The sequence below is a fragment of the Dermochelys coriacea genome, chromosome 8, assembly GCF_009764565.3.
Source record: "Dermochelys coriacea isolate rDerCor1 chromosome 8, rDerCor1.pri.v4, whole genome shotgun sequence".
In the NCBI taxonomy this organism is placed as follows: domain Eukaryota; kingdom Metazoa; phylum Chordata; order Testudines; family Dermochelyidae; genus Dermochelys; species Dermochelys coriacea.
Window position 1 is genome coordinate 18,313,265 of NC_050075.1, and position 144,179 is coordinate 18,457,443.

The window sequence follows — 144,179 nt, forward strand, 5'->3', positions numbered from 1 at the left end:
TTGAAGTGTTCTCTGACTGGTTTTTGAATGTTATAGTTCTTGACGTCTGATTTCTGTCCATTTATTCTTTTATGAAGAGACTGTCTGGTTTGGCCAATGTACATGGCAGAGGGGCATTGTTGGCACATGATGGCATATATCACATTGGTAGATGTGCAGGTGAATGAGCCTCTGATAGTGTGGCTGATGTGATTAGACCCTATGATGGTGTCCCCTGAATAGATATGTGGACCGAGTTGGCAATGGGCTTTGTTGCAAGGATAGGTTCCTGGGTGAGTGGTTCTGTTGTGTGGTTTGTGGTTGCTGGTGAGTATTTGCTTCAGGTTGGGGGGCTGTCTGTAAGCAAGGACTGGCCTGTCTCCCAAGATATGTGAGAGTGATGGGTCATCCTTCAGGATAGGTTGTAGATCCTTTATGATGCGTTGGAGAGGTTTTAGTTGGCGGCTGAAGGTGATGGCTAGTGGTGTTCTGTTACTTTCCTTTTTGGGCCTCTCCTTTAGTAGGTGACTTCTCTGTACTCTTTTGGCTCTGTCAATCTGTTTCTTCACTTCAGCAGGTGGGTATTGTAGTTGTAAGAATGCTTGATAGAGATCTTGTAGGTGTTTGTCTCTGTTTGAGCGGTTGGAGCAAATGCAGTTGTATCATAGAACTTGCCTATAGATAATAGATCGTGTGGTGTGGTCTGGATGAAAGCTGGAGGCATGTAGGTAGGCGTAGCTGTCAGTAGGTTTCCGATATAGGGTGGTGTTTATGTGACCATTGCTTATTAGCACTGTAGTGTCCAGGAAGTCGATCTCTTGTGTGGACCGGTCGAGGCTGAGGTTGATGATGGGATGGAAATTGTTGAAATCATGGTGGAATTCCTCAAGGGCTTCTTTTCCATGGATCCAGATGATGAAGATGTCATCAGTGGAGCACAAGTAGAGTAGGGGCATTAGGGGACGAGAGCTGAGGAAGCGTTGTTCTAAGTCAGCCATAAAAATGTTGGCATACTGTGGGGCCATGCAGGTACCCATAGCAGTGCCGCTGATTTGAAGGTATACGTTGTCCCCAAATGTGAAATAGTTATAGGTGAGGACAAAGTCACAAAGTTCAGCCACCAGGTTTGCCGTGACATTATTGGGGATAGTGTTCCTGATGGCTTGTAGTCCATCTTTGTGTGGAATGTTGGTGTAGAGGGCTTCTACATCCATAGGGGCTAGGATGGTGTTTTCAGGAAGATCACCGATGGATTGTAGTTTCCTCAGGAAGTCAGTGGTGTCTCAAAGACAGCTAGGAGTGCTAGTAGCATAGGGCCTGAGGAGGGAGTCTACATAACCAGACAATCCTGCTGTCAGGGTGCCAATGCCTGAGATGATGGGGTGTCCAGGATTTCCAGGTTTATGGATCTTGGATAGCATATAGAATACCCCTGCTCTGGGTTCTAGGGGTGTCTCTGTGCGGATTTGCTCTTGTGCTTTTCCAGGGGGTTTCTTGAGCAGATGGTGTAGTTTCTTTTGGTAACCCTCAGTGGGATAGGAGGGTAATGGCCTGTAGAAAGTGGTGTTGGAGAGCTGCCTAGCAGCCTCTTGTTCATATTCCGACCTATTCATGATGACAATAGCACCTCCTTTGTCAGCCTTTTTGATTATGATGTCAGAGTTGTTTCTGAGGCTGTGGATGGCATTGTGTTCTGCATGGCTGAGGTTATGGGGCAAGTGATGCTGCTTTTCCACAATTTCAGCCCGTGCAAAGTAAGCTGTCATGGGGTAAGAGGGAAGGTCCTTTCATGGATTGGTAACTGGTTAAAAGATAAGAAACAAAGGGTTGGAATAAATGGTCAGTTTTCAGAATGGAGAGAGGTAAATATTGGTGTCCCCCAGGGGTCTGTACTGGGACCAGTCCTATTCAACATATTTATAAATGATCAGGAAAAACAGGTAAACAGTGAGGTGGCAAAATTTGCAGATGATACTAAACTACTCAAAATAGTTAAGTCCCAAGCAGACTGTGAAGAGCTACAAAAGGATCACAAAAAACTGGATGACGAGGCAACAAAATGTCTTATCTCCATCTCCTTGATTTTGGGGCTGCTGCGTGCCTAGGCTTTTCTGTCTCTGCACACAGACTCTCTACCTCAGTCTCACCATGAGAAGTAAATGTCAGCCCTGTCTGAGTCCCCTTGCTGGCTTGTTTAACGGAGAGTCCAGGCTGGGTCCCTATGACACCTTGTTGAATTTGGGACTCTGTTTGGGTCTCCACGGTATCCTGTTTAATTTTCCTCATCTGGGCCTGGACCAGTTCTTCCTGCAGGACCAGACATTGTTGCTTTTCCTCCTGGCCCCCATCCAAATGTGGTCTCTTGTTCTAACATCACTAGATGTGACTAGACTAGTTGGTTGATGATTTTCCCATGTGGTGCTTATGTTATCCAACTCTTGTTGGCATTTTCTAGGCTGATCCCTCAGTCCTTGGAGAGGTCGTGATCTCTCCCTCAGTCTCCCTTTGCTGTTCTTGCTCCAGCCTCTAGCCCTCTTACTTCCTTTTCTACTTGACCTCAAACCATTCTGGCGCTGGGTTGTTCTAGCCCCTGCTGTATGAGGGCTGAGAAACTCAACCATTCTCTCCCATGAAGTATCGGCCAAGGCTTGACCACCCCGACCACAGTCAAGATCTCCAACTCGGAACCTCCAGCTCAATTTCTGCAGTAGGGTTACTATAACAGGGTTCAAAAAATAAACAGATAAATTCATGGTAGGTCTTTCAATGGCTATTAGCCAGGATGGACAGGGATGGTGTCCCTAGCCTCGGTTTTGCCAGAGCTGGGAATGGGTGACAGGAAATGGATCACTTGATGATTACCTGTTCTGTTCATTCCCTCCAAAACACCTGCCATTGACCACAGTCGGAAGACAGAATACTGGTCTAGATGGACCTTTAGTCTGACCCAGTATAGCTGTTCTTATGTTAGGGTAAATATGGGTCTCGCCATGGACACAAAAGATGTACTCGAGAAATGTTAGTCCAGGTTATTTATCCTCACACAATCTTCCCAGACCAGAGTGCCCTCACAACCTGTGGGAAAGGGCAAGAAGCATTGTAAATACTTTGCTGCATGAGACTGCATTGGTGATGGCAATGTACATAAATTCACATAAAGTTGCCACTTACTAGACAGACTGAGAGGTTTCTGGGGCATCAGAAGATGGAGATAAAGCATGTCCTATTACGGGTCTCAAAGAAGGCTTCAATTTGCTCCACCTCTTCCCTTACATCCTCCATTGTCTCCAAGATTGACTGAAAGTGCCTCACCCTGGGCAGAGCCTCCAAGAATTGCTCCAAGATGATCTGATCCAAGACTTTCTCCATCATACTGGTCCTAGCGCAGAACCCCTGCATTGCAAGATCTTGTCATTTCTGTGTCACTACCTGCAGTTGTGCCCCTTGTGGAAATAGTTCTACCTGAAACTATTGTCTGTATGTCTGGAAGTCACCTCTAATCTGTCCAGGATTGCTACATTTACCACCAGATAGGAGTTTACCTGATCATCGCTTACCACCCAGTAAGCTTCCTGCCCCTCACCTGTCAGATGTGGTGCTACCCAAGCCACCCATGTGGACTTTTCTGAGCCTACTGCCTTTGTCACCCTCTAAAATGTTCAGAGGAAGGCCTTGGGGTCATGTTCTGGCCTGAGCTTTGCTAGGCCTGAGGCCAACTGTCCCATCACAAACTGTGTTGCGGATGGGGTTTGGCCCAATTGTTTTTGTATCCATTCCTCTTTAGAGTAGTCATCTTGCCACCTTTGTTGTGCTGCAAACGGCCTCCTGGTACATGACATGGAAAAGTTTAGAAAACACTGACTTAGATATTTGACTGCATGTAAGATTCCATTACAGCCTAAGCAACTCTGTCTGGCACAGCTAAACACAGTGCCTGGACCATGGTGGTATGTGGGTTACAGGAGATACCAGCATATATAACAGGTAGAGACAAGAATAAGAAGTCTGATGCAAAGCCCATTGAAGTCAATAGAAAGATCCTCAGTGACTTCAAAGGGGCTTGGACTGGGTCCAAATGTGTTGGGTCTGTTTTTTAGGCCTGGTCTACACTAAACAATTAGGTTGGTTTAACTACATTGGTCAGAGGTATAAAAAATCCACACCCCCTGAGCAATGTTGTTAAACTGACCCAGGTACACAGTGCTAGACTCTCAGGGAGGTGGATGACCTATGCCAACAGAAGAACCTCTCCTGTCAGCATAGGTGGTGTCTACACCAAAGTGCTTCAACAGCACAACTATGCCACTGTAGCATTTTGATGTGGGCATCCCTTATTTACACTAAGACCCCCAACGCCACTCTGGCAGTGGAAGGGGTCTTTAAAGTGAAACAGCTCCCTGAGAATACTGCCTGTGCAGAAGTCCTTCCTGGTCAGTGGAGCTGGAGTAAAGGCTCTAAACTGGTCTTGCTCCAAGCACTGGTGAAGGGGCATGTGAGAAGCAAGGCTGGAGCATGCTGCACTACATATAGTCTCTTTTCCCAAACTGTTCTAATTTCCACTGAGGTCTGGGCAAGTCCTTGCATGGCCATAGAATTCAAGGAACCTATGCCTTCAGATACCATTCCTGCCTGAAGCTCAGGCAAGGAACAAATAAGGGTATGTCTACACTACGAAATTAGGTTGAATTTATAGAAGTCATTTTTTTAGAAATCATTTTTATATAGTTGATTGTGTGTGTCCCCACACAAAATGCTCTAAATGCATTAAGTGCATTAACTCGGCAGAGTGCTTCCACAGTACCAAGGCTAGCGTTGACTTCCGGAGTGTTGCACTGTGGGTAGCTATCCCACAGTTCCTGCAGTCTCCGCTGCCCATTGGAATTCTGGGTTGAGATCCCAATGCCTAATGGGGCAAAAAACATTGTCGCGGATGGTTCTGGGTACATGTCGTCAGGCCCTCCCTCCCTCCCTCTGTGAAAGCAGCGGCAGACAATCCTTTCGCGCCTTTTTTCCTGAGTTACCTGTGCAGACGCCATACCATGGCAAGTATGGAGCCCGCTCAGCTCACTGTCACCATATGTCTCCTGGGTGCTAGCAGACATGGTACTGCATTGCTACACAGCAGCAGCAACCCATTGCCTTGTGGCAGCAGACAGTGCAATGGGCCTGAAAACCATCCTCATCGTGTCCGAGGTGCTCCTGGCCGCCTCAGTAAGGTCGGTCAGGAGCATCTGGGCAGACATGGGTGCAGGGACTAAATTAGGAGTGACTCGACCAGTCATTCTCTTTAGTCCTGCAGGCAGTCCTATTGTACCATCTTATGGTGAGCAGGCAGGAGATGAGGATGGCTAGCAGTCCTACTGCACCATCTGCTGCCAGCCAAAGATATAAAAGATAGATGGAGTGGATCAAAACAAGAAATACCCCAGATTTGTTTCGTATTCATATGCTCCCCCCTCCCTCTCTCCCTCCCTCCGCGAATCAACGGCTGACAATCGTTTTGGTGAGGCCTGTCAGGGGCACCTTGAAAACTTTAATGGAGATTCAGTCCTCCCTGAAATACCAGAGGGAGAGATAGCTTAGTGCGTTGAGCATTGGCCTGCTAAACCCAGGGTTTTGAGTTCAATCCTTGAGGGGGCCATTCTGTGTGACAGTTGTTTTTGTTTCTCCTTGATGTAAAGCCACCCCCTTTGTTGATTTTAATTCCCTGTAAGCCAACCCTGTAAGCCATGTCGTCAGTCACCCCTCCCTCTGTCAGGGCAACAGCAGACAATCATTCCATGCCTTTTTTCTGTGCAGATGCCATACCATGGCAAGCATGGAGCCCGCTCAGATCACTTTGGCAATTAGGAGCACATTAAACACCACACGCATTATCCAGCAGTATATGCAGCACCAGAACCTGGCAAAGCGAAACGGGGCGAGTAGGCAACATCAGCGCGGTGACGAGAGTGATGAGGACATGGACACAGACTTCTCTCAAACCACGGGCCCTGGCAATGTGGGCATCATAGTGCTAATGGGGCAGGTTCATGCGGTGGAACGGCGATTCTGGGCCTGGGAAACAAACACAGACTCGTAGGACCGCATAGTGTTGCAGGTCTGGGACGATTCCCAGTGGCGTAAGGGCACTTTCATGGAACTTTGTGACTTGCTTTCCTCTGCCTTGAAGTGCATGAATACCAAGATGAGAGCAGCCCTCACAGTTGAGAAGCGAGTGGCAATAGCCTGTGGAAGCTTGCAATGCCAGACAGCTACTGGTCAGTCGGGAATCAATTTGGAGTGGACAAATCTACTGTGGGGCCTGCTGTGATGCAAGTAGCCAACGCAATCAAAGATCTCCTGATATCAAGGGTAGTGACCTTGGAAAATGTGCAGGTCATAATGGATGGCTTTGCTGCAATGGGATTCCCTAACTGTGGTGGGGCCATAAACAGAACCCATATTCCTATCTTGGCACCAGAGCACCAAGCCGGCGGGTACATAAACCGCAAAGGGTACTTTTCAATAGTGCTGCAAGTACTGGTGGATCACAAGGGACATTTCACCAACATCAACATGGGATGGCCGGAAAAGGTACATGACGCTCACATCTTCAGGAATACTGGTCTGTTTCAAAAGCTGCAGGAAGGGACTTTATTCCCAGAATAATAACCGTTGGGGATGTTGAAATGCCTATAGTTATCCTTGGGGACCCAGTCTACCCCTTAATGCCATGGCTCATGAAGCCATATACAGGCAGCATGGACAGTAGTCAGGAGCTGTTCAACTACAGGCTGAGCAAGTGCAGATTGGTGTAGAATGTGCATTTGGACGTTTAAAAGCGCGCTGGCGCAGTTTACTGATTCAGTTAGACCTCAGCAAAACCAATATTCCCACTGTTATTACTGCTTGCTGTGCGCTCCGCAATATCTGTGAGAGTAAGGGGGAGACATTTATGGTGGGGTGGGAGGTTGAGGCAAATCGCCTGGCCACTGGTTAGCACAGCCAGATACCATGGCGGTTAGAAGAGCACAGGAGGGCTCGGTGCACATCAGAGAAGCTTTGAAAACCAGTTTCATGACTGGCTAGGCTACGGTGTGAAAGTTCTGTTTGTTTCTCCTTGATGAAACCCCCCGCCCCTTGGTTCACTCTACTTCCCCGTAAGCTAACCACCCTCCCCTCCTCCCTTCGATCACTGCTTGCAGAGGCTATAAAGTCATTGTTGCATTCATGCATTCTTTATTAATTCATCACACAAATAGGGGGATAACTGCCAAGGTAGCCTGGGAGGGATGGCGGAGGAGAGAAGCACTGGGAGGGGTGGTGGAGGAGGGAAGGATAAGGCCAAACAGCACTTTAAAAGTTTAAAACTTATTGAATGCCAGCCTTCTGTTCTTCGGCAATCCTCTGGGGTGGAGTGGCTGGAGGCCCCCTCCCACCGCATTCTTGGGCATCTGGGTGAGGAGGCTATGGAACTTGGGGAGGAGGGCAGTTGGTTATACAGGGGCTGTAGCAACGGTCTGTGCTCCTGCTGCCTTTCTTGCAGCTCAACCATACGCTGCAGCATATTAGTTTGATCCTCCAGCAGCCTCAGCATTGCATCCTGCCTCCTCTCATCATTCTGCCGCCACTTTTCAGCTTCAGCCTTCTCTTCAGCCCGCCACTTACTCTCTTCTGCCTGCCACCTCTCCTCCCGGTCATTTTGTGCCTTCCTGCACTGTGACATTGTCTGCCTCCACGCATTCGTCTGTGCTCTGTCAGTGTGGGAGGACAGCATGAGCTCAGAGAACATTTCATCGCGAGTGCGTTTTTTTCACCTTCTAATCTTCGCTAGCCTCTGGGAAGGAGAAGATCCTGTGATCCTTGAAACACATGCAGCTGGTGGAGGAAAAAAAAGGGGACAGTGGTATTTAAAAAGACACATTTTATAGAATAATGGGTACACTTTTTCACGGTAAACCTTGCTGTTAACATTACATACATAGCACATGTGCTTTCGTTCCAAGGTTGCATTTTGCCTCCCCCCACCGCGTGGCTAGCCCCTCCACCCTTCCCATAGCTAACAGCGGGGAACATTTCTGTTCAGCCACAGGCAAACAGCCCAGCAGGAACGGGCACTTCTGAATGTCCCCTTAAGAAAAGCACCCTATTTCAACCAGGTGACCATGAATGATATCACTCGCCTGAGGATAACACAGAGAGATAAAGAATGGATGTTATTTGAATGCCAGCAAACATACACTGCAATTCTTTGTTCTACAAATGATTCCCGAGTATGTGCCACTGGCCTGGAGTGGTAAAGTGTCCTACCATGGTGGATGGAATAAGGCTGCCCTCCCCAGAAACCTTTCGCAAAGGCTTTGGGAGTACATCCAGGAGAGCCGCGAATGCCAGGGCAAATTAATCATTAAACATACTTGCTTTTAAACCACGTATAGTACTTTAAAAGATACACTCACCAGAGGTCCCTTCTCTGCCTAGCAGTTCCGGGAGGCAGCCTTGGGTGGGTTCAGGGGGGTACTGGCTCCAAGTCCAGGGTGAGAAACAGTTCCTGGCTGTCGGGAAAACTGGTTTCTCTGCTTGCTTGCTGTGAGCTATCTACAACTTCATCATCATCATCATCATCTTCCTCGTCCCCAAAACCTGCTTCTGTGTTGCCTCCATCTCCATTGAAGGAGTCAAACAACTCAGCTGAGGTAGTGGTGGCTGAACTCCCTAAAATGGTATGCAGCTCATCATAGAAGCGGCATGTTTGGGGCTCTGACCCGGAGCGGCCGTTCGCCTCTCTGGTTTTCTGATAGGCTTGCCTCAGCTCCTTAAGTTTCATGCGGCACTGCTTCGGGTCCCTGTTATGGCCTCTGTCCTTCATGCCCTGGGAGATTTTGACAAATGTTTTGGCATTTCAAAACTGGAACGGAGTTCTGATAGCACGGATTCCTCTCCCCATACAGCGATCAGATCCCGTACCTCCCTTTCGGTCCATGCTGGAGCTCTTTTGCGATTCTGGGACTCCATCATGCTCACCTCTGCTGATGAGCTCTGCATGGTCACCTCTGCTGATGAGCTCTGCACTCACCTGCAGCTTGCCACGCTGGCCAAACAGGAAATTGAAATTCAAAAGTTCATGGGCCTTTTCCTGTCTACCTGACCAGTGCATCTGAGTTGAGAGTGCTGTCCAGAGTGGTCACAATGGAGCACTCTGGCATAGCTCCCGGAGGCCAATACCGTCTAATTACGTCCACAGTACCCCAAATTCGACCCGGCAAGGCCGATTTCAGCGCTAATCCCCTTGTCAGGGGTGGAGTAAGGAAATTGATTTTAAGAGCCCTTTAAATCGAAAAAAAAAGGCTTCGTCATGTGGACGGGAGCAGGGTTAAATCGATTTAACGCTGCTAAATTCGACCTCAACTCCTAATGTAGACCAAGGCTAAGAATCAAGTTTGCTAACTCAAAGACATAAATCATAAGACTGTAAGACAGTGGTTCTCAAACTTTTGTACTGGTGACCCCTTTCACAAAGTAAGCCTCTGAATGCGACCCCCCCCTTATAAATTAAAAACACTTTTTTATATATTTAATACCATTATAAATGCTGGAGCAAAGCGGGGTTTGGAGTGGAGGCTGACACCTTGTGACCCCCCATGTAATAAGCTCATGATCCCCTGAGGGATCCTGACCCCCAGTTTGAGAACCCCTGCTGTAAGATAAGGTAAATTCATACACCATTGATTAGTTTTGCTTAGTGAAACTCTCTCAAGTCTGAAAGATCCAAACCTGAAGGGAATTGCATGACGAGATATACAATTGTTGCTGAAGTTAATACACCCAGTATCTGTTTATATGCCTGGTTTCCCAAAGATAATGGGGTAAATGGATATTATATATGTCCATTTGGGGTTTACTGTCCTTTTGAGACTGACAAAGTCACCAGAAAAAATATTGACTGCAAGTTTAGTCACAGACTAGCAGCATAAACTTAAAGTATTAAAGCACTAACATTTAAAAAATTTAAAAAACCAAGAAGTGAGCTTGACCAGAAAAATAAGATACTGTAGTATAACTTTGGAAGAAAAGAACAGCACAAATAAGCCTCACATTCTATAGCCAGCCTCTGAATAAGAAATAATACAACTTAGCACTTATATTACACTTCAAATGTTTGAAGTTTTTCTCAAACAAAATCTAAAAGGACAAAAAAGTTGTTTGTAGACAGACTTGAACATTTAAAATGCAACATAAGGACTAAGTTTTATTTTTTAGTATTTCTGATTCAAAGGCTGCTTCTGCTTTCTCTTTTCTTCCACAGTTATACATATTTTTTCTTTCTTGTTTTTTTAGCTAGAAGTCTTTTACTATAGCCAGTAGTTTGAGGAAGCACAATATCTTTCTGGTACTACTTTATATTTTGTAAGGTGAAGTAGAAAACAGCTTTCATTTTCAATGACTTCTCCAGCACATCCTTTACAAAGTCAGGGCTCATTGGTGGTTGGCTGTTGTTTTGGGGGGGATGCAAAATGTGAGGCTTATTTCACGTGGCTTCTATTTCCAGGTTGCAATTATTAATTCTATGAACCAATTCTCTGTTTGTATAAATGGGTGAAGCTGCATCACCTTCAGCAGCAAAAAAATTGAACTCTGTATTTGATAAGAATCTGCCTGTGTTTTTTGCTTTATTAATATTATTTATTATTTTTATTATCGTAGCATCTAGGAGTCCCAGTCCTGGATCAGGACCCCATTGTGCTAGGCATTGTACAAACACAAAACAGACAGTCCTTGCACAGAAGAATCTAGTATTTCTCTCCTCTTCTGGCTCCTACAAATAGTTAATACTGTAATTCTGTGTGAGCTGAATTGATAGGCTCCAATAATTAATTGTTATTACTTGTATCCATTAACGAGAGTTGGAGTCTCCACTGTCTGGTAGGGTGTCAACATTTAAATCTGTGCAAAAATGATATTTTGATTTAGTAACAGTTTACTTCCCATTTACATAAGTGTAACAGACTACACAAGGTGCAAGGCAGAGAAGACTCTGGACTTTGGTATTTTTAAAGCTACTGTGCCAGTAGCTTTATTATATTAGCTTCACAATTTTCAATTCTTCTAACCGCTATTCTTATTTTAAAAGTGATCTCCAAAGGACTTTAAAACAACTGGGCTTGTTCTTTTTATGTTTCTTTATGATGTATAAAGGCCTTAACTCTTTCATTTTTCCCGATAGTATTTTTTTAATCTTAGAAATATCAGGAATATAACATCTGATCTTCTGTGGTTTTATTGGAGAACGAGTAGGAGGTATAAGGGATGTACACTGAAAGCTCCTAATGTCTTAATTGAAGGTATGAGGGTATTGCATCTCTGACAAATGCTTCTTTTATTCAAACTGTTAATTAGTCACTGAATTTGAAAAAGTGTTTTGTCTGACTAATTCCTTGCCTAACTCCTCAACGTTCTCTTGTTTAGTGCTAGTGAAATCATCATTTTACCAGGTGTCCAGTCATCAAAGAGTCTTCCAGACTAAAGAGGATCTGAATTTCTAATGTAAAAGAACTGTCAGACCGTCTTTATTAATCATAAGTGGGGGGACCACAGACCGAATATTTTCTTCCTCTAAATGTATTTTTTGATAGGGTTTAAGTACTCAGAGGGCAAATAGAACACGGGGTGACATTAAGAATTGGTCATTTGATGAACTGAAATGCATCACACCCTGGATATGTGTCTCCAACAGCTTAGTTGCATCTTAAAATTTTTTAATACCTTTTAAAATATAGTTTTGAAGCTGCATCAAACAACTGACATTTTAGTCTCTCCTTCACCAAACAGAGAGAGAATTTTAAATCTTCCCTGACATTAAATTGTTCATTTAAATAGCTAAATTTATAGAAAAATATGGCAAAAGCAGTTCTGTATTCACTTATTTACTGTTTCAAGAGTATACACTGAAAACCTAGTAAAGCTTAACTGTGACATTTGAAAAATATTTCTATCTTGCTGAGCATGAATACCTAGTGAAAACAAGCCTAATGATCTTTTCGACAAAGATGCAACATGCATATTCATGTAGTCTTACTATTTACCATTTTCCCTGTTTCTCTTTCTCAGAATCTCCCTGAGTCCAGGGTATTTCAGTGACATTAAGGTGTAGTAGTGTCCCTATTCATCTCCTCACATTTATAGTTCAGACATTGTCAGCTAGTATGCCCACAGACAAACAAGTGAATGAAAACACTGTAGACTAATGAAAATGATGGAAGATGTAACTATTCCATTGCCACCCTGGATTTCACAGTCACTATTTGTATTGCAGACTTCATAGTTGTCAGCAAGGATTAAAACTCAGGACCTTTCTTCCTACAATCAAGGTCATTACCACCAGAGTAACTATTTCTATTGCTGTTCGATCCAGGACTTCACTGAGTGATGTTCAGATGCCTATTTGATAACATTGGTTGTGCTCTAACCCATAATAGGACAAACCATGAGAAGATGATCATCACCTGCCCCAGCATTCCATCTAATCAATCGAAAGGGTAGGGTGAAGCTGCTCATGGACTTTTGTGGCCAGCAGGTAAGAAGCAATCCCATCCTGAAATATGTTAGTGTGACATTAGACCTAAACCTCACATATCAATAACAGCCCCTGAAAAATATACATGACAAAATAAAGATGTGGTTAAATCTCATCCAGAAACTGGCAAGAATCACCTGGAGAGCTAATGTGAAAATTCTATGGACCTCTTTACATACCTTGTCCACACTACCACAGAATACTGTTCACCCATCTGGACGGGTGAACAGTCCCACACATCACTTTTCAATTCTCAATTTAACACTATCATGCAGATCATTACGGGTACAGTAAAATCAATTCCAAAATTGTGGCTTCCTGTACTGGTGCAAATCTGTCCACCTTAAGTTCTTCACAAAATGAGAATCCTGTGAGAGTTCCACTGTATTAAAAGGAACAAATATCTTCCAATATACGAAGACCTAAATAATAAACAGATTATGATTTAAATCCAGAAAACCTTTTTGGCTTGCAGTGCAAGTATTCAAAGACGCAGGGTTCTCTCCCAAAGTTCAATGGCGAACAATGTGGAAGGATGTGAATGTCCCAAAGAAATATCTCATCGAGGATCAACCAAAGAACTCAGTAGCTTTTCACTCCCATAAAAATATGGTCTACTCTGAATCACCTCTGCAAATCACATGGCCGTTGCACCTACCTCCTCCATTATCGGGGACTGAGACACAATTGTATTTGTGACTGTGGAAACAGACTTCGGATTACAGCACCCCTCATCAATCAATATCCCAAACAGTCATATCCCAGTAATATTTCTTCCATCCACTCCACGTCACCTGAAGCAATCAACTGGATTGCCAATTTAGACTTAGACATCTAATACTGCTGAAAGAAGGTCAGCACTAGAGCTGCAAGAAAATCTGCAGTATATGTATTTTATTATGGTTTGTAATCCTGTTTTGGGGCATCCACTACAGGGCAATATAATCACAAATATATGAGAGGGCCTCTACGTATTCACACTTGTAAGACAAATGTATTTATTTGGCGTGTGCAATTCAGAAAGACAAATGTGACCCATAAAGATCAGCCAGGTCATACAAAGTCCTCTTGAATATAGCATCAGAGTAGGATTCTTTGTTTTATGCCTTAATTAATTGAAGATAACACAGTCATTCATAAAAGGATGGACTTGTGGGGATTCCTTCCAGAGAAAACTGAAACAAGTGAAGCTGGAAGTATTTTAAACTATAAGTGGCTTCGTGACCTAGTTGCAAGTGTACCTGCTGGTTTTATACATTTAATTTCCCCTGGAGGCCACCAGCTGAGGAATCAATCCCCAGCCCTCTGCAGGCCCTACCCTGAACACCCTGTGTGTGACTGCTGACAGTAGCGGCCTGTTAAAAATAAAATCGTGAAAGCCATTTTGTGCAGAGGATTCGCAGTAGAGCAGTGTGCACAGGATTGCAGTGCACCAGTGTGAAGATGCATTGTAAGGTGCTCAGCCCCTAGGGCTCTGGCAGTGACAATAGGGAGCTCTCACTCCAATGGGGGGCGAGGGAGCTGGGAGGAATGTGGAATGGTTTTCCCATAGGGTGCTCCCCAGTGTGGGACTGGCTGGAAGGTGGGACGCCCACCCTATAGGCCAGGGGATGAGGAATGGGGAGGTTTGTCCCTCAATGGGCCGGGGTGCTCGGCTGGGAAGGGGGGGCTTGCCCTAGGGGGCAGGGCTGGGTGGGGGCACTACGGCTGTTGCTCACCCATTTGGGACGGGGGTGAGTGGGAAATAGAAGTGCCTGGCCCTTTAAGAGCGCCCCCCCCCCTCCTACCGTGTTGCACCAAGAGTTCACGTGCTAGCTCGACCTAAGCTGCTGGCTGCCTGGTGACCCCAGGGCCGAACAGCTTTGCGCCGCTACGATTGGCTGGCTTCGCGCATACCCGGCCATGTAATTGGTGGCCGTGAGCGAGGTCCCGCCCCCGGCGGCAGCAGGTTACGTTGTGTGCGAGTGGTTAGTTCCTGTACTAGGCCCGGGCGGGGGCTGCTGGCGAGTAACTGCCCTGGGGGAGGCGGGGTCCGAACCGGCGCTGGGGGCCTGGGGCCATGGTGTAGCGGAGGCGCCGGGCGGAGCAGAGGGGGGCACCATGATCATTGAGAACGTGGACGCCCTCAAGACCTGGCTGGCCAAGTTACTGGAGCCGATGTGAGTGAGGGGAGGGGGCGGCGGCGGCGGCGGCGGCGGCCCGGGAGGGGTGGGCGGGCGGGCGGGCGCCGGGAGGGCTGGGCGCGTGCGTGGGCCGGAGGCCGCAGGGGGCGAGGCGGGTGGTGTGGAGATGGGAGGGTGGGGGCTGCCTTGTTGCTGGCCCAGGAGACAATGCGGGGGGAGGGGGGTTGAGGGTGATCATGGGGCGGGGCGGGAAACTCGGGGGGGGGGGTGTGAAATGCGTGGCCCGCTGTCTCTAAAACTGATAATCCACCACTGGCCCCCCAGTCGGGCTCGCAAATAAACTTCTGGGCTCGGCCGGCGAGCTCCCTGGCAACCCGGGCTTCTGCGAAGCCATGTCCTTATTCCCGCTGTGCGAAAGGTGCCCTGGGCTGTGCCCCTGGCATGCGGGCTGCGGGGGAGGCCAAGGGGACAGAGGCGTGAATGTCCACGTACTGGGTTAGTGGCAGGGCCTAGTAGCTAACCAGTTCATGCGGTAGCTTCTGTATCGTCACGCTCCTATGCTGGCTCATACTTTTCCGTAAGCAGAGCTTCTCCTAGAGACTGTCCTTTCTTAAGTGGTGCGAGCGCAGGACTGGGATCCAGGGACCTTCTCTGTTCTAATCATAGCTCTGCTACTGATGCCCTCTTTGGCCTTGGGGAAGTTAAATAAATCTCCCTGGCCCTCTTGTAAAATGGGGCTAATGCTTGTTTCCCTACTTCACAGGAGTCTGAAAGATTCATTATTTAACGCTTGCACAGGGCTTTGCAGACAGAATATGTGGTCCTTGCACCATATTTTGAGGGCTGGGGAGTTTTTGGTTTCAGTATTTAATGCATTTAATCTTCAACTGCTCAGCATGAGTTCAATTCTTCCTCCCCTGCCCCACAAACAAACACACACTATAAAATAGTTCATAAAATAAATCTTTAGTCACATTGAAAAGGTGGCAAAAGTTAACACTCAAAATCCACTCTTGAGGATCTGCAGGAAACTACCCAGTCAAACTTCTGAAGGATTTTGATAATGTGCCATTTTTCTGTAATTACAAAGAAATGTAGTTCTAAAACAGTCCTTGATATACTGGGTAAATATTTGTAAAATATGTATAAATGCACACTTCTTTCATAAAACGTTTGCCAGTAACAGGGCTTTCCTGTAATGAAAGCTGTGGGATGGGCTTATTGGGGGTTAGGGGGATGGAATTATCTGAATTTTTAGTTTTCATATAGAGGAAAATAGAGGCCTATGTGAATTCACAGTTGTGGAATTTATAAGCTATTAGTAATCTACTTTTTATCACTGAATATATTCTGTATTTGTGTTTGTCCATTTGAAAATTTAGGTAGGCCCTACGACAACTCTGGCTATGATCTATTAAATAGCACAGTTTTGTAAAATAATTGTCTGTATACAGATACATTATAAAAGCTGTTGCAGACTCGTTTTGTTACATATTTATACAAGGAGTTGTTACAGACTTTACTAACCCCTATGTAATTACTAAAAGAAGTAAACATTGATATTACTAGTTTCAGAGTAGCAGCTGTGTTAGTCTGTATTCGCAATAAGAAAAGGAGAACTTGTGGCACCTTAGAGACTAACAAATTTATTTGAGCATAAGCTTTCGTGAGCTACAGCTGAAGTGAGCTGTAGCTCACGAAAGCTTATGCTCAAATAAATTTGTTAGTCTCTAAGGTGCCACAAGTTCTCCTTTTCTTATTGATATTACTCTCCGCTTTGCCATAATGATATTAGGGGTCTGTCCTAACCTTATAACAGCAAAGAAATAGAGACTATTTCCTATTACCAATGGATGTTTGAAAATTTAAAGTATAATGTTTGTGCTTAAGTGTGGTTCTTTTTCTCTGAATACTTTCATTTTTCACTTGCATTAATTTTGATAAAATAACTTAAATTGAGAATTACAGCATCATGTCTTTATAAACAAAAAAGCCTTCAGATATTCATCTAGCATATTACTGTCTACCATCTCTATTAGATCATCTGTCTTCATTATTGATTCTGATCATCCTTCTAACCTGAGCACTTTCAGACTTCTGGTACCAAAGCTATACTCTGAATGAATTTCAGTTGGAGACCAGGGTTCTTGGCAAACAGTGTTAGAATTTCTTTGGGGTGCTGGTTGTACATTTGAGATCAATGAGGAGTGAACATGAAGCACAGATCCTTTCCGGGGTATAATAAGCACTTTATGCAAGTTTCTGTTATGTAATAAGCAAGTGTTAGAATATCACAGTAGGTCGTCCTGAGAGAAATTGGGATGATAAAGAGGGAGGAATAAAGTTTAATACAAAAAAACATCTTTGGAAAAGATGGGAGCTCTTTTTTTTTTTTTTTTTTTTTTTGCAACCCCTGAAGCTTTTTTTTTTTTCCATTAAATTGTACATGGGGACTGACATACAGCATATCAACCACATTTTTACAAACCTTATAACCTTCCACTTTTTGGGGGGGGGGATTAACCCTTTTCATTACTGTATTTCTAGATGTCCTTTTGAAAACATAAAATGTTTTTTCCTGCAACCATCAAACACTGGAAATAAGTGAGCAAATTAATAGGGTGTAGAGGTGATTGAATATTTAATTGTGAAGTTTTGCATTTTTCAACAAATAATTTGTTACAAGCAAAAGAACTTTTGAGGCCTCTAAACTGTTTGCTATTTCTAGTGTGCTTTATATTGACAATTCCAAAAGCAAGCAAATGTTGACAGTCAAAGGTCATTTAAAAAAAAAAAAAAAAGATTCTAAAATAGTGAACTTAGAATATATACAAATGCATACCCCTGGCATTTTGGGGTGCTCTGCATCTATTCACCTAGCTGCTACATTTGTTGCATTGTATAATGCTTCACTGTTGGCACGTAGGTTCTCATTTTTGAACGTTTTCTGATGGCTGAACAGTGCAAGATAAATCAACCTTCAGTTTAACCAGTGGTACCAGAGCATTATAGTACAAAGGGAGGATGTGTTTCTAGTGGTCTTCACGTAACCAAATAAGGACTGTTGGGCTGTGAATGTAATATAATTAGTTTGTGATAATAAAGGCACTTTTAGATAGTGAAATCTCTACCTTGAGAGTACTGTGGAAGAAAAGAAAGAAGGTTTGTGTGTTGGCTTCATTCTTTTCACTTGTGCTCCTTTGTGATGAAACTGTGTACATAATACACATTTTTCAGATCTCTTCCTGGTGAGATGTGCTTGGTTAGTCTATTCTGGTTGTTAAGACATCATACAACATTTCCACTGTGGAACAATCTTCCAGGTCGTTTTTCTGTAAGTTTCTCTCATTAAAGGTGGGGCATAGTTGTTTTGGGTGTGCTGTGGTAAGGGGGAGTTGGCCGGAAAGGATAGCATCTGCTTGATTGACCTAAGAATTGTATTGTGGTGGTTTTCACAAGCAAAGCCAAAGAATAAGCACAAGACATGGAAGCTTTTTCTGACATTGTTAGTGGAGCACAAGATAAAATCGAAACATCTCACAGGTGTGCAACAATGGCAGAAACTGTTCTGTGGCACTGGAGCTAGGTGCAACTGTGGTGTTACTGGATTGCACGACGTTATCCTAAAGGTCCAACAACCTGGATTGCCAGAAGACTTCTCTTGATGATGCCTTTATAACTACCATGATTGTCCAGAATGTAATTTCTAGTAATTTTCAACATTGTTTAACAAAATCAATTTGTAAGTTGCTAAGAATTTTTTTCCTCTCCTCTTCAGATGTGATGCAGACCCTTCAGCCTTAGCTAACTACGTCGTGGCATTAGTCAAGAAAGACAAACCAGAGAAAGAGCTGAAGGCTTTCTGTGCTGATCAGCTAGACGTCTTTCTGCAGAAAGGTACTTTTTCTGCTTTCTTTGTAATTACGTAGTTTAATATTCAACATAATTTATAAAATTTAAATGCAATTATTAAATTGTGATTAGTGGTTTACAGTTGGAAAGTAGTTGTTCTGCAGCATCATAGTTAAAGCTTAGAAAGGATTGTATAAAGTTTTTGTCATGTTGGGGCCTACTCTTTTCTTCCCATATACAAGTATGTTGCATTCATAATGAGATTTAGCAGGGAAATGAAGGATCAAAGGTTCAAAGATCTGATTTTTAAACAATTTCAATTGAGTTAAAGCCTGTTAAGCAAAAATTAACACTTAATTTCCTTAAACACTAGTGGCCAGGTTTGCAAAACAAAATTGGGCCATACATTTCACAACGGGAGCTACCAAGTGTGGTGTACTTCTGAAAATCTAGCCCTTATTTAGGTGCCAAAATGGAAGCTCAATTGAAAGTCTGGCCCCAAATATGGGTGCTGAGAACTTGGAAATCTGACCCTTAGTGGCCAAATTAGTGGGTATGGTGGGATGCGATTGTTCTTAAACATAAGTAATGAAGATGACTAACTTTCACAACACCATGTTTGGAGGATTTGAGGTATTTCCCGGGTGCCTGTTTCTCACCAGCTCCTCAACAGGATGGAGCCATTTTATTATAATTGATGGAAACTTCAGGACTCAAAGGTGCCACTTCACTCCTGTGCCTAACTAAATCCTCCTCCTTATTGCTGGTAGTGAACCCATGCCATCTTTGTAATGTCAGATCAGAGACTTGATATTCTGGGACAAATTTATCGCAGGTGTAACTCCATTGACTTCAGCAGAGTTATACCAAGACTGATATTGTCCTTCAAAGTACAAATGCTCACTTACAAATGTCTCTAAAATAATTAGGGTTGAGTGTGGTAGGAGGTGAAATTCAAACAGCCTTTGAATTTTGACTAAAAAAGGGCTCTTACAGAAAAGTCATTATGTAAGACCTCCTCTTTATTGAAAACGGAAGAGCTGTTTGATCTCCCTCCTCTATTTCTGATTTTTTGTGAGGAGCCCTTCCTATTCATGAAGCCAGAATTGATATGCCATTAAAACCCTTCTCTTGTCTATGCTTTGAATTTTAAGCAAGTTGAGCACAAGCACAGCTCCTTCTGTGTTAACAATGGTGAAAGCTGCAGCGTAGATGGCACACCATTATTTTTGTCATCATGTAAACTTGCTTTGAGCATCTTTCAATGATGTGATGATAAAAATGTTAGTCTGTCTACACTGTTGCTTCCACTCTGAAAGCTGTACTGTATCTAGACCACAAATTGCCTAAAACTCTCAGTGTAGGCATGGACTCTGTTTACTATAAGTGTTTTTAATTAATTAGGTTAAAGAAAACTGACTCTCAAGCTAAGCCTGGTAGATATCTCAAAGAATTCAGCAGTTGAAGTCAAATGATCCTATAAGGGTTATCACTTGTACACACAATGTGAAAAGTTAATATATCACATACCATGTGTGTGCATGCATGCAGTAGTTACAGTATAGAAGCTCTGGTAAGAGGAATAAATACATAATAAAATAAATAACCAGAGGTTAGGACTCAATTGCTAAGGTCAAGTTGATGGAATTAAAACTTTAGGGATTTTGAAATATTAAACTTTCACTTGCTAACAAATGTAGATTGGTGGATTGTATTTTTTTTTTTTTAAAGCCTAGTTTTAATGCACTGCATTGTCCAGGGCATGGAAATGGAGATATGGAGCCTCTCATTTCTAGGCCACTGGTTCAAGTGCAGACTAATTTAATAGAGACTGTATCTTGGGTAACTTAGTACTTCTCAATGGCCTTTTGGGATCCGGTGTGAAATTTTATCTTGTTTCCTGTGGATGAGTATCTAAGTCACAAAAATTGCTGCAGTCGGCAGTCTTATTACAGAGACGAAAAATTGAATGAGCAATTGAGATAACTGTGTATTCAGTCCTAAAAGTGGTTCCTTCACCACAAATTGAAATGTATTAGCAGGACTATGTGGCGTTGTCCATGCTGCTTCCTATTGTGTACCTATGTCTATAGCTGTATAGAGAACGTCATTTTTAGGGCTGTCATTCCAGTACCTAACACCACTAAAATTCACACAAATTTAAGATAAGGATTTTTTTTAAGTAATAATATTTTGTGGTTGGATTTTGGGGAATTGTCTTATCAACATAGTCCTGACAATAGACTTAAGTCAAGATGTATAATCAAGTTTTGTGTGTATCTTTCTCCTCAGAAACTTCAGGTTTTGTAGATAAACTATTTGAAAGTCTGTACACAAAGAACTACCTTCCTTCCCTTGAACCAGCAAAACTAGAACCGAAGCCTGCAAGTCAGGAAAAAGAAGAAATCAAAGAGGAGGTAATGTTAACTTCCCATCCACCTGCTGCTGTGAGCTTCTCAAACCAGTCCCTCCACCATTCACTTTTGTAGGAAGTTTTTATAAAAACAAAACATGCTCTGAACAGGCTCTTTTGTGGCTAATGGTCTGTGCTACCATCTCTGAGCTTGCAGGAATGCTGTAAAGATGGTCTGCTCTGTCCATTGGGTAAGGGAGCATTTTGTGTCTTTTTGCAAACACCTCCCTTAGATCAATGTGGGAGTAGCATTCCGAACTCTCATTCAGCCCTCCTTAGCAGTGAGGAATGACACTACAATGGACAGATTTAAGGAATGGAGAATGATGTAAGGGCCTTGATAGCTACCTCAAAAGATGCATGTAGGTTTCCAAAAGATCACTACTGTAGATGTAGCTATTGTGTATGCAGTATTAAATACATAACAAATAGGGTTTTTTTTAGAAAAGTTGTTACCAATGAAACATGTTAGCAAGCTTTTTTTTTTTTAAAGGAATTATCCTAGATATAATACAGCTTTCTTTCCACAACAGCTGCTTTTTATACTCCTATTCATTGTTGCTCACAATAATAAAAATAAAATTTTAAAAAATGGAGGCGCCAAGGTGTGTGCCCATCATCAGCCTTGCTCACTTCATTTGTATACTGTACCCCTTTCCACTACCTTTTTTTATTATATTTGTCTTTTTAGGTTGTGTATTCCCCAGGACAGGAAACCTCTTCCTACAAGTTTGTAAAACACCTAGCATAGTGGTGCTCTGATCCTGATTGGATTGTTTGGTAGAGAATGCAATAGAAATAATTCTCTGTTCTCTGGATGTACTGTCACCATGGTTCAGTGAGATTCACAAGCCTGATTTAAGTGATGTCGTTATTACAGAAAAGAGCTGGCTATATTTAGATAAGGTCAAGTGGGATATATGATACTCTGACCCCCTTCTCCTGCTTCATGTGCATGGAAATCATGTACTCTTAGAACAACTAGAAGTTTCCCTTCTAAAGTCTCTCCTTGATAAGTGAATATTTGGGAAACAAAGCTTAAGACAAATTCCTCTAAATGGATTTTTCATGTATCTACTGTTGTCTGAGAGTCTACATATAGATATTGGAAATATCTTACTATACTTTCGTGGTCCCATTGCAATGTCAGCAATTAGCCGAAGGTCATGGAGGCAGTAAATGATCACACGTTGCGAACTGTCAGTCAGGCCTCCAAAGAATAGTCATATAATGTTGGGTTTTGGAAAGGAAGACATTTCTCTGCTAAAAGTGTAACTTAGTGTAGATGTAAATTTACACTGTTCAATTTAGCTATTTCTAGATTGCCCTTCATTGTATCTAAGGACCGTCTCTTCATACCAAAATTCTAATTCTGAAATACCATTTGATCCTGAGTGAAAGTTTCATACTGCATCCTTATAAGTCTATCACTTCCTTTGATGCCATAACACTTGTATTTAGCTATAATAGTTCATGTCAGAACAAATCTTAAAACTGCCATTGTTCTCTTGGTCTAGAATTGAGTATTTGGGTTTCTTATGTGGGGTTGCATGGCATCAGGACATGATATAGCCAGTCCTAGACCAGAATGTCTTTTAAACTCATTGTGAAACGTCATTTGCTGTACATCTAGAGATGTTTTGGGATTTCTGTAAATGGAATGACACAAGCTAAAATAATGCAGACAAAGGAAGAATCTAAAACTAAAATATAGTTATCTTTAAGGTTTTATAAAAGATCATTGCTATCTCTGCTGTTGCCATCAAAATTATTAATAATTTATAAGTGATTCACTGGGACAAAATGGCTGTCAATAAACTTAGAAATACTACAAGGGATCTTTTTCAAACAGACAAAGTTATGGTGGAGCTGAGTAAAAGCACCAGTGAAATTGTTTTTGGCTTTTGTTAATCTTTGTAAGAGGCATGAACTGTACAGTGCTGTCCAAATATATGAATAATTTACCACATCCAGAATTCATATTAATGATGCAACTACATATGAAAGAAGGCCTGCAAAGCTGCATAGTTTTAAGTTCCTGTTGTCTGGGAAATTATATGTAGAAGATCCTATTTGCTTACAGTGAGGAATCCTGCAACCAATTAGGGGATGACACACTGTGTTTCTTTAACTTCAACACCTCCTGTATAATACAAATTTTTGGAAAGCTTTACTGACAAAGGGAAACTAAAAGCTTTTTAAAAGAAAGACGTGAACATTTACAACCCTGCTGCTTTGTTACATACAACATTTAGCATAGGGGTCCTGTTGTCTTAAACAGCTGCTAGCTGTGGTTTGAACTAAATCTAGGTTTATTTTTGTATTTTTTTTTAAAGCTGTTTGTTTAATGATGTGGTGTTTCTTAAATAGATATTTCAAGAGTCGTTTGAGGAAGAACGAGATGGTAGGAAAAAGAAGTATCCTAGCCCACAGAGAAACCGTTTAGATTCTAATGAACAAAGGTTAGTATTGCTGTTTAATCACAAGATGTTCTTTTTTCAGAGTAGCAGCCGTGTTAGTCTGTATTCGCAAAAAGAAAAGGAGTACTTGTGGCACTTTAGAGACTAACAAATTTATTAGAGCATAAGCTTTCGTGAGCTACAGCTCACTTCATCGGATGCATTTGGTGGAAAAAACAGAGGGGAGATTGACTTTCCCTTTCCTTGCTGGCCAGACTCTTTAACTGGATTTTCACCTCTTGAGCCAGTAATTTTACCAGAATGCCTACTCGGTCCTCCCTCCCCTTCTGCCATCAGTCTCCAGTAGCTCTTTGATAGAACATAGTCTCCTCTGAGAACACAGCGAAGTGTCCCACGGGCTGGTGCTTAGGGATATTTAAGAGTTCCATCTATTCACCCACATTTCAGAAAGGAGAGAGAGTAGAAGAACATTGGAGTTTTTTTTATGCACAATATTAACAGCAGCTGATGATGATGGCCATTCCAGGAACCTGTTTTTTCTTGTGAGACAGCATGGCAATAGAAGCGCATGTGGGTGCCACTGTCTGAGTAGAGTGAGGAGTGAAGAATATTTACCATTTGTGACTCTAAACTTGTTCCGTGGCTTTTTCTCTCAATGTATGTGGCTTATACATACATGTCTTACAGAACCAGAGAGAAAAAGAGAGATGATGGCAAATGGAGAGACTATGACAGATACTATGATCGGAATGATTTATATAGAGACAAATACGACTGGCGAAGAGGCAGGAGTAAAAGTCGTAGTAAAAGCAGAGGGTTAAGCCGAAGTCGTAGCCGCAGCGGGGGTAGAAGCAAAGACCGGGATCTGAACAGAAATATTGGTGAGTAGCCAAAATATTGCACTGGAAGAACATCTGACTCATTGTAGTGATTAATGCAAAATGTATTAAACAAACCAAAGTTGGATGCCTGTGAGTTGATTAAGAACTCTAGCTATGGAACTGGCTTGGAGAAGTACATGCTGCTGACACAATTAAGGCGCTGTTCTGTAGTGTAGCATAGTCAAGGGAATTAGGGTTTTTTTAACTCCATTTTAATTTATTCATAAGTGTATTCCAGGGGATGTATGCTTCTGGTATTGTGCTGTCTGTTGATAAAACATACTGTTGTTCCAAAATGCTGATATCTTTTTGTGCTGAAGTTGACTTTATTCCTATAAAATTGTTTCAGTTTTAGGAGATGGGTTTTTTAAATACTTAAATGGAACGATGGCATCATGTTCCATTGGCCTTGTATAGGGAATCCAGGAACCGAAGCAATTGGCAGAATAAAATGTTGTGGATTTCAGGGAATGTTCGTCATTCATTCCACACTAGAGGGAAAAGTTGCTTTCTTTTTCAAGAAAGGAGAATGGTTGGATGGATGAATGAGCTTTGTGAGAGCAATGATCAGTTTCTGAGGTGGAAACTTCTTCGATGCTTTGGGTCTACAGTGCTAGCATTTTAAGAAAAGTAATTTTACACAAACAGTATAAACATTCTATGTTCTGCATGGTGAATAAGTGAGTTTGTATTACTGTGTAATGTCCACTAACTGTCTATGCATTCCATTTCTCCAGGACTTTGATATACCTAACAAAAGCATGAAAACTTACCTGGTTTATTTTGCTATTTTTTTTTTTTAAAGTTGAACACAAGGAGAGAGCAAAATTCAAGAGTGAAAGGAATGACATGGAGAGCTCATATAACACAGTGTCTTTGTCATCCAGTAATTCTACTGAACAGTATTCCTCTGCGCAGTCTATTCCCAGTGCTGTTACTGTGATTGCACCTGCTCACCATCCTGAGAACACAACAGAGAGCTGGTCAAATTATTATAACAATCGTAGTGTTCCCAATTCATTTGGCAGAAACGCTCCACCTAAAAGACGATGTCGAGATTATGATGGTAAGGAAACTATCAGTTTCTCTCCAACTTCTTCCCTAGTGCCTCTTACCTCTTGTATATTCTTTTATTTTTAAATATATCTACTAAATTCTTTACTAAATGCAAGCAGTAAATGAAGATTAAGTGGTAGGTAGATTATTTTTAATGTAAGGATGAATATGAGCCTGCAGTTTGCTTGGATAAGGCTTAATCTTGCTGGAAGTGGTTTACTTGAAATCTGACAATTCTTAGCACTGGCAGGAATGTATTAAGTTCATAATTCTACAGGTGTGCCTTCGCAAATACTGAGGGCTGCTACTGGGTGAAGTTAGATTATTGGGCTTGACATAAAATGTGTGATTTTTTTTTTTTTTTTTCTCTCTGTCTTCCCTACCTACCCATCCCCCATGTTGCTGTTGCAAGTTTGTACACTGTTGTGGAAACAGTTAAGATTCTTTGACGCTAAACTAATATTCCAACTTGAATTCTAGTTTGAAGTTTTATTTAATTGTGTAAAATGTTAGATCAGAAAATGCTGGACTTCTTAAATGATCTATTTGTTCTTTAGTGAGAAATCACAGAAATGGTGATAGTTGATTAAATCTTATAGTCATCACTTTTGAGGTTCTTGACAACTAGTAATGAAATTGTCTGTCTCTCTTTGCAGAGCGAGGATTTTGTGTACTTGGCGACCTTTGCCAATTTGATCATGGAAATGACCCTTTAGTAGTAGATGAAGTTTCATTGCCAAGCATGATTCCTTTTCCACCACCACCCCCAGGACTCCCCCCTCCTCCTCCTCCTCCTCCTCCACCTCCTCCTGGAATGCTAATGCCTCCAATGCCCGGCCCAGCTCACAATATGAGAATGCCAGGCCCACAAATACATCCTCGGCCACCACCTCCTGTTGTGCTTCCTGTATCAAGTAAGTTTAAAATATTGCAGTAGGTTATTTTGTAGTCCTAATATGAATTACTTGGCTCCTGTTAAAAGAAATACTTATATTTACCCAAAGTAACAGATTGTTCTAGCTTCCTAGCTATCTGTGTGCAGTACAAAACATTACTAAAATGAAACTTGGAAGGCAGTTTTAAAAATGTAGTGTTCACAGCACTATAAATGACTAATATAGAAACTAGAGACATGGTGGGGAATCTAACCATTCCCCATCCATCAGTGTAGGATTGAGCATTTAGATTCATGTACTTAGCACTTCAGTCTCCAATAAGTCACACTATAGATTCGGTATAATATATCCCTTTGATTAGTAGATACTTAAAACTCAAAGCATGTTTAATACAAAGGAATAAATGCAGCTGTTCATATACATGGGGCTGATTATTGCTGACAAGTAGTTAAATGACCTTTTTAGGTTAGTCTAGTCAAAAGATTTGAAACGCCTTACCAATCATATAATATTCAAATAACTATTTTAAGGCAAATATATGCGGTCATCAAAACTGAACTAGCTTACAGGCAGAGGTTTCAAGTTCTGTAGTTGTCCTACTAGACTTAATAATATTTTTCAAAATTTCATTTCTTAACTGTAGAACGTCCAAAATAAAGAGGATGCATTCTAGCACATCTAACATTTCTGGTTGATTATGGTTTTTAGGCTTGTCAGTGGTGGCTGAGTTTCCCTAGCCACTTCTCCTCTTTGTCCCAATGTATTTTGCTGGTTCTGAGAAACGTTGGGGCATAGATTGTGCCTTTTGAGAAGAATTTTGCAGAATACTGGAAACATAGACACTGTGTAGCAGCGCTGTTTTACTCATTACATCAACACAGTACATGTGGCATTCTGTGGCCTAATCAGCCAGCTGTTGTGGGAATAGCAATAGTCATACTCCATCAGAACTCTCCAAGCATTCAGCATTTGGGCCTCCTGTAAATTTTTCAGATAAGTGATATTCGGAAAATTGTGTGAATGTGTATGAATGATTAAACCTCAATCTTTTTTTGAGGACTGAGTTTGCTAGCCTTCTCTTCCTCCCCTCCCCCCCCCCCCCCCCCCCCCAAAAAAAAGTGCTATTGACCAACTTGTATGCAAAACTTAGACTTCTGAAATGACTTCAGGATTCAAGAACTGTGTGGGGATACATTAAACTTTTATGTTTGTAATAAAAATATAAGGAAATTAAATTAAAATAGTCTGGATATGAAAAAAGATACTCCCCCCTCTAACCACCTACAACAAGTACATCTGATCAGCAGAAAAACTACTTGGAGCTGCTTACCACCATTTTATTTGCTCAATAGAAAACTGACTATAGTGCGGTCTGATCATGGTTGAAACCTTCTTAACTGGATGCATTGCATGATTCAACCACTTTCTGTGGTCCCTTAAAATACGAATAAAAAAATCAAAGCTGTTCTCAGTTTTGTACTGGACTTAAGTAAGTAGAAAAGAACATAGTAAAATAACTCTGAGCTTGAACACACAGATGCTTTGTCCACAAAAGGGTTAGTTCTTGTCCTTGCAGTTCTTCTTTTGACAATTTTTCCTAAAATAGTTTTTCCTAAAGTTAACTAATACGTATGCACATGTACATGTCCAAATCATAGTAATTTATTTATGCAAGTTTTTTTTTTTTGCAAGCTCAATAATAAAAATACCATACAGTTGTCTATCCTTTATTGGACCTAAACAGAATAGAAACACAAATAAGGTGCTTTGCATGCTCTTGTCTTTCTTTTTTGGTGGTGTTAAGCTAGCTGGGAGGCCATGAAAAGTGATATTAACAAACATACAAATATCACTTTTCACAGCAGATTTACTCAGCCCTGGCAAGTCTTGGATGGGGAGGTGGGTAGGAAGTCAGCAGGGGCTGGAGGTGATGTAGTATATGGGTGGGTGGCCGGAGGCTCCAGTGAGGACTGGGGGTGGTGCACGAGGTGCTGGGGGCCAGAGCCCATTGCTGCATGGCCGGAACCCGCCACCCCAGGGGTGAAGTTGGAAGCCTGAGCCCCACTGCCATGGGGAAGATGGTGAACTCACACCAGCTGTCTGCTCCTCTGGCGTTTGTGACTCCACAGGAGGGTCACTGCTTTGCGGGCCCCCACCCCCAATCACTACCCAGAAGGTTGTGGCTGCATTTGAGAAACGCTGGCTAAGCAGTGCTGTTGTGATCTTGCTCTGTGTGATTTTATTCCCCTGGTGGAAATGAGGGAGGATCTGTTCTAGCAAATGTAAGCCCTAACAATAACAGTTATTGTCTCCAGGGGAAGAGAGAGTGCGTTTTAGTTTAAAGCTTTATTCTTTCTGATAAAATATCATTGAGTAAATGACCCAAATGGCATTTCATATACAGAATGTTTTTATTGCTCTCAGACTAGAAAATATTGCCGTCTCAAGAAACTTGGTTATAGTAAAGGTTGAGTATAAATGTACAAACAGTTCAGTCCAAACTTGTTCAGTGTCTGTAGGACTATGAAGTCAGTGATCTATTTAATGTTGTCATTATAGGACCACCTTTAACACAGTCAAGTTTGATGAATAACCGTGACCAGCCTCGGACAAGTGCAGTGCCCAATCTTGCACCAGTGGGAGCAAGACTACCTCCTCCTTTGCCCCAGAACCTACTGTATACAGTATCAGAACGTAAGCAAATGTCTCTTTTAATCTACCTGGGATAAAGTAGAGTTAAAACTTCTTCTGTTAATGTTGTATAATATAAATGGTGATTACTTTTACTTTCTTGCAGTGCATACAAATCCAAAAACATTCAGTCTGGTGGAGCATTCATTAATCAAGGGAAAGCCATGTGCTGGGGGAGAGGGGGGGCAGGAGGGAGGAGAAGATGGTTTTAGACCAGACTAATAAATCTAGTTCACCCCGGGATCCTCCACATTCCCTGAGATCCCAGAGATCCTATGCCACGGTCACACTGCTTTAAAGAGATGATGCCTGGATGAAATTCCATTTGAATGATGTTCCCTCAGCTAGTAATGTAAAACTATCGGCGTAAACCTCAGTATTTACACTGCAACTTGTAACCTAGTGTCACACTTAAACCTCTAAATAGCTTGTTTTTCTCCCCCTCTCCCCCTCCACTGTCATTTTCTCAGCCTTATTTTTATTTTTGGCCAGTTTTAAGGCTTCTATTCTTGATTATGGTAACATCTTTTAATTTTCTATTAAAATGAATAGATGCAGCTACCAAAATAGACTGCACCTCCAAGTATGTTGGAACCAGAAAAGCAAGCTAGAAAGATAAGACTTCGTTTATGTTGCGACTTCATTGTAATTATCCAAAGATGAATGTGTCCTCTTTACTATGGAAAATGAAAAGTTTTTATATAAAACATAATATATTCAGTTACTGCTTTCATCTGTCTGGTCACTGGATAACCTTAAATGGTTAACTTAAATCCAACAATATCTTTAGTGCTACATTACTTGTTGCCTGTAATGAAGAGTTGATTGGCATTTCTGTTTTTCTTGTTCTGAAGGGCAGTATTGCTTTAGCTTACTCAGTTATCTTGCTGAAATCTTTGTTCATATTTGTCACTCTTGCTTTTTCTGAAAATACATTTTAAAACTTACAGTATGTATTGGGGAAACTTCAATGGCCTCTGACAATGTGGAAGGCTGGTTTGTGGATTTTTGATACTTGGTGTCAGATGAATCTCTATTCAGTCATTCCCTTTCCAGGCCATGCAGTATTTCCTCAGAGGCTTTCCACAAATTTTACCAACTCCTGGTTTTGTGTGGGATTTTTTCCTTACACATTTGACAGAATGAGACATCCATGATGTGGCATTTGAAAGGATCCATACTTGCTGTGTTTCTCCAACCTAGCTTCTCTTTTGTGTTCTTGGATCTTAATTGCTATCAGCCCTAGGATAAATCGCCCTGTTAAACAATAATAGAATACCATTTATTTAAATATTTTTGGATGTTTTCTACATTTTCAAATATATTGATTTCAATAACACGGAATATAAAGTGTACAGTGCTCACTTTATATTTTTGATTACAAGTATTTGCACTCTAAAAAAACCAAGACATAGTATTTTTCAGTTCACCTAATATAAGTACTGTAGTGCAATCTCTTTATCATGAAAGTTGAACTTACAAATGTAGAATTATGTAAAAAAAAAAAAAAAAAAAAACAAACCTGCATTCAAAAATTAAACTGAAATTTTAGAGTCTGCAAGTCCACTCAGTCCTACTACTTGTTCAGACAATCGCTCAGACAAACAGGTTTGTTTATATTTGCAGGAAATAATGCTGCCCACTTCTGGTTTACAATGTCACCTGAAAGTGAAAACAGGTGTTCTCATGGCACAGTTGTAGCCGGTGTTGTAAGATATTTATGTGCCAGATGTGCTAAAGATTGATATGTAACTTCATGAAATATATGGCAGAAGGCAGGTAAAACGGAGCAGGGGACATACAGTTCTCTCCCAAATAGTTCAATCACAAATTTAATTAACGTATCATTTTTTTAACAAACGTCATCAGCACGGAAGCGTGTCCTCTGGAATGGTGGCTGAAGCATGAAGGGGCATATGAATGTTTCGCATGGCTCTGAAGTTTTACATTGTTTTGTTTTTGAGTGCAGTTATGTAACAAAAAATCTACATTTGTAAGTTTCACTTTCACAACAGAGATGGCACTACAGTACTTCTATGAGGTGAGTTGAAAAATACTATTTCTTTTGTTTATCATTTTTACAGTGCAAATATTGGTAATAAAAAATACTTTGATTTCAGTTACAAAACAGAATAAAATATATATGAATGTAGAAAAATATCCAGCATAAATAAAATAAAATTGGAAATTTACTAAATAACAGTGCGATTCAAACTGCGATTAATCGCGATTAATTTTTTTGAGTTAACTGCGATTAATCAACAGCCCTACTTTATCCTTTTTGATTGCTATGATCCTTAATGTCTAATTGGAGAGAAGCTTGATGAGGTAATATCTTGTATTGAATCATAGAATATCAGAGTTGGAAGGGACCTCAGGAGATCTAGTCCAACCCCCTGCTCAAAGTAGGGCCAATCCCCAATTTTTGCCCCAGATCCCTAAATGGCCCCCTCAAGGATTGAACTCACAACCCTGGGTTTAGCAGACCAATGCTCAAACCACTGAGCTATCCCTTCCGCTGGACCAACTTCTGTTTGTGAGAGAAACAAGCTTTCAAGCTTACACAGAGCTCTTCTTTCAGGTCTTGGAGTCAGATAGCTAAATTCTGTTTGTTGGCTCATTTAGTGGGTAAATATTTTTGATCAAATCATTGCCTGATATTTCAGCTGTTTTAGAATTATTTGAATGTAGAACATGTCTTATGTACTACACTGAGCACATAGCCCTTTTCTCAAGGAAAAGAGATTGCACAACAGAGTTCAGCTATATCATCCTGAAGGTCCATCTCTCTTTTGCCCTGCAAAATGGAAATACGTGGGTATGTCCTTTCCTTCCCCTCAGACACTGGAATATAATTAGATTTAGTGCAGAGTGCCATAAGGAAACCCTACTGCCTGGCTTTTTTATTAAAAATAACCCACATGGCTTAAATCTTTCATTTCTGAATTGAGGAGCAGCATGAAAAAGGTTGAAGTATTAACACATCTCAAAGTAGCAACAGTGATAAACTAAGTAGAACACGGGTTTACTACAGAGTTCAGTAATATTACTCAATTGTTTTAGATTGCAGGCTATGTTTATTTTCTATGCCCTATTTTACTCCCATCTTTTCTCCGCATCCAAACCAGGCTCTAATTCTTGGACCTCAGCATGGTTTTGCTGGTCATGGTGGGTAGGGAGATGACCTTCAGGGTGATATAGCTGTATGCTATTTTGCAATCTCTTTTCCTTGAGACAAGGACTATGTGCTCAGTGTAGTACATCAGACATGTTGCATTCAAATCATCTTCCTCAAGGCAACTAACCTGGAATTTTGGAATTATTTAGAAATCCCTTTTTCCCCCCCACCCCCCCTGTCTCTTGATAGATACGTATGAGCCAGATGGTTATAACCCAGAAGCACCTAGTATTACCAGTGCTGGTAGATCTCAATACCGACAGTTCTTTACTAGAACACAGACACAGCGTCCAAATCTGATTGGCCTAACATCTGGGGAGATGGATACAAATCCAAGAGGTAAGAAAGGTATCTTGACTCTGCTCTAACTGTTCTTATGAGCAGAGTTGAGTCTGTCACACTTGGTTTTTCTTTGTTCCAGGCTGAAACTAATAGAGCCTTTGAACTAATGTTCGGGCATAACTTTCACACACTTTTTAAATGTCAAAGTTCTTATTAAAGTAGAAGATAATTTTGAATGCTAACTTGATCTAAAAGTTTTTAAAAAACCCAACTTATTTCTTAAAACTGATTTGCTAGTGCGCAGACTAGTGCATAATACAAATCACTTTCCCTCTAATTTTCAAATGCACTCAACAAGCTCTTAGTGCAGCTGGGAGGTGAGATAGGGCAAAAAGCTTTAAGCTACCTAATCCTAACATAAGCAGCCTGAACACTGCTTTAATATAACAAAGGTTCATTCTGGCAACAAGAACGTCCATCCACACCATCTTCTCTCCATATACTCCCTGTGTCAGCTGAAGTGAGGGTGGTGGCAAAGGAGCTGCTGTGGCAGGGCTTAGCCACATGGAGATCTGGCTTGTTTTAAACAGGTTTCGGAGTAGCAGCCGTGTTAGTCTGTATTCGCAAAAAGAAAAGGAGTACTTGTGGCACCTTAGAGACTAACAAATTTATTAGAGCATAAGCTTTCGTGAGCTACAGCTCACTTCATCGGATGCATTTGGTGGGGAAAAAAAAAAGTTTGTTTTTCCCCCCACCAAATGCATCCGATGAAGTGAGCTGTAGCTCACGAAAGCTTATGCTCTAATAAATTTGTTAGTCTCTAAGGTGCCACAAGTACTCCTTTTCTTTTTAATTTAAACAGACTATCATACATGGAAAGCTTATGTCTTTTTGCGTGTGGAACTGTTGCATTTATTCAGTTGCACTGGAGTAGTCTAAATGAAGGGTTAATTCTCATGTGTAAAAAAAAAAAAAAAAACCTTCAGCTTGCACATAAAACCTGTAAGGCTTTTTAAAAAAAAACCAAACTGTTGGGGCCCAGAACAGCATTAAAGAAGCTCCCGGAGGTCGAGGAGGGTGGGGCAAGGGATCTAGTAGTCAAGTGTTGTTGTGGAATCTGATATGCCATTTCCATAGCATAGGATTATGATGCCATAAACACAGAATTTACTTCACCGCAAGCTCTAAGAGACTGCTCTCTGAGAATGCATTTCAGTAATGGGGAAAATCCAGAACACTACAGGCAAATTTGTTTCAATCCCTTCTGTTAAAGTTTTCCAAGGCTAAGAGAGGTGCACTTACTTTGGAAGGTGTTTTTATATATTTAAAATGAAAAAATCTGCATTCTGTGCCCTTCATTCTCACTAGTGTAACTAGGTGTTACCGAAGTCTCTGGTACTTATACAAACCATATAAAATGATGTACAGTTCCAAAAGCTTCTTTTTGGGGGAATGAATATTTGGCATGTGGGAAGTGAAAGACTAATGGCAATAGCAGCATCTAAGCAGGATGCAAGCAAGCAGTAGGCAAATATTCCTAACCTCCCTAGTTCTTTTAATTGCGTCCAGTTCTGATCTGCAGTTCCCCAGCACTTCTGCAGCCTCTCACCTCTGTCTTGATCTTCAGCCCAAGAAAGTCATGCTAAACAATATGAATTGTGATCTGAACAGATATCTGCAAATATAGGCTGAAGCACCATATTTTAAGTGAGTTAAATAGGCTGATGCTTGCTTTGGAAGTTAAAGTGTGAAGTTTAATTTGAGGGTTTTTCTCTAATTTTAATATGGTGCTTGTCCAAAGTCATTTTTAAGAGAGATTCTTACCCTCCACTACTCATCTTATTGTTAAGCTACTTACTTCCATTCCCTGAAGTAATTCCATAAACAAGATTGAGCAGCTTATCAAAACCTTTGATTTTTAGTATTAACAGCTGAACGTACCCATCTGTAGTATGTGTACTTGTGCTTTTCTTTAAACCAAAGCCTTCTTTTTTAAACTTTAAATGCTAATTTTGGGGATGTCTCGGTTAGAGCACTTTAAATAATACACCGCTTTTTCCTCCAGCGGCCAACATTATCATCCAGACTGAAACTCCCATTTCCATTGCAAATAACAGCAGCAATGTAACCAGAGTGGTGCTTGAGCCAGACAACAGGAAAAGACCTCCAAGTAGCATGGAAGGGCCATCTGTAAAGAAACCCTGGATGGGAAAGTAAGAACTAATAAGTTGGAGTATAAAGCCATAAGGGACGATGAGATTATCTAAATGCAGCTGACTAATCAGTAATGTAAAATGGATTTCTTTCAGTGTTCTGAATATAATTGTCTGAGCTAGAGGCTCTCAAAAGACTCTGGGGCCTAGTGAACAGGCTCCTGCCATTTGAGAATACAGATGTTAAATGCTACATATACTACAGTCTCATTAAATCTTGAGTTTGTCATCTACCCTTATTATAGAAGGATAAACCTAAGTAATGAACAGTAGGCTATTAAGTAGTTAGTATGCAATATGTTTCCCATAAATGTTATCTCTCTCTTGCTTTTTTCTAGGCAAGCCAATAACCAGAATAAACCAGGATTTCTGAAAAAGAATCAGTACACTAACACCAAGCTGGAAGTTCGAAAAATCCCACCCGAGTTGAATAATATTACACAACTCAATGAACACTTCAGCAAATTTGGAACTATTGTTAACATTCAGGTAAAATCAAGGTTTTTTTTTGTTTTTTTGGTCAAAAAAACCATACTGTATCATTTGGGAAATCAGGATAGGTAGTGGGGAGGGCAAAGGACTGAATGAGAAGCCTCTTGTGCCTGGTCCACTCTGCATTACTGTCTCGACTCTGTTAAAAAATATTACAGTAGCTTCTATTTGCACAGGTGCATTTTGGACTCCCAAAGCTGGGGGTGAAGCAAGGGGGTTAAGCATCAGATCTGAAAGCCCAACGTTCACTGACCTCCCTACACTTGATTTTTAGAAAAGATCTGGTAAACAAAAATCCTTCCTGTTTTTTTGTATGGGAATTGAAGATCCCATAGTATTTCTCATAAGGTCAGGGCTTTATCCATGCATCTTTCACCAAAAGTCTCTGCGTATCAATTTACTGCCATTTTCCACCACAGAAGTGACTGCAATTCAGGTGATGGTGCTTGGGATTATCTGGAATGACGAACACTATATAAACAAAATATTTAGAGTTGTATGGCTAACATCTTATTCAACTGTTTTCCACTGTTTGGCTGGGAGAGTAGGCTGGCTTCCTTTAGGCCTTTGATAGGAAAACTGAATAAAAAGTGGGACCTATGAAAATCTACCTATATTTTGAGTTTGATATGAGTAAAGACATTTTTAGTCCAAAAATATCTAGCTATCTCTATTAAGAATGACTTGCTCTATTGGTAGTAATCTACCTTCCTCCGAAAATAGTGTATTTAAAAAATGTAATTACCTTTTTCATACTGAAAAATAAAATTGGTCTTTGATACTGTCATTGAATAAAGCATTTTTTCCCTCAAATATATCACATGGAATTAGGAGGCATTTCTCCTAAAAATGGAGCAAACCTTTGTGGCTTGCATTGTAGTGACTTTGTTTGGCCTTTTGGGCAGAATTCTCCTTGCTTCTGTAACCCAAATGCTTAATACAGTGGATATTTAGTCTTGTATGGATTCAAACCCTGCCCTTCCACAGGAGCTTAAAAGGAAGAACTGGGGATGCAGAGTGCAGCAGTGATAGGAGCAGCAATGGTTGTTCCTGTTTTACTTCATAGTGAATATTTAATAGTGATGATAGCAGATAGCACAATGGTAGGTTTTATGTATGTAGTAAAATACACTATCGTCTGTGCTGTGTAAAGTACGTAAGAGGACATTTGGCTTTGACTTGATCAGTGTCATCTTTGTGTAATCGATACTTGAAAAATACAACTCTCTCCTTTTACAGTGTAAAACTGTATTTGACAAATGTTTGTGACGTTTCAGGTGCTGTTTCCTGTGAAATATGGATCAGTGACAATTGTTTATATATACTTATATATGCTTCTGTTTTAGGTTGCTTTCAAGAATGATCCTGAAGCTGCACTAATTCAATATTTAACTAATGATGAGGCCAGAAAGGCCATTTCCAGCACAGAGGCAGTTTTAAACAATCGATTTATAAGGGTGCTGTGGCATAGGGAAAATGAGCAGCAGCCACCACTGCTGCAGCAACACCTGCACCATCACCAGCAGCAACCACCACAATCTCTGCATCACCAGCTTCATCTTCAACAACAAACGCTGACTGCCCAACCTCCAGCTGCAACGGTACATAGCAATGTGTCAAAGGTATACTGCCTTCATGCAAAATAAGGCTGCTTTGTCAAACTAGTCAGAGCATTGAAGATCATTGATGCTTCAAAGTGGATAGTGCTTTAAAAATGCAACTATATAATCTTTTCTTTTTATACGTACTTGTACGCAGGTGATAACTAAACCACTGGCATCGGGTGCCTATGTCCTTAATAAGGTTTCAGTTAAACGTCGCCTTGGAGCAGCAGGTGGAAACCAGACAGATGCAGCACATTTGTTAAATCAGTCCAGCGCTACTGCGGAGGATTCTCAGGTATGTTTGATAAAGATTATGCCTGTGAATCTCAAGATTTAATACTTTCACTATTGGTTAGATCAGAAGATGACTAAATAGGACTTGAGGGTTCTGTTTGTGGTGGTTCCATTAACATTCTGTGTGACCTCTAGCAAGTCATTTAATCTCTGTAGCTCCAATATCCTATCTGCTAAATTGGAGTAATGTCTGTGGGAAATAATTGTTGAATCTTGGCTTAAAATATAGGTATGATTAGAAAAATAAATTGTCAAAAGGTATTGCTTAGCTAACAAATCTGATCCCTCAGTATAGTCAGTCAGATCTCTGGTGACAAGATTTCACTTTTTATTCCTGTAAATTTCATGTGCACTGACCTGCATGGGTAGGTACTTTTTTATATGGTTCTATAGCAAACTTCAGACAGTTCGGGGTAATGTGGATTGTGTTGCACTGATGCTGTGGTGCAAAACAGCCCTGGTAACCAAACGATATGCTTGTAGTGGGAGAGGAAGAATCATGCAAGGTTTAGGCTGAACTACTATTGCTATTTTAATGGGAATCATGGTTCTAAAATTCTGAGCAGAAGGCATAATATTGTTGGCATGGGAATGCTAACCTGTATATAATGCAGAAGTAATATACTTAGTCTCCATAGTGGTTAGCAGAGAGAAATTTGATCCTGCTGTGGTTTGTGTAACTGGCAGCATCACCTTGTTATGGCTTCACTGGCTCTTATCTTTCCCTGTATTATTCTCCAAATAAGAACTTTGGATGAGGGAAGGGAGAGGTTTGCTTTTGTCAAATGCCTTCGACAAGCATTCAGGTGTTACTCTTCTGGGCAGAATTATGCTGCTGTTGATTCCTGTATGCATGTGTGCATATTAAGTTTGCAGTGTAGTTTGTTGCTCCCAGGATATTTAAAGAGGCAAGATGGGTGAAGTAATATCTTTTATTGGACCAACTTGTGTTGGTAAGAGACAAGTTTTTGAGCTTGTCCAATAAAAGATATTACCTCACCCACCTTGTCTCTGTATATTAAATGGTCATGTGTCACCTAAATACCGAATGTCTAAAAAGAAAGCATGCTATCTTGGTTGTAAATTGGGTGCCTTACTCTTAAAGCTTGTTCATGTGCTTATAACTATGTTCTGGCATAATAAACTCGTTCATTTTAGTGTTCTATTATTTCAGACATTTCCTACTTCTACAAGCCATACAAAAATGGTGTATAATTCCCCAAACTTAAAGACCTCTGTGAAATCTGGCACAGGATCTAAATCCCATGATGTTCAAGAGGCCCTTAAAAAGAAACAGGTACTTGTACATACATTGTTTGATGGATATTCTAAAAGTCAAGATCCTTGTACAGAAATGACCTCTGATGTCAGCGTGCCCCCTGCAGTGTGCCTGCAGTTTTTTCTCAAGTTCTCCACTCACAAGCACTTAGGCACTGTGCCTGTCAAGCAGGTCTCCAGTGACTCAGCTCTCTGGCCAAGTCACACCCAGTCCGTACATGAAAACACACAAGCACCTTCTGGGATGTAGTTTTACAGAGCATATCTCAAAGCCCTCAAGCCTTCTCTGGCTCAGTCCTTAGTCCGTCCATCCATCAGGGCCCATCATGGTACCCTCAATTGGGGTTGGACTACCTTGCAAAGGTTCCTACTCTGGAGTGGAGCAGTGCCACCAGGACTTCCTCCCTGGCGACTTTTGCCTTCCCTTGAGTCCTCAGTGACCCCTGCTCTCCAACTCAGCCACTTTTTTCTTGAACTCAGTTCACTGTCTCCAGCAGAATCAGTCTCAGTTCAGCCACCTTCTGGTGATAACACTGTTCCAGATGCAGCCCTTCCCTGGGCCTCTTTCAGCTTAGGGCTTAGCCACTTCCCCAGTGGCTGTTTGGGGTGGACCCAGGCTTGCCCACTACTCCAGGTCCCAATCCAAGGACCCTCTAAGTAGCAGCCGTGTGCCACGTCACTAACTACTGTGTTTCCCTGTGGCACTTATCTTACTCCTGTCCCAGCAGCCAGCCAAGAGCACTTTTCCTGTGCCCCGAGTCCCTGCCAGTAACTGCTTACTTTGGCCCTTGCACCTCCTGCAGCCAGCCAGGAGCACCTTCCTTGCTCCCCCAGACCCTGCCAGCAGACTGAACTCACTCTGGCTCTGTAGCTCCTTTTATAGGAGTCTGCTGGGCCCTGGTTGGCTGATCCTTGCAGCCTTTCTAGGTAGCTTGGGGGACTCTCCTCTACTATTCTTTTTTTGGATAGGTTGTGGTAGGACTGTGAGTCCTCCAGCAGGGGGCCTCCGAGCCTAATACACCCCATCACTTAGCTTTAACTCCAACTTTTCCTATAGAGCAGTGAGCAGTTCTGGGACAACTTGACTCTTACGGTGATCTCACTTTTTTTTTAGTACAGCCTGTGGGCTGTCTGGATATCTTGCAGAGAGACAGTGTGGCTAAGCAGGATCAGGAGCAGCCCTTTTGGCTACTTTCTTCTTCTAGGTGGGCCAAGTGGCTTTCAGTAGTTGTTCCCCCTTGCAGTAAAGAGAGCATATGGTGTAAAGTGTATTATCTCTTTTGTCTTTACTGGAAATGCTCTTATTGTGAGGTTGATGTGTTCTGTATCAGAGAATGTTTACTCTATCTCTAAAGTTCTCAGGCACTTAAATTATCCTACTTGACCGAGAAAGTTGTTTGTAAAAAGATGAAGGGGAATTGGGAGAGACGCATGTTTTCATTTAAGTGGTCTGTGCTATCCCTTGTTTTTGTGTGCATGTTGCAGCATTAGCTTAGGGCATTTAGGTGTTACTGTGATGCAGTAAATCAGGATCAGAGCCTCTTTGTTTGTGCAGCGCACACACTTTTAATCTTCATTAGAGCTTAAAGAAAAAGTATAACAGCTGAGCAGTTGGCAGGAGGAGTGTTAGAAAAGCTGCTGCTATTGACCTTTCTTCTATATATGGGATAATTGGAAACTTATCGATGAAAGACTTACTGAATCCATCCCCCATCCAGTGTAGCATTATGTCACTGCAGGACAAATCTAGTACTAAATGGATGTTACTTTAGATCTCAGCCAAGAAAACGTGGTTCTACTTCTGGTTTAATCTAGTTCTTCCTAATCATAGAAACTTGTATATGCCCAATAACTGAAAATATGTCCTTCTCACTTAGGAGGCAATAAAGCTTCAACAAGATATGAGAAAAAAGAAGCAGGAGATGTTAGAAAAACAAATAGAATGCCAAAAGGTAAGTCTGGAATGTATTCTAGCTGTTGCATTCTGATTCCAGTGGGCACCAAATTTATTCAATTTGATTGCTTGTCTAAATTGTATCTTCTTGCTCAGTTGTGGTGGGTTTTTTTTTTTTAACATACATAGATGTTGATATCTAAGCTGGAGAAAAATAAGGCCACGAAACCAGAGGAGAGGGCAGAAATAATGAAGACCTTGAAAGAACTAACAGGAAAAATCTCTCAATTAAAGGATGAATTGAAAACTTCATCTGTAGCCTCCACGCCATCCAAACTGAAGTCCAAGACAGAGGTGTGTGCATTCTTACATTCATACAATCTTTTGAAATAAGTCATTACTATGACTTTTAGCAAGTGGGCAATACTGTCTTCAGGTTTACTTTATCACCTCATCTTTCAGAGTGGACAATGAAGCATGGGGAATAGAACAAAGCGGAAAGCTAATACGCTTTAGGACACTGGTACAAAGGGAACTGGTATACCTAGTTGTTATAGTAATCTGAGTGTATCTCAGACCTTAAGTTGATTACAGACATTGCTTGAATGTCAGCTTTCTGAAGTAAAATGCATCACACCAGTTCTGAGAAGAAATCAAACTGACTAATTTAATCATTAGTTTTTCTTGCCAATCCAGTTCTTTGGGTCCTGAATGTGAGCTATGTCATGTTACCCAGTACATGCTGGTTTGTACTGCATGAATGAGACAGTAAGGTATTGATTACTTTTCTAATTCAGTAACTTGTAACACAGTGACAGTAATACAGATATTTAAAAAGCATTAGGGATACTGTTTTTAATTACTTTGAATTGTTTGAACTTTCCATATTGGAAAGGTATAAGCAAAAGCCTTAGGTGCAAGAACAAAGCAAGTTCTACTAGTATTTAAATGCCAAGATAGATTAGTGGGAATATAAATGACTACTAACTGGCACTCCCACAAGGAGTAAAATTGTCCTTCTGCAGCATTTAATATAAAATAAAATCCTTTCATACCTGTGAAAACATCAAAAATTGCTTCACTGTGATCTTTATAACGAAATACCTACTGATAAGTATAAGCATGGGCAAATGCATCAACTCCAATAGAAAATAGCTTTTTGAAAGTTACTTTTGATCCATATAGTTCAATGATCAACTGAGAAGAGATCACTGAAATCATAGTTTGCTTGTCCAAAGGAACTTTACCAGCTTGGCATTGTATGTATTTCAACACAGGAATTCAAATGTCTTCTCTTCAGGGTTGAACATTTTCTTCTACTGGGCATGAACACTGGGCTTAGGGAGGAATATGGATACTGAGGGATTTTTCTAAAGTTTGTTGCTAAACAAAATGGAATAAGGTGATAAGAGGATAAGTACTAATATTCTCGCCCCCCCCTTTTTTTTTTTTTAAAAAAAAAAAGGCACAAAAAGAGCTTTTAGATGCAGAACTGGACTTTCATAAAAGATTGTCTTCTGGAGAAGATACAACAGAGTTGAGGAAAAAGCTCAGTCAACTACAGGTTGAGGTGAGTTTGTAAGGAGTGCTGCCCCAGTGCTTTATGTCTGTTACATGAAGCTTTCAACTCCCCTGAAAGCTGAAGATAGCTTTGCCCACTATGTGCCTTTCTTTTTAACAGGCTGCCCGTTTAGGTATCTTGCCTGTAGGTCGAGGAAAGGTGATATCTGCTCAAGGCAGAGGAAGAGGACGAGGTCGTGGTGGGAGAGGAAGGGGCACATTGAATCATATGGTAGTGGATCACCGCCCCAAAGCTCTAACTGTTGGTGGCTTCGTAGAAGAGGAGAAAGATGAATTATTACAACACTTCTCTGTAAGTCAGCTCTGGATAGTTAACTTAAACTGGAAAAAAAATGCAGTCATGATTCTGTACTGCAGATTGAAGAGTTGGTGTTTCTTTAGTGTCTTCCAATGGAGGAACTCAAAGTAACTTCACACACAAGCCTCCTCTCCTCTTCCCCCACCCAACCCCCCCCGCATCTTGAAGATGAGTGTCTTTATTCATATTTCCATAATACAGATAAGTCGTATCACTATCCCAAAATCATAGAACAAGTTAAGTATATAGTTTTGCTTTCCAAAATTGGGATTTGGATTATTAAATGTAACCAGGCTTGGCAAAATTCAGTTTTTATTTTTTTATAATTTCAGTGGATATCGTCTTTTAAGTTGGGGTTTTGTTTGCTTTTTATCAATTTTTAATTTTCACAGTTGCAGGAAATTATGGAGGGGCGGACAGTTAATGACACTAGAGGTTGACATTCTGTTTTAATGGTTTATAAAGCTTTAAATTTTTGAAATTGTCAACATCACATGTTAAAATATATGAAGTGAATGTCCTTAAATCAACAAATCATACCTACTTTTATTCATTTGCAAGTCCATTTGGAACAAGCCTAATTCAAAAGTATATACATTTTATATACTAGATATACAAGTATATACTGGATTTTTACTCTAAAAAGTTCTCAAACAGCATTTTTCTTAATTGCCAATCTGTAAATTTTTTTTATTGAGGAAAATATTTTTTTCATCCATTAGTGTATATGGTGAAATTGACATTTACTGATTAAAAACGTAATCCTTGCAAGCCCCAATAGAATACTTGCCATATCTGGTATATCTGCACTGCAGTCTCTATGGATGTCCAGGTGCGTAGATTTGTCCAACCCCCCCCCCCCATTGTCTCTACTCAAACACTGGAAATGCACGTCTTGTGGTAAGTAGATCCTTAGCTAGCTTGTCTGTGGAGTGTGGGTATGTGCATTTGGGAGCAGGCCACTGCTCACCTATCTGCCTATTGTGTAATGTGGATGTAGCAGTCAGTACATTTCTGACAATTAAGATTCATGAACTAAAGTTAACTACTTTGGTATAGTGAAATGCATGCATTAAAACAAATGCATATTACACCTCACAAGTGTGTGCTTTCATACCTTCAGTACACAGTTTACTTCAAAATAGTATATTACCATGGGTATTGCTTTCATGTTGCAGGAGCATAAGTGTGTATGTAGACCAAAAACAAAACAGAAAACCATGTGGCGAAATGAATCTTTTTCCCTTGTTCTGTCATCTTATGCATGTTACTGTCTACCTTGCTTTAAAGTCTTTTGAAATGTGGACTTTAGAAGTATAAAAAATACTTAACAGCCTTTTACAGTCTGTGAGAGACATGTATGTGTATTTATCTACCCACCAAAGGCATTTCCTAGCCAACCCTTTCTCTCTATGTAGCTTAAAAAGTAAAGCACTGCTGTTTCAAGTGCTGGCTCATGTCCATTCCATATTAGGAGTGTGTGCTCGCCACATGCACCGATGCTGGAAGTTTTTCCCGCAGCAGTATCCATAGGGAATGGCGCCCATATAGAGCAGTATAAGGGGCGCTACTGGTTTTCCCCAACCCTAAGTTCCTTCTTGCTGCCAGGGATGGTGCTGGAACTTCTGCTGCTTCGGCTGGCAGTGTTTTGTTCTCCATTCTTGCGAATTTTATAAAACCTGTAATATAGTTGTATATAGTTACCCTTAATAATAGTTCTTAGTTTTTGTTAGTCCCAAATGGGACTCAGCCTTGGGATGGGGCATGCCCCGTCCCCAGGCTTTAAGCCCTGCAATAGTTGCAAATGGCCTTTGCCAATCAGCGATCCACATAGTAGCTGCCCAAGGTGCTTGGCCAAAGGGCACATAAGCGACAAGTGTCGTCTTCGTAAGTCCTTCAAACCCAGGTCGAAAAAGGAGCAGGACAACTTCCTGCAGACACTCCTGGTGGAGTCGGCACTCAATGCGGCACTGGAATAACAGTCTGACTCAGCACCGAGCACTGCAGTGTCAGTGCGTAGTGCTCTGTCAGCACCGTCCATGAGCTGGCACCAATCCCCCTCCACAGCTCTGGCCAAGAAGCAAAAGACGACAGTGAGGGGAAGATCATCTACTTCCTGCAAAGGAAAGGAAAGGGCTCGGGGTGAGTCAAGACCCGCGCCGGGCAGCTCAATGCTCCCTTCGGGAAATCAGGCCCCAGTTCAAGTCGAGTGGTGCAGCCCATCCCATACCTTGCCTGGGAGTCTGGATAGCAGTACAGGCCTCCGTCAGCTTCAGGTGCCATCGATGCCCAAAGCCCTCCAGGCAGATCAGGAGATCCTGACGCTTCTGATGCTGCCCACACCAGCTCCGGCAGTACCCCAGTCTCAGGGTAAACCCACCTTGGGACCTCAGCAGCACTGTTCCCCATCACATGGGACATCCCATCACCGCTCGCCCACCCAAAGCCGTCACACCTCAGAGCTAAATAGGCAGGCTCAGTGGAGCCCTCTTTGGTCCCCGGACCTTGGGCACTAACAGCGGGATTTGAGGCATATTTCGTTGGTAGCCTGGCACAGACTCACTGAGGCATACCCCCCCCCCCCCCGCTTCCCCCTTCCCTCCCGCAGGAGCACAGAGACCAATCCCTCAGATCACCAAGAGCTTGGTACATATCCTGGGACTAATCAAGGGACCGAAGTTACCAGCCTGCCATCATTGGTCTCCAAGACGGGGATCACCATATTTGGGAAGATCCTCCCAGCAACCTCTCGGCATGGCTGCTGCGTGGCTGAACCAACAGGTTCTCCTGGGGAGTAGGAAGCCCTCAACCAGACTGATTTACTTGGCCAAGTGGACGAAGTTTTTCCCACTGGGCATCTGAGCAAGACATCTGTCCCTCGCGTTTTTCCATACACCTTAGACTACCTGCTTCATTTGAGGAACCAGGGCCTGGCACACTTTTCCATTAGAGTGCATCTCACGGCTATCTCTGCTTCTCACCTGCCGATCCAGGGCCAGATGGTGTTTTCTCATGACATGACGGTCAGATTCTTGAGAGGTCTTGAGGCTTCCTGCGGGTAGGGACCCCTGTTCTGCAGTGGGATCTTAACTTGGTCCTCTCTAGGCTCACGGCCCGCCCTTTGAGCCACTGGGCTACTGATCCCTTTCCCACCTGTCATGGATGGTCGCTTTCCTGGTGGCGGTGATGTCAGCGAGGCTAGTCTCTGGGTTTAAAGCCTTAACCTCAGAATGCTGTACACGGTCTTCTACAAAGACAAGGTTCAGCTGTGGTCCAGCCTTCCTGCCAAAGGTGGTGTCTACCTTCTATATGAACCAGGACATCTTCCTCCCGGTGTTCTGTCCCAAACCCGAACAACACCAGCAAAGAGAGGCGTCTTCAAATGCTGGACATCTGAAGGGCCTTGGCTTTTGTTACCCAAAATTGGGCCAGCTAGTAAGCTTAGGGAGGACTAATGATCCACCAGTTTTTGACAGAAAGCCGCGTGTTTATTATACTGATAGGTAAGCTGAAAAGAAGGGTCGGGGGGGGGGGCATCACACTCACACTCGTAGGACAGGCACAGCATTGGAGATGTCAGGATTCTTCAAGATAAGTGTCCCACAGCACAGCAATGGATGGTGCAATGAAAGTAAGTCTTCCCGAGGCACTATAGAATGCAACGCGGCGAACCACTGGCCAGGCAGTCTGGGCAAAGGGCCTTCATGGGAGGTACATGCTTTTGAGTGCACTCCTGAGCACATGGCCCCTTCCCCTTTCAAGGACCTGCTCCTCATAGCCTGCTGCTACAGATGATTTGGGCCAGGTCTGGTTGGTCACACTCCACCTCAGGCAGCGTCCATGTATTGGGTGTGTGAGCGCTGCCTAATTAGAGTCCCAGGCACCTTGTCTACCTGGGAGCTCTTCTGATCTTCCAGCTGTTCAACCAGCCCATTCATCCCACAAGCATTCCAGGAGGGAGGTGGAGGGGGAAAGCTACTTCACAGGTATTCAAAGAGGGAGAGGAGACAAAATGGGGGGGAAAGTGTAACAGACCTTTTGAGCATACAGGTTATACAGAGCATACAGATCACTGCTGCTCCTACAACAGCTTTTTACCTAGAAGGCACCAAGCCTTTCCATAAATCAACTCAGCTCTTCATCGCTACAGTGGATAGGATGAAGGGCCTTCTGGTGTCCTCATAGAGGATTTCCAACTGAATCACCTCTTGCATAAGGACCTGTTACAACCTGGCAGGGTCTCGCCACCACCAGTTGTCAGACCCCACTCGACTACAGCTCAGGTGTCCTTGGTGGCCTTCCTGCCGCACATCCCTCTCCAGGACATCTGTAACGCTGCGGCATGGTCCTCTGTTCACATGCTCACAGCACATTATGCCATCATTCAGCAGGCCAGAGGCCATGTTGGGTTCGACAGAGCTGTGTTGCTATCTACGTGTTCGTGAACTCCTACCCGTCTCCGATGGTACTGTTTGGGAGCCACCTAATGTGGAATGGACCTGAGCAAGCACTCAAAGGAGAAAAGACAGTTACCTTTTCTGTAACTGGTGTCCATTCCATGACCCAGCCTCCTTCCCCACTGTCAGAGTTTTGGGCAAGAAGGAGCTGAGGGTGGGGGGAACCAGCAGCACCCCTTATACCACACCATACAGGCTCCGCTATAGAGGGTGCCAGAGGCGGTCCCCTACAGATACTGCTGAGGGGAAAACTTCCAGTACCGGTGCACGTGGTGAGCATGCATACCTAATATGGAATGGATATAAGCAGCACACCTCGAAGAACACCAGTTATGGAAGAGATAACTGTCTGTCTTTTTTCCAAGCAAAGCAGCAATTTCACAAATTTAACTTTGTAGGAAGTTCATATTGCAGCTTTCAGGTCCCTTTAACAGTTCACAGCCCAACATCCAGCGTCAGTATGGGACGCAACTAAATTAATATCAAGTTTTTGATAAATTTTCCTAAACATCTTTCCTAAATGTCTTCTGGCACTTCTTAATTGAGAAGCCTATTAACTTTTTGGGTAATCCATAAAATATAATCAGAGCAATAGAAACAAATGCAGTGTTTGTGAAACGTGACATTGAATCTTACCAAGTTAATGCAAAGAATACCTAAACTTTTGCAAAGAAGAAGCAGTCGTATGGCAAACCTGGGCAATATTAAGAACCATTTATTAGAGTTGAGTAGAGAAAGAGAGTTCATTTTCACAGAGAATTTTCATAGTTCTGAAATTGGTTTTCATTCCAAAATGGAACTAAACCTAAAAATTTCAAAGTTCTCTGTACAAGGGAATGGAATCCTGGCTGTGCCCCATATGGTGGGTTAACTCAGAGCTGCAAACCCTAGGGTTCAGGACTCTGAGGAAGGCCTCCTGCCAACTCGCCTGCCTGCCATGTGACCAGAGAGGGTTCTCTTGGACTCCTGAAATAAGATATGAGAATTATACCTGCCAAACACTTTAGATTTCAATGGATTGGTCAATTCTGATGAAAAATGTTTTGTTGGAATATTTTTCGACCTGCTCTAGTGTTTTTTAGCTGAACGTGAAGTACTGCACTATAGTGCCCATCCTCTGGGAATTTTCCCAGTTTTCCAAGTGACTTACATTCTTGTGAAAATATTCCCTGCTAGTTCAGCAGCATCAGCTGTTAGATCTGCAGTAAGAGATTTGGCATACCATCATTTCTATTATCTAAGTTAATAAATTGTTTCCAAGAAGCTTACTAGTTTTTTACATAAAATTAAGGTAGAAGACAAAAATAATTTTCATTCTCCTACTTAGACTAAGATTCAAGAAATGCTTTCACTGACGACATCCTTTTTGTATTGAAGACAAATACAGTATGAAAGTTTGTAAATCGCTTTCATTTCAGCGAGATGGTACACTAAAGCTAATCTGGTTCTCTAGTACTGTGATTCAGTGTTACTGCCACCCTAATACTCAGAGTAAAGGGAGTTGGTTAGTTGTAAAATGCAAACATCTGATTGATCTAGTGAGAGTGGATTGATCAAGCTTCTGTTTTCTGGTAGAGTGCTCTGGTTCTCTTGCTGAACAGCTTCCCTTTTGCAAATTAATGAGCTCCAAAAGGAACTACTTCCTGGCACTAGAGAAGTTATGTGATGGGGAAGGGTTTGTATGTGTGTGGAGGAGAGGATTAAGGGGGAGGGGGTGGGAATGAGAGTTCTTAACACTCTGATAAGTGAAGGCCCTTTTTTGGGTGTGGGGGGGTGTTCCTAGTTGAGCAGTGAATTTTAATTGCAAGTAATTTAAATCTGTTTCTTGGGAGACAGGCTTGAGGCTATACACTACTGCTGGAATGGTACAAGCTGTGACCGCTTTCTAGCCTCAGGCTATCTCTTCCTTCCACCAAAAAAGCCATATTTAAATTTCAGCTTTGAATAGGCCCATGTTACGATATGATGGTTTGTCCAACTAGCACACCTGTTTAATGATGCTTTTTCTTGTTGTACATCTGTTTCACAGAAATTTGGAGATATTGAAGATCTCCAAGAAGAGGATTCTCCTTTAAGTGTCGTTCTGACTTTTAAGTCCCGCTCAGAAGCTGAAAATGTAAGTTCAGTAAGGGAAATCTTCCTGTGGTTTTAGGGTAAGAATCCTACTCTTTCATACAATATACTAGTTGAACTTTCTTTGGGGTGCTTTGTTCCATACCAGTCTGGAACAGATAGTGAGAATATTTGTTGCCATTAGTTAAATGGTAGGTGAACTCGGTATTGACAGAGCTTCAATGCTGGAGTCTTCCAGCCAGGCAATCTTTGAGCCCTGTTGCTATTCCCAGAATGCCAATGTGCATACAGTGACTCAGCCAGTTAGGAGCTTTGTTGAAGTTGCTGCTCAGAAATACCCTTGTGGGAGTTGGGGGAGGTAGTTGTGTAGCATAGATTTGGGAAGTGTACGGTGACACTTCTTAAGGGGATAACCTCTTCTGATTAAAGTACCTAGCTCATTATTGGTTACCTTGTTTCTTTACTCTTATGAACCATATGTTTTTAATTCCCTTTAAAAACACATCTAAAATAAAACCTAGGCTGCTAACCAGGGATCAAGATTCAAAGACCGAAGATTACAGATATCATGGCACAAACCTAAGGTACCTTCTGTGTCCACAGAAATTGAGGAAGAGGAGTCCAAGGAAGAGGTACTGTAGTAGCTTATCTGTTTTCACAGAATTCCTAGCAGTGTAGGGATTTTTGGTTGTGTAGAATGTTTTCTCTCTGTTTGCTGTGGAAGTTGTCCGAAGATATTGTGGAAAAGTTCACAGTAATTCTTACAAGATAGAAATGTTGAAACCTTACTTGGATGCGCATGCATCCTTAAGAGAGCAATGTGTATTTTTGAGTAAAATGTGCATACTTGTATAAACTATCAGGACCAAACATTTGAGTTCTCTGTGTGCTGATTGTTAAAAGTACACATGAGCAGTTCTGATATAGGGTAAATTGCTTCATTTCTAGTACCTGATTTTTATTTTTATTTTTTTTCCCCCCTGATTTGGGCACTTATAAATGATTGCTGGATAAACAAACTTGCCTTAGCCTGGTCTGCAAAGGAAAATACTCATTTCTGAGAACCAACTACAGTTAATAAAGACTGCTCAGAAGCAGCATAGTATTTGATTTGTGGACTGGTGGTTGTTTTCTTCCTACCATTTTTCCCCCTTTGTGATGGGGGCAAGATAGTATTCTTTATAAATTTTGGTAGAAATAATTATTCACATATCAAGATAAGATTATCCCTTTGACTTGTAAACTACTAGATATTTGCAGGAGACTATAATTTAACATTAACAATCCCATATTTACTAGAATCAGTGTAGTAAGAAGGTGAAAGTAGTAGTTTTAATTATTAGTACTAGATGATAAATTTTGTATTAATCCTGGCCAGATGGTGCAAAACACCTTTAGAGCAACAAAAATGTGCAAAGTGTATAATCTTTAAGTTTAAACTGTGTATTGTTTCCTCGGATCACATGCCATCCTGAACCAAGCAATGTTTAAGTTGGGTAATCGTTTCTGTCCCTTGACATGGAGGGATATTGACATATTATTAACCAGAACTTAATAGGAATGTTGCAAATTATTCTCCCCTTAGTAAAGAATTTTATTTCACTTAAATGAAAAAGATGCTGCTATTTTTCCAACATGCTGGTGCCATTGAGGGGACACAGCTCCTTCTTTTAGAGCCAACGTATTGTGTATGCACATTGTATGATGAATCCTTTGAAATAGTATCTAGAAGCCATTGTGTAAACCCAACCCTAAAATAATATGCTGCTGCTTTATATAGTATGTTGCCTCTTGCATATAGAAGTGCATTGGTGTGTCATCTCTAAAACCAGACTACAATTTTGTCTTCATCCAGGAGACTGAAACCTCAGATTTATTTTTGCACGAAGATGATGACGATGATGATGAAGATGAAGATGAATCCCGTTCTTGGAGAAGATGAAACTTGATTTGGAATTGTATATTTTTAGGAATATAGTTTGAACTACAACTTTTAAAAATTTATTTAAGAAAGTTGATGAGCCAAAAAGTTTTATTTTACTTTCTTTTCAAAACACACAGTAGATTTCAAGTGAGAACAAGTTTGTGATCTGAACATGTCTGATACTTGGTCAGCCAAAGCTTTGCCCAATGACTTTTTACAGAGTTAAAAAGATCATCAATGGTGGTAGTCCTCCTATAAAGAAGAAACTTATCAATATTGTCAAACCCTTTTTTCACATCACCTATATTATCTTGTTTTTTAATGCTCTGATTTATTAGATATAAAAGAAAAGATGTTACAGGTTTTATTTAGTAATATAAGGTTGCAGGAGAGAGCTGCAGACACATTTTCATTAAATGTCAATTGCTTCATCTTTGCTAACTCAAAAAGGGTAGCATTTTATTACATGTGAAGTCAACTATTATAGGAAATATTTGTCTGAATTCATTTTTTGCTTCAAGACCTGTCTGGAGAGCCACACACAACTTCAGTGTAGAAGACCCGAACTTTTTTTCATTCTAGTGTTTTGTCTTCTGTTTCCTCTTGCATACTTTAACAGGGTATTAGTATGATACTGCCTGATACTAGTTCACTGTAAATTGCTTTAAATCCTGTTTCACTGTGAAACATTAGCAGTGACACTGATATCTGGGTCATTAGCATATTGTTTCCATTCTTTCACTGTCAGTGTCAGTTCCTTCCTACAGTTTGGATACAAGGTTCAAGCTTAATCCAGGCTGTTGATTTATTGCATTGTCAGTATTGATAAATGTCTATCCTGTTAAACTGTATAGAGTTCTAAAACAATCAACCATGAGAATCCTCTTCTCCCACCTCTGCAATGTGACTAGGTCTGTCACTTTTATTAATATTCAGGCCAAACCCATACAGTGTTCAGAGCAAGTTTTGTTGTTTTTTTGGCCCATGGAAGGTCAATATCCTACTATACTAAACCAGCACTTTAAGTGATGCAATTCTTAAGACTAGTGTTTAAAACTCACTTTAGGAAAACTATTTGTATTTATATCTTAAAGTGCAGTTTAGTTTAAAAGCAGGAAAGACAGACACTATGAAATTTTCAATTGCCTTTCTTTATACCACTTTAAAACAAAAAAAAACACCAAAAAAGAAATGATGGTGATTGTGGTAGAAATGGGGCTAATAAGTTTAGACCCTTGAGAGCTATAGATCTTCATAACTCTGTTATGTGGGTCTTGCTGTTCGTGAGCATAAATACATTATCCAGTAGGCTTTTTCCTTCACTCTGTATGCATCTGTACTGTACACTTTGTACAGTAGGAGTTATCTGTTATATAAGTAGCCATGTAAAATAGTGTCTTTGCGTTCTGAATGTCAGTTTGAAGGAGCAAAGCAAACATACTCTTACCAACTGCTGGGATACTAAACAGCTTTGTTATATACATGTACCAAATGCATACATTCTTGGCTTTAGAAATCGTATATTGCTTTCAGATATTTAGCACACCAGAGTATTTGGCAATTGGTTCCTGATTCAAAATAAATACAGCATGTACCAGAAATTTTAATTTATGCTGAACATAGCTAGTTACTTGAAGTCACGTTCTTTCAGGTTGCCCCATGTACTCTTCCTCTCCATTTGAGTATCCTTTTGCTGTGGTAATACGTAAAAGAAACCAAAACTTTATCATTTTAAGTTTCGGTATCAGTTGAAGGGAATATGTCCTTCAGTATTTTCCCCCTTCATATTAAGACTTCCATTTTGTAGTTAAATACTGCGTTCCTACTAATGCTGAGTTTCAATTAAGTATATGAAGGAATGATGAAAAAACATTAATACTTTGAACCTAGAAGAATAATCCTTGCTCTTCTCCCACCATCTCTAATATTTTCTTAATGTCTGTGGCTCAGTGTATATTTTGAAAGATCCATTACAGCAAATGTTTGAGTCCTGACGGTTTAAAAAATGATAGAGGGAACAAAGGATTTATATATATTTTTTTGTACAGAGTTTTTTCTTAATTGTATAATTTTGTAAATATTTTGCTTTTTGTGTACTAAAACTACCAGCGTATAGATTTCAATAAGAATTGTTGTATTTTTGTATTTGGAAACTGAAGATTACAGTGAATGAATGAAGCTGTAAGAGAAATTTCAGTAGCCTTTGACACAGTTAAACAGAATGGGGTTTCCTTTTCATATGGTTTTAGCTCTAAAAGGACACACCTTATTGGCACACTTTGTTGAGAGACACTTTTGCCCTTGCTCATATGTATTGGCTTTTTTAGTTGGGTGAGATAGGCAAGAGGCAAGGGTGGAAGATTTATTTAATGGGCCTTGGAGAGATTTATATAACATTTTCTTTGGTATGCACATTGGTAGCCTTACATACATCCTCAAGTGACATCCCAAACATGATTTCTAAGCATTGAAGCACAAAAGTGAGTTGTGCCTCTGAACTTAGCTTGTGTATTAAAAACATGCTATTATATTATTGGGAGTATAACTGAGCAGCATAACAGTAATTGATTAAATTCTGGTATTTAAGGAGTGGGAAAGCTGTTTGAAAGTGACCTTCATTTTGCCAAAGCTAGAGGATCTCCCTGTGTTGTATTTTACGGCTTAGTAGGTAATACTAAATTGTTTATTTTTAAGTAGGTAACAGAGAATGCACATTTTATTTTTTATTATGGTAACATTTTATTTTTATTATGAAATTATAATGTACACTTTCAGAAAGTACAGTTGACTTAATTCATAATCAGTACTATATCTATATATGCATACCGAGCAACTTATGTATAGGAAATTTAAAATAAAATGTTACCAAACTAAAGCCTAGTTTACAGACCATACAACTGTATATTGCTAAACATTAAACTTTGGTATGAAGAATTATTCTTCATTTCTTTATCATCAAATTAAGTTCTTGAGCATAACAAAGCCCATGAGCTGTAAAGATTCATTTGAAAACACTTGCCCATTTATGCTGAAAACGTTTCAACAGTTTTTAACAAAATCATGTGAAAAGGAATATAAGTTCCTCTTGATGTATAGTAAACTTGTACTATAGTTTTTACAAAATTGTGAACTTGTGTAATAGTATAATAGGAGATATTGTTGAATTTCTAACTGTTTATACATTTAAATTCATATATGTAATGTTTGTTTTACTGATTACAATCTGAATTTCTAAGATGCATGTTGACTTTTTGCAATAAAGATATAATATGGAATGGTTCAAGATTTAAAAAAGGAAAAAGCTACAAATAACTCTAACTTAAAAAATTGGAAAACTGAAGAACCATTCCAAAAAATTACAACCATCACAAAAAGAGCTATATCACTTTTCTTCTGAAAAATGTGTGCGCGCATGTGTCTCTGTATGTGTGTGCAGGCTTTTGCTTGCCTTATAGTTAACAAATATTGCTGAAGCAGCTGGAGAGAAGATAGTTTCTCTGTGGAGAGCATTACAGTTCTGTCAGAGCCAGTAAGAAATAATGTGGTCAGCAAACTGTGAGTATATTTGTGTTTTGCAGAAAACTGCAAAGCATTTCACATCTTTTTATTTAGAGGGTAAACTAATTATTTTAATGCACCTGTGCCAGTGCACTGAACAAAATGAATTCAAATCGCTGTGACCTTTTCTCTTCTTTTTTACTTCGTCTCAATTTAAAAAAAAAAAAAAAAAGCTATGCTACATGTAACACTAGTGTCATTTCTTCACCATGCTCATTCACTGGTGTGTTGTATCCCTATTACCCTACCTTCATCTGTCATTTAGATTGTGAGTGCTTCAAGGCAGGAATTGGCTTTTCTGTATTTTTACAGTATTCTGCACAATGGGTCCCATCCCCAATTGGGGCCTTAGGCAGTGTATCATAAGGGAAATTTTAAAAAGTCTTTCATTTTTGGAAGTTGTTTCCTTTGCCTAAAATATAAAGTCTTGGAGCAGTTCTTAATATCTGTTTTACGAGATGAGGGCTTTTGAAGGAAAGAGGCCTTGAAATGGAAATGTTTAGGGCGTGCGATTTGGAATAGGGAATAAATAGTTGCCCAAAACCCACTAACTGAACATGTTTTCTAAGCAAGAAAAAGTAATAGAAATCATCCTGTGTGTATTTCAGGGCTCTTATTTTTTCCTCTCATGTTTTTGCAGATCTTTTGTATGGGAATATAGCTGTCTTGCCCCTGAATTTTAGAAATGCCCTTTTACTGGTATGTGGCAGTTACACTTATGGTGGAAAGTATTCTTTAAAACCTTTATGGTAAAAACGACGTATTAAGGAGTCTATTAACAGAACAAATGTGAAGGTAAATGCATTTAACTCAAAGATTTTTACATTATACTTCAACCATTGCTAATTAGGAGACCCACATGCCTGTCCTATATGCAGGACTCCTGTGGAGTTGATTGGCATTTCTGTGCATAGAATTTCTTCAGAGGTGGAACTAGAACTTGCTAATAACTGATTTTCCTTTTTTTTACTTTTGAAATATTCAAGATCAGATTGTAGCTTGTGTAATTTAATGAAATGTGTATTAAGAAATACTTGTTACCCATATAAACATTGTTGACCCAGGTATGTGATGTGATAACATGAAGTTCCTTAAACTAAAATTATGTTCTTAAGTCATCTTCTCCACCCTTTTTAAAAAAAAAATTTTTAGAAATGTATTGTTGATTCACTCAGTTGGGTAGGCTTGTATTTGTCTAGCCAACAAGAAGTTAGGATAGATAAAGAATGAGGTAGAGAACAGGGAGAATATTATGCCATCATATAACTCAGTGATGTGGTCTTGTCTAGATCATAGAACTGGTTGCCCCACCTTTTTTTTTAATGACGACAAGTTTGGTTGCTAACAGTAATGGCTGATGTAATATATTGCAACTTTTTTAAGGCATTTGATTTGGTACTGCATGATGTTTTGAGTAAAAAAACTAGAAGAATATAAAATTAATATGGTACATATTAAATGGATTAACAGCAGGCTAACTGCTAGATCTCAAAATATAATTGTAAATGAGGAATAGTCATAAAGCGGGTTGTTTCATGTCACGTCCCACAGGGATTTGTTCTTGGCCCCATGTTTAACATTATCAGTGACCTGGAAGAAAACGTAAAATCACTACTGAAGCTCACAAAATTGAGGAGTGGCAAATAATGAAGTGGACAAGGCATTGATAGAGTAATCTGGTTGACTTGGGTATCTGTGCACAAGCACACAATATGCATTTTAACACAGCCAAATGGAAGGTCATTCATCTAGGAACAAAGAATGTAGGCCATATTTATAGGATGGGGGACTCTATCCTTGGAAGCAATGACTCTTAAGATTTGAGGGGTCATCTGAGATAATCCAGTTGAATGTGAGCTCCCAGTGCAAAGCTGTGGCCAAAAGAGCCAAATGTGACCTTAGATGCATAATTGGGAATCTCAAGTAGGGAGGTTATTTTACCTCCTGTATTTGGACCACTGCTGGACTACTGTGTCCAGTTCTGGTGTCCACAATTCAAGAAATATGTTGAAAAATTGGAGAGGGTTCAGAGAAGAGCCACAACAATAATTAGAGGATTAAAAAACATGCCTTATAGTGATAGACCCAAGGAGATCAATCTGTTTAGCTTAACAAAGAGAAAGATAAGGGGTGATTTAATTGCAGTCTGTAAGTATCTACATGGGTAACAAATACTTGGTAATGGGCTCTTCAGTTTGGCAGAGAAAGGTACAACACAATCAAATGGCTGGAAGTTGAAACTAGACAAATTCAGATGTACATTAACGGTGAGAACAATTAACCACTGGAACAGTTTACCAAGGGACATGGTGGATTGTCTATCACTGACCACTTTAAAATCATGATTGCTTTTTTAAAAGATCTGCTCTAGGAATTATTCTGTGGAAATTCTGTGGTCTGTATTATATAAGAGGTGAGCCAACATAACAATGGTCCCTTTTGGTCTTGGAATCAATCTTAAAAAGGCTATTTCAGAATTAGGGGGTGGTCAGAGAAGGGAGATAAAAATGATTAGCTGCTTCATAAAACTTGTATGAGGAGATTGAAAGGATTGGGATCTACCTTGGAAAAGACTAGATAAAAGGAGGCATGAGAGAAGTACACCTCTACCCCAATATAACGCTGTCCTTAGGAGCCAAAAAATCTTACCGCGTTATAGGTGAAACAGAGTTGTATCGAACTTGCTTTTGGCCTCGAGCATTTCCGTTAATTGTCACTTCCTGCCCCCTGACTGACCCCTCAGAACTCTGACCCATCCAATTCCCCCGTTCCTTGTCTCCTGACTACTCCCTCCAGAGACCCCAACCACCCTTCCAATTCCCCCGTTCCTTGTCTCCTGACTACTCCCTCCAGAGACCCCAACCACCCTTCCAAGACCTGACCTCCCCATCCCTAATAATTCCCAGGACCCCACCCCCTACCCAAACCTCCTGTCCCCTGACTGCCCCGACCCCTATCCACACCTCCACCCCTTGACAGGCCCCCTGGGACTCCCACGACCTATCCAATGTCCCCTGCCCCCAGAACCTCCAAACCATCCAACCCCCCCACCTTGCCCTGACCGCTCTCTAAGACTCTCTTCCCCTTATCCAACCCCTCAGCCCCAGCCCGGCACCCTTAACATGCCACTCAGAGAAGCGTGTTGGAGGCTGATGCACTGATCTGCTGGAGCGCGCAGCCCCGCCCCCCAGAGCGCGGCTTTACTATGTTATATCCGAATTCATGTTATATCAGGTCACGTTATATCTGGGTAGAGGTGTATATATAAAAAAGAACGGTATTAGATGCTAGATCAGGAACTTCTGCTCTATTTCATAGAAACAGAGATTTTCAGTGCAATTAAAATGTGGTAAATTCAAAACCTATAAAAGGAAATACTCTTCACACAATGTATAATTAGACTGTGGAACTCATTGCCACAGGATGCCATTGACAAAAAAAAGTATCAAGATTCAAAAAGGGATTGGATATTAATTGACAAGAATATCCAAAGTTTTAATGGATAATGCTATCAAATTTTTTAAGAGATGTTAAACTTCATGCTTCAGAATTTGAACCAATCTTGAACTGCTAGCTATTAGGAAGGGGTTTTTTGTTTATTTTTGTTGCACCTTCCTCTCAAGCATCTAGTGTTAGCCCCTGTCTGAGCCAGGATGTTACACTTAATGCACGATAGGTCTGATCTGGTATGACAATTCCTTTGTAGTTAGACGTATCCCGGATTATCAAATAAGGGAGGAGGATTTCAGCCTATCCTTCAAATTGACATAAAAGTGGCAACTAACTGAAGGTCTTGTAAGTTGTAAGATTTTCATAATGGGAGGCTGGAGTGGGGAGTGGAAGCCAACTGAACAGTGCATGTCAGTTGTATTTAACTCACTAAAGCCTCCATGCACATTGCTGTACTACTATTTGCACAGTAAAGCTATAGCTGTGGAACAATTAACTTACAGCAAAATGCAAACAGGTTAATTGTAGTTTTGTTTTTTTTTCTTTTTTCTTTCTACAGGATCTGCCATTGACACACATTTCTGCACTCCATTGAAGGTTAACCAACCAGTTCAGGTCTTGGAGTTAGGCTACTTGATACCGGTAGAACGTGGTAAGTAATTGTTAAACATCTATTGTGGTCTTGCGTGTAGTACAGCCTAGTATTTTGATAGTAACCATTTATCTGTAGCTATTTTATGAAAGATTAAAACGATTAAATACTGAAGATAAAAAATAAGTTGATGACTGACAAGTTTTGTTTTTTCAAAAGAGCATAATAAAGCATAGGGTTGATCTGGAAAACAAGTGATGATAAAGTATTTCACTGAGACCAACATCTGTTGAAGGAGCCTTTTGTAGAAGTATTGCTAGCAGAGGCGACGCATCGGGGAGGGGCACATGTTGGGTGTCATGCCCCCCCAAATTTGCTGCTTGTCTACACTGCTGAAGCCCACTGCCCTCACTCTACCCCTTCTCCCCCACTCTCAGCAGGCCTGGGTCAGGCCCAGGTCTCTGATTGCTAGGTCAGTGCTTTCTCACTATACATCTTGGTTCTCTTGTCTGTCTTCTCCTACATCACCTTTTTTGCCCATTCCCAGTTTTAAAAATCTGTAATTAAAGAGAATATCTATATAGAAAATGAATTGTGCTAACTATTCAAATAATTGTAGTATGCTTATCTGGAAAGTGCTTAACAAGTTTTATGTGCTACCACAATTGAAATAGTTACTATTAAACTGTAAAGTTTAAGGTGGGTGAAGCAATATCTTTTACTGTACCAACTTCTGTTGAGAGAGAGACAAGCTTTCGAGCTATACAGAGCTCTTCTTCAGATCTGGGAACTGTAGAGTATCATAGCTAAATAAAAGGTGGAAGAGTTTGTTTAGCATAAGTAGTTAACACATATTCTAAGGGCTGGTCTGTGCTACCACGCAACATCAGCACAGCTGCACTGTTGCCGACGGCAGAGTGCTCTCCTGTCAGCATAATTACTCCAGCTCAACGAGAGGCAGAAGCTATGCTGGTAGGAGAGCGTCTCCCACCAACATAGCATAGTGTAGACACTGCTTGAAGTCGATGTAACTTGCATCGCTCAGGGGAGTGGCTTTCACACCCCTGAGCGACATAAGTTACATCGACCTAGGGTTTGTCTACATACCGCTTAAGAGACCATTCAAAGTGAAGTGGCCTGTTAACACCTCTGCAGACATAGGGAAAAAAGGAGGGTTAGTGGCTTACAGATTGGAGTAATAAGCCATAAATCCAGTGTCTCTACTGAGACCATAAGACCTCAACAGAAACCTGCACAACACTTTCAAAAGATGAGCCTGGGAGCTTAAATTCGTTACTGGACACTATAAGACATAAGGCAAAGTGCTCAAACCTCTTTACAAGTGGGTGGTTATACCTGATCTTCTGAAACTTGTTACGTTTTGATGCATTTTTTTGGATACAATTATATTGGCATCTGTAACTTGTAGTAGTGCTTTATTTCTCATGTTTCCATTTATTAAGTTTTGCATGCTGAAAACCTTGTGGTTTTAGAATTGGTGAAAAATTCAGGCTGTCGGAGGTTTATCCTGTAGAGGGCACAAGAATACAGAGATCTTACACTTGCACCGTGAACTCTGACTATGACTGTCTGCTCTTAAACCCATTTTCATACATCTGTGGCATCACAAGTTGCTTAAGCTAGTCAGAAGAATACTTTTGTATTTGCTGCCAGTATTTTAAAGGTGTTTAGGTGCCTAAAGTGGGTAATTGTCCCATTTGCCAAAAAAGTCAGCCCGGGATAGGGCTTAAAAAAGCAATTGTCCTGGCCAAAACGGGATGTATGTTCACCCTAAGTATTAAGAGTCCAAAAAAACAGCCATCAGGGCTCAACAGATAGGGTGCTTGCAGACTTTTCCATCAGTTTTAATAGGACGCAATAATAATACAAGGTGAAATACTGGTGGAAGGGATGTTGAAGAATAAATGATAGTGAATATTCATCATAAAAACCTACTGGAGTCGCCTATCTCTGCACCTAGAAAATGTTTCTGGTAACACCTCATCATACTTGGTGTGGCTAGTCCTTTGAGGATGTTTATTTGGGGGTAAAATAGATGAGAAATGAATATCAGTACAAAATATTTGCCATATCAGGTCAGGCCAATAATTAATCTAGTCAGTATCCTTTCTTCAGCGGTGGCTAGTACTACATGCTTCAGAGGAAGGGGTGTGAATTCCCATAAAATTTTTTTTGAACAGTCTCAATAGAAGTGAGTTTAGCAAAGCATATTAAAGCTCAATTCCCTGCCCAACCTGACAGACATAGAGGCTTCTGCACTCAGGCTGCTTTCTTGGACAGTTTGAACACAGGAAATGCTGAGAGTATGAATTTTCAAAAGCGCTTAGCGTTATCCTAATTTTACTTCTGTGAAAATCAATGGTAAAACTCCCATTTACTTTAGCTGAAGCAGTGATAGGCCAACGCTAAGCACTTTTAAAAATCTGGCATTAAATGTTTTGTTGAAATATCCAACACAAACTTCTTTGGAAAAAGCATTTTCGGGGATCATGTGAAAATTGTGTCTCTTGTGACTTTAAAAGTTTCTCACCAATTTTTGCTGCATTGTAATTAAAAAAAAAAAAATTTAGAATGTTAACACTTCCTTTTGCAAAAGTAAACCAATGTGCCAGAGCCCAATACGCCAAATCAGTTTTGGGGCTTGTAAACATTGTCATGTTTGAACACCACTGTGAAGAATCAAGTTAGCTGACATGATGCCAACCACAAATCGATTAATCAAAATCTTTTTCAAATACGAAACTTTATGTAGACAAGTCCTTGCAGAAAACCTGTCTCCAGCAAAAGGCGATAACACCTAAACCTGAACACAAATAACAGTAATAGGGAAATTTCCTCTCCATCCCGCTTCATATCAAGGAGGCGTGACCTTCGAATCCTACATGTGTTTGAATGCTAACGTTGTTAAGCAAAGGTGGGTCCTTTTTTCTGAAAGGAAATTAAAGGTAAAAATCTTTACTGTGGCAATATGAATTTAAATTAACTAAAGATGTATTAACTAAGAAAAGGAAACGAGTTACATTGACCTAAGTTTGCAGCATGGACCAGGCAATGCAAACACTCAGTATTACCTTATGACATAGGGTACCGAGTTGTAAGTGAGATTACTACATGCAGCATCCTGTAAGCATTTCATAAAACCTTAACACTAAACACATTTGTATAAACTTAACATCTATTTTAACAATATTAACTCACAGGTGAGCCATACTGGTTTCCAGCTATGTATTGGTTAGTGTCCAGTTGAGGCCTAGGGGCCTTGGCATGAGCTGGCAACTTGTCTGACTGCGTCATAATGGTATTAAATCAGACCATGTAAATGTCTCCCTTGTAATGTGTGTCTTATGTTAATGTATTGACCCACCACACAACACTGCATGAGCATGTCTTAGAAAATGAGCATAGTTGCATTTGACTTTCCCTCCATTTGGCTTATTTTGCAGGCTTATGTATAGGTAAGTATAGTAACACTGTCAGCAGGCCATTTTATTTGTGTCTGTCAAGTGTCATTGTCCTAGCTTCATCTGTCACCATCTGCAAGCTGTATTTGAGTATATTGTATCCCTTGGGAGGAGCAGCACAGAAAAGTTTATTGGAAACCATATAGAACAGGATTATGCTAATCTGTAGATAAACATATTTTAAAGCAATATCTTCTGTGACCCTAGCAATGTTCATCCAGGAAATATGAAGCACTTTGGCTGCTTATTTTATTTTCAATTTAATCTTAAATGTGCCTTTTGAGTAGCAAACTGGATTATGATGATCTTTCAGTTTTTCTATGGTGCTTCAGTATGTTTTTTCAATATTTTCATGAGTTTGATGCCTTTTTTTAACCTTAGCTTAAAATGAAAGTTTATAAACTTATTTAGCTGTGTTTTTTGCAGTTTTCAAGTCTTGTAAAATTGTATTGATAGAAAGAGCTGATGTAGTATTTTTAGTTTGTGATTGCATGCATAAAGTAGGAGAATCTTGACAAATGTACAAGACATTTTGACCCGCATTCTTCCAACAATGGTACATTCATTTTTATTATACTTCTGATTCTATGTTAAACTTTTGGATTCTTCACTTTAATTCAGTAATGTCATGACCACAAAAGGCTTCAGCATTACATACCAGATGGATGGATGTGTGATATGCAGCTAACTGAAAAGAGTTTGAGATAACAATTACTCATGGCTTTGCCGTTTGTATGTTCTGCAGATCATCTCAAAATGCCAAAAAAAATGCAATACATAAAAATATGGTGTGATACAGACATTTTGGAGTAGCTATGTTTTAATTTTGTTTTGTTTCTATTGCTCTATCACTCCCCTGTAAACTGTGATTGTTCTCTTCTGTATAATACAGTAACTAAAGTGTTACACTCACTACAGGATGGAAAAATTAGTTCCTATATAGTCTAGAATTGGGACAAGCCTATTAGGTCAGGGCAAAACAGGATTTTCTTTTTATAGTTTTGAACAGCCAGGATTCCTAGAACACCTGTAATGTGAAACATTTTGTGTTTAGCACTGACATCTCAAGAGATACTGAACTGTGTAAAGCTTGCAGTGCTCTGGAAAAGTAGCAGTGGTTTTTTTTAGCCCCAGTTTAGGACTGACCATAACAGACCAATCTCATTTTAACTTTCAATCCCTGCTCTTATCTGATCCAGGTTGTGAGGCAGCACCCTTTGCTAGATGTGGAGCCAACTGGGATGATCTATGCTTTCTTCAGTCAACTTCAGGCTAGGCATGCACGCTTTCTAGAAAGAGAGGTGAGGATCACGGAAGCTTTGCGTAGGTGTCGTGGCAGCCTGTAGTCTAAAGCAATACAGATGAGCACATCAAACTAATTCTTCCTGATCTACACTGTTTCCCTGTCATATTGGATCCAATTCAATGTTATGATATTTCATCTAGACTTTGGACTGCAGGCATGACTGTTGGTCTGCCTCTCTTCCAGAGACTTGCTTCAACAACTTCAGTCAGTAGCAATGCTCAAGCTAACAGCCAGCAGTGCAACTTTGGGGGCATACCTTTATTGCCGAAGGCCATATCCATTGAGCTTCCTTCCTCGGGACATCAGGATGAGCCAGACTGGCAAGACAGGTGTTTTCACAGATATTCACCCAACCACCACCAAATGAACTCTTCCCACTGGGTAGCAACCCTGCAGAAGCAGCTAAATCTGTGGTGGAATGGGAGTAGGATCTTTTCAGAGTGTTTAAATTGTGTGTATGGTGATTAAAACCATGGAGTTGCCTGTATCAAATGTATGTTAGGTAGATATGAAGGAAAAAAGTGGTTATGTGATTTTTTTTGTTTTAAAAGATGATTGGGGAAAGAAATGATAGGATTAGAGTGATATAAACCTAGTGAAGCTAGATTCATAGGGCATACAGCAGGTGAGAAGATCAAAAATGGCAAAAAATGAATGTTGCTTATTCCATGGTGGTCGTGACCACATCTAGGGTGTATGTTTGTGTGTAAAATGCATACTATACATGGGGGAATGTTTTTTACAGAATTGTCTTCAGCTAATCTGGAACAGCGTTCATATAGCACAAATCCTGTTGCCATAAAGGGATGAAATTGTTACATTTTTAAAGAGGTAAAATGAAAAATGATTTTTATTAGATATTTGAATTAAGTCCTACTTACTTTTGGGACGTAGTCTTCCAGGAGGAGATTATTAATGTTTCCTCTGTAACAACTTTACATATCTCAAACTTTTTTAAATGTCAAAGAATATTTGAAAACTGCACTTTAATGATTGACATTATTTTCTTAGGCCTGTTTTACCACCATGGAATCAAACATTCCATCAAGATTTACCTAGAGTCCTTTAAGGTTTCTCTACGCTATCCTTCATCCTATACGCCTGCCTTCCAGGTACCCCTTTTCTTTACCATTTCTCAGTTTCTTTGTGGCTTCTGGAGAAAGTACTTTTTTCTTTTTTCTTTTTTTATGGTAGCTTTTAGATTTTGATCTTATAAAGAAAAAAACAGTGTGTTACATGCTTTTTTTACATTGTACATATGCTTAATCAGTAGTTGATGGAAATAATTGCAGAGATGTCTTCATTCTAAGTATCTGACTGTATTGAAAGTGAGTAATAGGAACCTTGTCAAAATGGAATGACCCTAACACAATTTGTGGTGGCCCATTCATTGCAAGCTTTATTTCTTGTATACAAGATTGAAACACCACAGATGAAGCAATACATTGAATACTCACGATCTGTTAGAAGTTCCCCCTAAATAGGTTATTTTAGCTGTGCACTGTAAACTGGTTGGTTGCTAATTGATAGAAAACATGCTGTCTGTGGAAGCTGCACATATGTTCATGCATGAGAGGAAAAATAATGTGGTGTAGACTCTAGGGAAAATTACTGCCAGTGAAAGTGTCAGGAAGAGCAGTGGATCCAAATGAACTGGACCAGTTCTGGCATTTAGTTTTTTTTAACTAGTGCATTTTTTTTTAAACCGGGTACTGTATTTATGATTGTTCAGTGTATTTAAAAGACAGATCCCCTCTTTTCTAGTCAATGTTTGTCTTGCCTTGTTCGTGTAAAATTATGACACAATTGGGTCTATTGTACTTGATAACCTTTTTTGGTAATTATAATTTGGTGTTCTGTGCATCTCACACTGATAACCTTAAAGCGCTTCTACTCCATGTGATTTATTTAAATGTTAATAAATTATACATTTCTGGCACTTTAGTAATTCATGTGAAAATTATTTGGAGTCAGCTCAATATAATGTACTTCTGCGTGGTCTCTTGTGGCCAAAAATATGTCAAACAATTTCATCTACTCTTCAGTTTCAAATTTTAAAGTGACTTTGGGTTATCTGTAGGTCGGAAAAAATTGAGGAACGCTTTTTAACTGAACAAGTCTCAAATATTGAAATCCATTTTATTAAAGGGGGATAGAACTTGTTTATATCATTACACAGATCATATTTCTATACTAAGCTGAATGTTATAGGTCTTGAAGGCTTTTTTGGCTTTATTTGTGTATTGTGTAACGGAAGTTTTAACAGGAGTGCAGGAGGATTGACCTAACAGAGAAACTTCTCCTTACCAAATCTTAATGCAATTTTGGTGAATAATGGTGTTCTCTTAAGTATATTTACGAACATACAGTATTTGCCTCCTGGTACAAGGTACAGATTCTTGAAAAGGCATGCAACACTAATTTGGAACTAATGATTTCATTTCATTGCTGCGAGTCACAGACAGACAAGCACTCATCAGTGGCAGTGAATGCAGTGATGCAGTGAATTCTAGATTCTACCCTTTCTCTCTTCTCTCCTGCTCTCCCCGCCCAGCACGCACGCACACAGATGCACGCAAACACGCAGACTGAGTACAGATTGCTTTACCCTGGGCGCAGCTGTGCTGATTTCACTCTTAGTGACACAAAGCTTTATGCATCTCGAATAGTGTGTAACTTAAGTCCAAACTGACTTGCTGCAGTAACGAGCTTCAGTTCTTTATCTTGTTATGTAGTCACCAGTGCTTAGTACAGAACGACTTCTTTGTGGCACTAAAAGAACAAAGGGTGATAGCAGATAATTAGGATCCTACCATCCTTCTCCATCAAGAGAAATTCCTAGTAAATGGAGGATAGCTTCAATAGCAATGTTCTTTTCCTGCAAGCAGAAGACCTAATCCTGTCAATCGTGGCCACAGAATTGAGGTGGAGCTTTGTTTTCCGTGAATAAAGAACTGTTACTGCTTCCTGCCCATTGCCAGCAAAATTAGCACCCTCTAACCTTACCAAATCTAAACATATTGCTATTCAGTGGTATCAATGGACGCCATGTGTCGCTGGAGATAAATGCTGTTCCCTGGGACGCATACTAGTTAAACAGGCTTCTTAAGGAAGTCCAATTTCAGTTGTATGTGCTGTATGGCTATCGGGACACCCTCCTACATATATTCAACTCATTGCTAGCCAGGGAAAGGAGCCCCTCCTCTTAGTCCCCCTTTGAGCAGAAGAGGGGAAAATTGGACGAGTAGTGATAGTGCTGCTTGTGGAAGACGCATGTCAGTGCTGCCACTTAATTGTTTGTATTTAATCTGCTTTCAAATAGGAGTCCTCTGTCCCCCTCCCCCAGTGTTTTACAAAAAGTATTGTTTTAAAATAAAATGCTGAACGCTGCCCCAGGCATGCTGCTTACTCGGCTCAGTGAGCTGAAATGCTGTTAAAGGTTCACTTAGTTGCCTGAGTGTGTAGTAGGTTGGAGAAGGGCTGATATTTTCTGAGAGTTCCATAACTAGCGTGCATCTGCCAGGGCCCAAATACAAAGAACCTAAAATGAGTGCATGAAGCTTAACAATTTTCCTATCAGATGACATGGTAGCTCCAGGCAACCAGGAGTCTGTCTATTTCAAAGTATAAAAAACAGTGCTTTATACTTCTGATTGCCAGTGGGGACTGGAAGTATCATAGCACCGCACAGTTGGCTATTTTATTTTTTTAGGGGGGGTTGTATATTTTTTTAAGGTGACATTGCAAAAATTCTGCCACTTAATTCAAGAGGCCTGCTCCTTGCATGTGTTCAGGTCCTGTGTTTTATTGCCACTGAGCCCAAATAACTACATGAGCAAACAGGAGTCTGTTCTAACTTGTGCATCCCCAAACAAATTTTGAAGCTAGAACATGCTGATAATCTAGTACTTCATGGTGGTTCAGAGGTCATCACAAAGACAGCTTTTATCTAGAGTCCAGGAGAGCTGATCGGAGGATGACAATTCCATCTCTCAACTGTCAAGGCTTTGATGTTTTTCATTCCTCATTAGAACAAAACCAGAATCTCAAAAACTGAATTGTCAAAATGGTCAGGTTTTTTATTCTCCCCTGGACGAAACTCCATTGAGATGGATACATCTCCACAAGACATTTAGGTTTTGAAACACCACAGTCCATCAAAGACATTTGGTCATAAATGTTCCAGCCAGCTCTAGATTCCAGATTGCATTTGCAGACCTGACAGTAAAAACAATTTTCTTTGTAAGCAGGATATTCTGTCTGAAAGCCATTGACTCGATAAACATGAAAACCTCTGCTGTTTTTAGTCATATCTATCTTCACAGCAGGAATCTCATTTTAAATATTGTTAAAGGGACACTGTCAACCTGCTGTATATCATCAGGAATGTGACTTTATTCCCAAATCTTTGATCCCTGGATTCAGAGTACACTACTTTCAGACACATGGGTAATCCATGGAGTCAAGGACAGTAGCTGTAAATATACCTGCTTAAATTCTGCTCTAACTTCACTGGGGTTACATAGGGTATAAATGGAGTATGCTTTCATCCTGTGTGTCTTTTTTAGGTTTTGGTTTTTGTTTTGGGGGATTTTTGTTTTGTTTTTTGTCTCTGGCTTTTACTTGCTGATCCTGGCTTTGTTAGAGCATCCCCTTGTCCACACCTTCTAGTTCAATTAGTGGACAAAACCATTCTGACTTGGCTAGAAAGAAAATGGCTTGCCAGTAGATCCAGTCAACTTTTCCACGTTGGGATTGGGAGGGAAGGTGGGATTGAAAGGTAACTAACTTTCAAGCTCTACCTGCTTATGATGCTTAGTACAAAATCAGAACAACACCTGCTCTGATCTTTACCCAGGGCAATATGATTGCCAGTTCAGTTCTCATAAAGATTCCCTTTTCAGCTGGACATGCATGAAGTAAGAATTGAATGGAAGTGAGCCCTCCTACCTAGGCAGTATTGTATCTCCTCACTGGAAAAAGTGTAAATGAAACCTAATGGGACTCTTTAAGCTGAGCTGGTTGTGCTATCTGTAGTTAACGCACACTTTCCAGCGTAAGACCCTGGTTTCAGTTGCTTACAACTTTGCCAAACGTAAGTTATTCAGGCGGAAATTGTCCATGGTGGGTGTCTGCCTGTTCTGGGAAAAGTTAAAGGAAAATACTGTTTTGCACATGAGAAATCCTTGGCACAGTTTCATTGAAAAGCTCATTTAGCACTTCCATACTTTGGAGCAGGGACTTGAAATTTGTCAGGGTGGTCACCCCTGTGCTAGGGATGTGCCCTTTGCCATTCATGTAAAAATCCACCCAAGTTTGGCCAATTTATTAAGCCTCTGAGAGTTGCAGTTCATACATGCTCAGAAGTTCGTTAGAATCTGGCAACTAAATTCTTCCAAGAGATTGAATAGCTGGGCATGCTCCCCATCCCCAAACATACTGACTGCGTTGAGCATGCTCCATCCCAAGGCTGCTGCAAGGACTGAACCGGACTTCCCTGTAATGGCTCTTGCTGTCTGCTGGGGCTGCTGTGGTGCCAGGTACTGGAACTAAGAACAGAGAGACTCTCTCCATGCTCCCCTTTCCGGTGACTAGGTAGCAATCGACCTGACTCCTCCCTTCCTATCATCCCTCTGCATTTGAGAGGAGGCCAGGCAGGAGCCAGAGGTAAGGAGGGGAATAACAGGAGCAGGGAGAGGCACAGGACATAAAGGAACTGAGAGGGACAGGCTCAGAAGTGTGTACCACTAGAGGGCACTCCCCTCTAGAACTTGAAATTGAATCCAGGACACTCAAGTCTCAGCATTTCTGTGCTTTCAGCGAACAACAGAAGTTCACTGGCAAAGTGTTTGGACTAGCACCTTAGAGGGGGATAACTGCCTACTACTGCTGCCAGTTACTCCCATCAGCTCAAATGGTAGAAGTCTGTGCTACGGATCTAGAGGTTTCAGTCCTGGTGATGGTCCATGTTGGGGGGTGAGGGGGGGGTCGGGTCAGTATGGTTTCACTTAATGGAATTTGTTTTGTTTGCTTTTTAAAAAACAAATTTAATGTTACAGTTGCGAAGTCCAGCAAAAATTAGGAAGTGCCAGAATTAATTCTGCTTATGCAACTGTAATTTGCCATGCATTATGATGATAAGTTATGGTAGTTTATTACTGTTGCAAAAAATGTAAAATAAGATTACATTAAAAATACTATGTTAAAAGAATTATTTATAAACTGCCATAAGTGTGCATGGCTCCATGTAGACAAAATTCCTTGCAGTTTACAGTATCACAGATTGACTGTCGCATTCACTCTGCAATTTGATTTCAGCATGACTACTCTGAATAAACTACTACTCAATATGAGTAATGCGGTCAGAATCAGGACCGGTAGCTTTAGCTAGAACTCCAGTAGTAGCAGCAAGATGGGAGAAATGGGACAAGGATCATAGTAATAAGATCATATCACTGCTTTAGTTTACACAGTTTGAGGTTTCTGCATTGTTAATGTTTAAGGTTATAGTTCTGTTATTTTATGTAGGGAGTGAGGAAGATTGGCAAGACAGGTTCACTTGTGACCACCTGTAGAACAACGTGTAAATGCTAGCATCTCTGGGGGCAGCCTCTCTTCTCAGCCCCCCTTGAGGGTGTGACATTTTGAGACAAACCTCAAGAGCTCTTTCTAAAGATGTGCTCACTGGCCTATTCACTCCCACTCCTGGTCTCCAGCAAGCCAGAGAATTGTTTTACTTAGGTGACCGCTATCTTTGAGACATGTAAAACAGAATAAGAGGGAAGCACGTGTGAACAGGGGCTGCAGGTGAGTACACTCGAAGGTAAGCACAAGCTCTCTGCGCTGAAAGATGCAGAGTCTGTATTCCTCTTCCCTTCCAGAAAAATGGCTGCATCTAATATAATACATACACTTAGATCCCACGTCCATCAAGTTGTTGATGGACTTACCCATGTGTTGCTGCCTTAGGCCTTGCTCTGCTACTAGGCAGCAGTAAGCCAGCCACAAAGCAATGCAGGATTAGCGTCCTCTGTGCTTCCCTATCCTGAACATCATTTTTTCACCTTACACATATACACAGACCTCTTCCCCATGTAACATCAATACTCAGGGCAGGGGAATAATGCCAAGGGACAAAAAGTGGCAATATATATGTGTTATAAACTAGAGGAGTGGTTCTCAAACTAGGGGCGCAACTTGTTCAGGGAAAGCCCCTGGCGGGCCAGGCTGGTTTCTTTACCTGCGGCGTCCATAGGTTCGGCCGATCACAGCTCCCACTGGCCACGGTCCCCCGTTCCAGGCCAATGGGGGCTTCAGAAAGCCTCGCAGGCTGAGGGGCGTGCTGGCCACCCTGCCTGCAGCCCCCATTGGCCTGGAGTGGCGAACCGTGGCCAGTGGGAGCTGCGATCAGCCAAACTTGTGGACATGGCAGGTAAACAAACCAGCCCGGCCCATCAGGGGCTTTCCCTGAACAAGTGGCGCCCCTAGTTTGAGAATCACTGAGCTAGAGGAATGCAAGTGAAAGTGTGTGTAAAGGTGGGGGCCAGGGGAGAAGTGCTGTCATCCTGGTACAGTATTCAACAGGAGGGAGAAGCTTGGAAGGCAGAAATGGGAGTGGAGGGAAGCCCTGCACTTACTCTGTGGCCTGCACAAATGACAGCTCATAGATTGAAGAAGTGTTAATCTCCCTGTATACAGCACTGGTACAACAAATCCAGGCTAACCGGTGCAATTGTGGGCACCTCCCCAACACAGGTTGACAACTGGAAGGACTGCATCAACCATGTGGAAAGTGCTGGAAGGACTGGTCTTTGAGGACAGACTTGTATTGAAGAGCAGCTGGGCTAAAGGATGACAGGGAAAGCAAGCACTAAAAGGCTGTATGCAAGTATACTGGTGTATTGACAAGGCCAGCTTGAAACTCATTTGTGAATCTAAAGCCAAAATTTGAGTTTCTGGCATGACGAAGGCGGGGAAGGAATAGGTGTGTTCGGAGGTGGGGGTGGGAAGAGCAGGTAAACAGGTGAAAATAACGGGGACAAAGAGTGTATGACAGTGACGTCTGACTAAAATAGTCTCGTGGGAGGTGCCAGAAGCCCTGTTGTCTGAACCTGACTGGGCAAAATGTTAGAAGGGAACAAGGAGGAAGAGACCAAATAATTGTGGAGTGTGAGGTGGGATTTTTCTAAAGAGCCTAAGGGATTTAGGCACAAATGACGCATTGAAAATCATTAGATGTGAATGTCAATTGGGCATATGCTCTTAGCAGTTTTTCCAAAGCACCTATCTGCTATTTATGAGCTATAAGCCTTTGGCTGCTGTGGAAAGGTACCATTGCATTAAAGCAGCTCTGTACCCAATATAATGTCGTTTAAGACCGTTAGGCTTTCAGGGGGATTGTCGTGCTCAGGAAAGGAAAGGATAGGTGCGTTTGATGAGTGACAAACAGTGGTAAGAATCAGGGATGTTCTGACAGAAGAAGACACAAGGAACTTCTAAAAACACTGTGTGATGCCTGCGACTTGGGAGCAGAAAAGGGAATTCAGAGGTGCGCGTTCAGCAGCCACTGCCAGCTACACGGCCTAGCAGATTCTGTTCCTTAATAAAACATAGTGAGTGGTGCAGGAAGCTTTGGTTTGTCAGCACTGATATCATACATGGCATTTGCTGTGGCAGTGCAACTAACGGTACACGCACTTTGGCCAGCGACTACTTACGTTCCCCAGACTCTGACATAGCAGCCGGTGTGATTTATTTATTCATTTATTTTGGGGTAATTAAAAACTCTCAGAATGTAAATGTGGAAGCAGTGAGTTTAATGTCAGGTGACAGGACTTCTCCCCTTCCTTCTTTTGATTGTAACATTTTGATTTCAAATTTTAATGAAGATTTCAGTGAGCATTAATGTAAAAGGGATGTGAAGGCAATGCAAAGCTGAATAATTTTATAGAGCTACAGGGCAGGCATGCACCCAACAGCTTTAGAACATCCTTGTCCCCAGCGGTCCTCAGCCAGAGGGGCAGCGCTAACTTTTGGGTGGAGGTGAGGGGGGCAGATGTTACAAATCTTACTTTCTAGAAGCAACCCATAAACCTTTATGCCAACTTCCAGACTACCTCATATGCAGTGCCATGGGAACTAGTTCAAAGGGATCCACAGGGTACATAGGCGGGAGCATGGTCTGATGGTTAGAGCATATGAGTAGAAGTCAGTTTTGGCTTCTGTCTTCAGCTCTGCCACCAGCCTACTTAGGGACCTTGAGCAGGTCTCTCAATCTCTTGCAGCTGCAGCTATGATTTAGGTCTGGTTTTAGGCAGCCTGATCTAGTCTTAGTGCACTAGTTTTGAGACCACTATGACTCTCACCAGGTTTAAAATCAGGTTCGACAGACAGACTAGTTAGAAAAATTTCCCAGTATAGACAAGCTCTAAGATTCTTCCTGTTCTGCCAGAACTCAGTGGAATTAACCCTGTAGCACAGTTGGAATTCCAGTGCTCCAGGATGGAATAAATGTTTGTAAAGTTCTTATAAGCTGTCTGAACGTAGAAGCCCAGAGCACCAAGCTTTCAGCTCCTTGGTGAGGAAGGTCTGAAATCTCTACTTAAATCACCAAGGATAGCATTTTAATGAAGTGAAAAACCATTATCTCCTCTTGCTGGTCTACCGATTGTGAGACGTCTGAAATAAATGTGAATACGACTCTTTGGCATAAATGTGACCATCTGAACTTGCTTTCTGCAATATTGTTAGAATGAATTTTGCTCTCAGCCTGGAAAAGCATTTAATCCCTGGAGGGTGTGAATGGAAGCATGTTCTCCTATTACATACTTTGTAGTGACCCCCTTCAGCTAATAGCTGGAATGGTCTTGTCTAGCTCCACAAGGAGCTAGAGAGGGTTTTGAAGAGGCACAGTGTACGTATGCGCACTCAAGGGAAAAACTTCACTCATGATGCAGTCTTCATTATGATTGGCTCTTTTTTCATAAAATAAATGATTGCAGAATGCCTGGATAAATTGCCTCTCTCTGAAGTCTGGCAATATTTCAGCCTGTTGAAGTAAAAGACAAGATCACTTGTATTTAATTTTTTTTTGTCGTGTTCCAAACTTTAGCCTTGACATATAACTCTTTGTCTAATACATTAATTATGCTTTGATTTCCCCCCATACACACACACACACCCAAACCAGGCCACCAGTTTTTCAAGTGTATTCTGGTAAGCAAATGTTTAAATAGTAGCATTTGCAGGCTCAGTTTTAGAAGTAAAATTGTTTTTACCAAGATGGAGGCGCAGTTTGAAAATCAGGCCCTGAAACTTGTTAAAGCATTAATTTTTCTTTGTTCTCTCTGTGTACAGTCTCTTCATTTGAAAACACAGCTGTGGATCTTCAGATCTAGGATTGTAGTTCAACACACTAGAAGTGCAACTACAGGATTTATTCTAGAACTCAATCTTTGAGTTTTGTATTTGAAGAACCAAAGTTAAAGTTCTCCATTTTCCCCTTATGTTTTCCTTTTCTATTTCCCATTTCTACAAAGGGATGAGCCAAAAACCAATGAACTCAATGAAAGACATCCATTGATTCCAGTGGGCTTTGGGTCAGGCCCTGTATTACTTTCCAGTCTTTACCAGGTCATCAGCATAAAAACTGCAGAAGATAGCTCTGAAAATCCAGCTGGTTAAATGGAATGGAGAGGTGTGCAATTGGCTGGCTGCTGAGCCCGATTTGTAGGGAAAATCAAACATGCCCTCAAAAATCTTCAGCATCTAAGGAAGACAGACAATCTTTGTTGGGCATTCTCTAGTAAAAAGAATGAGGAAGAACATTCTGGGAGGGAGAACAGACAGACAACAGGATGTCTTCTGGTGCCATGAGATGCCACTCTGATAGGCTTCTGAAGTTGGCAAAGATCCCCTGGTGCTGGTGCACATTGGCACTAATGATACTGTCATGGAATATCTCACCCAATATATGGAATTCAGAAGGGTGCTGAAGGAGAAGAATGTCCAAGTAATCATCTCTGAGATCCTTCCTGTTCTTGCAAGTGAAGGAAGAAAGAAGGCAGAAGATTCTGAAAATGAATCCCTAGCTAGGTAAGTGGTGTAAAGTAGAGTGGTTTTTATTTTTGTGGAACATTCATCCATCTTCTATAGGGAGAAGGGGCTGTACATTTTGGATGACGTCCATGTCAGTACTACCATCTTCTCAGGGACAGTTTGCCTAGATCAGTGGTTTTCAACCTTTTTTCATTTGCGGACCTCTTAAAAAAATTTTTGACTGGAGGTGCAGACCCCTTTGGAAATTTTAGACATAGTCTGCGGACCCCCAGTTGAAAACTAGACGAGTCAGGAGGGCATTTGACCAATAAAAAAAGAAGAGGATGAAAAGCGTGAATAAGTACTCATTTAGCACAAAAATGTTAAGATCAAAATTAATCAAGGCACCATAGGATGTTGTTTAATTGCTGAACCACCAATGCTCAGAGCCTGGGTAATAAACAAGAGAAATTGGATTTCCGAGCATAGATTTGACATATATGGTATAACTGAAACCTGGTGGGATTATTTATGATTGGAATGTTACAAACAATGATCAGGGAAAAATTGAGTGGGGGAAAAGGGGTGAGGGAGTAGCACACTCTCAAAAATGACATTGGCTCTTTGAGTCACTGACCTCTTTGAAGAAAATGATCTTGAATGTGTAATGGATCAATGTCCTAACAGGTAAAACACAAGATGGGGGCATTAGCTGGTGTCCACTACACACCACCAAATCACATTAGTGAATTGGCTTCTTAAGCACTTACCTATAATGTGTAGGAAAATACCTTTGTGATCATGGGAGATTTTAACCTGATATGTTAAAGGTCCCAGCCTGCCAGTACTAAAGCATCCTTGGAATTTCTAAATATTGTAGATTTCCTAGCTCAAAACATGTTGCATCCAGCACAGCAGAATTCTGTATTAAACCTCATCTTGACAGATAAAGAGAAATTAATCACAAACTGAAAATTAGTAATAGCTTAGGTACAAGTGATCACGACTTGATCACATTTCTTAAGTGCAAACAGAATATAATCCAGATCAGTGACACACATATTTGGTGCTTTAAAAGGACAATTTCACAAAGCTCAAATTAGTTGGGAAGAAAGAACTAAAACAGAAAAATATGAATGATTAGGAGTTGTTTAAGAACATATTACTAAATGCCAAGAAGGCTACACTGGTTAAAATGGATGATGATGTAGTCATATCCAATGATGATGAAATAGTTTCCATGTCAGCAGTAACTCAGGAGGATATTAAACAGCATCTACTAAAGTCTGACATTTTAAAAACATCAGGTCCAGATAGTTTGCATCCAAGAGCTTTAAAAGAGCTGGCTGAGGAACTCTCTTGAATGTTAATGTTGAGGGGGTTGGTTGGTTTGTAGTAAGTCTTTGGAACTTTGTCTGTTCTGGAGGATGGAGAAAGCTTATGTTGTGTGAATATTTTAAAAGGGTAAATGGGACATCTTGGGTAGTTATAGGCCTGTCAGCCTGACAATAATGGAATGGCTGATACTGGACTAATGACAATCAACATAGGTTTATGGAAAATAGATCTTGTCATACTTAAGCTATTTGTTTGATGAGAGTACAGGTTTGGTTGATAAGGTAATAGTGTTGATGTAATATGTATAGATGTCCATAAGGTATTTGAGTTGGTACCATCATTTTGACTAAGAAATTAGAATGATGAACATACAGTCATTACTGATTAGTTTGCAGATGACACACAGATTGGGGATTTCAGTAAATTAATGAAGAGGTTAGAGTGATAAACTGATCTGGATTGCTTGGTAAATTGGGCACAAGCAAACAATGTGTTTTAACAGTCAAGTGCAAAGTCAATGTATCTTATAGCTGAGACGTAGGCCAGGCTTACAGGATAAGGGACTCTAACCTGGGAAGCAATGACTTTGAAAAAGACTATCCACCAGGATCATCAACTGAACATGAACTCCCAATGAAATGCTGTGGCCAAAAGTACTAATGCGATCCTTAGATGCATAAATGGAAATTTGAGTAGAAGGGAGATCATATTACCTCTGTACTTGACACTGGTGCAACTGGTGCTGGAATATTGTGTCTACTTCTGGTGTCTACAATTCAAAAAAGATGTTGAAAAATTGAAAAGCATTCAGAGAAGAGCCATGAGAATGATCAAAGGACTGGTAAACATGCCTTTTAGTGATCTGCTTAGTTTAACAAAGAGAAGGTTAAGAGTTGACTTGGATAGTTTATAAGCATCTATCTGGGGAACAGAAATTTGATAATAAAGTGCTCTTCAATCTATGAGATGCAAGTTTAACAAGATCGATGGCTGAAAGATGAAGCTAGATGAATCAGTAACAACGAGGGTAATGACCAATTGGATCAACTAACCAAGGATTATGGTAAATTCTCCATCACTGGAAACTTTTTAAGAGTGGAAGTTTTTTCTAAAAGATGTGCTTTAGTTGAAACAGAGATTGATTCAGGGAAGTCTTATGGCCTATGTTATATAGGAGATCAGACTAGATGATCATAATCCCTTCTGGCCTTTTAATTTATGAATCTATAGTATGTTACTGCTTTATAATATTTCAGTACAATACATAGATTAAGCTTTTTCAAATAGAACATGGTCTTGGAACAAACTGGGATCTTACCTTTGTATTGCAGCATTTTAAAACTGTAATTGCAGGTAAATAGAAGACTTTTGGGGCACTGATGCGTTTCACCTAATTGTAATGAAGTAGACTTTTCAAAATTGTTCTTTCACCTCTTCATATTCACCAAGATTGCCTTTATAGTGATACATCTGTTTGGCTTTGGTGATTAGCAGAAACATTAGCAGACCTACGGTTTCAGAACATAAATAATTAATGTTTGTTCCTCATTAATTTCTTGCGAAACAGTCTTGTTAGACTACATTTAAATGTATTTCTAGAATTCAGACAGATCTTTCTTGTTATATTTGCTCTATTCTTAAGAATGATGCCTTTTTTATTCCTGGAAAACATTGTCATCTTGTATCTTAAATACAAGAAATAGTTTTTATTCTTAACAAACACCAATGTGTGATTTGTTACCATTTTAATTTCAGGGAAAGATACAAGAAACAAGTTCTATTATTCATGCACATTACAAATGTGCACAAGAAAAACCTCCCAGTTGCAATGAATGGTCTGGTATCTTGCATTCCTGCTTCTTTAAATCAAAATCTTGTTGCAAAATTCAAAAATGAGACTACATCAGTCTTTCAAATGTTCCTCTTAGAAAACAATGTTTGTTTTTGATTACTTTTCATTAACCAAATGTTTTAACATTAGTGTAATATGGCATTTTGAACTTTCTGGTTTGGCCAGAGTGTTTGCTAATGCAAAAGATTTTAATTTGGCATTTTTAATTTAGGATTAATATGAAGCAATGTGAGTTCAGTCTCGCTACTAATTAATTCATTCCACAGCCCTGCTACTGTAAATAGTTCCCACCATCTCCATAACGTAGCATATATTGTATGTGCGTGATTTTTTTTCTCCTTTTTCCAAATTCCAAAACTGATAAGAACTAAGAGTCGAGAGAGAAACTTTCCATAATTCTTGCATGTAGAATTTTGCAACATGTTCACTGTATCCACAAACCTACCTAAAATTGTGGCTTGTTCCTAGAGCTCTGACGCTAGCATTACTATAAGAATTAAAATAGTCTGTGCATTGACATGCAAAGGAGCATATCTGCCTTCCTGTTCTGCGTCAGCTTCATCTAGATCCTTGTTTCCATGGTACCTTCAGCAACAGCTCTTATTTTACTAGAGAAATGTGTCCTGTAAATGGCAAAGCTGAGTCTATTCTCTTTTCTGGATAAAACTCAAATTGTTCAAGTCTTCCCACAAGGCATGTTTCAATGGCATGTTTTATTCATGAACTGTGGGGAAATTTTCACAGACACAAAGGGTGCTTAGGCATCCAATTGCCGGTGACACTCGGTGGGAGTTGGGTCCCTAGCTCCCATTTGTGCCTTTGACAATCTCCACTGCCTGACTGCATCTGAAAAATTCTCAACTCTGTGCTCCAAACTTATTTATCAATGGCCATAAACATGTATTGATGTGTGTTTAAAATTAGCAGTACTCTGTTTATGGGCCTGCTGGACATCAGAGTGAAATAACTGAGCACCAATTAATATCTAATTGCTCATCAAATTTTAATTTTGCTTTGCACTGTTAGAGCCCTTCACTTATAAAACATTCCTCTTTGTGCAGCGCAACCTGTCCAAGTGACCCACCCTTATTAGATAACTTTTGAGTCATTTCACAGCAGAAATCTATCTCCCAAACATATACAGTACAGTTCTCTTCTGTTCTTATTAACAGGCTACCACCATTCAGCAAGTGGCTTACGATGAGCGCTCATTTCAGATAGATTGAGCTGCGTAAATTACAAGCATCATTATTTTCAATCTCTCTGCAAGGTGGCATAAAAATATGTATCATTAGTGGCTTTTTCTGTTACTTGCAACTCCCAGGAGTGCTGATGTATTATGAAAAGATTAAGAACAGACATATTCACATAAAACATTTCTGACTTTCCCTGATTTGGGGGACTAGTTGGCTCAGTGGATTAAAATGGACTCTGGATCCTTTCATCACTTGACCACTGGTTTTAATCCAGCCCAGCCTGTTAGGGACAAAGTTACCTCTAATGAACAGCATCATAGGATAAAGTAGACTGGAGCTCTCAGCCCATTCCTAGTGGACAAGTGTTCTCATTTCACCTTTCCCTGACTCCACCATATTTGGACATTTTGTTGGCAGTTTCAACAGAGAGCCCAAGGACTAAACGGGTGTGCAGATTGAACCCCTCTCTCACCTGCAAAGTGAATCTCTCCTGGGTGTGTGGGGCAGCTTGCACGGCTATTGCCAGTGCCCTACCTATGCTATGAAGAAACAGGATTTCAGAGCTGTCAATCCATCTCCTACCACCACAGAATGCTCACACAGATTCCCCTATTTCTTGGCCTATTTAGCATTTGTATATTGCTAGTGCACGGCACTGTACAAACATGGAGTAATGACAAGTCCTTTCCCAAAGTTTACAGTCTAAAGGATAACACATACCAGCTGCATGAGACAAAAATATGGGTGTGGAACACAGTAACAAACACAGGCTAATTGTGTGCGCAGTTCTTAGCCAATCAGCAGCAGGAACCTGCAAGGATTTCAGACAGACATCACCAAAACCTGAAAGGCAATTTGCCATTCACAAGAGGGAAGTAAATTATGGCCAGACTGCATCAGTGTGTGTCAGAGGATAGAGTAGCTCTGAGCTGTTGGTGGAAGCCTGTTATTGCTCTCACGATCCATTTTGACAATGACTGCTGAATTATATGGCACATGAATATGCTGTATGTTGCCAGAACAGATCAATAATGCTGACAAGATGGGTACTTACTGGAAACTTCTGCTTAAGAGTCTTACTACTTTGTCTCAATTATATGCTCTGGCTCCCCTCCTCCCCCGCCCCAAATCTCATTGAACAGAATTATCTAACTGTCCCCTACTTCCCCAGAATAGTTTGGAGAAGGTACATTCAGCTGTGCCATTTTCTAATTTATTAATTCTGATGTCCCAGGTGATAAATTTGTGGATTAGCTGTATTGCAAGTAGAACATGTGAGCCCTGATAAGGTCTCTTCGAATTACTCTGTTGGCACAGAATTACCCTAGTTGGGTAGCTGGGGGTCCCAAGTGCTGTAACACTGGCATAACTGGCTCTGTTACCCCTTTCACATGTAATATTGGATGCAAGTTGCTATGCTTCAGCAGTTCTTAGCCAGTATAATTACATTACCATTGTTTCATGTTCTCTGTGTGTGTGTATATAAATCTCTCCTCTGTTTTTTCCACCAAATGCATCCAATGAAGTGAGCTGTAGCTCACGAAAGCTTATGCTCTAATAAATTTGTTAGTCTCTAAGGTGCCACAAGTACTCCTTTTCTTTTTGCGAATACAGACTAACACGGCTGCTACTCTGAAACCTGTCATTAATATGGTTGTCAATGCTGGTACAAGTTAGAGTAGCCCCAGCCCCCTGGCAGGAGTCAGAAGAGCACAGAGGTAGTAAGCTGCCAACTTTGTCCCTCACCTCTTCATGTCTTATGTCAATTGTCAATCACAGCTCAGCAGGACTCAGGAACTTCATTTAACTTTTTTTCAGACTTCGTACTTACATCTGCATCAACGGGATGAGAGAGGCTGGCCTGAAACTGACAAAAGCAGCTGAGGGGCAATCAAAGTTCAGGCTGAAGCTCCTGCCTTGTTGTTGGACACGTGCACGTGCACATGCACATGCACATGGACGAGAACAAAAGAAAACACAAGGTAACAGGTATTAGCTTCAATGGGAGTCACTCATCAAGGGGAGAAGAGACCCATGGAGGCCTAGATGTTGACCACATGTTGCAAAAGTCCATTTTCTGTTTGAAGGCCCCCTAAGCAGAGCAGGTCACTTGAGATTATACCGTGCTGATGGGCTATGTAAGGAAGGATATTTTTGCAGTATCAATTCAGTTTCTAAATTTTGTAGCCTTTAACATTATTTAATGAAATATCCACTGGGATAGTAATGGCTTCAAGGATTTTCCTGTAGTAATCTGTAATTAGGAAACTGTTTTGGACCCCTGGGTTCTCTCTGCCTCTGCCATTGTCTAGCTGTGTGACCTTTGGCAAGTCACTTAGCCTCCTAACACCTATATTTTACCCATTTGGAAATTGGGGTTACCTTCATCAGAAGTGGTTTGAGGTCTAACTAGTGTTTGTAAAGTGCTTTTGAGGAGGTCAGGAAAGAGGAAATCTACACTATGGTAGATTCCTTTTTTTTTTTTTAAAGCTGTTTCTGAGGTACTGCTACATGGAATAAGTCCTCTGAATTTTGGTTCTTTAAATAGTCCTTTACTCTACCTTTTTTAGCTCAAATGTACCTTTTCACTCCCTGCCCAAAATCTGAGTCTGGTATCTCTGGACCTCTTTGTATTGTTGCTTTTTTTTTAAATATATATTCTCCAGTGTTGATGCCATCAGAAAACTTAGTCTTCCACTTGACAGTCTTGACACTATGAGCAAGACCTAAGATACTTCACTGGCAATTTATTTTACAGATGGTGGAGTTATTGTTTACAGTCAATACTTTGTGGTGTTGCACAAGTTTTTTATTTAATGCTAATTATTGTATGACCTAAATTTATTTTATATTACAACTTACTTGACACTAGACAATAATTCTTAGTGTTGAATATTAATTTATTTTTGTAATCTAGTAACATTCACTTCATTCCCCGTGCCTACAGCATTTTAGTAGTAATTAACTTAAAGATCCCCACAAACAGCAAATTAACTTAGCCAGGCCTCCTCCTCACAAATCCACATTCATCATCTCTACTCAAGTTGAAGCAAAATTTTCAAACATAGTGCCCCAAATTTTATGCTTGCTAAACTGTGTGCACTCATTTATGTTCATAAAATTGCACCTATGCCAGGTTACATGTACTAAGCATATGGTTGCATATGCAAGCAGGTTTCTGTGTTTGCTAAGCAGAGAGATGTGTAATCAGTGCTTTTTACACTTGCAAAAAAATTATTGCAACCTTTTTGTACACAATTGGAATATGAATGAAAATTTGACTCTTAAGGCATATACCTCAAATCCCCCAAAATTTTTCAAATATGCATTTTCTAACTTTGATAGTTATCCCAGTTTGTAATCAGTTATTTCTTGCACCTTTTTTGTTTAATGCTGTTAATCTTATACTTTTCTAGTTTTCAGGGACCTGATCTTTCATGTAAAAATCTTTTGAACAAACCTATTTTCATCTCCTTTCACCATTTAGTATGTATTGGATTGCTCTTACACTTTAACTACCTTTTAAAGTATGGTGGTTGTCTGGAAATGTGTGTCCTTTGAGTGAAATCCTGGCCTCACTGAAGTTAATAGCAAAACTCCAATTGATTATAGTGGAACCAGGATTTCATCCTGGTCTATTCAATTTATAATTGAAGGGCAGGAAGGATTATGTTAGCATATAAGGCACAAGTCTGGGAGACCTTCCTAGGATATAGACTTTCTCCGTGTGACAATGGGCAAGTCACTTAGAGCCCAACTTTCAAAAAGGACTGAGCTCCTACACTACCTGCTGTAGTCAGTGGGGGCGGTGGATGCCCAATACCTGTGAAAATTAGGCCTATGCTCTTTCTGTGCCTGGGATTCCCCAGCTGTAAAATGGGGGCAATAACTACTTCACAGCAGCAGTCAAGAGTAAAAATTACTGTTTGCAAGGTCCTCTAACTGCAACATGTTAATTAAAGCTGCTTATTTTACTCACATAACCAAGCTTTTACTCCTAGCCCTACAGAGCCAATAAAGCGCCGGCAGCCCATAGTGTGTTCTGTTCTGCCTCCTTTCTCACCAGCAACGTGGGTATTAAAGCCTCTTTTCGGAGTGCTTTTCCTCCAACTGTCTCCATTGTTATCAACATGCTAAAGCTCCTCTACCTGGAGATTGGATTCCCCTTTTCCAAACCGTGCTCTCCTGTCCCTGGGATAGAAAGCAGCCAAAAGTCTGCTTAAGAAACCTTCCCTCTGACAATCTCTAAGGCAGAACTCCCAAGTTGCTGGGGAGTGTTGATCTGGGCTGGATTTACCTCCAGTCCCACTGCAAAACGATGAGGGGGAGGTCAGGGTTAAGTAGTGAGAATCCTCTCCCTAGAGTCCCACTGGCTTGTGAGTTGACAAGTCAGCATCAGGAGCCCTAAGAGGTCATCTGTGCAACTTATGCATAAGGCTGGCTCCACTACATTAATACACTATTACAAAAGAGGTTTCCACCCCACCCCTGTATTTGTTATAACTTCCTGTAATGGATATCTTCTTCCCTTACTATTTCTGTTTCTTACTCTAAACATTCATTTCATGTGCCTTATTTCCAATGCCTTCTACCAAAGACTTCTATTAAGGCTTACTTCCTTAGCTAAACTCTCATTAAGTTCACATAAAGATTGAGTTAAAACTCGGCAAAACCCCTATATCTCGGTAAACCCATTATATGTTGTTTTCTTCAACCTTGCACAGACAGTGACTGATATATAATTGAATTCTAGGTGTTTCTCTACATTCCACAAACTTCCCCTCTAGCGGACCTGTTTGCCTGAAAGTCTGCTAATGTGCAGGCAATCCACTGCTGCTGCTGTAACTTAGCAACTTTCCTTTGGCTTTGTTAAATTGGACTGTTCAATCTCCTTAATGAATGAGGGAATCAAGCCAGGTAATTGATGCTTTGCCGTTTAGCTGATGAATAATTGACTGTCTGGGTAACCTTAGATATTTCTTCGATCCGATTGTTCAGCAGAACAGCTATGTCATACCGTTGGCAGAGTTTCTTGTGCTTTTATGATGTCAGAAATTTGCTTTCTAAGCCCCAAGTATAGGGGTTTCTTCAAAAGTCAAAATCACCCTTGCTTTCATCCTTCCTTCAAGATGAGGTATGTGTCTTACAGTAAATGATTGGGACCTGACAATGCCAGCAGTAAAATAAGACTAACTTTAGCTCTAGTTCTTAAGCTGGGCCTGAAAACCCTAAGAAGTTTGTCAGATGGACAACAGAGAAAAGTGTAAGAAAGTAAAACAAGAACCAACTCACCTCCCCTTGCAGGCTATGGAACGATTACTCTGTCTGATCAAGTTCTCTGAAGTAGGAAGCAAGCACATGCCATTGTGTCTAGACCCCAGTTAGGAAAAGAAAAGGAATAGAAGATCTTTGGCTTAACTTACATATATGGTTTAATTTACACACACACCTTGAAATGTAAAGCATCATATCCTCTTCCCAGAAGGACTAGACCTGCAGGTAATTACGCACTAGAATCTAATGCAATTAACACTTAAATAAAACATTCTGCAGTATTTTGTTTAAGTTTCTGGTTTTACATTGGCAAAAGCTGCTGCTGGCATGTTGCACACAGTGTAGAATGCTGGGGGCGGGGTTGTCTCTCTAAGTTCACGGTAGTTTGTTCGAAATTTATATTATGGTCAAACTCAAAGCTGGAGACAGATCTCGTTGACTCCGCCAGGCGTTGGCTCAGACCCTAAGGGAGAATGTAATCCTCCTTTGTAGGGCTCCCCATTTCCCCCAGTCTCTGAACTGGGGTCAGAGAATAAAACGGGCGAGTGAGTAAAAAGCACACTTGGAATCCGACTTTTACCTGCAGATTTTGAATGAGTCACTAGTGATGTTGCATCAGGTTTTTTTTCTTTCTTTCCAGAAATACTATTAATTATTTAGCAGGAGGTGAATGATCTCTCAAATCTATTGAAGTGACACTTTTTAGGCTGCAGCTACTTTCTGATGGCAAACCATCTGGACTCTCCTAACTTATTGTTTATCCTTTGGACTTCTCTCCTCTATTTGTAAGGTGTAACAGCAACAGACAGGGCCAGAAACATCAATATTTTACAGCTTTAATTAAAGCGCGCTGCGCGGTTAGACGAACCAGTCTGGTTTCTTTCAAAACGCGCACATTTAGGGTAGGGGGGAGGCTAGGATTGTGATTGTCTGTCTGACAATGGGGGGCGGCGGCTGGGGTGGGGGGGAAGGAGGATTGGTTCGAGCTGTGACCTGAAACCTACAGCTGAGCTTGTAAGGTTTAGCTGGCGTGTAGCCTCCAAATCGTGCTTTCATTTTCACAACGTGGGAGCAGCGTGCGCTAGGAAGGGGGGACTCTTCTGTCCCTCTCCCGGACTTCTGGGGTGAAAGGGAAGCCGCAAAGCTCTGGAAACGAAGTGTCCGCTCAGTCCACGAGCATTTAGCATGGGGGGGGGGTGCCTGCACAAAAGCATTGCCAAGAGCTCAGCGCACACTTCTGCATTTCCCCCGTTTATTTATTTACTTCAACTAGACCGTGCCAAAGAAAGGAAGGGTGGGGGGGGGGAAACCCAAAGGTATGAAATTTATCCATCTATTAATTACCTCCAGCATAGCGGAGCTGCCTATAAATACAGTGCCACTTTAGATAAAACTTTCATGCAGCTATTTAGGCCCTTTGAAATATAAATGATTTCCTTTAAATTTTTTATCATAAATCAGGGCATGGAGCTATGCGACAACGCGCCACTTTCCCCCCTGATGGGAGGAAGCTGCTCTTTGCCTTTCAAAGCCTGGTTAATGTTCCACTTCCATTTGTGCAGCTCTTGGGCTTGATGGGAAGTGATGGCACGCCGCACTCTTTTCATCTGGCCTGCGCTTGCTTCGATGCCTTGTCTTTTTGCCGCCAGCTCTCCGGAATAAAGGGAAGGGGAGCTTTCCAGCGCATCAAGATCACAGGGGCCACGTCAAAACCTGTTCTTGGCCGCACGCCGCCGCCTGCTCTGAGAATCACAGAATCATAGAAGATGAGCGTTGGAAGAGACCTCAGGAGGGCATCTAGTCCAACCCCCTGCGCAAAGCAGGACCAACCCCTACTAAATCATCCCAGCCGGGGCTTTGTCAAGCCGGGCCTTAAAAACCACTAAGGATGGAGATTCCGCCACCTCCCTAGGTAACCCGTTCCAGTGCTTCACCACCCTCCTAGTGAAACAGTGTTTCCTCATATCCAACCTAGACCTCCCCCACTGCAACTTGAGACCACTGCTCCTTGTTCTGTCATTTGCAGACTGCCACCACTGAGGACAGCCTAGTTCCATCCTCTTTGGAACCCCCCTTCCGGTAGTTGAAGGCTATCAAATCCCCCCTCACTCTTCTCTTCTGCAGACTAAACAAGCCCAGTTCCCTCAGCCTCTCCTCATAAGTCATGTGCCCCAACCCCCTGATCATTTTCGTTGCCCTCCGCTGGACTGTCTCCAATTTGTCCACATCCTTTCTGTAGTGAGGGGCCCAAACCTGGATGCAATACTCCAGATGTGGCCTCACCATACCAAATAGAGGGGAATAATCACTTCCCTCCATCTGCTGGAAATGCTCCTACTAATGCAGTCCAATATGTCATTAACCTTCTTGGCAACAAGGGCACACTGCTGACTCATATCCAGCTTCTCATCCACTGTAATCACCATGTCCTTTTCTGCAGAACTGCTGCTTAGCCAGTTGGTTACCAGCCTGTAGTGGTGCATGGGATTCTTCCGTCCTGAGTGCAGGACTTTGCACTTGTTGAATCTCATCAGATTTCTTTTGGCCCAATCCTCCAATTTGTCTAGGTCATTCTGGACTCTATCCCTACCATCCAGCGTCTCTCTCTCTCCCCCCAGCTTAGTGTCATCTGCAAACTTGCTGAGGGTGCAATTCATCCCATCATCCAGATAATTAATAAAGATGTTGAACAAAACCAGCCCCAGGATCGACCCCTGGGGTATTCTGCTTGATACCGACTGCCAACTAGAATGCCAGTCGAGCCATTTATCACTACCCATTAAGCCCAACTATCTAGCCAGTTTTCTACGCACCTTTATAGTCCATTAATCCAATCCATACTCTTTTAACTTGCTGGCCAGGATACTGTGGGAGACCATATCAAAAGCTTTTCTAAAGTCAAGATATATCACGTCCACTGCTTTTCCCCATACCAACAGAGCCAATCAGGTTGGTCAGGCATGACTTGCCCTTGGTGAATTCATGTTGATTGTTCCTGATCACTTTCCTACACTCCAAGTGCTTCAAAATGGTTTCCTTGAGTACCTGCTCCATGATTTATTCCAGGGACTGAGATCAGGTTGACCAGTCTGTAGTTCCTCAGGTTCTCCTTCTTCCCTTTTTTAAAGATGGGCACTATATTTGCCTTTTTCCACTTATCTGGGTCCTCCCCCAATTGCCATGAGTTTTCAAAGATAATGGCCAATGGCTCTGCAATCACATCAGGCAATTCCCTCAGCACCCTTGGATGCATTAAATCTGGACCCATTGACTTGTGCATGTCCAGCTTTTCTAAATGGTCCTTAACCTGTTCTTTCACCACTGAGGGCTGCTCACCTCTCCCCATACTGTGTTGCCAGGACAGCAGTGGTGGTGAGCTGACCTTGTCTGTGATGACTGAGGCAAAAAAAGCATTGAGTACTTCAGCTTTTTCCACATCATCTGTCACTAGGTTGCCTTCTCCATTCATTAAGGGTCCCACACTTTCCCTGACCTTTTTCTTGGTGCTAATATACCGGTAGAAATGCTTCTTGTTACCCTTCACACCCTTGCTAGCTGCAACTCCAGTTGTGTTTTGGCTTTCCTGATTACACCCCTGCATGCTGTTCCAGGGTCCTGTTCCACCCCGTAATGTTCCCACCTGTTCAATGCTCTTCATGGGTTAGGTCTGTGGTGAGCTACCTCATAGCTATACCCCCCCTTCCCACACCACCCTCCTAGTGAAATAATGGGTTTGCTTAATCTCTCCTGGGTTTTGCAGGGGGGAGACACCTCTCAATTGTCCTTTCATGTGGCCCTGATTCAAAGTACAAAGAGAGAATGGGTTTCCTTTTCCCATTTTAAAGTGCTTTGAGATCTACAGGTGAAAAGCCCTATATAATGTTAGTTTAGTTAAGTTTAGACTCAAACTTTTCCCTCATCCTCTTATTTCTGACAGCAGACTTGGGAAACAATAGTTATAAGTATCTCATGTACGCCAAAGAGACACATCCCACAACATACAGAGTTTGCAGTAGTTTTTCTATAATGTGTCTCATTTAGCTTCTTGCCCCTTCATTGGGCTCCTTGTTGGTGCCTCTAGCAGTTGGACATGTATAAAGCTCGATTGTGCGCTTCGAGTCTCTGCTTTTTTTCTTGGAGGGGGATGCAACATATATTGCTAGTTGTTAGTTTGGTTGGATTCACGTGCTTCAAGAGCCAGAATCATGATACCTCTGGCACATTAGCTTCTGGTTACAGAGGGGAAAGAGGGAATCTTTAGGACAAAGCTGGGCCTCCAGCTTTCTGTGAACACATTATGTGAAATGCTTCTGGTTAGGAGAGCAATGAAACAGTTCATTTTGATATGATGTTACACCAAATCCCTGTTATGATTTGAGGGCCTTGGAATCTTCAAAAACTTTTAAACTTTGACTAGGTTTCATTCTTCTGAGGAACTGGAGATTTCACAACTGTCAATATATTTAAATCTCCAGACCATCAAAAAGTAAAACTTGGCTAGAGTCTAGAAATATTTGAAGTGTGAAGATTTTGAGGATCCCAAATTATAACTAGTAAATAGTAAAAGTATGTTTCTTTCAATAATCTCCTATTTTCTGCTCTTAAAAAAAGATTCAAGGAAAAGTTACTTCCAGCCTATGACATAATTATTATTCAGTGTCTAAGCTTATAGGAGCTTAAATCAGCTGGGAAGTAATTTAACATCTCTGAGCTTCAATTTACCCTATTTGACTGTACTGTACAATATATTCTGTAGTTTTTAATAGCTATGTTACAGTGGTGCGGTGAAGCTTTGTGAATGCATGTTTGCAAAGTACTTTCAACTACTCAGGAAAAAGTGCAAGTATTATTCTAATAAACTTAGTTCAGGGCTGGTGCTGAATCTAAGTTCCTGTGGAACTAAGAACTTGGGGTTGCAGGGAGCCTCTGGCTGTAAGACATTGAAGAAGTCGTTCTATATTTTACACGTTCCCGTGGGGAACTTACTCCTTGTTAAAATCAGCTCCTTGGTGGAAACAATTTCTTAGTTTTAAGGAGTACTTGTGGCACCTTAGAGACTAACAAATTTATTAGAGCATAAGCTTTCGTGAGCTACAGCATCCGATGAAGTGAGCTGTAGCTCACGAAAGCTTATGCTCTAATAAATGTGTTAGTCTCTAAGGTGCCACAAGTACTCCTTTTCTTTTTGCGAATACAGACTAACACGGCTGCTACTCTGAAACCTGTCATTAGTTTTAAGGATTAGCCTTAGCTACTCTAGAGCTGATAAATGCAGAGTTCATCTGAACTGTTACTGGCTGCCTGCTGTTGCGTAATATAGAGCCGTGTGGTTGGAATTACCAAACCCGGGGCCTGACCCCCAGCTCTGGTTTTATTAGTAGTTTTGCCAGAGTAAGAACTGCAGGGTGGTTCCCTAATTAGCTAACCAATGTTAACCTGAACGCAACCACCCTCAGAGTTTAAATTCAGACTTAAAAGCCTGGTTCCTCTTGCCTTGATGAATGTGCAAAAGAGGTAAAGGGTTGTCTTGAGGAAGATATGTTACAAAGCTAGCCTGTATCTATTATCCATTTACATTTTTTTTTTTTAAGAGTAGCCACCATTGCATTGGTCCAAGGCAAACCTGAAGCAGATCTTTAAGGAAGACCCCTGTCCTGGTCAATACAATGTGTAAACGCTCAGACCGGTCCAAATTAAGGGGCCTAATCTTGCTCCCCTGAAGTCAATTGGAGTTCTGTCACTGAAGAAGGAGAAGGAGTCGGTGCTAAATTTGTAAAGAACCTCATTTTCTCAGGCTTCTAGTCAGCTGCTCATCATTAACATTTTGGATGAGGTGAGCAACAGTTTACCGTGAAATCTTCTACTCGTCCTGTTAGTGCTGACTTGCTGTATTGCCCTCTGGACAAAGCTATTACAATTGACGGAGAGTTTGTTCCCCTCCCGCATGAGGCACTGGAAATGGAAGAAAGATTTGGCGTGATCAAAATATTATAAATAGCAAGGCTGTGTTTCATGCCATAAAACGCTGTTCCCCCCGCAGCATCAGTGACATCCCGTTAAAGGAAGGAGCACGGCATACAAATGGCGTTTGGCATTAACAGTCTTGTGCAGTGAGTTTTCCGCTGTCTGGATTCCCAGGGAAAGGAATTATAATAAGGCTTACACTGCCTTCTCTAGGTAGGGACGCACAAGCAAGCCCCTTAATTAGATACAGCGCAGCCGGCTGCATTCTGGAACACTGGAGTTTAAATATGCTGTCTTGTCTCTGAGCACCTGGCTTAAAATATATTCTGCAAATGTTTTATTCTGATTGTTTAGCAGAGTGCAGGCTGTAAGGAATCGGTCAGACAGCTTCTCCCTCTCCCTTTTCCCCAAGCTGGGCACGTGAAGATCAGAATTACAAGGGGAAATGTCAAAGTTCGAGGATGTAAAGCCTTGGTTTAACTGCTGCACCTTCAACTCTAGAGTCTAATCAGAGAGGGAAACGGTCCAATCGCCCTTTCCCTTGTGCTACCACCAATCTCTCTCAAGTCCAGGAGTGAGGCTAGCGGTGCAAATTGTTTGTTCGTGTGTAAGAGAGCTGATTAAAGCGGGTTATCTACACGGTTATCCTTATCTTCTTTCCACTGGGCTCAGTATCTTCCCTACTTCTACTGTGCCCAGGGGTATGCGCAAAGCCAACTTTCTTCCATACCGTTGGTCTGACATATAATTGATCTCATCCGTTTTATCGATATCGGGTCCGATTCTGCTCTTGCTGGAATTAATGGGAGCAGGATCGGGCCCCATATGTCATCAGAAAGTTTAAAGAACACTTAACATTTCCCATAGGGATTTGAGTAAATTTCAAGACAGGGGCCCAGCAAGAGGAACAATCGCTCCGGGTGAGGAAAAATATATCGCTTAAACATGTCTTTAAATGAGTCTCTCTCCCCCGTCCTTTTCATCTGGATTCTCAGAAATCCCTGAAACCTTTAACGCCACAAATCATCCACATGGGTTGAAGGAACTTGTTCTCCCATCTACATGGTTATGTACAGTCGAAGCCCGGTCACAGGCGTCTGCTTTGCTCTTCTCCAAAAACTCCGATCTTCTCCAGGAGCAAAGCTGGTTCTGGAAGGGCAAGAAATAATTTAACTTTCAAACAGGCCCGCCACTTTTATGAAATATAGCTGGTCAAACTAAAGTGCATTATACAGAAACGGTGATATTTCATCGTCTGCTGCTGGCTTTCATAACTCCGTCTCTGTTTAAGCGCATGCATTGCATGTGTACACCCAGAGCGATCGTTTACAAGCTTTACAGCAAACTGGATAACTGCAAACCCAAATGAGTGTTCTCCCTCCCCAACTGTGGTTGGTTTGGCTGGGTGGGTTGTTTGCTCTAACCTTATACACTCGCTGTCCCTAGCCTTAGTTTTTAGCCGCAATGCTATGCCTGGATTTCACATCCATTATTTATTCTTCTTGTGTTGCAGCGCTCCCAAGATTGAAAAAACAAGTTTGGAAATCCCTGACTTTACTTTGCAGGAGCTTCTGCCTCACAAGAGCCATGGAGCACCTATGCTATGGTGAAAACCTGTTCTATTTAACAGAGCACTTAGCCAGTGAATGTGCTGGAAGAGGTATGAGGCTTTCTCTTCTCAAAATAAAAGCTGGGTGGGATAGAACCTAGAATACAATCCCAGACTAACCGACCAGACTTCCCAGACAGAGCGTGACCAGGGAAAAAGAAAAGGAGGACTTGTAGCACCTTAGAGACTAACAAATTTATTTGAGCATAAGCTTTCCTGAGTTCACTATCCCATCTGCAAGGGCCTGCCTGCTCCTGCTGGTTGAAGTCAGTGAGAGTTTTTTGCTATTGATTTAAATAGGATCTGCACCTGTTCCCCCTCCCCCTCCCCCACCCATGTATGAGGCTTTTCTGCTCTGTTTGCACATAGACTTGAACAGATCGAACCGGCGGATTGTGCATTTTTTTACAGGGTTCCCATCATAAACCCGTCGGCTGGCACCTGGCTGAAGCAGTGACATTCCTCCAACAGGCCGATTGATCTCAGTTCTATGTCGTGGGGTTCCGCAGCAGATGACAAAGCGGCGCTCTCTGTATGACACACGTGTTTCTCCCTGTGGTTAAGTGTACTGACCACTCTGCTTCCGCCCTGTTTGAGACCCCGAATCCCAGAGAACACAGCCAGGGAACTGAGAAAAGTGGGGAGGGCTTGCACTGGGATTTTGCATTATTCCTTAGAACTTAATTGTACTTTGATTTTAAAACATGAACAAGCATTCTCTATGAGGATCAGGCGACCGGCCTTTAAAACCAACCCCAGCGCTCCGAAGAACCCTGCTGCTCCCTTTCAATCAACGGTCGGGTCAGGGCAGAGGCATCTTTGCTCCTAACTGCCTTTGACTCCTAGGGCTACTTTCCTTTTATTCTTCCAGTGCAGCACGCCTGCGCACAGTGTGCTGGTCCCATTCCTGGCAAGCGGCTTGTAAGATGAGTGAAGAAGCAGCTGGGGGGGGGGGGGAGAGAGAGAGAGAGAGGGAAGCTCTGACATTGAAAATAGCTCACTTTGACAGAAGCAAGCCAGAGAGACAACCCTGAATCTATGTCAGGGGCTGCTTACCTGCAAGGTGTGCAAAGATGATGGCCATGAACGCCAAGCAGCCTTTCACTATGCACCCTGCCCTGCAGGAGCCCAAGTACTCCAGCTTGCATTCCAGTTCAGAGGCGATGCGCAGAGTTTGCCTTCCAGCCCCGCAGGTATGTAGATTAAGCATAATTACTGCTTTAAGGCACATTTTTTGACAGGCACTTGCTTAATGTTTTTTTCATGTCGCCAGAACAATCGCATATCTCTGAACCTCTCTCTCTCTCTCTCTCTCTCTCTCCCCCTTCTCTCTCTCTCTCACTCTTGTCTCTGAGCCACATGTCTATTCAAGCAAAGCTGCTGCCTTCATATTAATTTTTATGACCTGAGCTTTGAGGAGGAATCTCTGTGCTTGGAAATGTTTTTTAATCCTGAGTTGACAGTATTCCCCACTGACTCCAATATGCGCATTCTTGCTTGCAGCTCCAGGGCAATATATTTGGAAGCTTTGATGAGACTCTGCTGGCCCGCGCTGAAGCTCTGGCGGCTGTGGATATTGTCTCCCACGGCAAGAGCCATCCATTCAAGCCAGACGCGACCTACCATACCATGAGCAGTGTCCCATGCACGTCTACCTCCTCCACAGCGCCCATCTCGCATCCGTCGGCCCTAACCTCGCATCCCCACCACTCAGTGCACCCGGGGTTGGATGGAGACCTCCTGGACCACATCTCCCCAACGCTGACCGTGAGCGGCATGGGGGCCCCCGACCACACGGTGATGTCGGCTCAGATTCACCCGCACCACCTGGGCGCCATGGGGCACCTGCACCAAGCCATGGGCATGGGCCATCCGCACCCGGTCTCGGCTCACAACGGCATGTCCTGCATCAGCGACGTGGAGTCGGATCCCAGGGAGCTGGAGGCTTTCGCCGAGAGGTTCAAGCAGAGGCGGATCAAGCTGGGGGTGACCCAGGCAGATGTAGGGGCGGCTCTGGCCAACCTCAAGATCCCCGGCGTGGGCTCGCTCAGCCAAAGCACCATCTGCCGGTTCGAGTCTCTCACCCTGTCCCACAACAACATGATCGCCCTGAAGCCTGTGCTCCAAGCCTGGCTGGAGGAGGCTGAGGCTGCCTACAGGGAGAAGAACACCAAGCCGGACCTGTTCAGTGGCAGCGAGAGGAAGCGCAAGCGGACCTCCATCGCCGCCCCGGAGAAGCGCTCCTTGGAAGCCTATTTTGCCATCCAGCCCAGACCCTCTTCGGAGAAGATCGCAGCCATAGCGGAGAAACTGGACCTGAAAAAGAACGTGGTGCGGGTTTGGTTCTGCAACCAGAGACAGAAACAGAAACGCATGAAGTACTCCGCCGTGCATTGACTCGGCCAAGGGTAGGGGTGGGACGGGGTGGGCGGCTGGCTCTTCTAAGCCTGGACTTTTATATATTTTATTCAAATAAAGAGCAGGGATCTCCGTGAGGACTCGCACTCAAACCGACCGACCAACAAAGCCATTAACTTCCCCATCACGCTGATTATTCCCCCCTCCCCCTTTTCTTGTCCTGTCTTCTTGAAAACAAAACAAAACCAAGTTTCTCCTGGTTGCTCCTCGGCTGAGATTCACTTTTGTTGTGTCTGTTGTGCACTAGAATATAAACCGCGTGTCACTTTTGGAAGAGTTGGAAGCTGAGAGGTACTGGAGAGGTGGGAAAATTGTCTTGTTTCTAACACGGTTGCAATAAAAAAAAAAAGATAGATTTAAGGGGAAGGGGATGGAGAGGGGAAATGCCCTTGAGCTGAAACCAGAGGATACATATTTATTAAGATTTGTGAATTATATTTAAAAAGAAAAAGGCTATTTTCAGAATGTCATGATTATACCCGGAAGTCAAATTCTACTTAGCTTTTTGTGTGAGTCTGTATCTCATCGCCTTGTAGGACCGGAACGCCTGGTAGAGGGACCAATCTTAACCTGAGATACGTGAACAATTGTTTTATACTCCAAAACTTTGGTGAAGAAAAGCAAATCAACCTATTTTTACTCAGCGAAATACTCTGGCTGCTCTTAGTGTGAATTTTTCTTTCCCCCTAACACACACACGCGCACACACACACAACTATCTCCAACTAGATTCCAGGTGTATTGCCCAGATTTTTTTAATTCACCTTTAAAACAAGTTCTCTTATTTAGTTGACTTTTTTTGACAAGAGATTAAATTGTGGAAAGAAGTGATATTCTTGCATTGGTCTGAACACAGTTTTACGTCTCTCAGCTCCATAGATTCCCACCACAGACTTGTACAGTGCACTCACTTGGGTTTGCAGCCTCAGCACTGGGACTGTATCAACGTAGAGACTTGGCGGAATTAACAGTAGCTCTGTAACTTCATGGGCTTGTCTGCGATCACTTCAACAACGTCTCCCCTCGATGTTCGTTTTCTTTTTTTTCCCATTCTTTTTTTTTTTTAATCCAAGGAATTTTTTTCCGTTTTAATTAAAGACTGTATCTGAATTTTGTAATCAACAAAGTTGGTAAGGGTTCTTGTAACACATTCGTGGTTCAGTATTTGCAATGAGCTTTCTCCCTCCCACACCCATATGTTTCATATTTTAATTATCTCATAGTTTATGTGCTTGTATGTGGTTTATTCATTCATTCATTCATTCATTCCTCGGGATAAATCCTGAAACGTTGTTTTTCCTTGGATTAACTTCTGAAATAAATGCTTTATTTTTCAACCCGAATGGAGAATTTTCTTTTCAGAGATGAAGGCAGGTCGGATGAAGCGGAACAGAATATTATAAAATGTGCAGTAATAATAAACTTTAAACAGTGCTTTTCCACTGGAGAATGGAAAGGGATTTTTAAATCGTAATGAATCATCCTTCCCAGTTAACCTGTTATCTTTTTCTTGTATTATTATGACTGTTTCTATAAGCTGTAAAGTTTCAGAGTAGCAGCCGTGTTAGTCTGTATTCGCAAAAAGAAAAGGAGTACTTGTGGCACCTTAAGGTACTTGTGCCACAAGTACTCCTTTTCTTTTTACAAGCTGTAAAGTTTCACCTCCTTGTTTGACTTTTCCATGTATTGATTTACCTCCGCATTTTCCCCCAAGGCGGTCATAATTTCTCTATGCCAGAAAATGTATTATTTTTCATCTATAAAATGTAAATGTCCAGATTCCGACAGATTCCTACTATGCGTAGATCGCGTTATGTTTATTCACTAATTCCTAGGCTACATATAATTCAAATTAGGAATAAAACTAATTCCCCTTTGCAAAACACATGCCCCAAGTTTAGTTAAGTTTTGGAAGCGACGGGGATTCATTCTTCTCATCCAGACAGTTACAGGAAGAATTTCATTCTCTAAAATTTAATTTTAAAAAATCGCTCAGCCAGCTCTCTGAAAGCTTCATTTCCAATGCTGTTCATAAATAAAAAAACCCCTTTTTTCTTTTAAATCCCAGAAGCACCTTAACGATTAAAAATTAATGATCGAAGCCAAAGTATCTTCTGAATATTTCACGGTAGCATTTCAATGAGTGTCAAACATCAAACCTTAGATCAGGGAATCTCTCTCTTTCACCCCCCCCCCACCTTTGGGAAAGCACCTTACAAATCCATCCTTTTAATTTTAGAGCTTTTAAGAAACTAGAATGCTAAACATCCCAGAACATTCCTAGTTCTATTTCTCACTAATCAGCCCCAATGATTTTTTTCCCCAATCAAATTTCCTTTAATAATAAATGTCCTTATGCCATTACATTATATTGTGGGTTTTGAAAATTTAAAATAAGGGTGATGCAATATTAATTGACTATCGTAGTATAAAAAGGGCAAAAGCAATTCAGGCTGCCTCCTTTCACTACTGTCCACTAGGATTTCAGTAGATACTCTATAAGGGCATGGCTGGATTTGTTAAATCCAGGTAAGATATATTTTTCTCAATCCTTAAAATCCTATTAACGTCACCTATTATATTTATTTGTGGGTTTGTTTGTTTTACAGCCAAGATATCAAGATCAACAAAAACAAGAAGCTGTAGTTGGTGGTGGTTGTTTTTTTAAGTTATTTTTTGGAGTTTCAGATAGAGAAATTATTTCCTAAATGTGAGGTTAAAATATGCGCTCTAATAAATTAGCCAGAAGCGTTGTTCTGGAATCAAGGTAGACGGTATTTCTATGCCAGGTCAAATATTTTTGATCCAATAAACATCTAACAAATACACCAACCAGATGCTAGAAAAACGAAAACACCAATTCAATTTAAAAGGTGATTGGAGAATGCACCAGCTTCTTATTTTCCTCTTTTCCTAGCTTATATGATTTTTATCCCTCCCGATACAACTCTGAACTGAGAACATTTCTTAAGCCCTCAAAGTGCTGTTTCCTTCCTTCGGGCTTTAGCAGCAAGGCGTTCTGGATTTCAGAACTGGACAGATCGTGGCGGCTGCTAAATGCTTTTGTTTGATATAGGGAACTTTCTCCAAGTTTTTCCCCGGATCCCACTTTCAGAAGAGATGCCTTCTTAAAAAACAAAACAAAAAAACCCCTCTTTTAGCACCGCATCTTTTATTTATAAAAATGGCTAATTTATTTTATTATTTTATCAGCTGCCTGGTTTGGAAAGTGCTGTCAATGGCTCCCTGCTCTTAGTCACAAACTGTCTGAGGCAAGATTTAATCCTTTTGGAGCAAATGTACTAATGTTGCCCTGAAGGACCTGGGGGCAGAGAAGGCTAGATCTTCTATGGCCTCCTAACAGAGGAATGGTAGCAAACCGTCCGCTTGTCTCTAACACCAGAACGAGCGGAGCGTAGATTTGCTGTGAGCTTGTTTTTGGTTGCCATCTCTCTCAACTCGGGCTAGGATATTTGGGCAAGAAAGCTTATGCTCTAATAAATTTGTTAGTCTCTAAGGTGCCACAAGTCCTCCTTTTCTTCTTGCGAATACAGACTAACACGGCTGCTACTATGAAACTTGGGCAAGAAAGTCACTTTGCTCTGTTGCCAGCAAAGGCAGAGCTCAGAAGGAGAGGCTGCTGGTGGAAAGTTAAAATTTGAAGAGCCCAGACCCTTTTGGTTGACAGCAGTGGCCAAAGGAAAGAAGTGTGTAATCTGTGGGAGAGTGAATAATCTCTCTGCGGGTAGGATACGTGTGTGCGATCTCTGTGCGTGTGTGCTTACGGGGTTTATTTACAGACAGCTGAAGTTTAGGGGGCTAGATTTGTTTGGTTCTGAGACCTGCGAAATCTGTCGCCTATGTCTCTCCCTTTGGAGCGAAATTCAGAGTGCCAGGGCTTGGCTGGGGATAGCTGGACGCTAGCGAGTTTTAGGGGAACCCCCCCCCCCCGTCTCAAAGAGCCCACTGCTGGGTACTGCGAGGGGCAGGGCCTTTGCCCCACTCTGTGGCCACGTCGCCCCCTCTCCCCAAACCAAGCGCCCCCCCCCGCTCATTAACAATGACTCGGTTACACTTTCTTTCCCCGAGCTGGCCCCTGGAGCCGGCGCTCCTGCGGCCCAACGACTTGGGCTGCAGAGGAAGGCGAGAAAACGCGCTAGTCCGGCCCGAGCAGCAGCCAGGCAAAGACGCTGGCGCTTCTGCTTCCCCTCCCCGCTCGGGAGCCCCCTAACGGCACAGGAAGCCCAGAAGGGGGCTGCCCGGTCCGCGGAGACCGACGGAGGAGAGGCTGGGAGCCTTCCCCTGGCCCGCGCTGGCGTTAGAGGCAAACCCCGCGTTTTTAGCGCCTTTGCAAATGTTTCCGTTTGATGGATAACCAGCCGCTGGGACTGCGCCTGGGAGCTGCGCAGGAGGTTGGCAGAGCTGCGGGGGCTCAAGGGAGGGGGTGGAGCGCTCTTTCACCCTCACCTCCAAAGGAACGAACGTCGATTTATTTTTTTTTTTGGGGGGGGGGGTGTTTGCAAATGCCCGGACGTTTGCTTTTGATAGCGGGCACCCCCTGCCCCAGCCTGCGCCATCGCCTGCAGGGCGCTCGCGCTGCCCCCACGCGCCGGGGCCTTTCGAACCTTGGGCCGGGCATAACGTTCCCCCCGCGCGCACCCGCCTGAGGCGAACGGAAAATGTCCGAGTAGGGGGTTTAAGCCAGGCTGGGAAGAGGCGGGTCGGTGCAAACAACCGGCGGGGGAGCAGTCCGGGCCGATCCCGCTCCCCGTGAAATCGACGCGAAACTCGCGTGGGCGTGGACTGCGGTGGGAGCTGAGCAAAGCCCCTTGTTTCCTCGGGGGGAAGAAGAGGAAGCAGCTGACCTGAGTTCCCAGGCTCCGGAGCTGTTCCTAAGAGGGGCCTGCAGGCCACGTTCCCCTCCTGTTTCACCCCCGCGCGCATTTTCCTCCTTCCTTGCCCGCTGCCTGGAGCGGCCCCGCAACCTGCAATTTACCCCTCCCCCGATACGATTCGCGGCGAACTGGCCTTGGGAAGGGTTCTGGCTACGGGCCTGGGCGACTAGCCCCCACATCCCCATCGTGCATCGCACCCTCGCTCCTCTACAACAAAGGGGCTGGCTGGTGTAGCCCGATGGTGCTTCTTAGCTGCTCACCTCCTAAGCAGAGCTAGTCAGCGTCCACCCCCTCATCAATCAGGGCTGACTCTTATATGCACTCAATCGCTACCAAACCCAAACTAATTGCATCAATTCCTCTAGGCCATTTTGCGCTGTAGTGGTGCTTGGGAGCTGATCAATTAGTCATTAGGCTGCTCCATTAGCTGAGCTTTAAACTCGCTAATCTAAGTGTCTTGTGCCCATTTCCTTGTCATTGAATGAATAAAAAAATACAATTATTAGCATGAGGGACAGAAAAATGATGTGAAGCCAGGGTTGTTACAGCCAATATGAAAGTGGTACACTCTGTCCTCTTAGCATGGACTTTTCCAAGTCTCTCAGCTCTATCTGGATCTTTGTTTAGAAGATTATAGCAAATGTAGAAAGAAAAGGAGTACTTGTGGCACCTTAGAGACTAACAAATTTTCTCTAAGGTGCCACAAGTACTCCTTTTCTTTTTGCGAATACAGACTAACACGGCTGCTACTCTGAAACTAGCAAATGCAGCTTTCTCTTATCCAAAGGAAAATATCGGTGTGTGTGAGCATCAGGCTCTGAAGCTGCTAGGTTAGGCAGACGTACCTTACCAATTAGTCAATGTATATGATCCTAACAGAAATGTATCACCTGAAAGCTACCAATGCAGGTGTAATTTCTCAGCCTCATTGAAGTCAATGGCAAAATTCAGTAGGTCCAGGATTTTCCCCCTGATGCTAGATTCTGACATCCATGGTTCTTAAGTTCCTTTTGAAATCCATCCTAAATCCCCCTTTAGTTCTAAATAGGACATAGAACATTTTCAACAACACTTTGTGTCAACATTTTCTGTTTCATTGAAGTTGGAACATTGACAAAGTTTTTTATGGGAAGGTTTCTGAAATCCAGGATGAACTCTCTGGTCACAAGAGAGAGAGAGAGCAAGAGCGAGAAAGAGACTTGAATAAATATCCTGACATTTTCCATCAGAAAAATGGATGTTTCTACCACAATTCCATTTCATAAAAATGGTCAAAAGGTTTGGTCTTCATTCCAGTAAGGAACAAAGACAAATTCTGAAACATCAGAAATTGTCCCAAAATGGAATTGTTCTCCAGGCAGCTCTAGTTCTAGGGTGTGCCTTGCTAAAGCCCAACTAAAGCTCAGTTACCAGATGAAGAATATTTTGTGATTACATTCACCTAAGGAAAGGAACTTTTTAAATGGGAGAGTAAAATATTTTTATTTTCATTCTCATTATGGTAAAGGGTGGAAAAATAGGCTGGGTTTGCAGGCTTGTTTTTTTCCTGGACCAGTCCAATTTTGTGGCAATTTGTATTAGTCCCTTAGAGCTCTGATTACAAATAAACTACAATATATGGGCCTTATGGTGATTTCACTGAAGCCAGTGGCAAAATGCTCTTTGACGTCAGTGGGAATAGGATCAGGGCCTATGTTTGTTGCTTAGGAAAGAGGGAGAAAAGGTGAATAGTTTTCTCTTGATGTAAACAAAATGTAGCACCACATGAATATAAAACTACCACAAACCAATACCTTAGGGATGGCTTTTGCATTGATGGATACCAGAGACTGATAGCACTAGTTAGAATCAAGTGTATTGGGCTGGATTCTGATCCCACACACACGTATACACACCATCAAGTAACTCCACTGAAGCCAATAGTGTTACAGATGTGTACTAGGTCTGAAAATGACTCCAATAGTGCAATAGAAAAAGTGCTGTGGGTCACACTCAGATGTGTAAATCAGCTGTAGCTGAAAGAAAACTCAGGCCCAATGTACAAAGGTTCTGTGTATAGTTCTTCCACATTGCTCTGTTAATGCACTTTGAGTGTGACTCACAGCACGTTTTCTATTGCACTATTGGGGTCATTTTCAGACCATAAGCAAATACAGCTCTTTTAAAGTTAAATCTGTACCTGCTTATGCCAGGCCTAAATTTGGGCTTCTGAGAATAGACAGTCATCATTATTTTATTATTAACTGTGTTGAATTGTGCCAGGTCATACAATGTTTTTTGTGATGTGGACATACTGGGCCAAATTCCTCCCTGATACAACTCTGCTGCCTTCTTGCAATGCATCACACGTGAATCATGGTATCCATTATCTGATTGCAAAAATTTTTAAGGTCCTGTTTGTTCAAAAACATTTAAATACTTAACTATATAAAAATAATGATTCAGGCTTGGCACTCCAACAAAATTGGAGTCAAATCAGAGGAGCAATGTGATTTTTTTTTCACCTGTAGTGAGAAATTGCTTACATAACCCTGTAGATTGCTGGTGCTGGATTTAAAGATCTGTTTTTATGACATTGGGAATATAATTCCAATGGCACGGCAGGGATTAATATGTCATTTCATGGAATTTTTTTATTTTTGGGTTCTCTAGTGCTGGGGAAAGGATACAGGCTGACAGTCCTGGGAACTGAAGTCCTATTTTTGCAGAACAAATGTAAGACTGGTAGAAACTATCCCATCAGTGTCTCCCTCAATCTGAACCTTGATGGGCTATCTCTCAGGATGAAGGCAGTTCAGTGCCTCTTTTTTAAGGAGTGACAGTTGTGTCTGTGGTGCATGTGTGTGATGTGAACACTAATGCTAGGAACTAGGCTGATTCCTCAAATTTATTTCACGTAGAACGCCAAACAATTATCTGATGATTATTCCTGTCAGCCACTACTGATTTAGGTTGGATTCAAACTAGCAAACTAAAGGTGAAAGGGTTACTACCAAGCCTATAAACCATCCTATTCCCTAATAAATGGTTAGTTATAAAGGCCTGGTCCTAATTTCATTGAAGTATAATGGCAGGATCAGGCCTACCTGTGTAATCTAAACAGGATTTATGTAGGATGTAGGACTTGTGCACCTTTTTTATTTTAGATTTTTTCTTAAAAATGAGTCACATAAACCCTTTGCTTTTTTATCATCAAAGCTGCCTATGGAAGTGTGGAGAGCAGGATTACTTGGAACACAGCTTGGTACACCAAATGCAGAGAGCTGACTAATTTTTTTTATTTCATCCCTGCTGTGTTGTGCCCTCCCTATGCACCCACTCCAGACCCAGACGTGTCAGCACAAGATATTAAAAATGGGAATCTAACTAAAACTTCAGTTTTACTCTACCTGCGAACTTGCTTAACATACTCCATGAACAGGCTCACCTGTGAGATAAAAGTCTCAGTGGTGGACAATCACTTCTCCAGATGGTGAGATGATGTTCTGTCTTAGAACCTTACAATATTCACTTTAATTGTTCTTTAAACATGGTTGAATGGATGAGCAGCTGGGCTGCTGTTTGTTCTCTGTACCAAAGATGTGAAATATACAAGACTCATCTGTTTGAGACATTGCAAAGCTCCAAATTCCTTCATTAAATCCAGAGGAGAAGTAAGTTTTATACTGAACTGATCTTCTAACTGTTGGTGCTGATTATTTGATATCATTTGTGAATTGATTTAGGGCCTATTTAAAGTGAGGGACCAATAGTATTGGCTAGCGGAGGCACAATGCTGGCAGGTGTCACGGGAATATTTCCTTCAGTGCTCTGACTAATATGTTGCAGTTCTGTCCTGCAACACCCCATTCTTATTCCACTTCTGGAATGGGAAACATATTTTTGTAGTCTGCCTCAATCCTGAACTGTCGCTCTCCTAATATTCCAGATACACTTGGGGCAATGCACTTCAGTCTTTCTCACCATCAACACAAGCTAGTTCAGTTCTGAGCTTCCTGTGAATTGTGTATAATACTGTATCCTTGTAACCTGCAATGTGTTTAAGGGAAGTTTGGCATGAGACTCACCTAACTCCTTTCATCTCTGTGACTGAATCAGGGTTGAATCCATAAGTGAAATGTTGTTCCCATTGAAGTCAATGGCAAAACTCCCAATAATTTCAAAGAGGCCAAGATTTCACCCCAGGTCTCTTTAGACAAAAGGCCAGACCCTGATCTGCTCTCAGTAGTTTGAACTATCAATGGGCTGTCATTATCTGCTATTTTATACATATTTTTCCTATTTAAATTTTTGTTTTCCTACAGAGAAAGAACTTTCAAGAACCAGCAAAGTAAACATGTCAAAACTCCAAATTCTAAAGAGCTAGCCCATCTGGGCAGAGCAACAAGATTACAATCAAGAATGATGCAGAGAAGGTAACTGGCAAACTACAACTAAAGTAAATAAAATGTTACCCTCTGATGCTGCAAAGTCTTAGGCACACAGAGTGAGTGAATAGTCCTATGGGTTGCAGTGCAAAAGTTATTCACGTGCAGAAGTCCTTGCACGATCAGGGCCTTAGGTTTGTTCATTAATGTTTCACAGGGCTGAACTGAGCCTGTGAGTCAAACTACTCTTGTCCCTTGGGGCTTCCATGTTTCTGGTGTTAAGAGGTTATTGTTCCTAGGTATTTTTTTTTAAATAAATGTAACCTCCTATAGTCCTGCTTTAAGATCAAGTATTACATTAAATAGACTTGGACTTGCAGTAGGAGATGATTATATTTCTTTAAACCTTGGAGACCAAATGAGAATTATGTAGAGATGATATGACACAGAATTTTTCACACTTTGTAGCCACGTAATGAAAGCTAAGACCAAACTGGGACTCCATGATGCAACCGTAAAAAGCCCCGTATGAACAGGAGCCAAGGGCAACTTTCAGACTTGAGAACCTCTGCAACGAGTCAGATCTGCTACACTTTAGTATTGGTAATGTGATGTTGTTACACCATGGCTGTGAAATTATATTATCTTCTGCATCGTGAGGAGATAACGCTTGTATGACAATGTACTTCCACCGTAAGTTACTACAGCAATATAGCAAAAAGGCATTCACACCTTCCTAGAACCTGATCTTTTAAATTTAAGTCTAGTCTACACTGGGCTTTTTAATTTAAATCTAGTCTACACTGGGCTTCTAGCACCCTCCTCCTTTCCCCCTTCCACACTGTGGCTCTCTGGGCCAAATTTACCTCTGGTGTAATTCCATTGAAATTCCTGGGGGGAAGTCCATGGCAAAGCTTCCATTGACTTCAGTGGAGCCAGGAAATTCACCCAGGGTTTTTAACAGGGTACCATGTTGTATGAGATCTATACTGTCACTGGCATATAGGGTTTCTCTTGCTCTCAATAGTAGCTGGGTGGATTTTTATGGAAGGAAGAGAGTCTGTAGTTGGTGATGTCTTCCAGGACACTGTCTCAGATGTGATCTGAGTTCAGGCTGTGGCAGCAAATGCAGAGGTCTGATATTCTTTGCCTATTCTGAGGAAACCACGTTCACATCACTTGGAGCTAGGCATTTAGAAGGACAGGGGAAGTGACCCTTTAGTTCCTTGCAAGGCAGTATTAATATTACAATACCCAGAAGCTGCTCCTTAGGCACTAGATCCTTTAAGGTTATGACTAGCTCAGATGAGACGTAACATGTCCTTAACTCCCATCAGTCTCATCTTGAGAATCTTGAGGCGTTCAGTACTTTGTAATATTGGGCTCCAATATGTTTAGTCTTTCATATACTGGAGGGGTTGGGCTGGGTCAGGTATTACCCATGTTCAGCTGTTCTGTGGAATGATCCTGTAATAATTGATTTCTTTAAAAGAAAACCCCACCCCCATTTCTGGCTGTGATCATTATGGGAAAAGGAGTTCCCATTTAATGATTGCGGTGGGCGAGGGAGTAGGGAAGGAGCAATCCAACCTGGGCTGGGAAGGGGAAAGCTCAATAAAGTGCATGCTGCACTGAAAGAGATTTGGCAAGACAGGTCCCTTTACATGATTTCTGAACCACTAACAATTGATTTTTTTTCCCATTCTGTGCTTGTTCCCTAATATCCTGCTCTCCGTCTCTCGGGGACTGCACACAGGAGATGAAAGAAAAGAAAACCAAACAAGCCATTGGCGGCGCTCACTCAATTGATTTTTACACAAAATTTGCCTTCATGCACGAAGGATGGAAAAATGATCCCATTAATAATGAATAACAAAAACAAATGCAGGGAGGAAATCAATAGAAGCACATTTGATATCATAGGGAGATGAGAAGGGGATGGAAAAAAAAACCCTATAAGACCAAACCTAGCAACACAGAGATGCATAATGCAGGGGCTGTGTGCTTGGGGGATGGCTGCCTCTCTGTGTTACACCTGTCAGGGATATACCTGAGGGAAGCTGGTGTGCAGCAGAAAGTGCTGAACACCTCCCCAGCCCGCGTGACATTTATACTTTATGCCAGGCAGTTCTGCAGACCCAATGAGAGATGGAGTAACGGTTTGAAAAGCAAAAATAGCCTAAATCTGCCTCTGAAACACTAACTCAACTCTTCTGATGGTTGAAAACATCCAGTTAACTTTCTTTTGTTTTCATTTTCCCTGGGTGCTTCTGTGCTTCCTGGTTTCATCCCTGACTGAAAGTGAACACATACAAGAAAGGATAGGCCTTGTATGCACGCACAAGGTGTACCCCTTTAACCATACCAGTACAGTTAAAGGGGTATAATCCCCTGAGGATGGATGCAGTTAAACCAATATAAATCTACTTATGCTGGTATAACTTATTCCTCTATAGGAAGAGGAATAAGCTATACTGGAATAAGGCACCTCTGTATTGGTATAATTGCATCCTCAATAGGGGTATTTCAATAAAAAAAAATCACACCCCTAACCATAATAGTTATATTGGTACAAAAAATGTATATAGCCTTTCCCATATTCTATTTCTGGCCCAGCTGGAAATATCATGATTGGGCTGATTTTCATGAAGTTTCTAGCCTGATTTCCAGGTTTGCATGAACAGTGACGTCAGTGAGGCCAGCATTTGGCCCAGGAGAAGCTCTAGAGTGTTACCAAGCTTAGCTGAGTTGCTCCACCTACAGCTCATTTGAAGCAGTCAGGGAGGACGTTTTGGAATCTGTAGATTCAGCAACTGTCTGAGGGAACTGACCAGCCCTGGGATGTGGTGGTTACTATGTATGTTGGCACGCTTGGCAAAACCCATTGGGCAAAACTAAACTCTAATTAATTCAAGATTTCAATTAATAAATGAATAATAAAAATGCATATCTTAAAGCTGATTCAAGTTTTTTTTCTCTTAGAAAATTTATATTTTTAATTAAAAAAGAAATCTGGAAACTTTAAATGGGTTTTGTCACAAAATCTTCAGTTTTCAGTAGATTTTGAAGAAAAAAAAGTTCAGTTTTCTGATGAAAAATCTTTTTTTTTTCATTTGTATGAAAAAAGATATTTTCCTTGAAAATTTTTATTTAGTTGAAAATCTAATTTTCTGTCAATGAAAATTGTCTGTTGAAACTTTTGTGTCAGCCCTAGAATACATTATTTTTGGCCTGTAAATGTGAAAGCAAGAATCATTATTCCCATATAAAGGACAGAGAAGCTGAGGTGCAAATAGGTCAACGGTTTCCCAAGGTCACACAGACAGTTAATGACCAGCTGGGATTAGTAGACCACAGGTACCAATTTAATGGTGCCAATTTCTAATCCAATATTCAATCAACTAGATTTACCATTGGTCTCAGTGAATGGGATTATAATATACACAGCAGTTGGCCCAAACAGCTCAGTTTCAGATTAAAAGAATGGTTTTAAGACCAAGCATAGAAATAAAAAGGTTGTGGTGTTGGGCTTAAAATACAACAGCACTGAGTTCCTAGGGGTTAACAGGAAATTACCAGTATTTTCCTTAGCCTTATGCCAACCTGAGTATGGGTTAGGAGTAGTGAATTAATGCCAATAGTAAAGGTTTGGGACTATTAATGGTTATAGTTCTAATCAGGGCTCTGATGTTTACTCAATGTGTATCCTTAGAGGAATCGCTGGGTATAAACTACATACTTGAAAATTAGATGCTGAATCTGAGCTGACTTTTCTGGGGGAAAGTCATAAAACTCCCAACCCAACCCCTTCATACTGAAACTGTTTTCATTGGACTGGTCTGGCTGAATAAGGGAATCTGAGTCTGGCGGTATGGTGCTGTGGTGACCTGAATGTAGAATGAGGGGTATGGCATCACCTGAAATTTAAGACAGTCCCATAGCCCTACTCATCTCCATGTTTTTTTGCATACTGCGTATATCCAGTGTTTCATCTTGTTTTGAAAATATTCTCTTTTCCCTTTCCTCCAGCCTTTGCTCTTGCCTGCAAAAATGTACATTTTAAACTAGTGTAACTGAAACACTCGATGGGCCAAATTTTCAAACCAGGGTCCCAAAATACCAGGCAGAGCGCATCCATTGCCCTTGCAAATCCTGCATGTAACGTAGCAAACCACCACATATTCATAGTCATATTCACCACATATTGGTCTTACTAAGTCTGAATTACAGGTCGGCATTTTGTGAGTGCACTGGAGGTAGATGTGCAGAAAGTCCAGATCCAGTGAAGTTCGAGTGCACATCAGGAGGAGGCAAGATTTTGGGAGCTCACACAAGGGACTGGAGCTCAGATCTGCACGCACTCCTTGTCTGTGTGCAACATGAGAGTATGCAAAGGGCGGGGGAGGGGCAGAGCCTGTGAATCCCACAGCTACTTCCTCAGCTGCTGCAGGGGGCCATACAAGTATACAGACAGATACTTTTCCCATGGAGCAGGAGTACAAAGACTGTGGAGGCTACTCCAGCCTGGGGTGAGATTAGCAACATAGACTGGAGCCATTGCTGCTCCAAAGCCTTGGGAAGAGGATTTCTGCTTCCTTGTGCCAAAGGAAGTCACCAGTGCCCAGGACAGTTACTCAGGCAGGGCTTGAGGCAGAGAATTTACCCCTCAATGGACGTCTCTCAAATAATAACAACTATCATCCCTCTTTTCTAGGGCAACTGTCCTGGTGTAATGAGCTGCTAAGCCTGAAAAATGAAGATCTATGCTGGAAAGCCTGGCAGACCCTAAAATGCAGCATTGCAAGGCATGGGAATGTAATAACGTAAGCTCATCCCTAATAAAACCAACTTAACAGTTAGCTACACAAGGGAAAATGGGACTTTCTTTTCATGCCACCTGTTGTTTCAACTTAATCAGTCTGGGGATACTGAGTACATTTTGCCATAGGCTTCATTTGGGCATTCAGAGCAAACAGCACAGAGATACAATGAGAGCCGTACAGAAATGCACTGAGTCAAAAAGGAAATATTCTACTACACTGGTATAAAGTGGAAGGAATTTATTTCAGTCATGCACCTTCACTGGCTATTTCCAACTAACTACATTGGAAAGAAAGGAAGTGGATTTCTCCTTTGACGGCAGTAGCTGGGGTTACTTCACCTGGACAGTGTTAGATACAAATTTGTTCCTTCAGCAAAGCAAAGATTTGGGTTTTGTTCTGTAAAGCAAATTTAGAACTATGTACTGTGTGAGAGTGCTTATAAAATTCTTTTCTATTTTATGGGGGGAAGCAATATGCCAAAGGAGATGAAAAGATTTGATTATTTTTTAAATGAATGGAGCATTTTAAAGCAGCAATAATGCTACATAATCTAGACTGACTATTAAAAATGTTATTGACATAGTCTAAAATTTTCCAACCTGGGTGACTAAAGTGAATCCTTCTAAGTCTATAGTTGCACTTCAAAATAAAAGTGGCTTGATTTTCAAAGGTACTGAGTACTGGTCTTTCCTTATTGACATGAACTGGATGTACGGATGCTCAGCAGAGCTCATAATCAGACCACTTATATTTAGTGCATATGGATTTAGCAGGCCAGCTTTAAGGCCCAGGTTGGAAAATGTTAGCTTCAGTGCACTGTCAAAGTTTACAACAAACAAATACTTTGAATTCTCTCTCATCTGAATATTTACCTCCCTTCTCTGACAGATGTTGTGAGGGTTAATTAATTAAAGTTTGTAGAGTGTTTCCAGGAGGCAAAAGTAAGAATAACAATGATGCCAATAATTAACAAACTATAGAGCTCTTTGCGGAGTCGAAATATTGGACCAGCATTAATGAATGTGTCCCTATAACATCACTGGGAAGTAGGAAAATGCTAAAGCCTCCTCATACAGATGGGAAAACTGACACAGAGGGTTGATGTGACTGGTCCAAGGCTGCACAGTGGTAGAACCAGGATTAGAACTCCAGAATTCTAAGGGCTTGAACTCCAGCTCTGGGACCCCTTCTTTAAACCATCCATGCTGCCTTAAATACGTGCCTTCTAAGGGCTAGTCTATGCAGGAAGATAGCCTGGAATAGGTATTCCACATTAGCGCCTCCTGTGGACACTCTCGTTTTGCATTAAGAGTGGACTAATCTAAGCCACATAAAGTGTGGCTGTTAGTGTGGAATAAAAGTGTCCACATGGAGAGTTACTGTGGAATAGCTATTGCACTCTTTCACAACCTGGCTTATTTCACAATAGCTTCTCTTTGTAGACACGCTATAAATAATAAATACTACTATTAGTTTATTATCTTGAGGTGCCCATTGGAAAACGGAGAGCTGATCCAATAGCTCGTGGATCCATGTTTGGAAACGGTTGTTGTGTTCCAGGTGATAAAGAAGCAAATGGCCATGAAGCCTTCCAGTCTAAGCACCTGAGAGAAATCCAGAGCCAGGCATTTCCTCCAGGAGGTAAGCTAAAGGTCTTCACCTCTCTCACTGCCTGATTTGTAACCCAAACTCATGGTTGAGCATGATCCTTAATGTAGGTTATTATTTATAAATTGTTGAGGAGTGCAATATCTCTCCATTTACTGACTGTCATAACAAAAGAGCTGGGAGATAAACCAAGTCATCAACTACCAAAAGAACACAGCATTTGGACAGTGCAAAGGCACTAAACAATTCAGCATCTATTTAAAAATATAATGTTTTGTAATTTCAACAGAACCGCCTGGGTCTGGCTTCACATAACTCAGAATGTATATGCTTGCAGGTGAGCACCTCTGTTCTGGAGAGAGGGGAGCAGGGAGTGGATGGGAAGGCCAATCACACTGTCAGCATTTACTAGGATTTCAATCTTGCATGAGTTAGGTGAACTAAATGCAAAAGGAGCAGCAAGGCTGGTGGGTTTACTGGAAGACTTTTGATTTTTCTTCTTCATGTTTACAGCATGAGAGTTTTGTAAGTTTACATGTGTCCCCGTTTACACGTGTATAACACGTCTTTGAGCACTAAAGTTAACAAAAGGGTTACCTGAGTAAGGAATACCGTGCTAGGCAGCAAGATTTGGGGGCCAGGTCCTCAGCCTTGTGTGTCATTCTGGCAGGGAGCTGAGAATCTCCGGTTGTGAGTGGGGAGAGCATAGAACATCAGTGTACTGTGTGTGTTATGGGTGTACCCTCAGAGGCTGTTACTAGCTGGCTTAAGTTAGAATAGTTCAAATGCTCTGGCAGCCCCTAAATTCTGGGAACAGAAAAGGTATTGTGCAGCCACATTGGATCCTTTGCCAAGCATGGTGGGCCAGATTTAAGAATTGGGTCCTGTAATGCTTAGACAAAGGGGAAAAATAAAGGATTTAGAGCCATTGCAATGTGAGGTTTAAATTGATATTGTATATGATATTACAGTGCTCAAGACATGTATCCATTTGATTTCACTGGGTGATACTGGAGTCAGATGCTGTCCAGCTGTGACATGAGAGATTCTGAGAAATAACAATAAAGCTACTGAATGCATCCGATGAAGTGAGCTGTAGCTGTAGCTCACATAAATTTGGTAGTCTCTAAGGTGCCACAAGTACCCCTTTTCTTTTTAGTAAAGTTATAGCAGTTTTTCTGAAGGAGGGGGAAAAGACTGACTTACACTGTGGAAGAACATGGTCTTAGTAAAGATATAGATTGAGTACTGAAGAATAGAGACTAGAACTCAGCAGTTTGAGAAGTTCTGTTCAGATAGGTGCTGAAAAGTCTGATGCACACACGAAAAATAACTGTCCTATTCTGAACATCTCAGAAAAAATCAATCTCTGGTATAACTCTCTTGTTACCCCAGGTATTAATTTGACCCTGGGGGACGAAGTCAGCCTGCCTGGCCCAGCCATGGGTGTCTAATTTCAGTGAAGACATACCCTCTGGGTCAAATCTGTAGAGTAGATCACAGTAGGAGCATCTGTTGTGCTGGTACAACTCTGCATTTGTCTGTGCAAATGAGCATTTGCACATATGCAATGGATCTTTGTCTAAGTGCTTGTTTGCATGCCTAATTGCCCAATTTGCATGCAAAAAAGTGGTGCTTTGCAGTACAGCAGGAGCATACACATATTATAAGTGCACCTGTTGATCTTGATTTGAAAGTCCATAGATGCCTCGTGCACACTAGCCCCACTGCCAAAATGTGTACCGCAGGGGTCTGGATGGACAGGAGGAAGAACAGTCCTGTGTCTTGGTGAGGTGCTAGAAGCTGAGCATGGCCTAGGCTGAAACTCTCTTTTGAGACCCTCACATAAAACCACTTCCTTACAGCTTCCCACCATTTTACTGCAGTTGGTTTTAGCTGCCCTCACCATTGCTTCTTAATGTCACTTCTGAAGAGCCAGGGGAGTAAATCATGGGGCTGAGGGAAGATGGGAGAAAAAAGCTGGTACCAGCAGCACATGCTCAGGGTCAGGCTTTCAATAAAACATCTGTTCCCTGGGAATCACCTGAAGCTATGATCCACATGAAAACACAAAAGGCAAGTGAAAACTGATAAGACACTAATATATTTGGGCTTCCCTGAGTTATGTGTTCTAAAAAGAAAAGATAAGAAAGCGGATTGTAGATGTTCCTGCCTTTCAAATGCACAGAGCCATAAGTAGAAACTGCAGTATTTATGGGAGACAGAAGAACATCCCTTTCATCTCTGGCATTTGAAATTTTCTTTTCGAGTTACCTGTGGGACAATGGTACACAGAGCTCGCCTGCATACACTGCATAATTCAAACAACAGAAACTACATTAAAAAATGTTGTGCTTAGAAATCAAACCCACTAGAACAAGCCAAGAAATACTTTAGAGTGAAAGACCTAAGCAACTACTGGATGCACAGCAAAGGAACTTCCAAGTGAAAATCCCATTGTGCCTAGGCACTCATGATGGGATTCAGAATGACAAATTCCTGACATACTTTTGGGATGTCACCTGGCTTATATCTCCCTTGAACCCAGTATAGATACCCCATCCTCTTTGCTTCATGTAAACAGCATCCTCCTTTGTATGTGATATAGGCTCAGGGCTTAATTTTAGATTCATAGATTCATAGATTCATAGATACTAAGGTCAGAAGGGACCATTCTGATCATCTAGTCCGACCTCCTGCACAGCGCAGGCCACAGAATCTCACCCACCCACTCCTATGAAAAACCTCACCCATATCTGAGCTATTGAAGTCCTTAAATCATGGTTCAAAGACTTCAAGGAGCAGAGAAGCCTCCCTCAAGTCAACCATGCCCCATGCTACAGAGGAAGGCGAAAAACCTCCAGGGCCTCTCCAATCTGCCCTGGAGGAAAATTCCTTCCCTACCCCAAATATGGCAATCAGCTAAACCCTGAGCATATGGGCAAGATTCACCAGCCAGATACCCAGGAAAGAATTTTCTATAGTAACTCAGATCCCATCCATCTAATATCCCATCTCAGGGGATTTGGCCTATTTACCCTGAATATTTAAAGATCAATTACTTACCAAAATCCCATTATCCCATCATACCATCTCCTCCATAAACTTATCGAGTAGAATCTTAAAGCCAGATTGATCTTTTGCCCCCACTGCTTCCCTTGGAAGGCTATTCCAAAACTTCACTCCTCTGATGGTTAAAAACCTTCGTCTGATTTCAAGTCTAAACTTCCTGGTGGCCAGTTTATACCCATTTGTTCTTGTGTCCACATTGGTGCTGAGCTGAAATAATTCCTCTCCCTCTCCTGTATTTATCCCTCTGATATATTTATAGAGAGCAATCATATCTCCCCTCAACCTTCTTTTAGTTAGGCTAAACAAGCCAAGCTCTTTAAGTCTCCTTTCATAAGACAAGTTTTCCATTCCTCGGATCATCCTAGTAGCCCTTCTCTGTACCTGCTCCAGTTTGAATTCATCCTTTTTAAACATGGGAGACCAGAACTGCACACAGTATTCTAGGTGAGGTCTCACCAGTGCCTTGTATAACGGTACTAAAACCTCCTTATCCCTACTGGAAATGCCTCTCCTGATGCATCCCAAAACCGCATTAGCTTTTTTCACAGCAATATCACATTGGCAGCTCGTAGTCATCCTATGATCAACCAATACTCCAAGGTCCTTCTCCTCTTCCGTTACTTCTAATTGATGCGTCCCCAACTTATAGCTAAAATTCTTGTTATTAATCCCTAAATGCATAACCTTACACTTCTCACTATTAAATTTCATCCTATTACTATTACTCCAGTTTACAAGGTAATCCAGATCCTCCTGTATAATATCCCGATCCTTCTCCGAATTGGCAATACCTCCCAGCTTTGTATCATCTGCAAACTTTATTAGCACACTCCCACTTTTTGTGCCAAGGTCAGTAATAAAAAGATTAAATAAGATTGGTCCCAAAACCGATCCCTGAGGAACTCCACTGGTAACCTCCCTCCAACCTGACAGTTCGCCTTTCAGTAGGACCCATTGCAGTCTCCCCTTTAACCAATTCCTTATCCACCTTTAGATGTTCATATTGATCCCCATCTTCTCCAATTTAACTAATAATTCCCCATGTGGCACGGTATCAAATGCCTTACTGAAATCTAGGTAAATTAGATCCACTGCATTTCCTTTATCTAAAAAATCTGTTACTTTTTCAAAAAAGGAGATTAGGTTGGTTTGGCACGATCTACCTTTTGTAAAACCATGTTGCATTTTGTCCCATTTACCATTGACTTCAATGTCCTTAACTAATTTCTCCTTCAAAATTTTTTCCAGGACCTTGCATACTACAGATGTCAAACTAACTGGCCTGTAGTTACCCGGGTCACTTTTTTTTCCTTTCTTAAAAATAGGAACTATATTAGCAATTCTCCAATCATTCGGTACTATTCCTGAGTTTACAGATTCATTAAAAATTCTTGCTAATGGGCTTGCAATTTCAGGTGCCAATTCCTTTAATATTCTTGGATGAAGATTATCTGGGCCCCCTGATTTAGTCCCATTAAGATGTTTCAGTTTCGCTTCTACCTCTGATATGGTAATATCTACCTCTATATCCTCCTTCCCATTTGTCATGCTACCATTATCCCCAAGATCCTCTTTAGCCTTATTAAAGACTGAGGCAAAGTATTTGTTTAGATATTGGGCCATGCCTAGATTATCTTTAACCTCCACTCCATCCTCAGTGTTAAGCGGCCCCACTTCTTCCTTTTTAGTTTTCTTCTTATTTATATGGCTATAGAACCTTTTGCTATTGGTTTTAATTCCCTTTGCAAGGTCCAACTCTACTCGACTTTTAGCCTGTCTCACTTGATCCCTACATGTTCTGACCTCAATTAGGTAGCTTTCCTTGCTGATCCCTCCCATCTTTCACTCCCTGTATGCTTTCTGCTTCTTCTTAATCACCTCTCTAAGATGCTTGCTCATCCAGCTTGGTCTACAACTCCTTCCTATGAATTTTTTCCCCTTTCTTGGGATACAGGCTTCCGATAGCTTCTGCAGTTTTGATTTAAAGTAATCCCAGGCCTCCTCTACCTTTAGATCCATAAGTTCTTCAGTCCAATCCACTTCCCTAACTAATTTCCTTAATTTTTGAAAGTCAGCCCTTTTGAAATCAAAAACCCTAGTTGCAGATTTATTTTTGTTAATCCTTCCATTTAGTTTGAACTGAATTAGCTCATGATCACTTGAGCCAAGATTGTCCCCTACAACCATTTCTTCTATGAGGTCCTTGCTACTCACCAAAATTAAATCTAAAATGGCATCCCCTCTAGTCGGTTCAGCAACTACTTGATGAAGGAATCCATCAGCTATCGCATCTAGGAAAATCTGAGCCCTATTATTATTACTAGCACTGGTCCTCCAATCTATATCTGGGAAGTTAAAGTCTCCCATGATCACGCATTTTTGATTAGTATTTACTTTATTAAAGACATTAAAAAGGGCTGTATCCATATCCAAATTAGATCCCGGAGGTCTATAGCACACCCCAAGCACTATCGTAGGAGAAGCTTTACTAGTTTTCTTCCCCAATGTAATTTTTGCCCAGACAGACTCTGTCTTATCCATTGCATCGCTTCTTATTTCTTTACATTCTACCTCATCATTGATATACAATGCTACTCCACCCCCTTTACCTTTGTTTCTGTCTTTCCTAAAGAGCACATACCCTTCAATACCTGTAGTCCAGTCATGACTACTATTCCACCATGTTTCTGTTATCCCTATAATATCTGGTTTCACTTCCTGCACCAGTAGCTCTAGTTCCTCCATTTTGTTACCTAGACTCCTCGCATTGGTGTACAAACTTCTTAATTTTTGCTGTTTGGCCTCGCTCACATTTTGTACCCTATTAGGCACAGTCATTCTACATCCAGTATAACCTATTAGACTAGTATCCACACCGCCCTCACTCCTTATATACATTCTCCTACCCACGGCTGTATCCATTCTTACTTCATCTTCTTCCCTCTCAATGCTAAAATTTTCAAATGTACTTCTACAGTTACTGTGATTGCACACACAAATAGAGTATTTGCAAACATAAATGCTGATTTACTTGTTGCACTGGCCATTTGCATTCATAAATATCCAGTTTGCACGTATAATATAAATAAATGTGTGTGAAAATTAGGCACTGAAATCCATGGAGTCGCATCCATTTACAGTAAGTCTAAATTTGACACTCAATGTTCTTTCTCTTAGGGACAAAATTTCAAACCTGGCACACCTGCAAAAATGCACATGCATCCACTGCCCTTCAATGCAATGGGTATACTGGAAAAATGTGCATTGCACCCTCCATACCTGCAAAAAACTTCAGTCATGTGGTTGTGCAAACTGACCTCTGCAGGTCCAAGCTGAGGATTTGCACAGCTCTTTGCATATATACATTGTTGCTGGAATAGATGCATGTGAATTTTTGCAGTTGCTCCTTTTTCACCCAGGTTCAAGAATTGGCTCTTAAGAGTCTCTTATTCTGTGAAGCATCTTGCTTTTACTATTTCATAATATATTTTTTCAGAAATGTTTGCTGTGCCCAGGAAAAGTATCAGATTGTTGGACCTGGAGACTGATATTGTCTATCCATAGAAGAGGTGCAGCCTCAGCAGTAGCAGTGTTGGTTTCCCCTACACTCTAGCCCATGTGCCTCAACCCTGAATTATAGGAACTAACCTTAGGGATAAGAGGATAGTTCAATGTCTGTGCCATATTCAGTATTTGGCCTCTTTGCTGAGATGACCAAGGCGTTGTTATAACTACCATTTTATGGTGGTGGATTTTTGTGAGATGCCCATCCTAAGGGAACTGCATAAGGACAACTAAACTCATTTCATATAAACTTGGCTGAATTTGACTGGACAATCTGGACAAAAGACTGTATCCCATCTCCAGTTCCCCTGGATAATGTCACAGTATAATAATTTAAATAAACTGTCAAAAGTTGTCCTGCATTGGCTGAGGGATTGGGGGAAACAGACTATGGGTAAAATCCTGGTTACACTGGAGTCAGTGGAGTTTTGCCATCGACTTCAAAGGGGCCAGGATTTCAGCCTACCAGGCCTTCTCCAGATGTAATTGCTGTGTTCTTCTGTTGAAGATTGATGTGTTAAATATTCCTTCAGTAGCTCTGAGAACAGGGGAAAAAAAGATGTACCGGGTCAGAAGCAGAAGATGATATTTAAAGTTTGATATCTCAGCTGTTTCAAAATAGGTTTGTTTTTTCCCAAACGCCAAAACAGATTAGTCCATAAACATTACCGCATCATGGAATAAGTGCCTGCAATTCCCCCCCCCCCAAAATAAAATAAAAACCCAACAATCCTCTTTTTAAGTAATACAGTAGGAACGTATAAAAGCAGCTGAAAAACATTATAACTTCTGTTTATTGCTTGGTTTGTTTTTATCCACATTATACAACCAGCTAGATGGTTATGGCTTAGCCTTAGGGAACTGGTGTTGGGGTATGGAGCTGTATAGCACTTGGGCAGGAGTTCAAGTTCAGTTGGGGCTGAAAGCTGCTATGATTTGAAGGCTGTTCAATTGCCAGCATGACCGGAGTCTGCAGTCTTTCTGTCTTAAGCATTTCTATAGTGCCCACAAGCTTAGCTTCAGATCACTGGGGGGGTGGTGGTCTCAGTCCAGTTTTTAGTCTGTCCTTCCCCTAAAGCAAAGGGAGGGTATATGGGGTACACTGGAGGGGCAGAGAAGCCAAGGACCAAATGAGCTGTGGAAACTGTTCTTTTCCCGTTTCTGGTTAGGACTGAGGGCTGTTGATGGGAGAAGTTTGTACTGTTTTTTTCCTGTGCTATATCTGGTCTATGGTTAAATTATAGTATCTCTGTCACCAGGGCTCTCAAGCTTTCATGAGCAATAGATTGGTGAACCATACAAAATGCAAACGAGCTGCACACATGCTTGAGGCCAGATTTAGCAAGAAACATCCTAGACTGAATTTTTACACCTGAGTCCTAAAACCCTGAAAATAGAAGAGTCTATTTGGGATGTCAGCACAGTCCCTTTTGCAACGGACTGGTGTGTGGTGGGAATCCAGGCAGGCACTGGAATGGGTGGCTGTTAATCAGGACTCTCTTCTTCTCGCTAACCAGTCTCTTCCTGTTTGATCTCCTCTCTTTCCCCCTTTCCTGTTTATTACCATTATCCCAGCCCTCCTTCTTATTCCTTCCCCTGTCTCTCCTTCATGGGGATGAGGGTGGTGGGGTGGTGGAACCAATGTTAACACAAACACAAGAGATGTCCTCACTTGAATTCCCCCAGTGCCAGGCATTTGTCATTGTTTGGCAAGCTTCAAAAGTGAGAGTGATGGCTAATGACGAGGCAACAGCAAATGTGATCCCTGGTGGTCTGGATGACTTGTTTCTCCTCTGTCACACTGAGAGGGGCTGGCAGTCAGCATCCAGAGACCAGCCGAAATGTAAGAGCCGTGCTAGGAACTTTCTTCTGCTCTTTGTGTTTGCTTGCTTGCTTGGATACATACTGAAGTATCACAGGCAAAGGATGAAAATATAGCAGGGTCAGCGCTGTAAGCAATTAGGCCATTGGAGCCAGGCAAAGCGTAGGGCGAGAAACAGCTCTGCTTCCATGTATCCTGATTGTCCTCCCCCCCACTTAATGGGTGCCCAGGGGACTGTCTTATTTCATTTTATCTGCTGTTCTTCTCTGGTTGAGTTTTCTTTTCTAGTTTTATCTACTGCTTAGAGACTAGGGTGATGGAGGCATTAGAAAAGTAGAAACAGACAGACAAATAGCCAAGCCTCTCCTTCCCCTAGTGCAAAGGGAGGCTGATGAGGCTATATGGGGTACAAGGGAGGTGATGTCTGGAGTCTCTGCTGGATGTAAGGGAGGTGGCATCTTTGTCAGAGGCATTTTCTACATTAGGCACCAGGAAGATGTGTTTACGGGATACACAGGAAGGAGGTGGGATTGGCCATAGGGGAGAGGTGGGATCTCTGTCCAGTTCAAGGAAGGTGATGATGGTGGAGATTCAGAGGAAAGATTCTTCCCTTTTGCGGACAACACAAAAAGAAAAGTTTTCCCCAAAGAGCTCACCTTTCAGCATCTAAGCTCCTAAAGCTTTAAAGGACAGCTCTAACCCAGGGCCAGCATAAGGGGAGATCAGCTGTGAAAGTAAAAAAATAGGGAGCACCTTTAGAGAGCAGTACACGAATATCCCCATATCTTTATTGCTTTGATGGGAAGAGTCCCAGATTCAGTCTTACCTACGGCACTGTTTGACCATAGCCTTTCACTATCCATGGTCATTCACACCTATGCAAAGGGGGTGTATTACAGGTGTGGTGGGGAATACTGATTTGGTAGCATTTGAAATGCACTTTGCACAGGTATGAACAAGAGCAGAAGGTTCAAGACAGTGGCAAATCAGTCTCAAAGGGGCCCTGCATTAAACAGCCATTTGGTAAATGGAATAAGGTGCGCTAACTCTTTATGGCAGAGAGGATGTGCATTTCTTCCCTCCTTCCCCATGCAAATCGGGCATGTAAGTGAGTCCCATATTTCCAGCTGGATCCATGTGGCAGATGGGTTTGATGCACGTGCACATGCATTAACATGGAAAACACATTACCACCCACCTTGGTTCCTGATGAAATGGGCCATGAGCATCATTGCCCCAGGAATTAATGGAGGACCTGGATCGCTGACATTGTATGTCAGTGCCATTCCCTGTCTCTCAAAGGCAGACCTGAAACTGAGGCAGAAAGGTGAGTTTATTCCAGTTTCACTGCAAAGTCTGGAGATGTAAATAAATGTTAGACAGATCAAGACCACTGATCTTAAAAAAAAAATAAAAAAGCCTATCTCCACTCATTGTTTTATCACATAAATCACATAACTGCGTCTTTAATCCTCTCCCTGTCTCCATCTGACTTTTCTTTCTGTCTCTTAAAACTAGAGATGATGATTAATTATCTTTGTTCAGTGCCGACAGTGCACTCATTTCTGTGCAAGACATAAAAGAAGGCACGAGCATACACCACAAAGTCCACTTGGGATTATGCTATTGCTATTGCTTTTACCGGGAAGACATTCAGATACTATGGGGATAGGCAGCAATATAAAACTTTAATATATAGTCAGAGTCTAAATAACAATCCCCATCCTGCAAAATTCAGACCTGCCCATGAACTTCCCATCAGTACAGGAGTGTTCAGAGCTGAGATTTGGATTCAAGCTCATTGCTTCTTGATTCTTTGCATCACAGGCCTTACATGGCAACTTATCCTGTCTGATTCTGCCTACATTCTCCTATTACCTTTACCTCCTGACCTGTATGATTGTTTACCCTTAGTTCAGGCATGTGGGTTATGGTGTTGGACAGCCACTCCCACCCTGTGTTACTGGGCAATTGTAAATGTTCACCTCTGATGTACAGTGTCTGTAGGGCAGTGTGGGGTGTGGAGGACGCTGGCACTGCTGCTGTTTTTCCTCTAACTATTCTGTAGGCAAGTAGATGTCTTTTGTCTCCAGAGCCACCAGTCTGCTACCTCTCACCAGCCCTAAATCAACTAAAAATAATCCCCCAAACTGCCTGTTATGCATCTGTATCGGGGAAAAGAGAGCAGGAGCTGCCGTACTCTTGGGTAAATGATATGCCTTTTAAAACGCAATTAAATTTAAATTAAATTAAACACCATCCTAGCCACTATGGATGTAGAAGCCCTCTACACCAACATTCCACACAAAGATGGACTACAAGCTGTCAGGAACAGAATCCCCAATAATGTCCCGGCTAACCTGGTGGCTGAACTTTATGACTTTGTCCTCACCCATAACTATTTCACATTTGGGGACAATGTATACCTTCAAATCAGCGGCACTGCGATGGGTACCCGCATGGCCCCACAGTATGCCAACATTTTTATGGCTGACTTAGAACAACACTTCCTCAGCTCTCGTCCCCTAATGCCCCTACTCTACTTGCGCTACATTGATGACATCTTCATCATCTGGATCCATGGAAAAGAAGCCCTTGAGGAATTCCACCATGATTTCAACAATTTCCATCCCACCATCAACCTCAGCCTCGACCAGTCTACACAAGAGATCCACTTCCTGGACACTATGGTGCTAATACGCGATGGTCACATAAACACCACCCTATATCGGAAACCTACTGACCGCTATTCCTACCTACATGCCTCTAGCTTTCATCCAGATCATACCACACGATCCATTGTCTACAGCCAAGCTCTATGATATAACCGCATTTGCTCCAACCCCTCAGACAGAGACAAACACCTACAAGATCTCTATCATGAATTCTTACAACTACAATACCCACCTGCTGAAGTGAAGAAACAGATTGACAGAGCCAGAAGAGTACCCAGAAGTCACCTACTGCAGGACAGGCCCAACAAAGAAAAGAACAGAACGCCACTAGCCATCACCTTCAGCCCCCAACTAAAACCTCTCCAACGTATCATCAAGGATCTACAACCTATCCTGAAGGACGACCCATCACTCTCACAGATCTTGGGAGACAGGCCAGTCCTTGCTTACAGACAGCCCCCCAACCTGAAGCAAATACTCACCAGCAACCACACACCACACAACAGAACCACTAACCCAGGAACCTATCCTTGCAACAAAGCCCGTTGCCAACTCTGTCCACATATCTATTCAGGGGACAGCATCATAGGGCCTAATCACATCAGCCACACTATAGAGGCTCGTTCACCTGCGAATCTAACAATGTGATATATGCCATCATGTGCCAGCAATGCCCCTCTGCCATGTACATTGGTCAAACTGGACAATCTCTACGTAAAAGAATAAATGGACACAAATCAGACGTCAAGAATTATAACATTCAAAAACCAGTTGGAGAACACTTCAATCTCTCCGGTCACTCGATTACAGACCTGAGGGTGGCTATCCTTCAACAAAAAAACTTCAAAAACAGACTCCAACGAGAGACTGCTGAATTGGAATTAATTTGCAAACTGGATACAATTAATTTAGGCTTGAATAGAGACTGGGAATGGATGAGTCATTACACAAAGTAAAACTATTTCCCCATGTTATTTCTCCCCCCCACCCCATCCCCCACTGTTCCTCAGATGTTCTTGTTAACTGCTGGAAATGGCCTACCTTGCTTGTCACCATGGAAGGTTTTCCTCCTTTCCCCCCCCCTGCTGCTGGTGATGGCTCATCTTAAGTGATCACTCTCCTTACAGTGTGTATGATAAAACCCATTGTTTCATGGTCTCTGTGTGTGTATATAAATCTCCCCTCTGTATTTTCCACCAAATGCATCTGATGAAGTGAGCTGTAGCTCACGAAAGCTTATGCTCAAATAAATTTGTTAGTCTCTAAGGTGCCACAAGTACTCCTTTTCTTTTTGCGAATACAGACTAACATGGCTGCTACTCTGAAACCAATTAAATTTTAGATACCGCATTTCTGATCTCTTAAGGAAACAAGTGCACTTTTTTTCTTTTACTATTTATTTAGGACATTTTAACAGGTTTACAAATCCTTGCCGTGTAAATATCAGAAACAAAACAATCACTACAACAGTAAGCTTTTGTTTAAAGAGACATTATATTGTAACACAGTCACCAGCTTTCTCTATTAACAGGATGTAGTTAACACCCATACTGCAGGTGAGTATTATTACAACACTCATGGCATTGTTTGTAGTGATTTTATTAAATTGAATGAAATCTCTGATTTAACAGACCAGGCACGTCTATCAAATGTTAATATTCCCCCCAAATTGGACAGATATGGTGGTTATTTTTGCAGGCAAATGTACTTTGAATACTGAATAAATGGTAACCAAATATCTAAGTAACTATTTGTCCTCAGTCTATTTTGCTGGGTTTGTAATTGATGCTTTACATTTTCCATAACAACAACTTCCTGTTGTTTTTGAATCATTCCTTTAAAGTTGGACTATTTTTATTTTTCCAGTGAGAGGCTATCAGTAGCCTTGCAGCTATTAGCAGATGAAAGATTAATTCTTCATTTCTTTTTGTGTGACCATTTTTGCTAGGAAGTCATGGGAGGGTTTTTCTTATTGTGATACAGACTGAGATTACTGATCAGATCCATTCCTCTGGAGGAAATTTTTCTGTCCAGATCCTTTCCCCAGCATATCACATATGGACTTTTTTTATGGTTAGAAAGTTCTCTGCAAAGATTGCTATAACTTAGTTATAATTGTTTCCTTATTGACCAAACACCACTTCTATTAAAGTTAGCTTTCTGTATAAGAATAAACTTTTCTAGAGAGTTAAGAAATGTAATTCCCTAACTTAAAAGCACTGATATCATGGGGGAGTGGGCCAGCTGAAGTTAGTTTTGATCTCTAAATATGTTAAAAAGGTTTCTTTACTGAATAGCTCAGCAACTATTTGTATTCCATGGCTTTCCCAATCTTTAGAAGCTCTCTGGTTTGTGATTTGGGTTAAGATATAGATTATTTACAATGCGTGTCATTGGGAAGGAGAAAGAACATATCTCTAGTTCTATTCCAGACCCATCGAGTAGCCTATGCTAAAGGATGTGTATACATTTCTAGAGGGCATAATGTTTTTATGAATTCATGGTAGCCTAGCAACCTTTACACTGCCACAATTTCTTGTTGATTTAAAGACCCAGTGTTTGGCTGGGTTAGAGCACCCCAGTTCACTAGTCTTGACCTAGCTGGCTTGATAATACCATAGAATATTTGGAACAGCTAATATACCCCGTTTAATGGATCTGTACAAAGTATGTGCATTCACTCTTGGGTTTTTTTTATTCCATGTATGTTCTAACATCTTCCTCTGTATTCCTGCCATGGTTTTATCTGGGGTGATTACAGAAAGATTTTGAAACAAGATAGATATCTTTGGCAAAATTTTCATTTTGACTGTGGCTATTCTTCCCAACCAAACAATTGTACACTTCCCCCACCACTGTAGATCTTTTTCATTTGCAGCAGTAGTAGTTTGAAATTTAAATTATAGAGCTCTCCTAGGTTTGAGATTTGAATTTCCATGTCCCTTACAGGATTTGTTGCCTATTTGTACCCAAATGTTTTCTGGACGAATTACTCCTACGAGTCTGGCAAATTTATAGCTAGCATTTCAGATTTGGTATTATTGACTTTAAATACAGAGGCTTTCCCAAAGACATGGATTTCTTTAGATACTAATTTTAAGGAAATATTTGGTTTAGATAAAAATAATATATCATCTGCATATATAGCTATTTTCTTTTGTGTTCCTGCAAGTTTTATTCCTGTGATAGTCATTGTTCTGTATTCTGTGTACAAAAGGCTCCATGGCCAATGCAAAAAGTAAAGGCAACAATGGACATCCCTGCCTAGTCCTTCTGCATAATTCCAGTAGGGGAGATTTAACTCCATTAACTTGCAGAGCTACTTTTGGGTTAATGAAGAGAACACTTATCTGTTTAAGGACCGGGGGCCCAATGTGCATATGGGATAGAACTTAGAATTGAGTGGAACTTTGTTTCATCAAAAGCTTTCTCTGCATCAAGTGATGATAAAATAAATGGATATTTTTTCTGATCTGGCATTGTGGATGATTCCAGGTACTCTCCAAATATTATCTGATAGTTTTCTCTCCTTAATGAATCTATTTTGATCTGGATTTATATATACTCAGAGCACAGACTGCAATCAGCTAGCTAGTATTTTTGCTAAAATCTTTGTCATGATCCAGCAGTGATATGGGCCTATAAGAACCGCACAAGTAAGGTCCTTTCCAACTTTGTTTATAGGTTGTGGAACTTCTTCCCCTAACAGAATAGCATTGAAAGTAGTTCTCAAGGGACTCACTAATGCTTCCTTAAATACCTTATAAAATGCAGATGGAAAGCCATCAGGTCCTGGAGTTTTACCACTTTTCATGCTTGCTATTGCCTCTAAGATTTTCTTCTTCTATTTTTTTTAACCTAAAGTATCTTTATCAATTTTGTTTATTTTTGACAAGCCTGCTACTTCCAGGTATTTTTGAATAATTTCAGAACGTGGAGTATCTGAGGTATAGAGATTTTTACAATAAGTAGCTGATTGTTTTTAATTGTTGGAATAATATGTTGCTTTTGAATCCTTTTAAGCTTTCAAGCTAATGTTTTATCGAAAAGGAAATAGAAGTGATAAGCTATCTGCCCTGTATACCAAAAGTCTTTTTCAGTGGCATCTGTTATCAACATATTAAATTTTCCCCTTATATTAATTAATGATTGATATACTTTTTTTAGCTTTTTTTTTTGAATGTCTTATAATCTTTTTATCTCTTGTTCTAGTTTTATTTTTTCTTGAGCTCTCTTTTTTCAGTCGAGAGGCTCTGATTTTCAACAGCCCCCTAAAAATTACTTTACATTCCTCCCAGAGAAGATGACTTTTTAATCTTTATCATTTATTTGAAAATATTGAACAATGTCCCCTTTAATTGCTGTAACCCAATCTTTGTCTTCCAGAAGCAAGTAGGTCATTTCCAAAAAAAGTGGTCTTAGGCTAACGAATATTACTTCCAATGGTGCATGATCTGACCATGTAATGGTGCCAATTTCTGCAGACTTTGTCTGTTTCATTAAGAATTTAGCAGTGCTGGATTAAAGAATTTGATGGCCCTGTGCACGATGGAAATCAGGGGGCCCCAGCTTCCTTCAAATTTGACCCAGCTGTTTCCCCTACCTCTCCCCTGTCATGACAAAGAGGTGGCCAGGCCAAGCCTGAATGGTGCTGTGACCCCGTGCACCAGGTGATAATGCCACTCACTCACATTTGGCTGTCCCCTGTCATGACAGAGAGGTGGTTGGGCCAAAACTGAGGGACACTGAACCTCTGTCATAATGCTACACATCCAAATCTGATGGTCAGAGGCCTCCCTCAGATGGGGTCCCTATATAAATGCTCAGTGTGCACATTGGTTAATCTAGGCCTGGGATTTGAAGATTAACATTACATCTGTTTCAATATATAACTGATGAGGATGTGAATAAAACGTGTAATCTCTTTCCTTATGGGTGCAGTTCTTTTCAACAGTCCGAGAGATTGAACTTTAAAGATGTTATTTTAAGAGGAAGAGCCATTGAGAATAATTACTTAGCTTATTGAAAAATTTGAAATTATTGTGATTCTTTAGCTGTGTGATTGCATGAACTCTTGTGTGGCCAATGTCTCTCTTGTTTCGAATTACGGTATATTCACAGTTGTGTGCCTGAATATGGTTTGGTTTCTATTTGCAAACTTCCATATCTATTTCTTGTAATAATTTCCTCACTGCTTCCCAGTTTCCTCCCCTCTCCTGCCTTCCCCTTAGTTTAAATCCAAAAATAAAATACCAAAATATCATAAATAAGTCCCCAAATGATTGTGCTTTGCTGAAATCTAAATCCCCATACATGCCTCATGAACACTTGGACTGCTTCTCTTGCAGTCCAAAAGAGAGACATTTTCCACCAATGGGACCTTAATCCTCGCCTTAGGGATAGATTACTATCTGACCCTTTGAGTTACATGAAGGAAATTTACACTGCCCCCATGAAGGCTCCTTCCCATCCCCTCTCTGTTTTCTCCAATCTCCTCCATCCCTTGGACCACTCCTACCCAATCCCCCCTTATTTGTCCTTTATTTACCCTAATTTTGGAAATACAGAACACAGCTATCACAAAGTTATAATCATCCCAATTAAAACAAACCTCACATGGTTTTTTTTCTTTTTCTAACATGAAGGTAGTTACCGCACAACTTTTCATTCTTGATGACTCCCAGGAAGTCCCTTCTGGATAATCTTTGTTACTTCTCAGGTATCCGAGTCCTTTGGTTCAGCTTCACTTCTGCTATTGTCACTATGTTCAAGAGTCTTTTGTCTTTTCTTTTCCTATCTATCCTCCTTTTCTTGGGAATCACCATTTGCCAGGATTTTTCTAGCATTTTATCCTTGGTTTCTACCTCTGGAGTATCCTCTTGTATGGCTGAGGTTGGGAGTTCTGTCCCAAGCAACCGGAGTATATGTTTTGTCTTGTTTAAGGTCTCTTAATGCATTATACTTATTTTGGAACTGAATGAGAGTTTAAATAGGAATCCCCATCTGTAAAGGATATCTCCCCTCCTGAGTGCTGCTGTAATTTCCCTCATATCTTTTCTTTTTTTAAGGCTAGGTCAGTGAAGTCATGGAAAAATTGTAGCCTGTTGCCTTTGATGTGAGCTCTGAATGCTCTCTGGCTTTTTTCATAATTAAATCTTTCTGCTGATAATGATGAAATTTCACAATTAGATCTCTGGGTCTACTATTATTAGGGCCAGATGGGGGGGGGGGAGCTCCATCAAATGTACTTTCTTTACTTTCACCTCTTCCAGACAGCTCAGATTTAACAGCTCTGCAATTAAAGTTTTTACATACCAGATTGGTTTTCCTTCTTCAGAATTAAGGGACTGCCTGAAAACACTGATTTTGTTCCTTCTTGCTTTTTCCCCCTGTATCATCCAATTTAGGTTGCATCTCTGTCTTTCCCTCTTTCTCTCTCTGTGCCATGGAGCTCCGCAGGTCTATCTTCATCTCTCTTGCTTCTCCTTAGGCTAACCCTAACACAGACTCGCTCTTCCAAGTCAGTAACTTCCTTCTTTACTGCCAGAAACTTGGTCTTTATATCAGTTTTCAGGGCCTTAAACTCAGAGATCAACTCCCAGATGTCCACCTTGGTAGCCATTTGATTTTCTTCAACCCTGGCATTTCTACCCGATTTGGCTGCCACGTGTCCATTATGAGTCTGAGAGGTCTCTCCACGTTAAGAACCGGAAACACTCCTCTTAGAGAGCTATTCATTTAAAATGTCCAGCTCTTTTTGGAGAGTCCATCTTCTGCAACCCTGTTTGTTTGTTTGTTGAGGGGGGAGTTTAGTACGTTTTGGGGGTCAGTGGAGGCAAATAACTCTGCCATCCCCTCAGAGCTCAGGCTTCATGCAGCTGTTTTAGTCTGGCCCCCCTTGTCCTCCAACAAATACATATTTTATAACCTTCCATGGAAGATTTCCCCCCCTCCAACTACTTGATGGAATATAAGTCTATAAAACAAAAAAACGGAATTAAATATTAACAATAAAAATACCCCCAAGCCCATATGGGCCCAAAGTACACTGATATCAGAAGGGAAATTCAAAGCCAGTGTCTTTAAGTCACCATTTTAGTGCTGGGGCATTTTCCCTTCAGGCAGCAGGCCTGATTCTTGTTCTCAGTTATATTGGTGTAAATCCAGAGCAGCACCACTGAAGTCAGTGGAGCTGCACTGGCACAAAAGCAGGGTTGGCAGAATCCATTATTTTTTATAATTTAAATGGATATCAGTGTTTATTATTAAGCATTTGTTTTCGATATTTGTCTATTTAAATGTTCACAGTTGTGGGAGATTATGGTATGTGGGACTCAGACAATAATTATTTAACGACAGTAGATGGTGAGATCCAAACAGTTAAAGCTTTATAACGGTTAAAAACACAAATTATCAGTATCACGTCAGAATATATGAAGTAAATATCCTTAAATCAAATGAATACATTCTCAAGCAGCATTTTTCATACTGTGCCTATCTGTAAATTTCAGTTGCTATCGATGGAAATATTTTTTCGTCAGTTTGTGAGTGTATGGTGAAACCGACATTATCCTTCCAAGTTTACATAAAAGCATTGTTGGACCAGAACCAAGTCCAGCACTTTCATTCTCTTCCTTTTCTAAGCAAGTGGGGAATTGAACGCAGGTCTCTCTGGTAAAAAAAAAAAAAAAAAAAAAAAAGCTAGTGCCCTAACCACTGGACTATCTGTGACAGTCCCACAATGTCCTGGACACACTCTGTGGAATGAAGTTAAACCTTATTCAATTAATTTTACATATTTTGAGAGTCCATTGTACTGAAAATGCAAATGTTTATGTACTATTGTGGGATTGTATGGAACTTCTTTTGGAGGAAGGACACAATGAATGCAATCTCTAGATGATATTAGGAACTTCAAAGCAGTATTGGGGACAAATACATGTGAAGTGGATTTCCTAGCCAGTATTTGGAGAGTGAGGAAAATGCAAATGTCCACCTTGAATCCATCCATTTGAAGCTGCACTTTGAGCAGAGACCCGCTGTGCTGGCTGATTCCTTATATACAGAATGAAAGAACCAAACTGGATAAATGAGTGATTCACAGAGTCATGAGTGATTCTTGGTCTGAGCAAAGAGTGCAGTGATCTTGAAACCACATGGCAATCCCAAGCTGGGTTTTGAAGGTCTGCTCCTGCTAGAGCCCATGGCATAGTTGGTGTGATCTCTGGAAAGTTTATTACCCTGCATGCAGGTTCTTTTTATTGTTTTTAATATGTTTTCTCTGTAGTGCTTTTGCCTTAAGTATAAAATGTGCTTGCTTAAAAAGAGCTGTGACATTCCTTATAACTGGCGCAATTACACAGTGCACCATCTCTGAAGAGAGAAGCAAAGCAGACCTGCTTAGGCAGCCTATCCTTTGCTGGGAAATAAAACCGTGATGGAAGGGAACTATTCAGCCTGAAAATACCCCATCAGAATAGAGAGAGATGTGAGTCTCCACCCAAGAGAGACAATTGCTAGGGAGTTGGAAGCCTGAAAGTGGGTGCCCTTGCTGGGCCATGGAGGGGAGATACAGGTGCAGGGGTCTGAACTGTGACATCATCCTGTCTCCCTCTTATGCCTTGGTCACCCTCCCTAAAGTGATGTTTAAGGCTACCACCCTCTCTTCCTTCACATCCCTTCTGAAGATCACCTTGTTCGGATGGCTACAAGAAATCAGCCAAAGCTTTACGGCCAGCCAACTTAGCCTCCAATAGTGGGGGAAAGGTTATTATTAATTTTATTTTGGCTTCTATGGTACTCAGAGATGACTCAGTGCTAAGGAGATTGTCAGAGATCTGCTTTATTCGGCATCCAGTTCCAACTGTTGTGCATAACAAGAGCTTCACAGCGCCCTGCCCATACTCTCTGTCTGGGAGGCTTAGCCCTTAAAGACACAGTTCCCAATACTACAGTACCAGCTGGGACCAGGGCCCCACTGGACTATACTCTGTGCAAATGCACAATAAGAGGCAATCCCTGCCTTGAAGAGCTTGAACCTAAACAACTAAAGGGTAGGAGGATAAAACAGAAACACCCAAAGGTGCAATGATTTGCCCAGCGTCACACAGCAAGTCTGTGGCAGAACAGGGAATAGAATCCAAGTGTCCTGATCACTGAATCAATTTATTTATGTCATTAGAAAAGTAAACAGAATGGATCTGTGTCCATATTTTTGGTATTGCCCTCTCCTCCACCCATCATCTTAGTGGCCCAGTCTTGCAATGAGATCCATGGAGGTGGAATCCTGCACAGCCCCACTGACTTAATTGGGAGTCTCCAAGGATGTAGGGTTCTGCCCACCAATGCTCATGGAAAGATTGTGGTTTTGGATGGTAAGCTCTTCGGTGGCAGGGAGCCATGTTGACTTCTGTATTTATACAGCATGAAGCACAGCTGGGACTGGTCTTGACTGGGGCCTCTGGATGTGAATATTGACTCCGAATAATTTAAATTAGGGATTTACAATCTTATTTTACCAAATTGCAAACCCACTCAAAAAATGGTGGGTTCAAAAGTTCAACCTGAATTCAAACATCCTTGGGTTTTGCATTGTACTTAGGAGGAACTGTAAGAAATACAGCAGAGAGGGAAAGGGAGAGAAATAATTCTGTGACAACTGAGGATTAAAACCGGGTGAGGGAATGAAGACCAAATACACACAGTGTGAAACGAGCCGAGACATACTAATGAAAAACTAAATATAGTCTCTGTACTAGATATACAGGGCAACCACTTGTGCCAGCCAAGGTTTTGGGGGCTGCTTATACTTCTAACACATTGCAGAAGCGTCCCTCTAACTAGAGAAATGTAGGGAAAGAAATATTCATGAAAAACAAACGTGGCTTTAAATGATCAGGGTAATGAAAGGTTCTCAAACTCACAAATTTGCTAGGAAAACGAAGCCACAAATCTCACCAGGTTCACCCATCCCTAAGGTAAGCATTGGGGGAAGACTGAACTGAATTTTGCAGAAGGCTGGAATCCTGTCTTGGGGAAGTAGGTTGTGCTGGCTTTGCAGCAATATGTACACATATGCACACAAAACTAACTTTGTAACAAAGTGATGCAGGCTGCAAGAGCTGTGTCAGTGAATGGAAGCAATCCTGACATGGCAGCTCTGTGAAAGGTGCTAATTATACTGATCTGGGTACTATGCTGTGCGGTCCTTTGCTCAGAGGAAGGATGTGATGCAGGCGTAAGGAACGGCACTATAGAGGAAATGGGAGAGCAGAAGCACCTAGACACATCAATAATTCATAAAATGCCAGCAGCAACAAAGGGAAAGAGGGACCAGAACTAGGAGAACAGAATACCATAAAGCTTTTTAATGGTCTTGTTCTATTAATGTCAGATTGTGACCGTTTTTCAAGTAGGTGGAAGTTTTCCAAAACTCCCACAGAATTCAGTGACAATAGCTAAATAGTGCTCGCTTTAGCTAAGGCGTTTGGTCTCAGAAGCAGAGTATTATCAGTGTTACTGGGTGTTTGATGCTATTTAAAGGCGCTTGTAATTTTTCAGGAGGCTTTAAAGGAAGGCCTGGAATGGTCTGCATACCATAAGTGTTGTAAAGGAGCTGCTGTATAATAATAATATTGTAGAATCATACTGGAAAGGCTTCTGGTATCTTGTATTAATATATTATTAGTTTATTGATTGTCCACACGTTTCCTTTGCCTATATCCAACCCACACCCCATCCGTCTCTATTAAGGATTAGCCAACTATCACCTATCTGTCATCTGTGAGCATCCCGCTCCCACAAGGGCTTTGATCCAGTTGCTAGTTCTGGTGCAGTGCACAACAGGGTCTGCAAGGTTGAGTGGAGGCATCATATGGCTGCAAGCAAGTTCAAGCCTAGGCACAGTCCCCTACACTGAGAAGGCGTATCAAGCTCCTTGTACATCTGCTCCCTTCCTTCCACCAGTTTCAGGATAAGGGGTAGGTGTGTCTGAGCAGATATGGGTTTAAGTGAGATCCCAGCATTCAGGGAGGTGCTTAGCTGCACGCTCACCTCTTTGGCTCTAGTCCGGCTATCACGGAGCAGTAGCCCCATTCACAATGGGGCAGGATCAGGTCCCCTGCCTGCCCTGTCCTTGCTTACCACTTTTTGTGTTAACTCATGAATACCCCACATCTGCACTCTGCAGGATCAAATCCATAATGCTTCTTCTTCCCCTAGTTAGAAGAAGATCATGATGTACTTGGGCAGAACTCCACTTCTTCTGGGAGATGATTTGTGAGGGTCATATATCACGCTGTTAGGAAGCTTTTCCTGATACTCAACCTAAAGTTTCCTTTATTTAATTTCATCTCCTACTCATAGTTGACAGCTTCATACCTTCATAATTGTAGCTAATAGTTGGCTCATAATTATACCCCCTCTTTTTGCTCTCCCTCTTCAGTACACTGGATTGGCCCTGCAAAAAATGACTTGGGGACAAATCCTGTTTGCCTTATTCATGTGTGCAATTCTCATTAACTTGAGTGAGATCACTTATGTACATAAAGCAAGTAGGGTTTGGCTTTGAGTGTTGAGCAGGGAGGTACAGTATATGGGAGCCAATGGAGAGGACACCGACACCATATGATATACCTACTCCTTTCCCGGGGAGCTGCTCCATGAAAGCTCAATGCCCACGTGTCTGCCAAGTCACATAGAAATGTGTAGGGGAACTTGTGCACTTATCTGGGTGTCTCTGCTCTTCTTGTGTTCAGGACATCTCAACCAATTTAATCAGTAAGTGGATCCTTGGATGAGCATATTGGCCTTTTTGCACTCAGATGAATAAAATAAGAGGGCTAGATATTTAATAGCCAACTGTGGTACAGGGTCTGGCCTCAGTGTTTGTAGGTATTTAGCTATGGATTTCATTCAGCAGATTTCATTCATTCATTCACTCACTTTCAAAACAAGGGACTGTTTCATTACTGCAGCATGGCAAACCAAGAAAATGCTTTCCCGCCAGGTGGTTCATGCTGGCATTGTACAATGAACTGAAAAGTTCTAAATGAAGGCTGGTACTTTTTTTTGTATACGTGACCTATGACATTTTTAAGTGGCACATCAGGTGGTTTATGGTCCAGTTCTGAGGTGGAGCCAAAGAGGAGACAGCGGAAAGACGAAAAGGGTGTCCTGATTCTATCCTTCTGCAGGCTAGCAGTAAAGCCCACTGATTTCAATGGGAGTGATCCATATCTAGAAGTAAAGTAAAGGGCACACCACCTTCTCCTCAGCTAAATAGAGAGGGAGACTTCCCCCACATCCTTGGTCAGTGTGGTGAGGAGAGCTCCCCCTTTTATTTCAGTCAGAGAAAAGGCCCTGAGTAAAGAGGAAAAGCAGGACAGAATGAAAAATGGGAGAGAGCTGGCAGGAGCTTGAGACCTAAAAAGCAGAGACAAAAAGAGATACATAAAGGAACATGCTCCCCTGATGGAAAGGAGAAACAAGTAGCTCTCAGTGGAAGAGAAGGTGTGTGAGAGAGAACAAGTGAATCCTGGAAGCAGAGAGGAAGAGATGCTGAAAAAAGGGGACCCAGGTAGCTGTACTTTGCCAACCCTGAGAGAAAAGGAGTACTTGAGGCACCTTAGAGACTAACAAATTTATTTGAGCATGCTTTCATGAGCTACAGCTCACTTCATCAGATGTAGCTCACGAAAGCTTATGCTCAAATAAATGTGTTAGTCTCTCAGGTGCCACAAGTACTTCTTTTCTTTTTGCGAACACAGATTAACACGGCTGCTACTCTGAACCCTGAGAGAGATGGCCTTAAAGGAGACAGCTAAATTTATAGACTAAGAACAAACTGTTATGTTATTGCAGGGAAATTTATATGGCTGGATTGCTGGGATTTTATAAAAAAGCACTGAAGCATCTAAAGTCCATGCATACAAGGAACAGCCTGGATTTTTGTCATATAATTATAGGAATATAAGGTAGACCAGATCTTGGAGCTTCCAGCCCTGAGAGTGCTCCTTCAATACACTCTATTGTGTGACAACTGAATTGATAGTATGAGGACTCATGTTATTAAAAGTTTAACAATATTCAGAACCATCTGTTTCCCACATACACTCCCAGCACTTGCAATTTGCTGAACAACTGTCATTATTTAAAGCAGTCTCAGTCCTGCAGAACAATAGAAGGACAAAAGAAAAGTATGAATACTACATGACAGGAGATCACTGTTATGACATTTATATCCACTGGTGAGGAGGAATGGTGTGAAGATATCTGTCAGAGCAGAGTTTAGCCAACATGTATTCCACATACTGGGGCAGAGTCTCAGCATGATGGGTGTGCATATCTCCTCACAGGATTCAGCGGGTTAGGTGCATTCACGGAGAGAATTACGGACCCCAGCGTATAGAAATACAAAGCATATATTTATGAGTAGAGCAAACAAACTCTATGTACAGTGGAAATGGCATATAGTGAGCTCAGAAATCATGGAATTTCTTTCAGAGAACCAGTCTCAAATTGTCTTGGTGCATTTCAGAAATGGACCTGTAGTGGTGTATGCACGCCCCATCCTCTGTTGCAGTGGGTGATCGGGGCACTGACATAGTCACTGTCTATCCAACTGTTTCAGACCTCACCACGATAAGGCACAGTGGTCAGTTTCAACACAGCTACTCTTGGGGTCAGGACTCTGAGGCCCAATGGCCAGAGCCGAAGAAGTGGGCAGCCACCTGGGATGGGTGGCAGGAGGGTTGGTAGGGGGACCCAGCCCCTCCCTCTCCACAACATCCTGGTCCAGGGTCCTGTCAGTGGTGAGTGAGGTCACTACCCAGTCAGCAGGGATCCTATCGCAACATGCTGACTGTCTTCGGGTGAGAGGTACCACTCACTGCATCCCCCTGGGCCACTTCCTACCATGAGTCCTGAAGCCGGGGTCCATTCATCGTCAGGATTTCCGAGCTCCTTTGTACGGGTAGCTGGTTGGGACTCTGACTCCCATCAACTGGCTTTGGGCAACTGGTCTCCAATCTGGGCCTCAGGGTCTCTGGTTCCTGCAATCGGGGACTGAAGCGGCTCCTGGGCTGGAGCCTCCACCAAGTGTCCTTCCTCCCTAGCAGTCAGCCAAGAATGAGCTGGGCTTCTCTGCTTTATACTAGTGCAGCATTTGGAACATGCCCCATCTGGTCTAAGGGGCAGGAGTTCCACCACCCATAGTGTAGGATTAACTCTTTCCTGTCTAGTGCGGGGTATGCACGCCCCATCAAAGGACCCTATCCTAAACCTGGTAGGGAGTTCACAACCGGAGTTGAAACAGGATGGCTCAGGCCCTTCATGTGCTGATTGCAATGTCAGGGAACCTCTTCAATAGGGTGAGGTGTCTTTGGGGAGAAAAATGACTTAATTATGAAAAGTTTCTGCTAAGTAATGTGCAGATGGTATTTTCTTCAGATATGTCTAATAGTGTAGTGCTTTACAGACACTAATTCATTAACCCTCACTATAGCTCTGGTAAACATTATTATGATGGTTTAACAGAAAGATTTCCCCATAATGTCATCTCAACATCCATTAAGGTGCATGTCACATCAGAGCGAGATGGACCTGCATCAAAATGCCACACACACTCATCTTGATCACCAAACAATGTAAGACCCTGACAGAAGTACCCTCAAATGTTGATAGGGGCAGTACCTGGAATCCAGATCAGATTCTGTGACTGGTCCCTAGCTCTATAATGGGTCAAACCAAACCACTGGTCTCAGAATCTCATGTGTGGGAAAACAGCAGGTGAAGGGGAGAGCACACTCCAACCTAGCACCAACACCAGCAGATTAAAGGCGCTAATACAAGAGGGGAATTTTACCTTGTCTTGTATTAGGCTGTCTCCCTGCAACCTACCTGGAAGCAGCAGCTGCCTCACCTGTCATGGCTAAGCTGCTCCCACAACATACTCCCAATCAGGAAATGAGGACAGGGACTCATTTATCATTTCTATACTACACTAACAGTTTCCAAATACAAAATGCAAATCTTGACTTTGACATTGTTTTTAAAGATCTTTAATAAAAATCTAGTGGGAGCGAAATGTTAAAAATGTGATGATCCCCAAACGACTTTCCTGCAATTATTGCCTGGTTCTTGGTGCAGCAGAGGAGAAAAGATGTAGGATGCTTTATTTTCAAAGGATATTAAGTATCAGTCCTCACAAGATTCTGAGGTAGACAAGTGTGGTTATTCCATTTTAGAGATGGGGGAATAGGAAGTAAGGATGGTTAAGTGGGTTGCCCAAGATCATACAGTGTTAGAGAGACAATTATTACTCAGCAATTCCTGGCCCCAAGGGCTCTATCCAGACTAATCCCTGTATAGGATTGCATAGGGATTTGTTCAGTTACCATAGAGTCACCATAGAGTTTTTCCTCCATTTTGATACTATAATTATCATCATAAAATGCAATTAGCTAGAGTCAAACTGTTCAGCATTAAACTAATTATTGTCCTATATAAATAAAATACAAAAAAATCTATTCCCCAAATACTTAAGAATGGATCCAGTTCAGAACTATAGTCCAAGGCCCTCCTCTGCTTATCTTACCATTTACAGCATGTGTGTAGTGAATTTTCCACTGGGAACGTCTCTGAGAACAACCACGAATCACCTCAGCATGGCAAAGATTGGCATGTAATGCAGTCTAATGCACAAAAAGAAAAGACACATTTTATTAGGAGGTAATTCCAAGACAAAAACTGAACGTGGTGCACAGATGGCCCCCCCAACCACCCTCAAATTTCAACTAATGAAGTTTAGAGTAAATAAAAAGTCTTGGTTGCAAACTGTTATGGTAAAATTTTGTGTGTGTGTGTGTGCGCGCGCGTGTGCATTTCCTCCTCTGCTCCTATAGGCTTCTGCAGGTGCAGCTGTTTGCATATGTAAGCACCTACATTTGCACACACCAGCCAGGTGTTGGCACCTCCCAGATCTGTGAACAAACTTGTGTTAATTTCATGTTAACATTAAGGTTTGGTTTAACTTAACCCACTGTCATCTGCAGACCACAGTACCTCGGAGTGGTCTTTTATCCCCCTCCTCCCTCCAAAAACCCCCCAAAATGAAGGCACTCATTTACACAGAAGTCAACAAAATGCCAGAGTGCAGAGTTAGAAAAGTAAATACTTCATTTACCTTTCCTAAGCCAGAAGCTCCCTCCCTCAGCCCTTGTGTTCAGATGCCAGCTGAACATTGCCACAGTCCGAAATAAGACCTGTGGGTGTCCCATGGCAGATGCTGCCACTGCTATAGCTTAAAGGCCCTGCAGCCAGCCCAGGGCAAAATTTTTAATTGAACATCAAACTTCAACTTTAAATCTGAAAAAATTTAAAAAAACAAAAGACAAGATGTTAATGTCTCTGAACCTCTTTAAATGAACTTCTAACTGAAGCTAATGTGAACCACACAGTACTGGGGAAAGGTTTGTGATTAGCAACTACACAGAAAGCCTTTGCCCCTCTAGAGTTGTGTATAGAGTCCAGTACAAGACAATCAATGGCAAAGGAGCCTAAAGAGGCTTTCTTCTTTAAGCAGGAAATAAACCAATGTGGAAAATAACAACAAATTACAAATTACATTTGTAAATTACAAATAGAAGGAGAGGTCCAAGTGATTCTGATCCAGATAGCTTTAAGAACCTGACTAGATTCAAGAGACAATGTCAAAAGAATTCAAATTTTATCTACCTTACCAATTGTCTGCCTGCAAAGTCTGTGTCATTTCTCTTGATTTTTTTTTAACCCCCAAAACAAATGCTTCTCTTGTAAAATAAAAACAGCATCAGCAGCCCTGTGTAGAGTGTATCACTGAGGAGCAACAATACAATAATAGATCTATGGGGATGTTTTTTCTGATGGAAAAAAGAAAAAAATAAGGAAGTAGCTGTTTCCTGCTTCCAAGGAGTTAGAATGAGCAAGGAGGAAGGGAAGTGGATTTTTGTAAAGTTATGGAGGATTCTCTGTAGATAGCAGATTGGCCCAAAAGACACCAAATTCTGCCCTATCTGATGAGGAAAACTTTCAGGGTTTTGCTTTGTGTTTTTTCCTAAGAAGATCCGTTCACTTAAACAAACATTTATATTTATTTAAATTTTCATTCTTTGAAGACTTGTTTTCCTATGCGCCCCCATTTAGTTTCACTCGCCTGGAGGCAGAATTGGCATCTGTCCCATTTTCCAAGGCGTAGTCCCATTTTTGGTAGGGTTTCCACATTCTACAGGGCAAAAGAGATGTGCAACCCAAAGAATACATTTCTAGAATCATGCAGATAGTGGCCCCAAGGTTTTTTCTGACAATGGTTCAAGGGCATCTACGGAATCTGGTCCATGGTATAGAACAGCTGGCAGCAGAGGCAGCACAAAAGTAGGGCAGTTTCCTATTCTCATTCCTGCAGAACAGTGGGGACCAGCACCCTCCATCCCATCTCACCCCAGAATGTCTTCTTTGGGGTTAGGGACAGAAGCCTGGCCAGGTGGCCCCACCAAGTTCTCAAAGATGGGGGAGAATCATCCAGCACCCTCAGGAGATCCAAAGAAGAGGTGACATCGAGCCCTGAAAACAGTGAACCTCAGTGCTAAGAGGGAGTGTTTCAGGGTACTGAACATGCTCCTAAGAAAACATTCAAAGGCAATGAGCAAGGCTGGGGGGCTGTGAGAAGGCAGGGGGATATTGGAGGGGAGCCTAGAGTGAGCCCCATGCGGAAAGAGTCTGATATTTGGATTCAGGTCTCCAAATATTTTGACCCCCTAGATGTGATCTTCATCTGAATTTAGATATCCATGTACAAGCAGTAAAAGAGTGCTCAAAATACATTTGCAGCTGACACGTTACTTAAACAGTACTACCCCTCTGAAACATTACTTAACTTCACATCCAGATTTGTGGGAATGCCTCAAGCCCCCACCTCTGTGACTATTTGTTTGCATTAGAGTCAGTTTGCGGTCTGTGTTTGTTCCCCTTTTGTGTTTTCATGCCATGAGTCTCGCAAACTAGTTAACTGGCAGAGTGTTCGTGGAAAATGCAAGTTTTATATTAATACATATATATGAATGCAGACAATATCTTCAGAAAGTGAATTTTGAATTCCTTAAATGCACTGAAATTGACTTTCAAAAAGTCACATTCCTCCAATCATGGAACTGAAACAATACTGATTAAAATGGACTGAATTTAGAATACTCACAATGAACAGCTCTTGAATGATCTACAGACCAAGAATTATTGGCTGATATTACTCAGCAAATAAAATTGCAGAGCAAATATATTGAAGACAATTGTAAACTGCACATGGACAACAGAAAAAAAAGGCAAAATTTGACAGAGAAATTATTCATTATGAATTATGTGTGTTTGATTGTGGTCACAACACAAAACATTACACTACAAGACTTTAATCCTGTATCAGAAAGGAGGCAGCCCCTGAGCAAACGGTCCCTGCAGGGAGATAAGCCATGTGAAAGAGTTGTTTGGAAATGGTGGAAGGCCCTCCTCCTGGAAAAGGGCCAGTTCTTCCCTGAACATAAAATATAAAAGAAACCAGGCCTTGCAGATGCCACTATCTGCCAGTCTGTAATTAATAAATTATTGAGACAATCCTGAAACAAATAGATGAATACGGGATGAAAGATCCTATAGGAAGACAGACATCCCCACTGTTTGCGGAGGATTTAAACTATCGTGTCTAAAAATTGTTTTAATCTCCTGCCATCAGATAGTGCTGAGCACTTCAGAGGTGGAACAGGCAGTTGTGATTGAAGACAATTAGGGGCAGGGACTCGTGTTCTTTTTCATCTCCTCTTTCTTTGCAGTACAGGAAACAGATATATTTCATCTTGCTGCTAGGGCACAATCAGAAAGGAGTAGTTTGAACTCCTTCCTGCTGCTCCTTGGAGGAACAACGGAGACACTTCTGAATCCACTCCTCTCTGGAGACCTAGCACCACCTGCCCATCATCCTCTGTAAACACGGCTGCCTTGAAAGGAGACAGTGCCTGGGATCTGGGGACTGCCTTTGAATGGGAGAGACTGGGAGGGACAGAGTGGATCACTCACTCAGCTCAGAAGACCAGCAGGCACCCTCTGAACTGTCAAAACTCTTGTAGCACTAGTGGTTTTCAGCAAAATGCATGAATAAAAATTAGATAAACCGAACAGGAAAATCAAAGTTAAAATATCTAAGAGTCTTTTTATCAGAGTTCCATCAAAAGCTCCCTCAGTAATTCTGATTATTTTCATTATTTAAGAAAGGCTGTTTTTTTTTTCCAGGGGAAGAGAGAGCCTGGTAAAAATAAGATCATAGAATCAAAGCAGTTAGAGATGGAAAGGCTTATTAGATCAGCAAGTCCACCCCCTGCAAGGAGAGATCATTTGAGGCCTCAAATATGGATTCAGAGCTTTCTGAGTCTTTAACTGAAGAGGTGAGAGTGTTGAATCTTTAACAAAGACAGCTTTTCTCCCCACTGCTTCTCAGGTATTTTAATTGTATGTGTGTTAATATAAACAAATGAAACATAGTTTTAAACAGTCTGAAAAAATTGCTTCCTTCAACAGATAATCACATTTCACTTGTATGGTATCTCTGATATCATAATCCTACCGGTTCTCCAGTCATCTATAGAGTTTTCTAGGGAAACTAGGGTCCTGAAGGCCTGAATTTCTAATTTAAAAAAAAAAAATAGAAAACAGCTGTTTTGGTTTTGAAAGAAAAAAAACTTCCATAGAGAAGCAAAAAGGGGGTGCAAAACATACTTGTTTTTTTTCCTTTGCAAGGCAACTTTAACTGATTCTACACTTGATCTTGGCCAGTCCTAAATTCCACTAATTCCTAAGGAAGTAGCTACATTATTTTTTCTACATCTTAATTTAGCAGTGGGAGAACTTCACAATATCTGGGGTACATATTTTATTGAGATAAGCACCCAAAAACTGCAATATACACTCCAAAGCTTTATTTAAATAATCTTACTCTTTGGAGTCTGCTGGACTGGGTCTTAAAATGTCATTCATATTCTCTCTTTCTCTCTCTCCTGACCAGGACTTCCTGTTTCTTTAAGTTCAAGAAACATCACCGGCCTGATTCTGCATTGCCTGCACTTTGTGTAGTAATTGACATGAATGCAAAATGGGTGTAAAATGATATTAAAGGTTGTAGGGCAATGAGAATCAGGCTCTGTGATAACAGCTTTTTTTCTAAGTAAGTTAGCATATCTGCTTCCAGATCCAGGCAGAGACTGGGATAGCAGAGAAGCAGAAAAAGAAAGAAAGTCCCTTTAAAATCAAAAGCTTCAGTCAATTTTTTTCCACTCTCCAGAAGGTTCAGTAAAGATGAAAGATCAGGCTGGCTCTTATTGAATCTGACTGGTTTATCCAGCCCTACCTTTTCTGGGGTAAATGTGGTGAATTTTTGGAGGTGACTCGTGTGCTGGGGATGCCTGGTCTACACTACAGACTTAGGTTGTTGCAAGGCAGCTTCCATTGACCTAACTATGGAAGTGTCTACATTTTTCACTCCCGCCGACATAACTGCCCTGCTATGCTGACTTAATAACTCCACTTCCATGAGCGACATAGAGTTAGGGTCGATGTAATTAGGTCAACACACTATCAGTGTAGACAGTGCATTTCTAATGTTGGCTGTTACTGGCTTTCAGGAACCATCCCACAATGTTCCACACTGACAGTACAATCGACACAAGCATTCCTGGTGAGGATGCGCACTGTCGACAGAAGGAGCAAAGTGTAGACATGCACAAGTGATGTAATTGCAGCAGCGGTTGTACGCTGACATAATTTAGGTTGACTTAATTTTGTAGGTAGAGACATGGCCTAAGCATGAGCATAGCACAAGCATGTGCAGGTCAGGGTTATCTCTGCCCAGAGACAACCCATACCTGCTGATGGGACGGGCGCAAAATGAAGGCAGCATCTTCAGCAGATGTTACTGAGCATGCTCAGTCCACGTGAGCAAACTCAGTACAAACCAAGAAACAACTTGGGTGTGTGGGGGGGCACGTGCCGCCTCTGCCTCTGCAATAGGATCCCGTCTGGCAGTAAAACTCCTGCAGTTTAGAACTGGGTCTCTTCTGTGCAGAGACTGTCAGTTGTGTTCAATTCGAGGTTCAATTATGGTGCTGTAGTTGGGCACCTGGCTGATAGATGCATGGGTGAGGACTGAGAAGGAGGGATGCTGGGATGGGATCTAGCGTTGGCAGCATGGTAGGTCCTTTTTGGGAGGAGGAGCATCTCTGCCCTCCTTGTAGACACAGTGGTCTGTCATGGAAGCGGCGCTGGCAGCACAGCCCTTTGGGCCTTGTCTAGACTAGGAAAAATGTATGTTTTGCAATCAAGTTAATTCCACTGAGCTAGCTCCACTGGATAGAAGACTTCATTTAACACTTTGTTTAACACCATTAGTGTGATTTTAGCAGGCCAGCCGAGAGGAGTTTAACTGTGTCTACATTGGGGATAACTGAGGTTTTCAATCCAGTCAAGCTAGCAGTTAGCTTATTAGAATTCACTCGAGTGGAAAAAAAGCATCTTATCTCCTAGTTTACACAAGATGTTGGAAGGGCAATTTCCCCACTCCACAGCTGTAGGTGAAGGAAGGAGGGGAAGGCTGGCAAGCTGCAGGTAAGAGGGTTAGAGGCAGGCACAGCAGAGACAAGGAGAGACTGCAACAGTAAGAGAGAGCAAGTTGCTAATTCCACCCCCTGTTCTCACTGGGTCACTGTGACTGGCATTTACCTTTTTTTTTTTTTTTTTTTTTTTTGTTTCTCAGTCCATGAGGGATGACACAGTGGGGGCCCCCTGCTGCAGTGACATGCCAGTTGAGAAGTTCTGTTCTTGTCCATATCTTCAAATCAACCTGTTTGAATGTGACGATTTGTAATTGCTTGGCGCACAAATCTGGGAATGTTTCTGGATTCCCATTGGTACAAATCTGACTGCTGTACAAAGTTTAAACCTGAGCTAGACACTTACAAAGGCTGCCTGCCATCAGGTAGTGGCTTTTTAGGTATGGCTTACGGTAGCTCCTGCAGCTGCCAACCACTGGCCAGAATCCCTCCCTGATTTCCACAACTACTTTCCCCTCTGCAGTGACTGGAGACTCTCAGAAATCCAAGTGGTTGGAGGGTAGTGAGCAAGGGGGTGAATGGTACCAAGAGGGAATGGAGGGTGAAAGGCTGGTGGTCAGAAGTGAGTTCTGTCACAGGTGGGAGCAAGGAAGGGAGAGGGAAGATTTCTACACATAATTCATTTATGTGGAGAAATCTTCTTTTCCCCACTCACCCCAGCATTATGGAATCTTCTTCAATGCCTTGAGATGCCTCACCTTTCTTTACTAGAGATAGAAGATGGGGGGGTTGGTGTCTCCAAAATCTGGATCTGTACTTGGTATCAGATTAATACTGATGCAATATACCAGATCTGACAAATCCATCCAAATTAGATTTGTCACATACTTTTTAACATAATTCATAGTATCTACTGTCTGCTGGGGGTGGGGCAGGGAATCACTTTTTGGTGAAAAGTTTGGTAGAAGAGTTCCCAAATTCTGGGAATATTAAGGGGCTTTGCTCTTGTCTGTTGTGAAGCTGGCTCAACTGATTTAAATGTCTTCTTTATAAGAAAGAAAGAAAGAAAGAGAAAGAAAGAAAGAAAGAAAGAAAGAAAGAAAGAAAGAAAGAAAGATTTGCCTCTGAACTCATAAGGTTTTAACTTGATAGTATTTCAGATGTCCAAGATTTTATTCTACCAACCAGACATGCTCCAGAAAAATGTGATTTACTGTGAAATGAAGAATCTGAGAGAACCTTTAATAATGTGACGGCAGTTGGCCCAGACACCATGCTAATAAATTGTTTGTGTAACTGTTTTTGGATGATGAGGTTGACAAGCCAACATGAGGCTAAAAGAGGAAATCTGCCAAGTCAACATGGTATGCCTCAGGCTCAGCCTGCCTCTAGTTGCTGCAGAAGGCAGCATGCAATGCACCAATTCCCAAAACACACTGCTTCAGTCACAAGGTGCAATCCACTGATCTGGTGGCAGCAAGAAAGCCAACTGGGCCCTTTGCATCCTCAGGCAATCCTGATGGCCATGTCCCATGAGGCACCTGCTCTTTGCACAACTTGCTCAGAATGCCTGTGCCTTGCAAAGGGCAACAAATCCACTTCCTTCCAGAGCAGACATTGAAACAGGGAGAAGGATAACATTTGAACTGCACTGCCATAACCATAGACTACTGCACTACAATAGGTAAGTGGGTAAGGCAAGCCATCAGGACTCTGGGTTCTTATCCCAACCCTGCCACTGACTTCCTGCGTGACCTCAGTCAAGTCACTTTCTGAGAAAACAATAGATAATGCATACATGGCTAATACACATCCTTCTTTCCCTCTCTGAACTGAGTCTACAACCACTGAAGCTTGTCACACTATGACTGTAGCATGGAAATGGAGGGCTGTAAATTTGCTTAGTTCAGTGAACAAAAATCAGTCTGGAATTGTTCTTTTTGTTTATTATGCATATTGCACTGCAATATGCTAGGCATTGTACAAACACAGAGAAAGACAGTCCTGCCTTACACTCTAAGTAGACAGGACTGGCAAACAATAAACTTACACAAGCAAAAGGTTCAAGATGAGGTTAGGAACACATCTTTGTAAACTCCTTTTATTTCCTGTTGTCCCCCCCCACCTCTTCCTCTCTCCAGATGACTCCACCAACATGCCCTGCCAGTGCTGCCCCATGGTTGTTTCTTCCAGTTGCCTACCCCACAGCATAGATAAAGATT

The 144,179-nt window shown here is 41.6% G+C and overlaps 2 protein-coding genes and 3 long non-coding RNA genes across 7 annotated transcripts in view; 4 read left to right on the plus strand and 1 right to left on the minus strand.

Moving 5' to 3' along the window:
* The first annotated feature begins 14,457 nt into the window (after positions 1-14,457).
* On the plus strand, positions 14,458-64,762 carry RBM27 (RNA binding motif protein 27). Of its 3 annotated transcripts, XR_006283125.1 has the most exons (23): positions 14,458-14,694; positions 18,437-18,555; positions 20,803-20,927; positions 23,294-23,385; positions 24,031-24,224; positions 25,030-25,290; positions 25,937-26,194; positions 28,736-28,870; positions 32,235-32,384; positions 34,393-34,540; positions 34,879-35,029; positions 36,379-36,654; positions 36,791-36,931; positions 38,105-38,227; positions 40,086-40,160; positions 40,292-40,456; positions 41,568-41,672; positions 41,784-41,975; positions 48,468-48,554; positions 49,033-49,143; positions 50,367-54,788; positions 58,003-58,095; positions 62,717-64,762. XR_006283125.1 is itself a non-coding variant. In XM_043520209.1 (21 exons), exons 1-21 carry the CDS (start codon positions 14,636-14,638, stop codon positions 50,451-50,453), a joined length of 3,054 nt encoding a protein of 1,017 aa, XP_043376144.1. In that variant the 5' UTR covers positions 14,458-14,635; the 3' UTR covers positions 50,454-55,126. The 3 variants fall into 3 exon arrangements, 2 of the variants coding, with proteins under 2 accessions (XP_043376144.1, XP_038269043.1); XM_043520209.1 differs by lacking the exons at positions 58,003-58,095; positions 62,717-64,762 and having other exon boundaries at positions 50,367-55,126; XM_038413115.2 differs by lacking the exons at positions 58,003-58,095; positions 62,717-64,762 and having other exon boundaries at positions 14,460-14,694; positions 36,379-36,633; positions 50,367-53,809.
* Positions 64,763-73,184: 8,422 nt separating this feature from the next.
* On the plus strand, positions 73,185-80,724 carry LOC122461256. Its single transcript, XR_006283126.1, has 2 exons — positions 73,185-73,917; positions 80,065-80,724. It is a non-coding gene; the product is annotated as an uncharacterized LOC122461256 (long non-coding RNA).
* An 8,836-nt stretch (positions 80,725-89,560) lies between these two features.
* On the plus strand, positions 89,561-94,848 carry POU4F3 (POU class 4 homeobox 3). The gene is made up of 4 exons (XM_038413932.2): positions 89,561-89,697; positions 90,998-91,144; positions 91,505-92,286; positions 92,597-94,848. The coding sequence occupies exons 3-4, from the start codon at positions 92,167-92,169 to the stop codon at positions 93,488-93,490; spliced, it is 1,014 nt and encodes a 337-aa protein (XP_038269860.1). The 5' UTR covers positions 89,561-89,697; positions 90,998-91,144; positions 91,505-92,166; the 3' UTR covers positions 93,491-94,848.
* Positions 94,849-97,694: 2,846 nt separating this feature from the next.
* On the plus strand, positions 97,695-107,582 carry LOC122455591. The gene is made up of 3 exons (XR_006273905.1): positions 97,695-97,923; positions 102,711-102,821; positions 107,488-107,582. It is a non-coding gene; the product is annotated as an uncharacterized LOC122455591 (long non-coding RNA).
* A 26,158-nt stretch (positions 107,583-133,740) lies between these two features.
* LOC122455507 overlaps positions 133,741-144,179 on the minus strand; it is a 13,391-nt gene continuing 2,952 nt past the window's right edge. The window contains exons 2-3 of the long non-coding RNA XR_006273729.1: positions 135,933-136,029; positions 133,741-134,715 (exon numbers count right to left, since the gene is read on the minus strand). This is a non-coding gene — a long non-coding RNA (uncharacterized LOC122455507). The remainder of the gene's footprint in view (positions 134,716-135,932; positions 136,030-144,179) is intronic.

What these genes read in the sequence shown, in the direction of transcription:
- RBM27 (XM_043520209.1), top strand. Translation starts at nt 14,636, where the DNA reads ATGATCATTGAGAACGTGGACGCCCTCAAGACCTGGCTGGCCAAGTTA. An exon ending in AAGAAGAAATCAAAGAGGAG is followed by an intron (nt 20,928 to 23,293) that starts GTAATGTTAACT and finishes TTTCTTAAATAG; the next exon opens with ATATTTCAAGAGTCGTTTGA. An exon ending in AATTATTACAACACTTCTCT is followed by an intron (nt 41,976 to 48,467) that starts GTAAGTCAGCTC and finishes TCTGTTTCACAG; the next exon opens with AAATTTGGAGATATTGAAGA.
- POU4F3 (XM_038413932.2), top strand. Translation starts at nt 92,167, where the DNA reads ATGATGGCCATGAACGCCAAGCAGCCTTTCACTATGCACCCTGCCCTG. An exon ending in TTTGCCTTCCAGCCCCGCAG is followed by an intron (nt 92,287 to 92,596) that starts GTATGTAGATTA and finishes TCTTGCTTGCAG; the next exon opens with CTCCAGGGCAATATATTTGG.